At 37.4% G+C, this 144,179-nt stretch overlaps 6 protein-coding genes and 1 long non-coding RNA gene across 10 annotated transcripts in view; 6 read left to right on the plus strand and 1 right to left on the minus strand.

Annotated features, from left to right (window-relative positions):
• Positions 1-8,142: 8,142 nt before the first annotated feature.
• On the plus strand, positions 8,143-69,281 carry ccbe1 (collagen and calcium binding EGF domains 1). Its single transcript, XM_059525984.1, has 11 exons — positions 8,143-8,345; positions 8,480-8,560; positions 51,132-51,184; positions 51,927-52,061; positions 52,948-53,085; positions 55,951-56,057; positions 58,392-58,500; positions 58,597-58,736; positions 66,021-66,056; positions 67,233-67,268; positions 68,850-69,281. The coding sequence occupies exons 1-11, from the start codon at positions 8,239-8,241 to the stop codon at positions 69,105-69,107; spliced, it is 1,200 nt and encodes a 399-aa protein (XP_059381967.1). The 5' UTR covers positions 8,143-8,238; the 3' UTR covers positions 69,108-69,281.
• Positions 69,282-89,196: 19,915 nt separating this feature from the next.
• On the plus strand, positions 89,197-92,312 carry LOC132116658 (uncharacterized). Its single transcript, XR_009425671.1, has 3 exons — positions 89,197-89,295; positions 89,397-89,613; positions 92,186-92,312. It is a non-coding gene; the product is annotated as an uncharacterized LOC132116658 (long non-coding RNA).
• A 5,220-nt stretch (positions 92,313-97,532) lies between these two features.
• On the plus strand, positions 97,533-110,295 carry LOC132117004 (protein ERGIC-53-like). Its single transcript, XM_059525985.1, has 13 exons — positions 97,533-97,764; positions 98,640-98,794; positions 101,492-101,599; positions 102,241-102,302; positions 102,676-102,775; positions 102,988-103,111; positions 103,647-103,705; positions 103,893-104,025; positions 104,429-104,616; positions 104,849-104,919; positions 108,401-108,560; positions 109,211-109,332; positions 109,689-110,295. The coding sequence occupies exons 1-13, from the start codon at positions 97,572-97,574 to the stop codon at positions 109,723-109,725; spliced, it is 1,512 nt and encodes a 503-aa protein (XP_059381968.1). The 5' UTR covers positions 97,533-97,571; the 3' UTR covers positions 109,726-110,295.
• A 5,720-nt stretch (positions 110,296-116,015) lies between these two features.
• Positions 116,016-120,207, plus strand: LOC132116659 (complexin-4-like). Its single transcript, XM_059525521.1, has 3 exons — positions 116,016-116,600; positions 118,153-118,240; positions 119,388-120,207. The coding sequence occupies exons 1-3, from the start codon at positions 116,437-116,439 to the stop codon at positions 119,613-119,615; spliced, it is 480 nt and encodes a 159-aa protein (XP_059381504.1). The 5' UTR covers positions 116,016-116,436; the 3' UTR covers positions 119,616-120,207.
• A 1,979-nt stretch (positions 120,208-122,186) lies between these two features.
• LOC132116660 (retinal homeobox protein Rx3-like) lies at positions 122,187-125,157 on the plus strand. The gene is made up of 3 exons (XM_059525522.1): positions 122,187-122,647; positions 123,112-123,338; positions 124,242-125,157. The coding sequence occupies exons 1-3, from the start codon at positions 122,413-122,415 to the stop codon at positions 124,662-124,664; spliced, it is 885 nt and encodes a 294-aa protein (XP_059381505.1). The 5' UTR covers positions 122,187-122,412; the 3' UTR covers positions 124,665-125,157.
• A 1,594-nt stretch (positions 125,158-126,751) lies between these two features.
• LOC132116662 (gastrin-releasing peptide-like) lies at positions 126,752-129,334 on the minus strand. The gene is made up of 3 exons (XM_059525523.1): positions 128,991-129,334; positions 127,599-127,882; positions 126,752-127,138 (listed from the first exon to the last, which is right to left on the minus strand). The coding sequence occupies exons 1-3, from the start codon at positions 129,124-129,126 to the stop codon at positions 127,085-127,087; spliced, it is 474 nt and encodes a 157-aa protein (XP_059381506.1). The 5' UTR covers positions 129,127-129,334; the 3' UTR covers positions 126,752-127,084.
• A 6,579-nt stretch (positions 129,335-135,913) lies between these two features.
• The window catches only part of LOC132117005 (zinc finger protein 532-like), a 14,352-nt gene continuing 6,086 nt past the window's right edge, over positions 135,914-144,179 (plus strand). The window contains exons 1-3 of one of the 4 annotated variants that reach the window (XM_059525990.1): positions 135,914-136,296; positions 141,628-143,917; positions 144,109-144,179. The exon at positions 144,109-144,179 is cut by the window's right edge and continues 111 nt beyond it. In XM_059525990.1, the coding sequence (XP_059381973.1) occupies positions 141,653-143,917; positions 144,109-144,179 (2,336 nt within the window). In that variant the 5' untranslated portion in view covers positions 135,914-136,296; positions 141,628-141,652. Of the gene's footprint in view, positions 136,297-138,375; positions 138,465-138,507; positions 139,369-141,627; positions 143,918-144,108 lie in introns of those variants that run through there. The other 3 variants (XM_059525986.1, XM_059525987.1, XM_059525988.1) reach the window with 3 other exon arrangements.

Below are 144,179 nucleotides of genomic sequence, written 5' to 3' on the forward strand. Positions count from 1 at the left end.
AATCAGTGTTGAAAACCGTGATACATATATGGTTGATTCTTTCAGCAGATTCTTTAATTGACATGAATAGAAAAATGACAAGAAGAACATTTATTTGCATTTTTGATCAATTTAATGCATCATTGCATTAAAAATAAATTAATTAATTAATAAATGAATAAATTATGACCCCCAAACTTTTAAACAGTAGACTATTTCATAATAAATATAATAAAAGATATACATCCATCCATCTGTTTTGAAATTGCAGGTACAGTATATTAATAAGCATATATAGTAATTTTAGTATTAATATTTAGTACTTACTTATTTATGTTACAGCTTTAAAAGCAGTGTTATATAGCCCAAAAGTCATCTGAAATTATACATTTTTTGGCTGAAACTAAGTATATATTAGCCTAAGGTGAAGAGATGAGAAGAGGAGAAAACGTACTGTGTTGAAAGAGAAAAAAAACTATAAAAATAAAGGGATACAGTAGATAAGGGAGAAGATAAAATTAAGAAAATGGAAAATGGAACAGAAGGATGAATTGAGAAAGAGACATTAGTTTGGCCAAGTGTGTGTCCAGGAGTCAGCATGGTGCTCCTCTGTGGTGGAAGTGCCAGGCGTTGCGTAATCACCTTATGCCCCGCCACAGAGAATCTTCCCTGCCTTTGGGCCCAATGCTCAGGCAAGGTAATATGTGACCGCAAATGTCTTTGTCCCTCAAAATGGAGAGAGAAAAATAAGAAAATATAAAGGGTTACAACAAAAGTGGTGCACAGGATCCTCTAATGGGATATATGCTGCCACATAGGCTTACCCATAGGATACACATGGAAACAATAGCCCTGGGGTGGATGACAAGATTTACACCAATGAAAATACTAACTAGCTCATTAGCAGTGTTGGGGAGTAACTAGTTACATGTAACGGCGTTACGTAATTTAATTACAAAATTACTACGAAATACAGTTACTACGAAAAAATGAGTAATTAAATTACAGTTACTTATGAAATTTTTAACGATTACAAAGGGGATTACATTTGAATATTTACACACATCCACATACAGATTTAACTGTTTTCTTTCCCAAATTGCACTGACTATTCTGAGACATACCGCCCTAATAATTTCCGGGATGCGGAAATACAGTCTGGTTCGTAGAATCCAGTCATAAGAACGGAATGGCTAACGCGGACGGAATATGCCACATTTTGGATGAGTAAATCAAAAGTAGGTCAGTACACTTGAATCACAACATGACCTCGACTAGTGTCTGTGAATATTAAGCCCCAAAAATGCAATAGCCTATATGACTTGCACATTCTGCGTGTCTGTGGAAATCAGGTGCGGACTGGACACCGGGAGAACCGGGATAATTCCCGGTGGCCTGGCAGCCGATTTTGCCCCACTATTTAATATCATTATTGTATAATTGCCTGCCGAATGTATTAAAGCGATCATTTGCGAATCCGCCATTTGATAATTAAATCTCTAATAAGTCATGAAGTGTTAGTCATGACTCGCGCGCTCTCCGCGCCTCCGCCAAACGGTTTGGTTCAGACTCTGAGTAATCAATGAGAGAGAGAGAGAGAGAGAGAGAGAGAGAGAGAGAGAGAGAGAGAAAGAGAGAGAAAGAGAGAGAAAGAGAGAGAGAGAGAGAGAGAGAGAGAGAGAGAGAGAGAGAGAGAGGATTGCTGGAGCAGAGAAGCAGAACTACTGTTCAGGGTTTTAGGTCAGTTTCATCTGTAAAGATGCTTTTTTGTCTTTGTTTTTTTATTTATTTAATCAATATTTATTTAATTTGCTCATCAGTCATCTCTCAAAATACTATATAAAGGACATCATTATTATCTGTTGTAATGTTACAGTAGGAATTTATCTGAAAAAAAATTCAGATTTTTTTTTATAGGTTTAGGGGGAGCTACTGACGGACAACAACACAACCCTTACGAAAATTAACATTTTAATATTTAACTATAAATCCAGAGAAAATGGTTACTATTGTTTAACTGTGGTAACAAAAAATGTAAAATTATTTTACAAATGTATTTATTTAAAAATAAATACAAATCCATTTGCAAAAAAACAAAACAAGGTTATTTTACTTTTATATAGGCTAATAAAAGCATGGTTAATTTTTGTAAGGGAAAAACACAAACAAGACTCGTGTACAGTATTAGGATTTTTCTATAAAGATATTGTGGTATTGTAGAGTATTGTATTGTAAAGTATAGTTTTGTTCAATCTTGAGTATTAAAGTCATGAGAGAGATGGATAACAGGGCAAAATAAAAAGACTGAAGAGAAAAATGGAAGTGAAGGTGCAGTTCAGGAGAGAACTTTTAATTATTTTGCATGTCCCCTAATTAAAGATTTAAACCTTTTTTTTATGTCAGGTCCATACAAAAAATAGTTTTGTCCATGAATTTTTTTGTATGAGTTTGAATTTTCCAGTCTGATTTTTTTTTCCCAGTCCGCCCCTCCTGTAAATTAATGGCAAAGACATGGTTTCATTTTCTACACATAGGCCTACTGAAGCTTGCAGTGTTTTCAACCTCTGCCATCTCAATATAGGAGTACACGAGCACATAAACATCATTTCTAGAACTGCTCTGTGTCACTTCATGAGCATTTTACTTATTTTGAGAAAACTATCATCATATACAAAGAGACAGCAGTTTAAAAAAAACACCAATGTTTCAGGAGTTTAGTACACAGAATACGTCACATGCTTATTAGATAACTGTATTTAAGTTGATGTATATGCTTTTATTTATTATTCTTTAATTTTCACAAATTTAGAAAAGTAATCAAAAAGTACTCAAAAGTAATTAGTTACATTACTTTAATAAAGTAATTGAAAAAGTTACACTACTATTACATTTTAAACAAGGTAACTTGTAATCTGTAACCTATTACATTTCCAAAGTAACCTACCCAACACTGCTCATTAGAAGATTGCATGCATTTTTGGAGCTGTGGCCTAGTAGTTAGTCCACATGCTCTGACGCATTGAGCAGTGGGGCTCATTAAGGCATTCTGAATTTGAATCCAGCTTGTGGCATTTCCAGATCTTATTTTCCCCTCTCGCTCCCCATCTTTTCCAGTCTTTTCTCTGCTTAACTGAAATCCGCATTGGAGCAAGTTTGTTCACTTGGCAGCCATCTTGGCGAAACCCCCTGGCAGCTATTTTCTAGTCATGCAAGCACAGCTTCTGCTTGAATGGGGAAGGACCACAATCTCCAAAACGGTTTGTCATGCTGTCCAGTATACACTGCATATCTTAATGCTATATTAGTGTATAACATTAATATATTAATGTTACAGTATACATTTCGGAAATGGACATTTTCTTAATCTTTATGTTCATTTCCACATTAATTTATTCCACATTAATTTACACATTATTAACTTTTGAGAACATTATCAGAATTGCAACATAAACTCACAATTGCAAGTTTTAAACTCAGATTTTAGACATACAGCCTAAACCAAATTGTGAGATATAAATGCAGGAGAGAAATAAAAAAGGAGTCAGAGTATTGAGATAAAAAGTGGTATTTTTATTCTCTGACAGAAACGCCCTGCTGAAAAACAGCTAAAACCAGCCAAAGCTGGTTGGCTTGTCTTAGCTCCATCTTAACCAGCTAAAACCTAAAAAAAGTTATTTTTTTTTCAGCATAGCGTGCTTCCACAGAAATCTCATATTTTCAAGTCAAATAAAATCTGACAACAATAAATCATAAATTCCTCTCGTTTATTTTTTATAAAATAAAGTCACATTCAAATGAGTCCAGAAAATGTGCTCTTTAAATTAAATTACTTCAATAAAGTGGCATAACTATTAAAAAAAGGCCTTGTTTCGTGAAATAAAAGAACACCCAAGCGTCGAGACATGTGCAGTTGCACAACTTATTTAAAGTTATTCACATTTACACACACACATTGCACATCAACACACACACAAAAAATGACTTGTGTGAAACATTTTACTTCTTCCCCAGTAAAATACTTCGCTTCTTAAGACCGGCTGTGTGAGGGATGTTTGCACCAGGAGACATGCCCCTGCTCTCTCTCTCTCTCTCTATCTATCTATTTATCTATTATCCCTTTTCCTCCTCTCTGCTGAGCCATCAAAACTGCAGAAACTTAAATGGCACAGCAGGCACCCTCCCTAGTCGTGACGCAGCCCGGTATTTATTACACTGGTCATCCATTTTGTTTACGATGACGAAGGTGTGCAGCGCTTCACTGGAGTTGAAGAGCCATCTAGCGGTCAACAGCGGTACTACAACTGCAGATTCTGTCGGGTTCTTGTGGATCAGAGCTTTTCAGAGATGCCTTCTGCCCTTATACGAGCATTAACAACAAAAAGAGTCAATAATAAAACTGATCTCACATGATAAAGGGCACATGTATGACAGGATGTGCATTTTAATCCAAAATGACTTGCAGTAGCGACAGTGAGAGTTCATCTTGGTTCACAGTTTTAGTGTCCAGGCAGGTCATGTGAGGTAGAAAATCCGACAGACTGCAAATCTCAAGATTTTCATCTGTGTGTGTGTGTGTGTGTGTGTGTGTGTGTGTGTGTGTGTGTGTGTGTGCGTGCGTGCGTGCGTGTGTGTGTGTGTTCCAGCACATAACATGCTAAATATAAATCGTAGGTTTTGTCCTGGATGCAGATTGTGTTGTTGATGTAGCCTAGAGCGGTATAAATCCCACAACTTCATTTTCTGTTCTCAGACATTTTCACAGATATTCAAAACCCAGAGCACTCATGTGTCAACTATCAGTTGCAGAGAGAAAGAGAAGGAGAAAAAAATAACAGCAGTGCCCCGGATGACCTTGATTATGGACCATTGATTTGGGTGACCCAGAGGTCAGCATGGTAACTTCTTCCTGTTCTCACGCACCAGATACACACATGTAAATGTCATTATCACAAGGAGCTGTAACGTCATGTCAAAACACTGATGATTCTCACTTTGCGTAAAGAAAAACGGCACAGTTTTTAAACCCTTCATTCACAGGTTTAGGAAAAAGCGATCATTTTAGATTTATGTAAATATCTAGCTCAAAAAAAGTATTTGGATATCACACATAATATCTGAATTCAATACATGAGATACAATGAAAGTAAAAATTTCCAGATGCTTCTCTCAGAATTAACTTAACTTTTCTGTGATTTTGTTAAAATAACTGGGCATCATAATATAAACTGCCTTTTTACGACTTAAGTCACAAAACAAAATGCATTTATATGTTTGAATCATACCATTCTAAAATGTTGGGGTCATTTTACAGTCAAAACTGTAATACTTTGAAACATTATTATTATTTGAAATAGATTGTAACAATGTATAAGTCTTTACAGTCACATGTTTACATGTTCTTGCTGAATAAAACTATGAATTTCTTTAAAAGAAATTATGTAAGTACACAAACACTGACGTTTGGCTTAAAATATTATACTTACTATACAATGAAGCAAATAATTTTTTCCTTGGAACTCAGAAACTTTAAATCCATAACACACACACACACACACACACACACACACACACACACACACACACACACACACACACACACACACACACACACACACAAACAGTTTTGACTCAGCTGCAAATATTTGCATGTACCATTGACATTCAAATATTTGTAAGGCATTTAAAGGCTGTGCACATTTTCCAGTTTTTACACTGCTCAATTTGACCTATTTCTCATGCCTTAATTAAAAACAAAACTTGCAAGCATGCTCATTCTCATTTGCACATATTTGTATCATTTTGAATTTGGCTGACTCATAATACTGTCAAAACAGTTCTTCGTTTTTATGTAAATGAGACCAGCCTTACGAAGCACGGGAATTGGTAAATTGTTATCTTATCTCTAAAGCAGTCTGAAAACAACAAATACTGTAGCTCATATCTGTTTGATTAGGAGTAATATTCTTAAAAGAGCAGGTGTTCTCCGTCTGAAAACAACTCATTTGTTCTGTTTACTTGTTCTGTTCAGTGTTTGGGTGTTTGAATAGCACAGCATGAATTATGCAACCACCTGAGACAAAAATATCATAAAAACAGCTGGACAGAATTTGAAAACAAATGCCGGGTCAGTGAAATCTGAAATGTAATATCCGCAATTATGCTGTGATAAGAAATGGTGGTTATGGACAGGTTTTTTTTTCTTTTTCTTTTCTTTTTTTCAACAAATAGGGATAATTTTGATCTAAAAATGAGATTAGAATAATTTATTCACTTTTATTTAAAGAGGAAAAAACAATGACTGAACTTTTGCTACTTAGCTAAAAGTCTCCAGAAAGTCTAGACATTGGCTCTGATGACATCAAACCTTGTGTCTGAAATCTGAAGCTTGGATTGCAATGAAAGTGTTGAAAAAAAAAGACAAGAAGGGTTTATCACTGCAAAAAAAAAAAAAAAAAAGCAAGGCACGAAAACTAATCTCAGCCAAGATTCATCAGCAGCATCATGCAAACAGCTCCATGGAAACACGTCCTTTTGGAGGCAGATCATTTATCAGATCATGAGGTCGACACCGTCTGATATGTTTAGAGTTGCTTATATTCATGAGAGATGATTCTCAATCTCATGAGATGTGAGATTAGTCATCAGGAAGGTTTGCTGGCGAGAGCGTCTTCATTTATTGCTCATCAGATGGTTGGGAATGGAGAATACAAATAAGAAACAGCTGCTGATGTGTCAGCCACTAGAGGGCAAAACTTTCAGTTAGTCTCAGTTCATCAGTGGCCACAACTAAAATAGTTCTATCATTCACAAGGGTATTAATAGAACGAACATAGAAACAACTATAAATTCAATACACATACCATTAGCTTAATTCTTTTTGTGACAACAGTCCTTTGGCCTTGTGGGACATTTGGGTCCCTAAACAGCTTACATTGCAGTCAGAGGTCAAGGAAGAAGAATTGGTGCAAACAATCCCTGTTGTGAGGGAATCAGTTAGTCAACAGTCTCATTTGTCTAGTTTAACCTTAGAGGACAATCAGTTTGAGAGCTTTAAATGATGTCATTGTCATGACAGGGCATACATTTATACATTTATAATTTCATATTTTAAACATTTTCTAGATTAATTATTTCACAGATATAAAATAATAATTAAATAACATTACATTTGCGCTGCCAATGTACAGAATTTTTAAAGAACTAAACATGAGGAGGTTAAATGTCAACTGCTTTGTCAACTATCTGTCAGCCTTTTTTTCTAGTTATTCTGTTCTTAATATTATACGTCATTTTTTAATCTAAATAATTGGTAGACGTATGTTCATTTAAGTCATTAGCACACATTGATGACTCCAGCTGTGTCCTTAAGTAGTCCAAAAAAATTTGTTCAGTTACTCAATAAATTAATAAATGTACAATGTTGGAAAAAAAACTGAAGCTGTTAATAAAAGAAAGACTGCTGAAGTATTTTACAAGAAAATACAAGTTTTTCTGTATGAAAATTTCACATTCAATTCAATGTGTTGCTTGTTGTTTCTTTCTTAATTTCTTCAGAGTGAACATTTAGACACCATTTTTTTCAGCACACACATTATCATGCATTTATATATGACTAGTTGTGTCCTTTAATAGTTAAATATACAATTAGAACCACAATGAATTAATTAATAAATAATTAAATGAATTAATATGGTACACATTTTTTTACACAGCCAATGTAATGTATAATATAATATTTTAGTTTTTCTACACGAAAACCACACCTTTAAATCAATGTTACTGTTTTTTTTTTTGTTTGTTTGTTTTTTAATCTTTTTTGCAATTTCTGATGGAATATTATTTCTACATCATTTTTAGCACATAGCTGTGTCCTTGAATAATTAAATATATAATAACAACAATCAAACAAATAAATAAATAAATGTGGTATCAAATGGTTTATTTTTTATTTATTTATGTTTACGTAGCCTATGATAATATAATAACTCAAACCTCACACATTAGGATTTCGCCTCAGGAATATCACCTTAAGTAATGTTACCTGTGGCAGTTATTAAATATTAAATTCATAAATTGCGTTCTTGAACCTATAGAATTTGATCAAGTGCGGGAGTAGGAGGGGCCGGTGGGAAACTGCGCGTGGAGCTTCGCAGGAGGTAACCAATCGATACTCTCTCAATTCCTCAAAGTAACGCTGAACTTCAAGACGCTGGCTTTAAACGGACAACTATCTCTTTTTAGCATCTCAGAGTGTCTGAAATGAGCTACACGGGCAGAGGAACTCCTCTCAGACTTGCTGTTGTGGTAATGTTGTTCTCATCGGGAACGCCGTGGACTTTCCGAGAGGAGAAGGAGGATGTGGACAGGTAAAGTGTCCGTGCAGTGCGCGCGCTCTCAGCTCGCTGTTTACACGAACTCAGAGGACTGAAAGTTTGTTTCTTGTGCGTGAGGCAGATTTGTTTACGTAAAAGAAACAGCTGATGGCTCCTTTGTCTTACAGAGAAGTGTGTTCAGAGAACAAAATCGCAACGACGAAATACCCGTGCGTAAAATCCACAGGAGAGGTGACCACATGCTACAGGTAAGAGACTGTTTACTTCTCCATCTTATCATTCTGTAGGTTCTTGTGTATGATAATGTTTATATCTTGTATTTTGTAATGTACAGTATGTAATGTACCCGTTTTGTATTTATTAAATTTGACGTCACCACTTCCCATTTGGGATAAATAAAGTGTCCTGTTTGTCTGTCTGTCTATCATGATTGTTTATTTAACATTTTTATGCAATGAAATCTGTTTTGCCTTTAGTTTTCTGAAAATCTTGTTTGCAGTTAGGCTGCCAAGAAATGATGTTCAGTTGTTTTATGATTAAGTTTGAAATGGTACCACAGGCTCCATTTCTGAAGGCAGCTAGTTTTTAATGTACCATGGTATTCTACATCACCAATAATACACAGACTTTAACTGTGCTTTATGCATTTCTTATGTGGTGAAGGAGAAAACGTATTAAGTTTATATTTAGAAAATGAGACCCATATTTTTTTTTTACTTTTAAACTGAAAATGAATCAAATTTGTTCACTCAGTTACTGTTTTCTCTCACACACAGACACACACACACACACACACACACTCATATGTATATATATATATATATATATATATATATATATATATATATACTATAGAGAGAGAGAGAGAGAGAGAGAGAGAGAGAGGGATATTAAAAGAGACAGATTATCATTTGCTTATTGCTTATCATTTGCTTATATCATTTGCAGATTTAAATATGACAGATTATCATTTGCTTATTAAGGGTTTCCTCGAGAGTGACCTGTACTGTTTCTATTCCTGAAGTGGCCAGGGTTTCCTTTTATTGGGTTAGCTGTGTTGGTGTCTTGTGTGGGGCATGTAAAATAATCCTGTTTTCATTCCTGTGACTGCTTAGAATTAGTGGAAGAAAGCAAGGAGATATTATTCTTTGAAGGTTAGGGATTATGATGCTGGAACTTTAAGCCGGCTCCGGATGCAAAGCAGACTCAGACCCCTTAGCTTTACGGTGGTAACTTCATTTCCCCCTTAAAACCAACTCACTTTCCTATGTTCAACACAAAAGTTTTTATGAATGCCATCCAAGTTAACAAGGATACGGGTTGTTGAGCTCCAAAAGACGGAAAGCACCATAAACTTGGTCCATATAATTTGTCCTCCAAACAAGTCGAGTCAATGGAATACTTTTATTCTTCTACACTTCTCCATTGGTCCACGGAAGACAATTTTCATTTTATGAATGAATTATTTCTTATATAGAATAAAAATCAAGTAATAGAAATTAAATATGAAGAGATTTCATTCCACCTGCATGCTGGAAGTAGCAAGTTAAAGCACAAACTACTACAGGCTTTTTATTTTAGCAGGCGTTGATGTGCGATGCTTTGAAACGCTTGCCAAAAATGTCGTTAAGCTTGGCCTTGTAAATTCTTGGCATGTGTGGTGCACCAACACTGGTGACCTGTGGATTCCCTGAGTCTCTCAAGCATGCATGGAGAGTATTTGCACAATGGGTCTCATGCTTGCTATTAACATTTGTAACATATACAGATGACTAAAATGACTCAATCGCAGTTTTGATTTGAGATCATTGTAAATCAACAGGTGAAGTTAAGCCACCACACCTCTTTTCTTTGTGGCTCTTAAACTCATGATGAGAGGAAATATTAGTTCAGTTGATGCTTCTGATCTGATCTGATCTTCTGCGCATCTGTTCTTGTGTTAGAAACATGTCTGCAAGCCAGGGATTGTCTCTTGAATAGATCATAATGTCAAGCAGAGGAGAACGTTCATGCATCGCAGAGTGACATTTTCTTTGGTTATGATCCATCCTAGTTGCAAAAACTGGCCAAGGGTGTTTTGTCCATCATTGAGTCTTAATTGTGTAAAGTTCTTATGGGCTTTGTCTCAGAAAATATATATATGTATGTGTGTAAGTATTTTGGTGATATGTTGTACTAATATGTATGTGGCTAATGGATAACATTTGTGTCTGAATAAGGGCTCTCAGTTGATTACATTTTAAATGAAACTACATTATTTGCTTTTTTTCATCAAATTAAACAGCATGTTTTATGAAAATATTCCACAGTTTTTCACATTTTTTTTTTGTTATTTCATTTCATAATTGTATTTTATATATATATATATATATATATATATATATATATATATATATATATATATATATATATTATTATTTTTTTTTTTTTTTTTTTTTTTTTTTTTAATCGTAACTTTTATTTGTATAATTATTCACAAAAAAAATTCTTTTAAACACCATGTATACAAGTAATCACATAAAAGGAATAAATTGACAGCTCTGCTCTGAATGCTTTCATGTTGATAAAATGTGGAGCAAAGATTAATTAATGGTAAGTTTTATTGGGAGGAAACTGTTTTACAAAGGAAAACTGTATTCTGAAAGTCTGGTGTGCAGTTGTTGATATTGTGCCATAGAATTTATAGGTCTTAGTTTTAAATGAACTGCAGCATACAAAGTGAGTTAGTACTGTAGTCTTGGATTAATAGACATATTTTTTCTCAGGACTGGGATCAGGGACAACATTGTGAAGCCAGATCAAAATGAATCAGAACAGGCCTTTCCAGAACATACTGAAGGTGTTTCTGGAGAACTTGGTTCTTGGTTGTTCTTCCAAATATATCTGATGGTTTCAGGCCTGTTTCTACACTCTTGAAGCATTCCAGGCCAAAAGGCAAAGGGAACCAAACAGACAAAGGCCATATCATATAAATCTCTCGTTTTCTTTCCTCTCACTAACTCCTCTAGGGCTGAAAACCAGCCATGAACTTAAACATAAAGTTCATCTGACCACAAGCACTTGTTCGTCGCCAGAAGAAAGCTTTTTAATTATCGGCTGAACCTTTATACAAACCGGGAAGCCTCTAGAGGCCAGTCGCATGTCTTTCTCGACCCTCTAGTTCATCTTTAATGTCCACTGGTGTCAAGGGAGTTTATTTCCAGAAGTGTCCATTAAAAGAAACAAGATCATATTGGGTTTTTTGACCCAGACATGTCTAAAAGCTCTCTTGAGCAAATGCAGATGTGTCTGGCATATGCACGGTAAGCTAAAACCTGCAGCATTGCTTGACGAGGGTACTGGTTACCTACCACTGAACAGCTTCAGGTTTTATTGTTGAAGTACTATGAAATTTGGGGCTGAAATCTGAAGGACAAAGGTTTTCTAAAACCCTTCTACCATCTAATTCCATTGTTTGGACAAACCGGTACAGTTGCCCCATCCCGTACTCTTTTGTTTAACCAGGACTTGAGCTAAAGGAATCCATTTTTTACGACCATACAGTATGACAAGGAAATGTGTATTGAGGAGAAGACCAATGAAGTTGAAGAATCTGTCAGTGTCCTGTTTCTTTTGTATTTCTAAAGGACTTATTGTTTATCTTGTTGAATACACATGGGAATATTTGAGTTATATTTAATTCTTTTCATCAGTTTTGTGAGTCCACAGGCTTGTAGACAAGCTGATATCTATGGAAACTTGTTTCTACCACAGAAAAAAAGAAGATATTTGCGACATTTAATCTCAGTTCTTGCGGTTCTGAGTTCATATTTTACAATTCTGACTTCTCAGAACTCGCAATTCTAAGAAGAAAACTCTGAATATTCAAGATTGTGAGAAAAAAAATTATTAGATAAAGATGTCGCAGTCTCCTTTTTTTTCATCCATGGTTGGGGAAAAGCATAACTGTAAGATGTAAACTCAGAATTATGAGGGAAAAAAGTCAGAATGGCAATTAAGCTTAAAGCTTGTGTAACCCCTCTCTCCTGGGTCCTCGCCCGCCACACCTCACAGCCTCGAACCCGGGTCTCTGGCATGGGAGGTGGACGCACTAACAAGGAGGCTAAATGAGATCGGGCAGTGAGGTTTACTCATAATTCTACAGATATATGAACTTTAATTATATTACTTTTATTCATGATTTCTTGATTAGATTTGAGTCTCTACAATGGTCAGAACATGGGGGTGAAGAAAAAAATTGCACTGATTAAAAAAAGACATTGGTTGACGTTTCTTGCTAATTGTCTTAATTAAACTCACTTCATTTGTTAGAAAAAAAAATGATGTGTTCTCATACAAGGTTGTTTGCAGTTGTTTTTGTTTGGATTTTTGAAATCCATCAATGTTAATTGATTTAGACTTTGCCAATGTTCATATTTCACCAGGAACAGTTTATCTAAACATTTTTTTTTTAATTTTTTTATGAGCGTGAACTCCTGATTAACACTTATGAAATATGGAACAAATTTCCTTTAACGGCAACACATGCACAGCCTGAAGACGTAAGAGACCTCTGGTACTTAATTGCAAAAATATTTAAGTGTGATTTATTTCCAACAAACATTTTATAAATGGTTTGTACTTCCCTTTAATATTCAATAGACACAAGGAAGTAATTGATGCAAATCACTCACAGAGCATCTGCCCTTTGGGATTCCAGTGCATTTAATTTCATGACTTAGGCAAAAATATTACGCAATTTTACAATGATTAATGCTCTTCTTGGTTAAGTTAACCAGATGGTTCATATCAGTGAAAGTCTTCATCAATCAGCTCAAAGTGCTCATCAGGCCAAACATGCTGTCAAACAAACTGTTTTGACCACTAGCCTGTGAAATTCCCGGGGAATCGGATATTGGCATTGTTGACCCATGAAACGAAAAGGGTGATTTAACAGGAAATCCTTTGCATTGTTCTCTGTTGTGTCTTTACGATGACTGTGGGGATTAATGGCAGCAGATCAAACAGTGGTCAATGTGCCAGTCTTTTGTTTGTGGCATTGTTTTTTTGAATATCATACAAATTCCTTCTTGTTTGCGCTTACAGAGCTCTGGTTATAGTCTCTGTTATGGGGTGTTTTTATAGCCACAATGATTTCACGCAGGGATTACAATTCCATCTGAGTGTGTATCTTTTTAAAGCACAAGTGAGAGACGAGTTCTGTAGATACTTAAATAAAATGGACCACTGACCACCAAGTGAACACCAATCAAGCTGATTTATAAGCTTTTCAACTGGCCGGTATTTATGACAGGGATGACCCTCATTGTCCTCTCCAAAAACCAAAAAGTTAATGAATGTCAACATTTTCAGGCAGCTCAGGAACGCGCTAGATCAAGTGACTGATTCTAGCTGGGACACAGCCAGAGTTTATTTGGGATCAGTTGAGCCAAGCTAGTCAAAGCATGGAGAAAACTGAATGCATTACCCAACAACCTCTGGAATTTACACAAGTCCCTGATGGATTCTGGGATAATTCCGATGAAAATAGTGGCATGGCGTTTGTTTTCTAGCACTCTCCTTTAATAATTTTCTCTTTTTGCTTTCCACATCTTGTCGTGACGCTGTTTCTTTCAACGCAGGTCTGGTTGGTGATGCCGTGTTGCTGTGTGTACACAGCTGTAAGCTATGAATTCAGCTGTGTTCATGAACTTTCTTCAAAATATCAATCTTGAAGAAATTATCCAAGGTGAAAATTGTAACGCCCCATTGACATCAAAACAAATTACGTCAACTTCTGAGAGATTTGCTTATGTGATTTCATGAATATATTTATCGAAACCATTACGATATTGATCTATAAAGTAGATCATTAGCTGTGATTTTGATTTTAAAATCTCCAGTGAATCTCTCATGTAAAATGCTATGAATGGCTCTGAAAGTTGCTAGGAGGGGAACTTAATGGCTAAAGAAACAACTATTCAATACTAAAGGATATAAATTATGCAACCATGTTTTTACTGCTTCTATAAGCTTGTAAAACTGTACCTCATAAATGATCAAAGCAAATTGTGTGTTATTGCGAAGTGACATTATGGTGTCACATACAAATGATGGCCATCCCTCTCACTCTCTTATGTTCACAAAGGTTAATTTCCTGACCACAGTTTTACATAGTTTTGCTATTAATCGCCAATTTACTTGCAGTAATTAGAAGCAATGGTGGTCTGTTTTGTCTCAGTAGTCAAAACGAAATGAACCCATGGTTAGGGCGGTAATGGTTTGCTCATGCAATTAGAAGGTCAAAGGGCAACAGCCTGAATAATTGGGGCCTGATGTGGTAAATCCAGTAAAGTATTTTGCTGTTTAACCAGTTCCCATTACCTTATTCAAGAAGTGCAAATGTAATTATGTTTTTTTGCATAACGTTTTACACTTGTACTACTGTACACAAAATGTTGGGGTTGGTAATATTTGTTAATGTTTGGGTGTTATTGATTTGGTATGTTTTTAATGCCCACCGGGCTTTATTAATGTGATAAAAAAAATTTTATTAGAAATTATAATATTCTGAATTATTATTATTATTATTATTAGTAGTAGTAGTAGTAGTAATATTAGAATAGTTATTAGTATTTAGTATTCGTATTGTTACAATTTAAAATAATGTTTTTCTATTGTAATATATTTTAAAGTAATTTATTCCTGTGTTGGCAAATCTGAATTTTTAGCAGCCATTGTCCTGCTTAGTATTTTTGTGGTAATGGTGGTACATTTTATTTTCTTATGCAGTTTAAACTGCATTATAAGCATATTTACTGTTGCTTTTTATCAACTTTACTGAATAAAACAAATCTTTAAAAAAAAATATTAAAAAAACCTTGAATGTAACTGTTAATGTATTGTTTGCATTTTCATAATATAAAGTGTACAGTCACTTGAGTTGTCAAAAAAATTTTTTACAGTAGTTTTATTAAATGGTAATTGAGTTGCTACTGTATTGAAATCCCATGAACAGTCAACTGCTACTCCCTTTATAGCAGTAACTAAATATTTATGCAGTTTTGATTGTGGAGTAAATCGATATACAGTAGGTGATTATACACATATCCCAAATAAATCTTTATCTCAGGTGTCTTGCAGCACATACTGTATGTCACACACACAGTACATAATCAGTTAATTTCAGTGCTTTGTGAATGGAAAGAATATAGACTAAGTGCAACTGAAGTCATGGGATCCAGGACTATTTGTCTGGTACCTTTGGCTCTGTTTCCAAGGTCCAATTCACTTGAAATGCTCTTGTTGTAGGATGAGTTTGCATGTATAACTGGTGAATCTCAGCCCTCAGACACATTCCCAGTTGGCAGAACCTTCCCTGCTTGAGTTCTGCCAGTCGTTGAGGATAAATAAGTCCGTGCCTCAGCTCATTGGGAAACCTCTCGGCTAATGTGAATGTAAAATGAGTCTCTCTCCATCCTGGCATCAGAGAGAACTGGGAAACTTGATGTTTAGGCCCATTTTCTTCAAGTAGTTGAAAAAAAGAAGACCTCTTTTCAATCTGAGAGTGCAGTTGAGCAACAGGGAGTCCGCAGCTCTGTTTGGGATATCTTGGCAGGCGTGCAGGGGAGAGGACTTGTTTTTGTTGTGTTGCATTCCTAAGTGATGTATGAATTGCCTTGGATCTCTGGTCTTGCTCTCGTTCACGTTTGCTGATTGCGCATTATTATATCGTGTTGTCCATCTCTGTTTCTGATCATCATTTAAAGTAGGGACAGTAGTTTCATGTCCCTAGCACTTTGACATCTCTGGTTCTTCGGCCGAAGTTTGTATGTGTTATAATGTGTGGCAATCTGCTGGAATTCTGTAACTTGTTTGCCGAGTTATTGTTGCATTTGTCACCAGTGGCGTACAGCGGCCGTGTTTTCTACCACACACAGCTGTGCGCTCTACCGCCCTTTTGTTTTTCTGAGGTTCACTGTCCGTTCCAGTGAAATCACAAATCAAAATGCAAACAAATGTGTTCCCACTGCTGATTTACATCTACCGTCGCACAGCTGCTATTATGGCTTATTAAAATCAGAAAATTATTTTAGGGCGGGTTATAGAACCTTGAATGTCTTGTATTTTAAGTGAAAAACATTTCCACGGCATTCATCCAATTAAATTTCTTATCCCTGCATTTATTAACTAAGCTACAGAATCAGACATACTGGACATTCTGGAAGAAAATAGTGTGCTGTTGAAATCGCTATTTAATGATTTTTCTACATTTTTAATTGAGTCGTTATTGTTTACACTCCAGTTTTGACTTGAAAATGGCCAAAAACTGTTCTGAAGATCCGATGTACAAATAAATACAGCACATTTTAACTATTTCATCTTTGACACAACTAGTACTTTTAACACTTTAAAGACACAAGGAAAACAATGACGCATCATTCTTACAAACGCAGACATTTTAGGTGAAATTTTCATGTCAGCCATGATGATTTCCATCTTGGCAAGTGTTTTGATCCACCTGTAAGCAATTGAATTGGGTGTAGATTGATATCTTCCATTGATGTAATTTTCTTACTGATCTCATGTCGGTCTTTTTAAAAACAGTGCATAGCAGATGCAGTTAACTAAAACACTTCATCACCAGAGCAACCTAACGATTATGTCAGAGGTATTCAGCTGTCTGTTAATGACGGCCAATCACAAGTGAAGGAAATTGTTCATACAAATCAAGTGTTTTGTTGTATGATAAATCATTGTGTAAGCTGAAGATTGTGAAACAGTATGTTTTGTGCATGAACTCATTTTCCTTGCACTTTCAACGGTGTAAATCTCCGAAGTGCCTTTTATCAGAGCTGTAAATAAAAGTGAAATTTTCCTTGTCATTTCTTTTGGATGGTCTTCAGTAATCTCGCTTCACTGCTTGGAGAAACAGAAAAATTATATAGTCTTTTTCTCCCCAATGTCATTTTTATTGAGTTAGCCACGTTAACAAGGCATTTTGTTACAGTTATGAAGGATATGAAGACATAATTTGCTTTTATCTAGAAATATCTACTGGATTTATTTACTAATTTTTTAATTAAAAATGATATTTCTGCATATAACATCCACGTTATTCAGCTAATTTCAGATTTCCGATTTCAGCAGTAGTTATTTGAGACTTAGATGCATTGATTGATGTTCTCTAAATTTAATTACTTATGTTTCCACCCAGATTTGGATGAAAATAGCATTTGACTGTCTGCTCTAAACAAACCCAAATTAATAGGTTTAATATTCAGTGTATATAGCAGTCTTAAATCTCAGCCAGCGGATAGCGCTGGCTTTCTTCCTAGGCTTACGATATCTAATGAAGTACACTTGTATAGGAGTATCACTGCAGGATATCTTGTGATATGCCAGAGCATTGGCAAACAAGTGCTATAAATGTCATATATATCTGTTAAGTCTCATATATCATCATGCGCACGCTTGGTAAGAATTCCTCTGGTTCTCAGAGGCAGCCATAAACCAAAGCTGTAGGCAGTCTTTATTTTATTTGCAGTATTATACCATTGCGTGACTTTTTACAATAAACCAGTATTGAGTTCAAAATGAAATCATTTGATTCAGTTCATTTCATGTCTTTGTATTTGTGGATTCCTCAGTGTGTACTAAAGGGACAAAATGTCCTATTTATAGGTACTGTATTTTATGCCACGCTTGAAAGGTTGCGGTATTTTTAGATGTATTCATGCAGAAATCTAAGTGAGATGTGCAGTAGTTTCCCATTCCTTTTCCTGATGTCTTTCTGGTCTCACCAGGCCAAATTATTTTGCATTTTACTGTTACATAATGCATTAAAATTTAGTGCGGTTGTTTATTAGTACAGACACACTTTTTGGATGGCTTTAAATTCCTTTTTTGTCTTGGAAGCTCTCTGTGGATTGTCTTTCCTTCCTGATTTTCTTTGTGTTTAAGTGCCAAACTTTAAGAATCTCTCCTTTTTGTGGCATGATGTGCCGGGCAATACCCAAGGCCAGTGAAGTGAATTACAGTAAAAGGTCATTTTATTTTAGATTGTAATTCATTTGTGAAGTGTTTTCTGCAAGATGCATATATCATTCTCGGAGACCATTCCCGGTGACTTTTTTGTCCCTCAATGGTGTGTAAATGATGCATAGTCTCTAGACTTTTAAAAATTAATTATAGGCTTTTTTTATGCAAGTATATTTAAATAAATGGAATTTACGTTTTATCAATAAATTGTAAATAAAACATCCATATGACTGTAAAATAAATAAAATAAAAGTAAATATTTGTTTATTTATTTGAGGAAATTAACTACAAGGACAAGTAAGTATCACTATAAGTGATTTATATATTTTCACATTTATCAGAAGTTATTGATCTTACATGTTCAACCCAGTTACGGTGGATTTGTACTTTGTAAAAATATCTAAAACTGTCAATCATGTTACTTCTTTTAAGACTGATACGCTGGGCAACTTTTTGAGCATTGTTGCCGGGCAACTTTGGGCAGTGTTGCTCTCAATGGGTGAACCAGGTGAGACACAGGGCCCATGACCAATCTAAAGTGTCCGGACAGAAATTTGTTACACATAGTCAATGGGGAAGGTGCCCAAAAAACTCTGCTCAAAAAAAAGTTGCCCGACACAATTGCTCAAAAAGTTGCCCCATGTATCATCAGCCTAACAAATGATTAACTATTTTATTTGGACACAAACACAAAACTACATTGCCTTTACTCCGAAATTTTTCTGTTTATTATAAAAGTTATCCTAAATGTTTAACACATTTTTTTTTAATTATTTATTTTTATTGTCAATTAAATTCTTTCACCTATTCCTTTTTTCTTTATTTATTTTATATATATAAATCGAGTGTCTCCTTTTTTCACAGCCTTTGGTCTTATTTACATAGCTTCCATAGTTTCCATAGCATACCCATTGTTCTCATTTACTGTTCATTAGACTAAATGTAGCTGCCATGGCTGTTGCATTTCTTTGCCAGGGTTGTTTTATCAAAATGATAGTAATGACCTTCATGATCCTCATAAGTGCTCCAGGTTTCACTGGTTTTCTCTTCTGAGATCAGGTTTCAGCACTACAAAAACTACAAATACATAAGAGCTTAAAGAAAAACAGACCTTTAACCAAGTGGGACTTAACTTGTTTAGGCTTGGATAATTATCTCTCGTCATCTGCATCTTTGTTTGGGGCTGTGAATATAATTCTTATTTTATTTTATTTTTATTTTATTTTTTCATTTTTTTTAAAGATAATTACCTATAATTTATATTATTAATGTTTTATATTATTTTTTAATGGCAGACATGGCAGATTATGAGTTGGGTATAATTAAAGATGAAGCAATTTGGCACAAAAACAGTACAACTGGGCGTTGGTATTATTTTATTTTCATCCAGACTTACTGTACAGTAATACTAGCTGTCCAGACCTGTAAGTTGGGCACTGAAACGTCTTGTAATCCATGTGTTTTAGCTATCAGGTCAAACAGAATGTGACTGAGCATGTTGGTAGCTAAAAATGTTGAAATTCTTGCCAACAAAATGGGGAGTTTGATCTACGTCTCTCTTTTCTGTGGATTAGCCTCAAGGTTTTGGCTTGGCTGAGGTCCACTCATCTTGTCTATGTGTTTTCCGCAAACTTTCAAGCTTCTGTTAATCACGGGTGAAGTCTTAGATTATTTGTTTATTGCTTATTATTTGCTGTTATGATTGGCATGTGTTCCAGTAAACTAGTCTCATTTGCAAAGTGCTGTCGTAGGTTTGTTTGTTCATGTTCGGCTCAATTGTAAAAGCGTGACTCAAACATCCTGTTTTACCAAATATTTGTGAACTGCTTGGAAAAGCTATACTTCTAATTTAGGAATAATAGTGATTTAATATCTTGGCAGCATATTCATTGTGTATGTTGCACAGAGCTTTGTTTGTTAATTGACCATTTACCTAAAAATCACTTTGTCTGTGAGTTGTAAACAGATCTTTAGCCTATAATAGATGTTTCTTTTATTTTTCAAGTTTTATTAGTGAGTAGACAGGAAATGAGTGGAAGAAGGGAAGAACTGGATGGGGCAATGTGATCTCAGTAGTAATCATAGGGTTTTGTGTATAAATTAAACATTTTATGTATGAACAACTTTAACTTTTTATTCATAGAATAATGAATTTATGGAAAATTACATTGACTTTATTGTATTTAATCAGTGACATTAATGATGGGATTGAATGCAGTTAATTGAAACATTTACTTCAAATATAATTCTACTATTGAAATAGTCAAATGTAACTATACAAATATTTATAATAAAGTATTTATAACAATTGTTCTGGAAAAAAACCCTTCTAAAGCTGTGGAAGTTTCTTTTTTGTTTTGTTTTATTAAAGAAGTCTTTTGTTTTCACCAAGGCATAGGGATGGGTACCGAAACCTGGTATTAAAAGGGCCCCGCGGCTAAATTATGAAAGACCGTAGTATCAGTAAGATCTGACGGTATCGGTTCTGCTTTCGTACTAGAGGGGAAAACATTAATGTACTATGTATTTTCAGAGGTGGAAAGTAACGAATTACATTTACTCGCGTTTAGGGATGGGACGGTATGAAAATTTAATATCACGATTATAGTGACTAAAATTATCACGATTATCAATATTATCACGGTTTTGTTGAAACGAGATGAAAGTGTTCAAAAATAGTTGATGCTCACACTGAAAACATTTCAGCAAGTTTTATATTTAATAATCAACAAACAACTAATAAAACAAGCAACTCTATGCACTTAATTTAAAGAAAGATTAAATTCTGTGGCATTTCCTTCCTTACAATGAAAAGTGTAGAAGCATAGAAAAGCATAGAAAAGTCACTGACTTTCGCCATTCCTTCTCGAAAAAAAACTAAAAAAACATTGTGCGCTGCGCTTGCGTCAGACTGTTGCTGGCTGGACATGATTTAATAGTGAGTTATTAAAACCGCGATAATCAAACACGGTTTTAATGATAATTCATTTTTAAACGATATTACTAACCTTCAACACATTTTATCACGGTTATCAATAAAACCGGTTATCGTCCCATCTCTACTCGCGTTACTGTAATTGAGTAGCTTTTTTGTGTACTAATACTTTTTAAAGTAATTTTTTAAATCTGTAAATTTACTTTTACTTAAGTATATTTTGTTTGAAGTATTGTACTTCGCTACATTTTAAAACACATTAATTACTGAGTAAAAAATAAATAAAATCGCTCCCTGGAAACTACGGCAGTAAATAATGGGCAGGAGGGCAAACTGGCGCTAAAATCACAAGAAAGATGCAGACGGACAAAACAGGCGTTAGTGGTGCAGACACCGCTGAAAACGAAACCCCGTCATATTCTGAAGTTGAACTCGAAGGAAATGAAGTGAACCCCTGGCCATATGTATGCTCTATTAATGAGTGTAAGCTGTACTTGCCTAGGAAGACCAAACAAGACAAGATAACAAAGACAAGACATCAACCCTTCGCAAGAATGTAGAGGTAAGCTAAATAATTGCATTGTTGCATTGGTGGTTAAAATGAAGCTTTGACATTTTAGCAAGAGGTTTTGCACAAATTAGCCAAAAAGACAGTGGTGAGGAGTGTGCTATTTTTGTTTTAATGATGTGCGCGCGCATTTATAGTGCGTTCTTTCACTGTGTGATTCAGTCTCCTAAAATCCATTTAGAATGATCACAAAATTGAAGATATAGGGGCAGAAAATTCACATATTTATATAATTTCATATATTAAATCAAAATCACACAAAGAATGCCGTCTTTTCCACCAAAAATCATCATGAATATATACATACATACATATAACAGTTCAGTAAACAAGTTAACTAAGAGACTTGCGTTTTAGACACCATATTGCCTTTTTTAGCTCTATTTCTACAACAGAAAATAATTCCAAACACAGCTACCAAAGCACAGTTTTGCATCTTTGGGCAACGTGACAGTGCTTCGTTCCTGAATGAATCAACCGTTTAAATGATTCGGTTCAATCGCAATGACTCACTTATTAAAAGTGACTTGCTGACACATACTGGCCATTTTGATTTCACATTTAAAGTATCTTTTGATTTTTTTAAATAATTAATTTCTTATTTCAAATGAGTATTCAACATTTTATGTCTTGTATATCAAAACATTATTCATGCATTTGTAACTGCAGGTTAAATGCATTCTTGTCCTGCACTAAACAGTGTAATACATCTAAATGCCACTTCCAATGAATCTTCTGCACTTCCTCTGCATTAAAAGATGAGTTTGTTGATACTGATTTGCCTGGTAACAGCCCAAATGTTTTATTATTCTAAATAACTGATTCCTTTAATTAAAAACAACTAGTTTGAGATTAATAGACCTATCCCAAGGGTGTCAAACTCAGTTCCTGGAGGGCCGTAGCCCTGCAGAGTTTAGTTCTAACCCTGCTCCAGCACACATATCATGTAGTTTTCAAATAAACCTAAATGATTAGATTAGCTGGATCAGGTGTGTTTAATTAGGGTTAAATCTAAACTGTGCAGGACTGTGGCCCTCCAGGAACTGAGTTTGACACTCTTGGCCTGTCCCATTTTGACTCCCTCCCACTGTTAAAATATAACTAAGTAATTTTTACTCTGAGTAAATTTTAAATGAGCTACTTTTTACTTTTACTTGAGTAGATTTTTAGACTGGTACTTTTACTTGTACTTAAGTAAAATTTCATTAATGTAATGGTACTTTTACTTGAGTAGAATATTTTTGTACTCTTTCCACCTCTGTGTATTTTTGCTTAATAATGTAATCATGCACATTTTATCTCACCAAACATTTCTAATGTGCGATCATATTAAGACGTTTGTCTGTGAGATCTGCGAGATCTCTCATGCGCGCCGCGGAGGCTGTCTGTCAGTCACACACACACACCACACGCATTAACTGTACGTAAACTCCTGCTTAATAATAAAGAGTGACGATGGCGAATAGATTTGCTTAATAATGTTATCGTGCACATTTTATCTTACCAATGCGTTATGCGCGCTCATAATGGAAGCGACGAAGCCGCGCTGCGCACGAGGTGCGACAAGCTCGTTTTTTCCAGGCGCGTCCGCACCGCATCGAGTTAAAAACATCTCAACTTTTCAGAATGCCGCAAGCGCACCGCAGGTAATGTAACTTCCTCACCTTTTCCGTAACAACGTTGAAAGCTCAACCAAGATGAAGGAACAGCTGATAGCTGTATGTGGATTTTTAAATTAATTTAACAGTGCTACTGCAAGCCGTTTTTAGTGCTGCAAATCTATTTATCCATTGCTGAAATTTCAGCGTCTTCATGGAGAGAGCAGGTCATGGTTGCTTAGCAACGGCAGACTCCTCAGGAGCGCAAGTGCCCGTAGGCTTTGGGGGAAAAAAATCAGAAAGCGGCGTGCCTAGCGTTTTCCACTCGTTTTTAGACGCGATATGTGAACGGCCCCTTACAGTACAAAAACTCCTGCTTAATACAAAGTATGACGATGGCGGAGACAGCAAAACATTCCAAATTGTGGTTATACTTCACTAGAGTTGATGCAGACAACGCTGGTTGTCATAAGTGCAACAAAATTTTTGGTTGCACTGTATTTTACAGTACATGTACTTTCATGTACTTAGTGTACTTACAGTGTATTATCTTAGAAAGTTCTGATAATACAAGGAAAATACATGGGGTAGGGTTAGGTTTAGGGGTAGGTTCAGGGTTAGTAACTAGTTATTACATAGTTATTGTAATTACTATAATAAGTACATAGTATGTACATGGGGAATAGGACTGTAAAATACAGTGCTACCAAATTTTTGCATGTAAGGGCGGAAACACAAGCAATCTGTCAAAGCATCTTTCAAAAGTGCATTATGTGCAGACAGAGAAATGCAAAGTTTTCGACTGCCTAACACAATACAAAGTAACACAACACAAAGTACCGTTAAGAATACCGTTAAAGTACCGGGCCGTTAAGCAGTATCGGTAAGAGTAGTAATAACGTAAAAAATTTTATTTGATAAAAATTGCAGTAAAACAGTAGCCTGGTAATACCAAACTCTGCTACTTGCTTTGCTTCATAGACAGAGTCTGGAAGGAGATAATTGACAAGCGTTTACTTTCTTGTGGAGGGGTGCTTGTCTGAAGTTTAAAATCATTGGTGTACCCGAAAGCCAATCACATAAAGTTTGGTTATGACGTGTGTTATGTGCTGGCTTAGTTGCCTCAAGCTTCCACTGTAAACATAGGTATGTTGCAAAAACAAAACCATCGAATGAGTTTCGCTGCCTCCTTAAACTGATCCTCCATGAGAGCAACCAAGGGGGGCACAATCAAAATTACTTTTGCCTTCCCAGTTTCTCGCTGATGATCGGTAACAGTTTTCCCAAAACCTATAGGGAGTAGGGCGACAACATCACATTAAAAATGTGAGACAAACACTCTTCTTCTTCGGGCTTCAGTTGGCAAATACTGGGAATATTCTCCACAACAAAGCGAGTAGCATCCCGTGTCTCCATATCCGCTTTTTGATTTCTCTAACCATAACTACAATCTTAAATTTCGGCGCTTCGCTTTGCGTCTACGTCACGGCTCTCAGCCTGCCCTCTGTTCGTTGATTGGCTGGCTGGTTTGAAGCCGGAGGAAAACTGGGAGATGGTTTGCTATCTCAGACTGAGTACAGAAGCAAAATGAAATTGAGCGGAAGTCTGATGTAGTCAGGCTATATATATATATATACTTCAGTCTTTAGTGTCACATGATTCTTTAGAAATCATTCTAATATATTAATTCGGTGCTCAAAAAATATTATTTATTTTTATCAGAGTCGAAAACAGTTCTGTCATGACAACTCTCATACAGTTTAGCATGGTAATATCCATGGCAGTGTTAATCTATTTAGTCTTGGCAGAATATATCTGCTTCTGCGGCAGAGAAAGTACTGCGGTTTGCTACTTCCATTACATACACAGACTGATGTGAGCATAGGAATTACTGCTGCTGCACATAAAACATATATGAAATAACCTTCTTATGCTGTTTAACATACATGAAATTACAACATAGCAGATCTATACAGGTGGAGCTGGGGAAGGTGGAGGGTTTCTGAAGTGTGCTGCAACAGCTACCGCAAGTACTAGCCAAGCATGAGCAGATGTTGAATGTTGATCAGTAAGCTTATTGGCTGCTGATGTGAAAAGAAAGGTCAGCTGCACCATGTGAGTAATGATGTGATTATATCTGATTGAGTTAAAACCTATCAGTCTAGAGTCACATGACAGAACTTTACAGTACATTTGGGCTACTTTTTGGAAAACTATGATGCATTTTTTTTAATAAATGTTAATTTATTTAGCATTTATTTAAAATTATTTATTTACCATTTTACCTTGTCAGGACAAAACCGTAACATAGCCGGTGTACTAACTGTTTCAGTCCCTGCAGTACTGACAAACTCTTGGCTCTCTCCAACTGCATGAAAAATAGTGCTGTCACTCTGTCTTTGCTGTACAATTATCCTTTTGAAGCATAATTTTGACAATACTCATTTGCCCCTGCCATGGTTTCAGGGGGGTTTTGTGTTGAATAGGTGCCAGTAGCTCGAATGCAGACTACTGAGGATTTGGCTTCCTAAAAAGAATCAACAGTTGCATCAACAACTGTGAATACACCCTGGGCAGGGTGTAAAAATGTGGTTTCCAGATTTTAATCCAAAGCATTATGTTTAAAACTCGAGTTGTAAAAATTATTTGAATTATGATTCTCTATAAATTCTTAATTCTGGAAATAAAGTAAAATTAAAAAAAAAATAATAATAATAATAATTAAAGCATGCATTTGCAAATAAGTGCTTTTGGATTATTATAAGTGAATTATTATTATTATTATTATTATTATTATTATTAATAATGAAAAATGTTCACTGAAATTGCTAGGTAGTTCCACAAATAATTACAAAGAAACTTATTTTGCTAGTAACACATTAAATTAAGCATGAAATTTTGAAGCATGAAATTTTGAAGTAGACAGACTGAAATAGTATTTTCTTCCAATAATTATTGTTTGATTTTCAACTTTAAAAAATAATTTCAGTACTACTAGTACTTTTATTTAACCTAAGCTGAATTCTGAATGAATGAATTTGGTTCATTTTGATGCTGGTAGATTTTCATACCTCATACAGGATCTGTTGGATTTGAAGACATTTTCCCACCAATGCTACAAATTCCCAGCATGGCTAAATTGTGCTTATTTTAATTCTTTATTTTTATGGAAAGACATTAAATGTGTTAAATTGCATGACTGATGTGTGGTGGATAATGAAGTCAAGCATGGATTGTCAAGAAACTGTTTATGTGGGTTTGCATAGGAAATTGTACGTGGTTCCGCAAAACCACAGTCTGGGTTTTTTCCTCCTTTAGGTGGTTAACCATTTGCCTGTTTTGGGATTTTCAATGCATATTTTACTGCAAAGCATTTCGTTTCTGTTTTGCTGTCTTGCTTTATACACAATTTGTGGTCATTTTATCTCTTAATTTATTCTACCATCAGGAGAAACGACAATAATTTATCAGACCTATAGGATTTTAACTAGCAAAAGGAAATGTTCTGCACTGTTTAAGTGCATTTACTATTGCTAACAACTGGATTTTCAAGCATTTGGATGCCAGTCCTCTTTTTGTTTTTTTGTTTTTTGTTTTTTTTTGCACATTTTGACATTGATCCGCCATTATAATATATGCTTCTGAATTTTAATATTTTTGTCAATCATATGGACTTTCCAGGTCATACATAAGTCTCTTAGACACACTGCTTTCAGTTCAGGACATGCAAATTGTGCCCACTCTGTTTTCTTAATAAATCACAGGAAAAAAACTTGGTCATTTGATACCCCATAAGCTTTTGACTCTCCAACAAATTGGATGTGAAAGAAAAAAAACCTCTTTGTCTGAGAATACTTTAACTGCGGCTATCGTTAAAATCACCTTGTTGACATATATAATATATTTTCCGCTTAACTGAATCATTTGTTTCCAAGCAACAACTCTTTGTCCTGATTTGGTGTTTATGTAAACCTCTTTTTAGAGGTCAGTGCCTCCCAGGATCGATTTTTCAGAAACGATGGACGTGTTCATTCATTCATCCCATCATTCTTACGTGTCCTTCGGCAGTAAACGTGTCACTGTTTAAGAAGCGGCTCAAGTGGTCAGTCCATGCACTTGACATTTTCCTGGAAAAAACTCCCGTTACTGTGCAAATAGTCGGTCTGTTGAGGGTTCCAGTAGTTGAAGCCCTTTCTTCATTGTTGATCTGGCCCAAGGCCAGCGGTGTAGTATGGTTCGAGTTAAGAGAGTATAATGCAAAAAAAGGATGTCCTTAAATGTGGATTCTATATAACAACTTATGGACGGGGCATGTTCTCTGTAATTTCCGGGGTTGTCAGGGTGAGAGACATCACACCGGTTAAATTCAGTGCCAGTCCTCCTTAACACGCTTCTAAAGATACCTTGACTTCCTCCGCCTGCTGTATATTGAAGCCAGACGTGGCAGATTTTTTGGTTGTTCAAGGGTTTGTGTATCTGAGGCGACGCACATCTTTTCTTTGTTTGGTTTAATTAACCTTATCGCTTACAGGCTTAAAGGAGATATTTAGATGGTCCAGATAAAGAAACTGGTTACTGAGTGTGGAGAGGGAGAGAGATGGAGATGAGGATAGAGATTGTTCCACATGTGATTACTGGCCAAAATGGAGACAGAACTGCATCTAACTACAACCACATGGGCTTTGGGGGGTCTTTTCTAGAACCATCCGACTTTTGTCAGGAAAAAAAAAATTTGGCAATTTTTAATGTCAGTGAGCATATGCAACAGCAAAAACTGAGACGTTCACATCTGCGTCTTAGGTAGGGAATTTAGAATGTGATAGAAAAACAAGACCTCACACGATAATGACATAAATATTCTGCTAACAGGTCGCCTCATGTAATTTGGGTTCAAAATGATTATCAAAGCAGTTTTACTTTTGCTTTTCACTGATGTTTTATGTTATCAAGTAAAATGTTGGACAGTGTGTCAGCTTTGCACATTTACACTCTGAAAAGTGGCGACTGATTTCATATTTTCCCAACCACTGACAATACTTCAACTGGGAATGCGTTACTTATCGTGTAGTGAACATTATTAAATTAAGCAAACCATTCATGCAGGTTTGATATACATTATTTGTTTAGGATAAGACCAGGCTTGACAGGGAATTTTAGAGAAGCTATCACACACACATTTCCATGGAAAATGGGGTCAGAAAGAATTTTAAAAAGTTTCTTATGCTCACCAAGGCTACATTTAATTGGGTTTAAAATACATTAAAAACTGTAATATTTTCCCTTTTAACACAACTGTTTTCTATTTTAATATATATTAAATGTAATTTATTCCTTCAACATCCTTACTCCAGTCTTCAATGCCACATGATCCTTCAGAAATCATTCTAAAATGCTTACTTGATGTTTAAGAAATATTTTTATTATTATCAATGTTGAAAACAGTTGTGCTGCTTAATATTTTTGCTGAAATTGTAATGCATTTTTTCAGGATTGTTTAATGAATGAATAGAAAGTTTGGAATATTAAGGCCAGGACACACCAAGCCAACTTCAAAGAGCTAGCGGCTACAAAAGCCGACGGTGTTGTCTCCTCGCATCGGCAGCATCGGACCAAAAGGCTGTGCTGGAACACACCGCACAGACTACAGCCGACGACAAACTAATATGTGCGTTCTGCGCATGCCATATCAGCTATTAATAGTATATATTTGTCATTCAAAAGGAGAAACCAAAAAAGATATACAAGATAAACGTAGATATACGAAATGTAAACAAAGCAGCGCTTGCTTAGCATTTTTAATATCAGTAACGTTAATAACTTTATCACTTAATAATTTTAAGCGGCTCATGTTGTTATGAAAACATTTGCGTATTATAATGAATGGAAAAGATTGCGGAACATTCAAACAGCCTTCTGTCTGTACCGCCTTCATTCACATGCTTGTTTTTATCACTTTTGCTTTAATTCTCTGCACTGGTTCGCTAAACTGAACATCCAATCAGAGCTCTCACTCTTTTGCCGACTTCCCTTACGCCAATTCAACATGTTGAATCAGGCAAACTAACGCCGATGTGAGACCGACTAGAGCCGACGAGTGGAACACACCAAACAAACTACCCTGACCGTCGTTCACCATCGGCCAGACGATGGTGAACCATCGGCTTGGTGTGTCCCGGGCTTCAGAATCTGACAGTTTTTTTTTTACTGTGGGTTTGAGTGTTTTTAGGGTGTTCTGAATGGCTGGCAAGGGACTTAGGGGGGTTATCTAGTCTAGTGCCTTTTTTATTATCTGCCAGATGAAAATTGTGCATCTCTCCTCTCCTCAATGGGTACTGCATGAATTCGATTTAGGTGTTTTATAAAGATGGGATAGGACGGAGAAAGCATTTTCACATCAGAAAAATAGACAAGCAACTTAACACATGTGATTGAACAATGATAATTCTGGAATGCAAATGCAGAATGCAATTTATTAGTTTGAAGCCACTTTAGATTGTTAATTCCCCTCTTGTATTACAGATGCTTTTGAGACAGCATAACCAATAAGTCCCTCAAGTGTTCTTGAATTTTATATTGCTTTACACAACTGCCTTCCTTGGCTTGTGCGTGACCACTGTAAACTGCACCATGGAGACTAACTAAACTTTAGCTGGTTAACATTTAGATGACTAGACAGTTCAGAAGCTTAAAGATTTGATCCAGAATTATTCTATTACAGAAACGCTGCCCGGTCAGAGCAAGTCACAGACGCTGACCCATGCACAGCACGTCTTTAGAGTAATATCCTTTTTCAAGACAAATTGCCTTGTCTTCTGTACCTAGTGCAATTATATAATAAACGCCAAAATCTATTCAGGCTATTATGTTTACAGTATTTTAGAGAGTCCCAAGGCAGCTGTACCCGCTGAAATTGGGAACTAAATCAAAGAAGCGAACATAACAGGAAAAACATTTTACTCCAGTCACTAAAAAAGAAAAAAGACAAGATGAATTATACCTTTTATGAAAAAGTGCAGTTCCTTGTGCAATTCATGATAAAAGGCACTTTTCTCAGGTCTGTAAAGCATCCTGTGGTTTGACATAGATATTTTTAGCAGGGGTAGGAAGTTCCTCCAAATATGACGTTTGAAAGAAGAAATACAAAAAAAGAATGGCATAAAATATTGAGAACAAAAAGATATCCAAGCACTTTTCAGAGGTAACTGTTCTTTGTAAGTTATGCCTTCCTGTAACTGTATTCCCAGGAGGCAATGTGTTTTGGAGACATAACACTAGTATTTTCCGACAGCCGTTCTCCTCTCTTGAACTTTCTGGCAAGGCCTTTCGTTCTCACTGCTCGCTTGAGTAACTAGCGCACCATGACAGACATTTGGTTCACCCCTGTGCCGATGAACGGATTACACATAAGTGGGTGTTTTGACAGAAAACTTGCCATAGTGTTGCCATAGATTACATAAAGAGAGTTACATAATTTGATTGACTAATTGATTGACTAATTAATTGACTAATTGATTGATTGATCAAAAGTGAGCACATTGCCCAAACGTCGGTTTTATTATAACACATGGGGCTTGAGATTGTTTGCGGATCCCAGGTGTTGATATTTGAAGGACTCGGAGAACCACGGAGGACTGTGATGGATGTCACAACTGCTGTTATTGAAAATTTTGGTGATTCCTTAATATTGCAACATCATACGCTCAGGGGGTTAATACAGCCTTCAAGAAAATGGCTGCAATGTGAGATATGTTATAAATATAACTTTGAATGATTGTTGGAATAGTAGCACTTCATCACGGTTTCATGTTTTGCTTAGACTGTATGTTGCACAACTTTCAAATAATTCCCCATGCTGATCCCATGTGTTAGCTTCCAGTTCTTGGCTGGTCTATGGCGAGAGACTATGAAGCAGTTTCTGATCACATATAGTAACGTAAAAACTGGATAGACAAAACAAACAAGGCATTTTTTTTAAAACAGATCCAGTCAACGCATGCTTCCATGACATTAGGCTGGCTGTTATTGATTTCTGTTTTAAAGTTGGCCAGCTCCACATTTAGATTCCTCTCTCAAACTGTTTATTGCAAACAGGAGTGATGTGAAAACAATAGAGGGAGATCGACAAAGAAGGAAGATTTGCCAAAGCAACAGCTCGACACAGAGATTTTATTTCTCGAATATCTCAGGTTTCCTGAAACTTTTCCAGGTTGCCAGTCTTGCTCAGGAATTTTCTTGGACTTGGAGTTTCTTAGAAGCATTGATTTCCATCCTATATGTGGCCGATAGATCGGTTGAAACTGTGAACCCATACAAATTTGTGATCTGGTATATATATTTATATCATTGGTTGTGCAAAATAGCATTGCATTTTTGGGAAATCTAATCATTGTACGAATACCGTGAAGAAGAAAATGGGAAAATTAGAGAGTTTGACAATGAGCACCTCCACGGTGAGGAAATTTGTGTATATTACATTATATTATTAATATTTCTATTCTATAAAATGTGGTTTTTATACAGTAGCTGTTCAAATTTTGTGATATTTTTAATTGTTTTATTTCAACCAGAATTTAAAAAGATATATTTTTATTTTATTTTTAATGTCCACTTTAGTTTTATTTAAAGGTAACACTTTAATTAAAGAATTTATATATAATGCATTATAATGCATTAATTATGCCTTGTAAAACACCTTAAAATGCATTGTATAATCTCATCATGAATAATTGTTATAATGTATTATAATACTTAGCTATTCATTTCTACACCTTAATAAGGTATATAAAGCATTAAAACATGACAAATAAACCTTCATATATTATAATGCATTTTAACTTTGGTTAAAATTAATAATTAAAATATATAATGCACTACAACGTACGCTATGAATAGTTTTTTATAAGCATTATACATAAAAGCTTTAAGTGTTACTATTTTAATTTTATCACCCAACACATTCCTTCCCATAACTTCAATTTGACATTTCCTTTTTAATAATACAGCTTTATCAGCAGTTTGTAGGCTGAAGTAATTGACAAGCACGCATTACATTTGACTGAAATGTGGACTTTAATTGTCAAACACCCTGCCATATATTACTTTACATATGAATGACTTTAATCAGAACAGTAAAGGAAAATGTCTCTGACTATAATTGGATTACATGGTGCCAATGCCAGCGTAGGGTTTCCAGACAAACTAAATGCCCATTACAACATCAGTCTGAATTCATATCAGTTTCTCATCACCTCAGCATGTCTTGAAATGTTGACAGGCAGATATTTGCATTGGCAGGCTGGTTCTGTCAGGCCCCATTCCAAACAGCTACACCTAAACATGCACCAGACTTGTGTGATTTAATGTGAACGTTAAAGCACAGGGGGAAAAAATTAAGTCCAGTGGGTTACCAGAGGCACACCGCCTCATAAAAGACCTGTGGGTGGTGTTACAGTGCGTACAGAGAGAGAATACAAGAAGAATGAGGAGCCACATCTGGGGCCAGTGTGGAGGAATGTAGAGTTTTTGTCTGTGTGGGTTTCAGGCTCTTGATCTGTGCCACATTATCAAGATTCTTCTAAGCATTAAAGCAGAGAAGGTGAAGTGGCCCTCTGCGTCATAGCACCATCAAAACAATTGAACATGCATACACACACTTGGCACAAAAGCAACAAGATCAAATCAGTTTTAGAGGCCCGCCTCGAGGGAAGGGTGTTTACTGATATGCAATATAAGATACAATGAGATCTAGGCTCTAATAAGACCCTTACATGTGTAAAACTGAAACTTCAAACAGCCACACACGTACAGTAAATAAAGCCTGCGTTGAGTTATACACTCATTATATATCACTGAACGTTAATGGAGGTCTGTGTAATTTACAGTTTCCAGCTGTAGAGGTTTTTTCTCAGGGGAGAGAGATGCCCGCCATGAATTCATGAAATAATATTACCGCCCTCCTTATGCAGCTGCTAATGGCTTAGGCTCCTGGCCAATTATGTGGATGTTAATTATGAAGGAAATTAAGATTTTTGTTATGCGTTTGTTAGCCTGTGATTTCCAGCTGTGATAGTTGATGACTCTTTGGGAAGTCGTGGCCTAATGGTTAGAGAGTCAGACTCCCAATCGAAAGGTTGTGAGTTCGAGTCCCGGGCCGGCAGGAATTGTGGGTGGGGGGAGTGCATGTACAGTTCTCTCTCCACCTTCAATACCACGACTTAGGTGCCCTTGAGCAAGGCATCGAACCCCCAACTGCTCCCCGGGCGCCGCAGCATAAATGGCTGCCCACTGCTCCGGGTGTGTGCTCACAGTGTGTGTGTGTGTTCACTGCTCTGTGTGTGTGTGCACTTCGGATGGGTTAAATGCAGAGCACAAATTCTGAGTATGGGTCACCATACTTGGCTGAATGTCACTTCACTTTCTTTGTGCTGTGCTTGGCTTGATAGCCTGGAAAATGTATCTGTGAATATTAAATACGGGGTATCAAGTTCAAATGCTATGCTAATCTTAAAGTCATCATCGGTTTGAAATGCTCCCAATTTATTATAGTTATTTTTATTTTATTTTTTTTTCACATTCACTTTCCTGGACTTATTGTGCATGATTCATTAGTGCCTTTGAAATTACCTTCTTCATTACACTAAATCTCAACATATTTTCAGGCACTCCTCGTCATAATACACTAAACGGCAGCAGATCACATGCTACCAGACTCTGCCCATTATATTTTACATGATTTTCTGTGTATGTGAACTCTGTCCAAATCCTGGTGACTGGCTCTATTGTCTGGCAACTGGTGTTGACTTCTTCCAAACTGTAAAATGCGACAAAAATCTGCAAATTTATGTAGTGTATTCCTGCAGTTCTATCAATCAATCAATCAAGCTTTAATTCACTTTTAAACATTCTATCATACTTTGTATTGTATATTTTGTAATCTATATATCATCCATTCTATTAGTGTTGTCACGGTACCAAAATTTCAGTATTCGGTACTGATACCAGTGAAAATCCACGGTTCTTGGTACCAATTTCGGTACCAAAGCAAAACACAAAAATATGCTAATTAAAAAAATAATAACTTTTTAGCACTAAAAATAAAACCAATGCCATTCTTTATACTTATTTACAATTGTGTTTAAAGTTTTTCTACATGTTATATAATTATGAAAAACAGTAAACAAGTTTCACCCAAATTTAATTTGTCTTTTAATTTATGAAATTTAAACATTTTATTTTTGGTAAATAAAGGGGATTTGCTATTAAAATGAAAACATGGAAGAAATATTGTGATTTATTTCTTTAAAAAATAAAGTTTTATACATTTTTTCAACAGTAGTAGCAGTATCACATACATTTTACTAAATAATAGTAATATTTCTAGCACAATGCCTTTATGTAAAAATTAACTTTTAGGCTTAATGAATGCATATTTGTCATTTTAACAACTTAAGACTGGTGGTGATGCTTAAGATATTTTTGGTCATTGAGGGTTTCTGTAAAAAAATAGTAATAAATCATATTAATTATTATTAAAAGATAATACTACTACTAATTCTACTATCATACTAATGTATATACAATGCACTATGAATTGATGAGCTGCTGGGTTCATGAATATTAATCACGTTGTCTGCGTTAAGTCAAAATAATTTGCTGAAATCAAAACAGGGACGGTAAGAGATCAGCGCCAGCCAATGAAATTGCCATTTGCGCATTAGCTCCGCCCACTACCGGAGAAACGGGTATGTCTTCTGCTTGTTCGAAAATGAATATGAATAATTCTAAATGAACTCCATTATTTTGACAGGAGAAGACAACAAAGAATAGTTTACATATAGCGTGTCGATTCAGCGTGGTAAGACTATAGCTCGCTCTCTCTTTCCATGTGTGAGAAACAGCGCTATCAGTAAAGCAACGGTGAGTCGTGTGCCTTCACAAAGAGTTTACAGAGCATCAAATACAGGTCCATTTAGATGAACTGAAAAGTTCAGATCGCTTGATGGAGAGAGAACTCTGAAGCTCAGATGCTGAAATTAATGCAAGCGTCATGCGCTTCAGTCTGTGTAGTAAACAAACCCACACGTCTCTGCCATTCATTAATTCACACAGAGAACACAGATTCATATTTCAAACAACTTTTGTGGCTTAACATTTACAGATACTGGTCCAAATGGAGATTTGATTTGATTAATTTATGCTAACTTTGACAAATTCCATGACTGTCATTATTAAAATGTAAGTTTCATTTTCATGACTGGATTTTGAGATTCCGTCCTCGTTTTCTGCTTCACGGAAATCATAGAGCTAAACCAGGTTTCTCGGTACTACCGGTACTTAAAGAAACCTGGTACCGTCACATTTAAGTTTTTTTAGTACCGACTTGGTACTGAAGTACCGGATCTTTTGACAACGCTACATTCTATATTGTTCTTTTGTCTTTCCTTATGTTGTTTGCTCATTCATTCTATAGTTCTATCTATTATTCCTTCTATAATTCTTTAGTTCCATCTTTTCTGTCATTCTGTCTGTTGTTTGTTTTATCATTTTCTTTGTCTGCCATTTGTTCTGTAGTTCCATCTGTCATTCATTCTGTTGTTCATTCTCTCATTCTATCATTCTATCATTTGTTCTGTCTGTCATTCTCTGTTGTTTGCTCATTCGTTCAATTGTTTGTTCCATCTATCATTCTATCTATTGTTCTATCTTTTTTGTTTTATATAATTTTTTCTCATTGTATCTATTTTTTCTGTCGTTCTGTTTCTACTGTTCATTCTGTCGTTCTATCTATGTATCGTTCATTCTAGCTAACATTTGTTTGTTCTATCATTCATTCTATCATTCATTCTGTCGTTCATTTATTCCATCCCCTTCCTTTTTATTCATTCTATTTAATTATGCTGTTACTAGGAAATGTTGCATTATGAAATTAAAAAAGCTTATGTTTACTGCTTTATGTAGTTTTTAAAGTTCTTGATTTAACATTATCACAGAACTCTTTTAGCAGTTTTATTTTATTTGTGCAAAGCAGAGCTGCTTTAGAAATATGGCTACGTTCACACTGCAGGGCTTAATGCTCAATTCCGATTTTTTTTTAAAAATTCGATTTTTTTGCAAGGCCATTCACATTTCCAATTAAATGCGACCTTTTGTGATCTCCTGTGTGAACGTGAAATGACCCACAAGTGATCCGCATGCGCAGAAGAGTACTCAACGGCCAACGACGTCACTCATTGATTGCGGAAATAGCTAAACATGGATGACAACAACAGTGTAGTCAACAGCGGAGCTCGTGTAGTAGTGATGGGCATTTCGGCTCTTTTTCATGAGCCGGCTCGTTTGACTCAGCTCACTGAAAAGAGCCGGCTCTTTTGGCTCACAAACGGCTCTTTAAAAAACAATGATGTTTTGACTATGAAAAACAATTCTAATTAAATTATTAAATGAAATCATACTCACAATTTCTTTAAAAATGCATTGATTTGTTATGAAAAAAGAATACTATTAAACATTTGCATTTAAATTACAACTTTTGAATGTATAGAAAACAACATTTCAAAACAAATACAACCTGAATCTGAACAACATAATAGTGTGGCGTTAACAATGGAGGACAGGAGGCAGATGCAAGTAAATGGAGTTTATTGAAAGGAGGTGTGATGAATGAATGCTGGAGAGTGACGCAAGAACCATGACGGCAGCACAGACAGGTGAGTAGGTGATTTGAGTGCGTTGGTAGCGATGACGGTGGTGGTAGATAGGTGATAGGTGGTGATAATCCGTGAGTGACTGTGATAATCCAAGGAAGACCAAAACAGGAAACCGAGCAAGGACAGGAACACAGGAGCACGAACAGAACATCAACACGAGGACCTCAAACAACGATCTGACAAACAGGAGACAAAAGACAGGGCGTTAAATAGGCGGTTGGAATGAGTCGCACCTGAACACCCACATGAACCAATCAACATGACGTAACATGAATACAGCTGAAGACGGTGCTTTCACGAACCGTGACAGTACCCCTCCTCCTAAGGACGCCTCCTGGCGTCCCCAGAATCTCTTACCTGTCGATTGTAATCATTGATAAGGGAGTGATCCAGGATGTCCCTAGAAGGTACCCAACTTCTCTCCTCCAGACCGTAACCCTCCCAGTCCACCAAGTACTGAAATCCGCGTCTCCTCCTTCTAGAGTCCAGAATGCGATTAACCAAATAGGTGGTCTCCCCATCTACGAGACGCGGCGGGGGAGGGACTGGGGTAGGCGGATTAATGGGAGAATGAAATACGGGCTTAATCTTGGACACATGAAAGGCGGGATGAATTCTCCTGTACGTAGGAGGGAGTTTAAGGCGGACTGCCACCGGACTAATGATTTTGGTGACAGTAAACGGGCCAATAAATTTGGGAGCCAATTTATTAGATACGGAACGGAGAGGAATATTCTTGGTAGAAAGCCACACCTTTTGACCCACGATGTATACGGGAGGCCTAGACCGGTGGCGATCGGCCTTGGCCTTGGTGCGCGCCCCCACTTGGAGTAGAGTCTCACGGGCTCTGGTCCAAGTGCAGTGACACCTCTGGACGAAGGCGTGAGCGGAGGGGACCGCAACTTCGGATTCCATACTGGGAAAAATAGGTGGCTGGTAACCTACACTACACTCAAAAGGAGATAGGCCCGTAGCTGATACTGGTAAGGTATTATGGGCGTACTCCACCATAGGCAATTGTTGGCTCCAGGAGGAAGGATTCTTGGAGACCAAACATCGCAACACCCTTTCCAAATCTTGGTTGGCTCTCTCGGTTTGACCATTGCTCTGGGGGTGAAACCCTGAGGACAGACTTACAGTCGCTCCCAGTAGTCTACAGAATTCTCGCCAAAATTTAGCCACAAATTGGGGTCCCCTGTCGGAAACCACATCTATCGGGAGGCCATGTAAATGAAAGACGTGGTCTACGACGGTCAACGCTGTCTCCTTGGCTGAGGGTAATTTGGACAAGGGAATAAAGTGGGCTGCCTTCGAGAACCGGTCCACCACGGTTAAAACTACCGTGTTGCCCTGGGAGGGCGGGAGGGCGGTAATAAAATCTAGAGCGATGTGGGACCAGGGTCTCGAAGGGACCGGCAGCGGTTGGAGTAACCCATCCGGGGGCTGATTGGAAGTCTAACCAGTGGCACAAACCGAGCAAGCCAAAACAAAACTGTAAATGTCGCGAGCCATAAGTGGCCACCAGAATCGTTGCTTGACTAAAAATCTAGTACGGTTAACCCCTGGATGGCAAGCTACATTCGAGCAATGTCCCCACTGGATAACGTTGGACCTTAATCCCTCCGGCACAAATAAACGGTTTGGCTGGCACCCGGGCGGAGGCATTACCCCTTCTAAGGCCGTTCTGACCTTCGATTTGATCTCCCATGTGAGAGTGGAGACCACTAATGTCTCAGGAAAAATACACTCGGGAGTAGACGGGCGTACGGAATGGTCAAAAATGCGTGACAAGGAATCGGGTTTGATATTCTTGAACCCGGGCAGGTACGAAATAGTAAAGTCAAAACGTCCGAAAAAAAGTGCCCATCGAGCCTGCCTGGAGTTCAACCTTTTGGCGGTGCTAATGTACTCTAAATTCTTGTGGTCAGTCCATACTATAAAAGGAACCCCCGATCCCTCTAACCAGTGTCGCCCTTCCTCCAATGCCATCTTAACTGCCAACAATTCTCGGTTACCAATATCGTAATTTCGTTCTGCCGGAGATAAACGATATGAAAAATACGCGCAAGGGTGGACCTTGTCGTCTAAGGGAGAACGTTGAGATAACACCGCTCCTACCCCCACCTCTGACGCGTCGACCTCCACCACGAACTGACGTGTAGGGTCAGGGGTAATCAGAATAGGGGCTGAAATGAAACGGCTCTTCAGTTTGGCAAACACAGCCTCAGCTGTGTCTGACCACCTGAACGCAGTCTTGGCGGAGGTCAAGGCGGTCAGAGATGCGGCTAGTTGGCTGAAGTTGCGAATGAAACGCCGGTAGAAGTTAGCGAACCCCAGAAACCTCTGTAGGGCCTTACGGGAATCTGGGCTTGGCCATTCTACCACAGCCTTAACTTTCTCGGGATCCATGCGTATTCCCTCAGTCGACACGATATACCCCAAAAATGGAATTGACTGTGCATGAAACTCGCATTTCTCCACCTTGACAAAAAGCCCATTCTCTAGCAACCTCTGAAGCACTCGTCGGACGTGCTGCACATGTTCCTGGAGAGAGGAAGAAAAAATCAATATGTCGTCCAGGTAGACATAAATGAACTGATCGATCATATCTCGCAGCACGTCGTTGACGAGTGCCTGGAAGACCCCTGGGGAGTTGGAGAGCCCGAAGGGCATCACCAAATATTCAAAGTGCCCTCTGGGGGTGTTAAAAGCGGTCTTCCATTCATCCCCCTCCCTGATCCGAACCAAATGATATGCATTGCGTAAGTCCAGTTTTGTGAAAATTGACGCTCCCTGCAACCTCTCGAAAACCGAAGACATCAACGGCAAAGGATAAGTATTCTTTACCGTGATGTTGTTCAGTCCCCGGTAATCAATGCAAGGTCGCAGTGATCCGTCCTTCTTTCCCACAAAAAAGAACCCCGCCCCCGCAGGAGAAGAGGAAGGGCGGATGAATTTAGAAGCTAGAGAATCAGAAATATATTTCTCCATAGCCTCCCTCTCTGGAACAGAAAGTGAATAGAGTTTGCCCTTTAGCGGAGACTTACCTGATAGTAAATCTATGGCACAGACGTAAGGACGATGCGGAGGAAGAGAAGCAGCCCGAGACTTACTGAACACTTCCTTCAGATGGAGGTACTCAGCGGGCACGTTAGACAAATCCACCGCCTCCTCCTGCAACACAGACACAGACACAGACGGACAGGCAGACACTAGACAAGACTCATGACACTTTTTACACCAAGACAAAATGGAGTTAGAGGGCCAGTCAATACTACGGTTATGGAGGAGGAGCCATGGGTGTCCGAGGACAATGGGTGCCAGGGGAGAGTCAAGGATGTGAAAGGAGATGGTCTCGGAGTGATTGCCAGATGTGATGAGTGTGATGTCTTCAGTAATTTATGAGAAGGGAGTTGCTGTCCAGTGAGGGCGTGCACCGTGATGTGGTGCGGAAGGTGTCTGAGGGGAATGTGGAGTTTGTGGGCTAATGTGCTGTCCATGAAGTTACCTTCTGCCCCAGAGTCCAGTAGTGCTTGACAGTGATGTGTCTGTGCTGACCACCGCAGCCTTACCGGGAGGAGCGTAGAAGATGATGGTGATGATGATAATGAGGTCTTCTCGGCGGAGATCCCACCCGATAGTAGCCTCATACGTACTACCGGGCCTGGCCTTTTACCGGACAGGCATGGGCTTGATGTCCGGCTCCCCCGCAGTAAAGGCATAGGCCCAGGGACCTCCGCCTCTCCTTCTCCTCCCGGGAAAGCTGAGCTCGCCCTACCTGCATGGGCTCGTGATCGTAGACGGGGCTGGCCACGTCCCCGCCGCTGAATCGCACTGCGGTCCCCTGGATGGGGTGCTGAGTAGACCCCTCCTCTCCATCCGTGTCAGACGTGCATCGACCCGTAGCGCCAGCTCAATAAGTCCATTGAGGGACGGGGGAAGATCCAGGGCGTAGATCTCCCTCTGGACGCGGTCAGCCAGCCCATGCAGGAACATGTCCCACTGCGCCTCCTCGTTCCAATGGCACTCCACAACCAGGGTCCGGAACTCGATCGAATAGTCAGAGACGGATCTCTCGTGCTGGCGTAACTCCGCCAGCTTCCTGGCCGCCTCCTATCCTGCGGCGGCCCAATCAAAGACCCGTCTCATCTCGGCGGAGAGCGCCTGAAACGAGGCGCAGCATGGGTCCTGGTTCTCCCACACCGCTGTTCCCCACAATGCCGCCCTCCCAGAAAGCAGGGTAAGTACAAAGGCCACCTTGGCCCTCTCATTGGCAAAGGTTCTGGGCTGGAGGGCAAAGTGCATATCACAGCAGTTAAGAAAGGCTCTACAAAAGTCGGGCTCACCCGAGTACGCCATCCGGAATCGGGAGGCGTGGTTCCGGCTGCGAGGGGGCCTCAGACGGTGCTGGTGGAACAGGCGGTGTGAGTGGCGCAGTGGGAGCTCGTAATAGCTGGAACTGTTGGGTGAGCTCGGACACCTGCGTCACTAAAGCCTGAACCGCGCGACCAGTGTCGTTTAGATTCCTCTCCTGGGAGTCCATCCTCCGAACACTGGCGCTGAGAAAATCTTCGAGGGAGGAAGGTTGATTACTCGTTGCCTCCATGTTGGTCAGATCGTTCTGCGGCATTAACAATGGAGGACCGGAGGCAGATGCAAGTAAATGGAGTTTATTGAAAGGAGGTGTGATTAATGAATGCTGGAGAGTGACGCAGGAACCACGACGGCAGCACAGACAGGTGAGTAGGTGATTTGAGTGCGTTGGTAGCGATGGCGGTGGTGGTAGATAGGTGATAGGCGGTGATAATCCGTGAGTGACTGTGATAATCCAAGGAAGACCGAAACAGGAAACCGAGCAAGGACAGGAACACAGGAGCACGAACAGAACATCAACACGAGGACCTCAAACAACGATCTGACAAACAGGAGACGAAAGACAGGGCGTTAAATAGGCGGTTGGAATGAGTCGCACCTGCCGCTGATCAGACTATCAGCGGCAACACCCACATGAACCAATCAACATGACGTAACATGAATACAGCTGGAGACGGTGCATTCACGAACCATGACAAATAGAACCCATATTAAAGAAAAATAAATAACTGAAAGGATTAAACTGGTCCCTCTATTTTGGCATGTTATATAGTTATATATATATATATATATTATATATCTCAATAGTTATATTTTGTATAACTAGCATGAACACACACACACACAATGCTGATCATATTTTAATTTTATGAGAGATTTGCATTCAGAAATGCAAGGGGCTGATGATCATTAAAATGATTCCAAATGCTGCTGTGCTTCCGACTCATTTTCCTGCTTTTGTTTTGTTTTCAAAAGCTGTTGCGTTTTTCCTCTCCTCTCCTCCGAGTTTGACACTGTGTGTGTGGTGTGTGTGTGTGATTGCTCGGCCCCTCCCTCATGCCGTATAATTGGTTGACACCTCGTGTATGATTGACAGGAACAGAATGTGAGGCTGATCAGACAGTCGAAATATTTTTTTTTTTGGTTCTTTGAATTAGTCAATTATTTTAAATAAAATAAAATGCATCCATTATTTCATTATTACATAATGATTTCATTTCTATAGGCTATTTTTGTTTTTTAAATAGAGTCGGCTCTTCAGATATGCGAGCCAGCTCCCGTCGTTCACCTACAAGAGCTGGCTCTTAGAGTCGGCTCATTCGCGAACGACCCATCACTATCGTTTAGCAATATTAAAGTTATTTAAGCAGCATCGTCCGCCATGGTTGTTGTTTATCTTCTCATCCCCCCCTACTTCAACGCAGAATTATGACGTTTGTAGCGTATCAATGACGTACGGGTCGGATACATGTGACCTGGCCGTTCAGACTGAGGTCGCATTTCAAAAGATCGGATACGTATCGGATTTAGGACCACATACCCAAGTGGCCTGAGTCGCATTTGAAAAGATCGGATATGTGTCGTTCAGACTGTCATGAAAAGATCAGATACAGGTCGCATAGGGGCAAAAAAATCGGAATTGGGTGAGTTCTCATATGTCATAGAACCTTCAATAATTTTTATATGGCATCATAGGAACTTCATGATCACTTTTTATTTTGGAACCTTTATTTAGAGCCTTAAAATTCAAATATTATTTGATTTGAATTGAACTGGTGTTGCTCATAGACTCTGTGCATTCCATGGTAAATTTCTCACTGTAGCCAAAATGTAATGTTATTTCCTCCATGTGCACTGTCTGTGAGTGTGTTTACTCCAGGTCTCTGCTCAGTTTGTTTATAAGGTAATTAGAGATCTCTCAAAGCCCAGCGAGTGGGGCTGAGGTCACGCTAATCCAGACCTGATTTTCTCCTAGTAACCGGATCCCCATCAGCGTGGGAAATTAAATAAACACAACATTAGGAAAGCACAGGTGCTACCGTACCCACTAATAACGTCTGACAAGTGAAGTAAAAGCTCTGTTTAAAAGTGAATGTGACTCAGTGTTAATACACCTGTTTTTGTTTGGACATGGTATTGGAGTCTCACCACTCATTCATACAGTTCCCATTATTTCCATTTATCATTTAGCGGAGGCTGAAGAAAAGCAACACATTTCCTTTTTCACACTATTGTATCTAAACAAAACACTCCCAGCTCATTTTTTACTGTCTGACTTGTTTTAAGCTATTTTAATATGCCAGGTTAAATAAACCTTTTCTTTCTAATATGCAAGTAAATACACCTGTGAGGACTGAAGCACTCTCAGAAGGCAAAATCAGGTGCTTAAGTGCATGAAAAAGGCTCAATATGAATTACCAAGTGATATTGAATAAATATGATGAGATATCTCTTCCAGTCACTTCTTACACTGTATTGAACCATGTGTCACTGCATGCAAATTCCATTGCTTTCTCTTTTTCTCTCTTAAATAATGAGGATTTGGTTAGAAGTATATTTGTTTCTGAGTGACTCCTCCTGAACTAATCCATTTCATCCTGTTTTAAACCTCCTGAGGTTGGGTTCACATCTGGATCCTCCCCTCCTGAGACATGCGCACCATCAGAGCAATCGGGCTACACTACAATGCCCCACATCCTCTTCTCCTCTTCAGTGTAATCTTATCATTGCAATATGGCCCCAAGAGGATGTTAAATAGAAAATTATGTAATGGCCTGCAGTTGTATGGTATTCTGGAATAATAATCTACTGCATGAAAACATCTGTCAGACAGAAGGTCCCCAAAATATTCACATCAAATCAAGTGGCTCATCCTAATTCATAGAAATACTGTTTTACTCCCAGTTCATCAGGTTCAGTGCGGAAATTAATTAATTAAGTTTGTTTAACTTTTTGGTGGATTTCCAAGGAGGAATGCATATTAGTTTATTATGTTTTATTTTATTAAATTGCTTATTCAGATGAACTATTTAAAGAATCATATTAATAATTTTTTTAGTTGTCCGTGTTCTTCATCCCAGTCCAAAAATATTTATTTTTAACTAAACATTAAAAATGACTGTAAACCTAAACTTTTTTTCTGACATTTTGACAGATCTTGCATTAGTGCTGTCATGTTTAGAAACGATATGTGCTCAATTGTAATAATTTATTGTAATAATTTTTTCAATTAATGTAGAAAGTTAATTTTTTTAAAAATTAGTTTAAACTGGAAAAATTAATCGCCTGCGTTTATGTGCTAATTTTGACAGCACTTGTATTTTTGCCTAAAATTTTGTAGTATGTCTTTGATGTGTAGGAGCATAATGTTGCAAAGGCCTGTCTTAGAAGTATGTGTCTAACTGCATTCATGAAGACTGGAGAAACTCTCAGAGGTGTCATGAGAAATGGTCACCAGGGAATTTGATTCTAAAGATTCTGGCCTTCATCAGACGGTCAAGCTTTAAGAACACTGACAAACACTCCACTATGGGGAGTGAATCAAAGGTTTCACATTAATGTGTGTCATGTTTTTAAACGCTAGTGCCATTGACCTTAACTTTAGAAAAACCGTATTCCTTTTTTCCACTGATTTAGTTTTTTGCATCAACATATTTGTGTTATATAGATGCGTGTGTGTGTGTGTGTGTATGTATATATATATTTATTTGATTGATAGCGAATAATCATTTGACAGCACTATTCATATTACTTATTACTATCTAGATCCTATATCAACCTCTAAAATTTAATGAATGATACAAGGATAGACATGAAACATTCTTTTAATTATTTCAAATAAATACTACATAACTACATAAATTATTCTGATCACACTTTAGATTAGGGTCCAATTCTCACTATTAACTAACTAAAAAAACACATGGATTACGATTTTCTCAGATCGGATTCAGGCCTCATTCATATGTGGTAATAAATCGGATATGAATCGCATACGTGCATTTGCGTGTGCCATGTAAGCAGTCAAATCGGATATTCCCCAGTAAATGCGAGTCGTACGTCATTAAAATAGTGACGTCAACTCAGGTGGACACCACCAACTGAGATCACATGACTTAGTATAGGCGCGATGAAGGATACACACAGTGGAGCAATGCGGAGGTTTCATTTTTTTTGTACGTCTTTGGGGCGAAGAGACAGTGCATGCAAAAATGCAAGGTTGTTACAGAAATAAAGGGCTCTCCTCTTTTTTCTCCGCCATACGAGACCAATGTTTTGCTGATTTTTTTGTTGACTTTTCAAAATATTGTGGAAAGCAAAACACTGTATAATTTTAATTGCATCTGCATCCATTGTATTTTGTGCTGTTTTACTTCCTTTTCCGGGTCAGAACGTCTATGTTTGGTAATTTCAGCAGTGTACAGTGTAAATGCAAAAATCGGATACGGGTCACTTTTAAAAGATGATGTAAGCGGGTTGTCAAAAAAATTGGATATAGTCAGAAAATCGGATTTGGGCATCAAGACCTGCAGTGTAAATGCAGCCTTCGATATGTCTTGCAGAATAAGACAATAAGGGGTCATATGATGTTCCTAAAAAGAACATTATTTTCTATATTTGGTGTAATGCTATGCGTTTATATGGTTTAAGGTTAAAAAAACACATTATTTTCCACATACTGTACATTATTGCATATTTGTAGCATCCAGTGGGGACATAATTACTGATTATAATGACTTATACTGTCTTTTTATGCATTGTGTTGCATATCGCGCTATATAAACACAAAACCATGTCTGCATTTGTGATCGGAGAAATGACAAACAACAAGCGCTCCTCTACACTGCTCTGAATTCATGTTTTAATCATCAGTGGCAAATCCTTAACATATGAAAATGTGAGTCAGAAGAACCAGACTGTCCTTGCAAAGTTGAAACTGCCCCACTTTATAGAGACAGACACCAGCATTGTAGGCTGCTCTCACAGGAAACAGTCCTTGTCCTCTGCAAAATGCGTTGAACACATTTGAATATTTGGGTTGGACTGTTGTGGAACTGTGTTGTAAATACAACTTATTCGCTGATTTCTAGTTGTGTCCTCTTTTGGAAATCCCAAAAAAATAGTTTTGCTTTCACAACAAAACACCGCAACTCCACAACATGGCGGCAGAGGCAACAGCGAGAATAAAAGTTACACATTCTTTCTTTACATGAACATTTGGGTGGCATTATGCAAATCTTCCCACGTCATGACGAAGACACTTGGGGGCGTGTTAGAACTAGCCGTTTTAGGTAGTAACCTTTATAAAGAATATCTCTTTGGATTTGAGACTTTAGTCTTTGCAAATTTACAGATCTTCTTTATGCACCAAGAGCTTGTAACACTCCAAAGAGAAAGGAAAAATAGAAATTGCATCATATGACCCCTTTAATGTGTGCTTTTTAAGTAATAATAAATAGCCAATATATCAGTAATATTCATGCTAATAACCAACTAGTTAATAGTGAGAATTGGACTCTAAAGTGTAACCAATATTCTTATTAACTCACCAAAGTATTTTAAAGTGAGAAGGTTACATAAAAGCATGCATTTTTAGGTTAGACTTAAAATTTTGATGTTAAATCCACTGTTTTATTGTATATAAATGATCTACAGTCCATACACAGTAATAAGTTCAATTACATAAAAAGTAACTGTAATTAAATTACAGAAACAATGAGAGTAATCCCTTAAGGGTAAGTAATCAAACTACAGTAACTAATTTCTTAGTAGTTACACCCAACACTGTCTATATAGTGCAGTTTATTTAGAAGAAACATGCTTGAACACTTACCAAGCACAGACTTATGATTAGTTTTGTGTTTTCAAGCTTCTCAGATTAAAACAGTGCTGTGTCACACAGATAATATGAATCGGTGTAGCCATGGTCTATATAAGACCTCAGCACAGAACATCTGGGGTTGCTCAAGGCAAAATATTATAGCTCTTGTGAAGTTTTGTATATTTACATAGTTTTGGATTGTGTGATGTATACAGTATAGTTTGATTCTGTGTTTGAACATTTCTGTCTCTGTTTAGGTCATTACGGTATTTGGTCCAGCTGGATTTCATGTTCTCCTATCCATTAGGCCTGTATAATTTTTCATATTAATGATGCACACACTAATAAATACTTTTGTGCAGTGCAGATTTAGTTCCTAAAATTCCTATTTCACATGCATCACATCCAATATATAACTAAATGACACTTTATTTTGAGGTTTTATAAAGACATTATGTTTACAATATAAAATACTAAACCTAATTATTGTATAATAGTTGTATGTGTCTTTATTAAGTCATAATTCAAAAAATAAATGAAAAGTCAAACCCTCAAACTATGAATATTTGTGAAGGCACCAGATGGATGGAAACCTGAGCATAAACAGTTCTGAGAGTCAATAAACAAAGCTTTAAAAATATTTTTGGAAAGCTTACCCTGGCAGACACAAATCCAGGGTCATTTCTGGCTTTTCTCTCTGTGTGTTGCATGTTTGTTAAGATAGGGACATATCAGAGTTTGTGTAGTTGTAGAAGATCAGGGTGACTTTGGTGTCAACATACCAGGAAAAACTGATTTTCTCTTTTGGATCTCATTGTACTTAAACCTACCATTCTTAATATCCTCCTGGATGTGTTTATGGAAGTTCTTTGATTTTTAATCACAAACTTTACTATTCTAAGCACAGTTTGAGACAATGTTGAGATATGATTTTCCCCTTTGTTTAAGGGAAATGTGCAAGAAGCTAGAGACTTCATTTTCTCCAGACATCAGAATATTAATTTGTTCTTCATTTAATCTGAAACAGTTTGTAGCCCATGCCATGTGTTGTTTATGTTTCTATAGTGGTGGTGTGCATATGCATGTGTGATTTTTACTTTGGTAGAGTGAATGTGACCCTGAGTCTCTGTGTGTACATGAATGCAAACATGCGTTGAAGTGTGAAAATCACCTCCAACTCCTGTGCTGCTCTCACACCCATCATCACCTCCCACAGCAGGAGATTTGTGCCTCTTCTGTCCTCTTCTTCCACTTCTCAGTGCTTCCTCCCCATGGACTCTCTCAGTTTCTGTTTTTCCCCATATAAATGTGAGTTACAGCGCTTGTGTGGCACTGCACAGCTGATTTTACAGCTCTGCGCAAGAAGTACTGTAGCATGGGTCTTATTGAGTTCACAATTTTAGATTTTTTTTTATTGGATAAGAAGGCAGACCATCATAGGTTCTGGCATCATAAGAACATTCAGAGGTTCTATTATTTCATCATAGTTCTAATTCTATCGCATCATAACTTCAAAAGGTGCTCCTTTGACTTCAAGAGTGAAAATGTATCGCTATGGAATCAAACTTTGAAATCACTTTGAAACCTTTATTTTGAAACCTTTATTAGGAGTTTAGAAAGGGCCAAACACTCAGAGTCTGCATCTCAGGGGCCTGAATGCTGTAGTTTCTTGTTAGCGTGGGAAAATTCTTTATCTTGGAGGGAACTCCAAAGACACCCATTAGCTCTGGGCAACACACAGCAGGAAAAAGGAATAGTGTAGTGTGGAAAGACTGCATGTCTCTCTGAAAATAAGCTAATATAGTAAGTATTTCAAGACTATTAAGTTCATGGCCAAGTCGTGGTTCTTGATTATTCTTTAATTATCAGTGATTTCTTCACTGCTTAATCCAAATTTTCAACATTTGGATCCTTGCAGTTTCGTTTCTGTAACGGAATTTCATATGGTTCCATGTAGTTGAAGTCTATTTTATGGGTATTTATAATTTTTTCAGGATTTCAAGATACAGACGGTGCTCCTTAATATTTGGATGGTTTATTGTGTTTTGATTGTAGGTTTGTGTGTGCGAGAGAGATTTGTAAGTGTTTGTAGTTCCTGATATTTTCATCTCGAACATCAAACAAACCAATAAAGTTTCCCTGTGTGATTCAGACCACCTAAACTGCTCCTATGATTCAAACCATACCTTCCACCATAGCCCAGCTCAGAGCCCTTACTTAGTCTGTGACTGTAAAAGTGATTGCATGGAAATATATTAGCTGTTTATAATCTTATTAACTTGTAAACCATTGCATTTAATCATTTAACATGCTGATATGCTTTTTTAATATGCACAATTTAAGCATTGTTGATTAGTTTGCTTCCAGATTAGACCAACAGAGTTTACTCTGGCAGACTAGACTAAACAGTTCCACAAAATTTGTGAGTAATACTGTTGGAAAGGATATCACCATTACTTCATGTCCAAATTCCATTTTCCCCCATTATATTTTTAGTTTTTCTTTTTTGAGCATTGAAACATTTAGGAATCGTTGTAGCATAGTGTAGAAATGAATCATTTCTGTTGGTGCTTGTGAGTTGTTCCCTTGTCATTCTGAAAGAGGAACATTTCCACGATGACTACTTAGAACGGGAAAGGTTTGGGGGAATATTACTGTCTTACCTTGGAGGTGAGTTTTCCATCACTGTCCAGAAAAAAGAAAAAAAAAACTTCTTTTTTTTTTTCCTTTGGACGTTCACTTTGTCTGTCTCATATTGTGGATATGGATTTCAGATTAAATAGGATTAGGAAAATCGCAAAAGCAGAAGAGTCACATTAATTATTAATGCAAGTTTGTTTCAGACTGGATTGAGGCCACGGTTCTGTCTTTTCCTAGGAGTTTCTCAGGCAAGCATCACTATTATTATTGCTCTTTCATTCAGTTGGAGGTTTGAATAAACCTAAAACCCTGAGTATTAAGCGTCTGTGCTTGACTCGTCCCAGTTTGCTTGTGCTACAGATATGGATGATACCTCAAAACATGAAGCTTGTTGAAAATAGATTTGCTTTGATGCTTTTCTAAGCACTTCTGATTTTCTTGGCAAATGATAAAACAGGTGAGGAAAAAATATGATTAGATTTTAAGAAATGGGCCTGTATGCAACTACTGCAACTTCCCAAGAATCACATCACACCACAAATTGCTGTTCAAAAGGTTTTTTCCCCCGTCTTTTTTTTTATGCTCAACAAGGCTGCATATATATTTTTAAATAATAGTATATGCTAAAAAGAGTAAGATTTGTACAGTTTCAAATATAATTTTAGTATTTTAGTATTTTAACATTTTCAAATGTAAATTTTCAGCATCGTTACTCCAGTCTTAAGTGTCACATGATCTTTCAGAAATCATTCTAATGAGCTGATTTGGAGGCCAAGAAACATATCAGTGTTGAAAACAAATAAAGTCTTTTTTCATATGCTTAATGTGTAATATTTGAAACCATGCACAACTTTATATAATATACTATATATATATCCTAACTACAGTTTTTGTCATGTAATCTGTAATGGACTACAATTTCGTGAGTAATCTAACTAGCTCTGCTTTTCTGTCATTTTTGATCAATTTAATGTGTCCTTGCTGAATGAGAATATAAATTTATTTAAAAAAAACATAAAATTCTTATCCCCAAACTTTTGAATTTAGTAAAGCAACATACTGACATCCATATGTAATAACCTAGTATGAAGTATAACGCTTAATCACAGTTTTGAAGAAAATATAAATTAATTTCTTTCATTTTTTCTCACTTTCAGAAAGAAGTGCTGTGAAGGTTTTAAGTTTGTGCTGGGACAGTGTATTCCAGAAGGTAAGACCTTTTTCCCTCACTCTCTTTCTCTTCCTACCCTGATTAGGCTCCTCTGGGTTGAATTTGCTCTGATATTTCTGGATGTGTTTTCCCTCGTCTCCCATTCGCATTCTAAACAAAATCATTCTTCTAGAAACCGCTCAGCTAGTGCTTTTAATGTTGTTTTAGCATTTCCAGCACACCTTTAAGAGCTTGGCAGAGTTTCCCCACCAGTAACAATATCTTGATTACCTCGTGTGTATTTTATTAGTGGGAACAGGTCTGTATATTAGCTTATGAAAACAGTAATATACTTCTCAATCTTTGGTTGAGGGGTTCAAACCACTAGCGAGTTCTTACTCGTAACTGTCAAATAAAAACATGCAGTTATATTGTCTGCGTTCTGCGGTTCCTCGTGCCACACTGAGAGAGTGTAAAGTGGTCCCCTTTGAGATAGTCAACAGCTTGTTTTTAAAGGCTTTTTTCTGTTTCTGTGCTGTTTGTGTTCTCTGGTGTCCTTACCTGCACTCTCTCCGCTGATGAGAAACACATAGTACCGGATGAGAATGGACACATATTTCCCTGACTCACATGGCACTCCATGCTGTGTCTGAGATGGTTTGGCTCTTCTAGGAGAAACTGTGGAATAAGGAAAAGATGCAAGAATTCTTGGACTGGAACTAGCAGTACTGGCTTCCCAGATTGCAGAGTTTTCTTTTTACTGTTATAATAAAATTAGTTTTGTTTGTGTTTGTATATGCAGACTATGATGTGTGTGCTGGCGCCCCATGTGAACAGCAGTGTACCGATCATTTTGGCCGTGTGGTGTGCACCTGTTACACTGGGTATCATTATGACCGGGAACGACACAGAAACCGCGAGAAACCATACTGCCTGGGTAAGATTTTGCTCTTATGTATGTTAAGATATTGAGAACAAAGTACTTCAAAAGGTATATTAAATACATGTTAGTGATAATTTGGCATAAACTGAAACATTTCACAGTCAATAAACAAAAATCGACACACTGCCAGTACTGCTCTCAAAAATTATTTTTTCAATTTTAGTTCTTTGACTGCGAAGGGTTTCATATGTGATCAAGCACCTGCCCAAAGTTTTTGGATGTACGCACATTACACTCTCTTCATTAACTAAAACATTTCAAAGAAATTCAGTTTCCACATAACAAATATGCAGCACAGGTGTGAATGAATCAATCAAAAAAAAAATTATTATGATAATATAACTTTTGGTCTCCTGCCTAACTTTATGCAAATTATTTTATAAATTAAAAATTATTTACATTTTTTTTTTTTGACAGGCAGACAGATAGAATTAGCATGATGGATATAATTTTACCCATTTTATCTGTATTTTATTTTTATATAAATGTATAGATAAATGTTCATTTATAATAACAATGGCTGTGCTAACTGTTTTAGTTTTCCTGAAACTGTGGTTACCATTTTTGTAATAATCTTTTTGTTTTTCAAAAGTACACTTTAAAACTTTTCATTTCATATGTTTTGAAATTGGACTTGTTTGAAGTATCAGGAATACGGTGTGGACATGTCAGCGCCCTCTATGGGTTGTTTTTAGACAGTATGAGTGTTTATTAAAGGGTCTGACCTCCCAAGTGTTAAGTTGATTTGATGGGAGTCAAATTTTGTTTATCAGGCTGATCTGACAGAATCGCTCCATGCCGCCCCAGGAGCGAATATCACGTCTTTTGCACTTTGCCAACTTTACGTCCCTCACACTTTTACTCTCTGCTCTTGCGTCAGACATTGACGAATGTGCCAACAATAACGAGACGGTGTGCTCACAGATCTGTGTGAACACCCCCGGCAGCTACCGGTGTGAGTGCAATAAAGGCTTCTACCTAGAGGATGATGGGAAAACATGCACCAAGGGCGAGCGGGGTGAGTGTATATTCTCTGAATCTGAATTTGTCTTTCTCAGAGACACTTTTTGTTCTTTTACTTTAGCTTGCTCACTTTCTTTTTGGTCTTTCTTCTGTAGTTTGTAGTTTCCCAGACTTTGTGGACATATAAACCTGTTAATGGCTTGAAACTGTTCTCAGACACCTCTTTCAGACTTCCAAAGTTTAATTGCTGAAATAATTACTTTAGCGAGATCCAGAGAAATTGTTGTTAACATATAAAAGGTAATGAATCAACTTGGCAGTCATGTGTTTTGGTGAAGAATATTTATTTTCCTGTCTGGACCTGTCCATCCACAGATCTCTTCATAACACAGGTGTAGAAAGTATTGAGTGCGGTCTAAATGCTCTGATAGATCATGAATGCTTCATCCAGTTAAAGCAGTGTAAATACAAAACATGTACAGGAAATAAGCCAAGTCGAAAGGGTGGATGTTTTCTTTTTTTGTATCTGAATAATTCTAATGTCAAAATATATAATATATATATAAATAATACAATTATTAAAAACTATAAGAAAATGCATTTATTTATTAATTTATTCATGTACTTACTGTTATTAGACATATAAATGTGAAAATGCATATAATTTTAAGATACATAGATATAATTAATGAATGTAAATGGAGCATATCAGTCATTCAGGGTTTCCTGACTGCTTTATCCTCTCTTTTGGGTCAATATGAGCGCAAAACAAGATGACCTTCAGGGCATTCAGGGTTGCAACAATCCAGATGTACGAAAAAGGAATTCTGGGAATTCCAGACCACTGAGATTACAGTGTGTGGATCAAATGAGGTTATCGGCTGTGAGTCAAACTAAGCTGTAGGAGTGATTGTGATATAACTCAGCAGACTTCTGGCAGGAATGACAGTAGTTAGTACATTAAGATCAGGAGCTAGTATGTTTCTGATGATACATGTATGGAGTAAGGCCTCCATTGTGGCCTTGAGCAAAATTTTAAATCTCTGTTATAAATTTATGACATGGTTTTATGGCAAAATTAGCTCTGTTTCAAAACCTCGAGAGCAGCTATGATGTTTATGGAATCTTATAAGCTATCGATTTAGAAGACTTTAAATAGGCAACAGCCATACATGCCGCATACTGGAGAATCTACTTTTGAAGTGCACTTAATTGTATTGAATGTGCACTTGTAGTGAATTCCCAATCTTAAAAGTATGTTTAATTGTTCTACTTTCAAATATAATGTGAAAGAAATAAAAGGAAGTGCACTTTTTAAACAGTGCATTTTTAAAGATATTGTACATGAACTGTTGTATTTTGCATTTAAAGTTAATATATTGCAATTGCAAATAAATTGCAGCTTCATTGCAACTGTGTAATTACAAATATATATTTAAAGACATGACGGTTTCAGTAGAAATTGTATTAATTATATTTTGGTTTACAAGAAATGCTTGTCAGTAAATTTGACACTGCACATATATTATTTCAAACACAATATAAGGAATGTCATTGAAATTGTATAATTAAGTGAGTCAAAAAAGCACTCTTAACTAACTGTATTTAATATACATTTAAACTATAATACCTTTTAACTTGATTGTAAATATCCAATTGAGTGTCTAAAAAACATTACATTCAGTTCACTCAAGTATAATATTTTAAACTTTATTATTACTCTTTTTAAAAGTATGCTAAAATGTACTATTTCACAATGTTCAATACTGATTTCACTGAAATTTAATGTTATGGGGTAAGTTCAGCCAAAAATGAAAATTAAGCCATAAATTATTCACCCTGAAGTCATCCTAGGTTTGTATGACTTTCTTATTTCAAACAAATTTATATGGAGTTTTTTTTTTTAATTCTTTGATCTTTCAAGCCGTTTGATGCAACTCAGTGGGTGTTGCACTGCATCGGTCCATGAGAAGTTTAATAAAAAATTCATCCATTTAAAAAAAAAAAAGTGTCTCACATTGCTCCGGGGGATGAACAAAGGCCTCCTGTAGAAAATCGATGTATTTTTGTAAGATAAATATCCATATTAAAAATGTAATAGTCACTTTAATTTAGCTTGCACTCACAGTTGTAAACAAAGCAATTCTGGGGGAATGACGTATGAGGTCAGCTTTGCGCATTCGCTGCTCAGAAGTGACGCACACAGAAACCCAGCGGAGAGATCAAAACAAAATAACTGTAAAGAAGAATGTCGGAGGATTTCCATATGAGCCAAGTGGAGACTGGTTTTCCTTTGCTAAAGTAAGGAAACTTGGCTTCCTTTGCTCCTGTTAACAAACGATGGTTTTCACAAGACTCAACAGCGCATGCGCAACGCTGACCTCATACGTCATTCCCCCTGAACGCAAGCTAGATTAAAGTGATTATTACATTTTGAATATTGATATTGTTCTTACAAAAATGCATTTATTAGCTACAGGAAGCCTTTTTTTATGGATGAGTTTTTTTTATTAAACTTCTCATGGACCGATGCAGTGCAACACACCCTGAGTTGCATCAAACGGCTTGAAAGATCAAATAATTTTTTCAATAACTCAAACTGAATTCGTCTGAAAGAAGAAAGTCATATACACCTAGGATGACTTCAGGGTGAGTTATTTATGGCTTAATTTTCATTTTTGGCTGAACTAACCCTTTAACATTTTGCTGAGCTAAGATTCATTACACTAAGCATAAAAACAGTAAATTTGTAATGAGTTTGAATTGCTTTCATTGAAAACTTTATTATGCAATTAAATAGGTGTAGTGATAATCTACAGTTTTTGCCATCATGTCTCGACTTTTTTGCTTAGTGGCTGATTCGTTTTAGCTTTGTCCATCAGCCTTCCTTAACTTCCACATTCATGTTGTCTCTTTGCAGCACCACTATTTGAGAAGTCAGACAACGTCATGAAAGAGAGAACGTGCTCGGCCACATGTGAAGACTTCCATCAGATGAAGATGACCGTTCTCCAACTCAAACAGAAGGTGCCCTATTCCAGTTTCACCTGCAGGGCTTATTCGCTAAAACAAGCAGCAGATTTTCTTTTATATGCATGTTCTCATCTGTAGACGTGAGTCGACCCAACGAGGGTCAACTACCTGCCAGTGTTTCACGAGCAAGTCAGACTCTGGTTATACAAGTCTTCAGGGATGTGTTGGTGACTTTACAGGCAAAATAAAAAGCGAACAGCTGAGTAACCTGGTAGTGTGACTTATGTCTGTCCTTCCTGCAGGCTAGTAAATCATGTTGAACGCAGTGATGCAGTTTAGACGGACTGAGGGCGCAGAGTCAGTGTTCTGCAGTCAAAGAGAGACTGTCAACAAATCCACTCAGCACCCTCATGGTCACGGCATGATATATAGCTCTTGTGCGTGTGGTCCAGCAGACTATGAAAGAAAAGATTGAGAGCAAAAAATGTGGTGAACTAGTGAAAGTGAGGCAAGGCTTATGGTTCTGGGAGAAGGTAACACAAAAACATTGATATGATTGTTACGAATTGTTTCTTTGACCCTAGTTGTAACTTCCCCCCATTGTTTTGTTTGGAAGAGGAGATATCAGCTTGCTCAAGTTTTATTTATTAATTTATCTTTTGCCTCATCAAGTTCTCTTCCAAAAACTAGTGATCTTCCCATTCAAATGCTGTAATTATGATCATTAAGATTAGATTCGATTGTTGAAATCCATTAAATAAAATGAAATTATATTAGCTTTTTGGAAAAAGATGTTCGTGAAGAATGCAGTCCCAGAATGCAATGAAAAAGCTCAGTAAAATTAATCCAAGATAATAATTATATTTCCTTATTAGAAAGTGTTTTTTTTTTTAAAGAAATTAATAGTTTTATTCAGCAAGGATGCATTAAATTAATCAAAAGTGACTATAAAGATGAAAATGATGATAATATTACAGAAGATTTCCATTTAAAATAAATGCTGTCCTTTCAAACTTTTTAGAAAAGAATTCAGCTGAAAAAAAGAAATTTTTAAACCTTTAACGTATGTATGTACATTTTTTACATTTTAAAATATTAAAATAGAAAAAAAAATTGCCATTATTTAATAAAAATTCAGCCTTGGTGAGCTTAAAAAGCATATTCAACATTAAAACCTATGAAAATTAAATAAATAAAAAACTAAAAGTTCACAAAAACTGTAGTCAGTACAATTCAGTACTTGACAACATCATTATAAAATGTAAGTAAAATTCAAGATGAACTATTGTAGTGTACAGAGTATAGCATTTTTACCAATGTGGTTTAATGACTGTTAGGATTGTGCCTTAAAAGGTAGTTTACTATGTAGGCATTTGACTCCAGTGTTTACTAAGTTTTGGAACAGAACTGTAGTGTTTTATTTCAACTGCAGATCTTTTATTCAAACTGGTTGACACTGGCACACAGAGCAACATGGGACTGAAATATGTTCAGTCCAAGGAACCCGACACAAATCAAAACCAGAAACAATGACAAATGAGATTTAAATTGCTCTCAAAGGGCTGGACACAGACACTTACACAGATTTATGCTGTAGGCCTAGGGCTGTATCTACTGTGTGTGGCAAGACCTCAAAGGTCTTTCTGTGTGTGTGTGTACTGATGTCCAGAGCTCAGAGGTTAGCAGGTAATGGATACTTCCAGAGAGTCCTTTGAAGTGAAATACTCTGCAAAGAAGGCCTGTAAAAGACAGGCACTCATCTCAGTCCATGCACCAAGTTGAATAATTCAGAGATTTCCTGTTTTTGCGAACAGCATGTACGCAGATGTTACAGTTTATAGATCAGATTACATGCTCACGTTACTTTGGTTTAAATTATAATTATTTTATCTACTTTTTAATATTACATATTTTAGCCTTTCCCTCCTGTTAGATGATTAGTAACATCCTTAAACATTTTCTTAAAGCAATAGTTTAACCAAATTTACTCACCATTATGTCACTGAATATGTCACATCTTAATGCAGTTAAAAAGGTCAAATAAATCCATAAAATAAAAAAGTAATATTTGGCTTGTAGTCTTTATTCCTAAATCATGTATTTATTCTATTTTTTTATTGTTTTCATTTTATTTTATTTTGTTTTATTGTATTTTCATTTTTCATGTTTATTTAATTTTAGTAGTCATTTTATTTTATATAATTTGTAATTTCATATGACTTTTATGGGTTTTTATGTGTTCTTGATCCTTTTGAGCTTCAGAACCAACAAAAAAATAGATAGTGATAGATAAAGAGTGCATGTCATGTTTCTGTTCAGTCTTGTCTAGGGAAACACATCCAGTGCCTGAATGATCTGTGTGTTTTTTTTTAACTATTCTTTCATCAGATTGCCTTGTTGCCGAGCAACACAGAGGTCAATAAACAGATGACCAATGAAAAGATGATGATGACGTACTCATTCTTACCTGGACCTCCAGGGCCACCTGGGCCTGCAGGTGAACTTTGTCAATATGCTGCTTATTATTCTGTTTCTCCATTCTTTTCCAAATACCACTCTTCTGTAAACCTGTCTCTTTTTATGTCTCTCTCAGGGAGCCCAGGGCCCAAAGGTTCCCTTGGTCCCCCAGGACAAATGGGGCCACCAGGCATGCCCGGTCCTAGAGGCGACATGGGGCCCATGGGGCCCTCACCGGACCTGTCGCACATCAAACAGGGACGCCGTGGCCCAGTGGTACGTATCAGTCTTCATAAGTCTGCTAAACACTTATCAGGTGTAATCAGTGTCTAAAGTGCCAGATTTGAGGACTAATGTGCTCTAGTTCATTTTCCTGCATCTATAATAATTAGTCTAGCATAAGCATACAATCTGATTGCACTACTCCATTAATTCTTGATGTTTCGCATGGGACACAGTGCAGTGGTGTTGTTTTCCAGTGCTGTTTGTCTATGCCACACCATTAAGCTCTATGAAGATAACACGCTTTGGCTCAGCATCTATTTTGTGACATCTGGGTGGCCTGTGGTTTACATTCTTTAATATCAGTCTAGATGGGTGTCCACATCTATTATGATTTACTAAAGGATGTACTAAAGGAGGTTCAAGGCTATAATGCAGGGGTTGCTCTATTCTTTGCCTGGAAATCTTTTATCCTCCTAAGGTTTATTTCTAGTGCTCGTATAACACACAGACCTGTCATTCATAAATGACCCTTGAGACCTTGGGTAAAGCCATTTCACACCTGAATGACATGAAAGTAAACAGTAATTGCAAAATATCTTTTTTCTTGTAATAGTCACCTCACTGGGGGGACTAAGACACTCTTTTCTGTAAAGCTGATGTTGAAAGGATAAGCTGTGGGATGAAAATAGACTCAAAATGATTAATAGATGCACGCAAAAATATCAATGTACTACATCAGTTTTATACATGTATTTTACGAACCACAAACAAATGCCTTTCAATTTGATTCAGTATTAAATGATTGTGCCGCGATTTGTACATACTGTATACAGACATGTTTGCAAATAAAAATGTTCTGTTCTGCATTAATATATCATAAATTGCTTGTGCAAAAAGGAATCCATGCATACGTGGATCGGGTGACACGCGTGCATTAATTGACATCTAGTTCGAGACAATCTTGTTCGGTTCATTTGGATTTTGAGACTTCATTTTCGCAGTTTTCTGCATTTCACGTCCCATACACACACAACTACTGACGAATAAGGCCCGGTGCAATTCATGAACATGTACACGATTTGAAAAAATTGTGAATGTGCGTCACTACACTGAAACAAATGCTTTTCAACCGGTGTCTGCAGAGTTAAGAATTACATGAATGTGAAGCATTTTGTTCAAATAGAGACATATTTGTGAATACAAACGTTATAGTTTGTATTAAAAATTATCATAATTTGTGCATGTAGGGATTAAAATGTGCATTTGTGGATCAGGCGGCGCTCGTGCATTCATCCGCATCTATTCTGAGCTTCTGAGTCGATTCTATTTGATTCATTTGAATTTTGAGACTTAAGCCTTTCCCAATCCACACACACAGCTCATGATCCACGCGCAGCTGAGCCAAAAGAGAAACAGTGACCACTAGATGGCACTACAGCCCCACTCACATGGTAGGCTATTGTCACGAAGTTGTTGTTTAGCCAAATTAATATAAGCTATTCTGTGTCTTAAGACAAGTTAAGTTAGAACAAGTTCAATAAAACATTTTTATTGTATTTCTACGGGCAGTGGAGAATAGCCAAACCAAAAAGAAACAAAGAAAACCCAATGTAACGTTCATAAACTGTACACAATTGAATGCGCACGTGAGTGGGGCTGTAGTGCCATCTAGTGGTCACTGTTTCTCTTTGCGCGTGGATCTCAGCTGCGCGTGGATCACGAGCTGTGTGTTTTACTATAACAAACTATAAAATATTTTGTATAAGAACGTTAATGTTCTGGCAGTGACAAATAGCTTGTTTTATATTTAATTACATTAATGTTATAAGTTGAGATTTACAAAAAATATTGTAACTGTTACTATTCCCGCGTTTCCACCGAAATTACCCGGAACATTTGTACCAGGAACTTTTTTTCCCAGGAACTTTTTTCCCCCCAGACCTGTTGCTTTCTGCGTTTCCACCGCGGTGTAAAGTACCGGGAAGATTAGGCAAATAGACTGGTGACGTAGGTCTGCGCGCGTTTCTCAATACAAAGTACGCTGATTTTGGACGTGCATTCGCGGTAGTTCGGACTTTGTGCATTCGACTCGGGAGTGTGAAGTCCACGACAACGCAAATCCAGTAAATCTGCAAACAGCAGCGTACTTGATAACTTCAGTCAGCTGACCATGGCTACTATTTTCCTCTCTGTATATTTACAATAAAACGAAATCAAATACCACTGCCTCCTTTCGTTTTCATTTAAGATAACAGCTGCAGAAATGTACTTAACTTAGTTCAGGGATATGTGTATACAGCCATTACAATGAAACAAAATATTATATAGATTTGCCTTTTTTATTTTCATTTTAACATATAGATAAGTTGAATACAGACCAAAGATAACCTGTTAGATTTACCCAAAACGAATTATATTTTATTTTTAACCACTAAAGAGACATCAGAGCCAGCGGCACACATCAGAAGGTCTAGCCGAGGAGAGGCTGCTTCTCGACGGATACATGCGCACTGAGCTGATTGCGTGGAGCTGACCGTCTCTGAGATCGGCGAAACACATTTTTAAAAAGGCGCTGTCTTTATAAATAAACCACAGATTTGAGTTTTAAACAACTACATTCTCGCCTGAAATACTTTTAAAATTACATTTCATGACACAATAAAACAGTAATATTTTGAACATGATCCGAATAAATGGTGGTTGAACTCAATCAATGCTGCGTGAACTCAACTCGCTTTGGCTACTGCAATTTTCCTCTCAGTATATTTACAATAAAACGAAATAGAATATCAAATACCACTGCCTCCTTTCGTTTTCATTTTAACATAATAACAGCTGCATAAATGTACTTAGTTCAGGGATATACAGCCATTACAATGAAACGAAATATTATATAGATTTGCCTTTTTTATTTTCATTTTAACATATAGATAAATTGAATACAGACCAAAGAAAACCTCTTAGATTTACCCCGCAGCTGAATTATATTTTATGTTTAACCACTAAAGAGACATCAGAGCCAGCGGCACACATCGGAAGGTCTAGCCGAGGAGAGGCTGCTTCTCGGCGGATAGATGATCACTGAGCTCCCGCTGATCGCGTGGAGCTGACCGTCTCTGAGATCGGCGAAACACATTTTTAAATAGGCGCTGTCTTTATAAATAAACCACAGATTTGAGTTTTAAACAACTACATTCTCGTCATAAATACTTTTAAAATTACATTTCATGACACGTAATATTTTGAAAATGTTGATCCGAATAAATGGTGGTTGAACTCAACCAATGCTGCGTGAACTCAACCAATCAGGATGTTTAGCAGCCAAGTCCCGCCCCCGAAAGTTCAGGACCTTTGAAAAAGTACCACCTCACCAGCAGGGACTTTCTGAGGGGCATTTTTTTACCCGGAACTTTATTTAGTTCCTGGTTCCTGCGGTGGAAACACACCAAGTACCAGGCCAAAGTCCCTAGTTCCTGGGTAAAGTTCCTGCGGTGGAAACGGGGCATATGTTAAAGGAATACTGCTGTAAAAAAGCACCTTATTTGTTTGAAGTGTTTGCAAACCAAATGTTATTGCACTTTTGTTCATATAGTACTACTTTTAAATGAAAAAAGTGCACAGTACACTACTTTTGAATGTTATTATTAGTTTTGTGCATGAAGCGATTAAGAAAATAATGCGATTAATCGTGATTAAAAAATCTAAATGTTGCCCAGCACTAGTTTTTTTATATCTATTATATATCTATATATATTGTTGTGTGTGAAAACGTGACGTGTGTCCTTAATGCTGGAAATCTAGACTTGCTGGGATCAGGCATTTAGACATAACCACTGCAGGAAGTCCGGCCTCCAGGAGTATGATTGAGCCCCCCTGCTGTAAAGATGATAAACATCACATTACACTTACATTTTTAAGATGCTGAGTAACTTCCTAATTGTTAGTTGCACTTGATCTTCATTGTTGCACAGCATTTGCAGATTTATTGAGCCAAGCTTCATTTTAGACAGCATGAAGGTGTTACAGCTCACTGACCTGTGGTTATTTTCGACGGTGAAACGCTTTACACTTCCTGTCATGGACGGTTAACCCTCATTACTCTTTCACACATCCTTCCCCAGAACGACGGACATAATGAGTTATCATCTCACACACTTTTTCACACTCAAATTACAAGCACTGTGAATCACAGCAGACTTTCTAATGTTAACCTTTTCAGCCGAATCATCACTTTGCAGCATGTGTGTATCTAGCCTCTGGAGACAATGTCTTAAGTTCACGACTGTGGATATTTGTAGATCTACTGAGCAATTCGGTATGTTGTTGACACTAGAAATGTCACTATAGAATGTTTTCTTTAAACACTTCAGATGCATTTTTACTTGGAATATTTTTACTCTAAGGTCACGAACCCTGAGTAAATCTGTACTGTCTGGTCTCATTTGGGACATAATCAGTTTTGAGCTCTCGTTGCCATGGAATTCTTTGTTTTTGGATGCAATTCCACTTCGTGTTTGCTTTTACGGGAGGCTCTTAATAGTTTCAGCAGCCTTGTAAGAGTGAAACTGGATTAGCAGGTGCAGGATCAGTTTCATTTTCCTCATATCATTTGAAGAGTCTTTGCACTTCTAGCATATGTGGTTGTTGGCTTTTGAACCAATGAGATTGCAACAAAATATTCTGCTTCTCACGCTTGCTGTGGTCTGTTTTCAACGATTGCTTGCAGTAACATCCCATCATTCATGCAAATAATATCATTAGAGTACAAATCAACAACAAATGTCAGTGGCGATTGCTCGGGCATACAGCTGCCACCATGATACCAGGTGGCGTTGCTATAAAGACTTCTTTAGTCTTAAAATGCTTCTTCTAAAGCATTCTTCCTTGAGTTGTGATGGGCACAATCACAGCCAATCAGAACAGATTTGATGTTTTATTTAGGACCACATTTGAAAGTTGGCCAAAAAAATAAATAAATAAATAAATCCAACATATTATATTTTTCTTTTTACATGTATGCAGGAATGTCTGTGATATTTTTAATATATAAAAAACAGAGCTGACTGAATGTAAATATACTTGTACAGATTTATACATGTGTACGTTTATTATTATTATTATTTAATGTTAATATGAAATCATATAATATCATATTTTTGACCCCTAGACCACAAAACCAGTCTTAAGTGTCAATTTTTCTATATTGAGATTTACACATCAATAAATAAGCTTTTCATTGATTTATGGTTTGTTAGGACCAGACAATATTTGGTCGAGATACAACTATTTGAACATCTGGAATCTGAGGGTGCAAAAAAGTCAAACTACTGAGAAAATCGCATTTGAAGTTGTCCAAATGAATTCTTAGCAATGCATATTACTAATCAAAAATTAAGTTTTGATATATTTACTGTAGGAAATGTACAAAATATCTTCATGGAACATGATCTTTACTTAATATCCTAATGATTTTTGGCATAAAAGAATAATCAATAATTTTGACCCATACAATGTTTTTTTGGCTATTGCTAAAAATAAACCCCAGCGACTTAAGGCTGGTTTTGTGATCCAGGGTCACATTTGGTCACACTTGATTTTAAGGCTAGGGTTAGAATTATCACCATTAACAAAGAATGTGCAGAATATGTGCTTTATAAGCATTAATAAACAGCTAATATGTTAATAATTGGCATGCTCATAGTTGGTCCCTATAGTTTTACCTAATGATTTTATGTATTAATGAATAATTTTATATATATTATTATTCAGTTATTTTATTTTTATTTACTTTAAATTACTTAATATTTCTTTAGTTAGTTGGTATTTAATAGAGATGTGACTTTAATAGCAAGTGTCTAGCTGCATATTCAGCTTTCCGGATTGTGCTATGGACTCATGCCTAGCTGGGTCACCTCCGCCTGGGCCAGCATTTAAGCACGTGTCCCCCAAACCCCCTGACCTTCAGCTGGCTGACCTCTGCCTCTCTAAAGGGGGGCGTCTTTGCAGGTGCGGTGGAAACTAGGATGGGTAACAGGAAGCACTTTCATATTCCTTTTTTGTTCTTTTCTTCTAACAGGATCTGTCCTCCGTTATCATGTTTCATCCCCTGTTCTTTTTGATTGTTGCTTGATATATTTCCTACCAGAAAGCTGGCTGTGTGCCAAACTTTTCTTATAGTTTGTGTGTGTAGAAACAGTAAATTTTTCAATATACCAGAGCACAGCATTCATCCTACCTCTGGATGTTGACAAATGATAATAGCAATAACAGGGAAAAGGCTGACTGCGTTACTGCACATGGGTTGCTTTCTTTGGCCCGAGTGCTTCTCGAGACCAACTGTTAACCCATCCGATACAGTTGACCTTTTGCTTTTAATGCATTGGACCTCATCCCAGAAGCACGAGTCGTCAATGAAGAAAAATACTGCTGAAAAATTGCAGTTATTTATGAATCCTGGAAACATGAGCCCTTCAATGCTCTGGAGTCGTAGCTCATAACATGAATTTAGTTCAAGAGTGCTCAAAGATTCAGTTGTTAATTTGATAAATAAGAAGTTGTGCAGTGTTCTTGGAAAACTAAGGAGCTGTGTCTGTGGGATCTTGTAGTGTTTTGCATGTGCATAAATACAAGTCTGAGACCCAACATGTGTAGTTATGGGCCTCCCCTGTCTGTCACAACCGCTCCGGCTGTGAACGCATGCACTCTGTGTCTTTACTAAAGGACTGTTGACGTTGCTGCTGGCCCAGAACCAGCTCTCTCTAATCACCCGAATCAAGAATTCAATGCAGTATTTTTAGATTGATGAATCATGTTTTCCATTTTGGTACAAATATGTGAAAATATTGAATGAATAGGACCATCAAATCTAAAATTTAATGAATATAACTAAGTCTTTCTTGGAGAGCCGAGGGTCCTTAGTTTGGCCTTTTGCTGTCATATGGTTTTGGTCAGATAAAAAGCTATTTTATGAAGCCTTTTCAGAGATGAACCTTTTAAGCATAAATTCATGCATTCATTCATTCTTTCATTCATTTAAAATAAATAAAATGCATTTACAATATAATATTTTTGTAGCATGATAGACTTATTTGTCACATTTGTGTTTCTAAACTGAACAATTTTATATTCTTTTATTTACTTACTTGTTTATGACAATTCTAAAGGGGCAAGTTTCATAATTCAAGTTTCATTAATAAATATTTTATATTAACAATCACATTACTGTATTTCTACTGTATTTCTAAACTGAACTTTTAAAACATGAACATTTGAATATTTTAGGTTCTTTCTTTCTTTCTTTCCATAATACAATTCTGTTTTTGTGTGTGTTCATAGGGTTCACCCGGGGCTCCAGGGAGAGATGGCATGAAGGTACGGTATGTTTTCTGTCTATCTTTATCTCTGTCCACTACTTTTCAAAGCTGTGGCCAAGGGCTGTTTTCCATGTGTGGAATGCAAATATTTGGAAAAACAGGATAAAGATATTTAAGATCAATGGTGACCGATCACTAATGAAATAAACTCTTGGATGGTGTCAGGTCGATGACCTAAGGCCAAAATGTTCAAATATGACATCATAGATGGCAGGACGAGTTGCAGATATTTGAATGTCAAAACACCATTATTACGTTCTTGAAATGGCAAATATGATTAGTCCAAATACTGAGGAAAATTACAAAGAGGGATTTCACAATACACCAGATAATCATGGTATATTAAAGGAACACTCCACTATTTTTGAAAATAGGCTCATTTTCCAACTCCCCTAGAGTTAAACAGTTAAGTTTTATTGTTTTCTAATCCATTCAGCCGATCTCCAGGTCTGACGGTAGCACTTTTAGCTTAGCTTAGCATAGACCATTAAATCTGATTAGACCGTAAGCATCTCGATCAAAAATGAACATAAGGTTTCTTTATTTTTCCTATTCAAAACTCAACTCTTCTGTAGTTACACAACACAACTGAGCTAGCTTAGCCAGAAGCATTTATGTTCACATATTTAGGTTTCAGGTCTACATAAGAACACTTTTCCAATGTTTGTTTGTTTTCCGACATATGTGTGCTTGCAGAGGTTCAAGGCATCCATGTATAGTATGTGCACTTCTGTTACATGTTTGCATAGAAAGTTTTTGTGGCTTTGTATTCACAAATCAAAAACATCTGGGCCGCTTACTACCTCTCCGTGAACCCTGACCCTGCATAATCCCCACAGAGGGGTCAATATCTGTGGTACCTACTGCCATACCTCAGCCCAAATGAGCTAGAGACCAGCTCCAAATGGTGCGCAGAAACACTGCAAAGATAACATGATACACTCAGATGCTGAATGAACCTGTTTCTGTCTTTTGGTTTTATATTGTGTTGTGTGGTGGTTCAGATGCTGAATGACGGAGTAAAGATGTCTGATTTTGATGTGGCCAGCGATGGCTTGTTTTCTCACGTGTGATCGTGTTACTGAGAGATAGCGGGCAATAACTGTCCCGTTGGACTTCTCATGGCTTCTTTACTGTAATCCTGCTAACCCAAATATTTGTTTGGTTTCTCCAGGGAGAGAGAGGGGTTCCTGGCCCTTCCGGACCTCCAGTAAGAACTTCTTATCATGGCACTTTCTCTCATGGTTCTTATGTCTGAAATATATTTGTCTGTGTTAGTCTGTCTCGCTCTTACCTTTGATCACTCTTCACCTGTCTATCTATCTGTCTCCCTCTCAAAGCACTAAAACAGACATCTTACTGTGATTATACACAAAAGCCGGTCTAGAAGATTTATTTTTTGCTGAAAACGGACCAAAAAACTCCTCTACCCCTTGAAAACTTTGCTGTGCCTTTTTATGTTTAACTGGATAAGGGCTGTGTGTCACAACATAACTAGATCATTAAAAAGGTTACAAAAAAATTGAATTGATTTTTTACAAATAAATGATATCTAAATTTTAATTAAAATCAAATCAGATTACATTTGTTAGAAAGTAACTGAGCTTTATCATAATTTTAAAGTTTCCTAAGTCTTACCATGTTTTTTTTATATTTGTATTTTTTCTTCTTTTTTATTTTTATAGGATAATTGCAAAAATTATTAAAAAATATATATATATATAATATAGCTATATCATATTTTTTTATTTCTGTATGGTTTTTTTAAATATAGTATTATATTAATAATAGCAAATAATAGTAGTAGGAAAAACGATAATTCATTAACACATGTATGTGATTTCTGTATTATTAATTTTATTGTATATTTAAAATATATATATAACTTTATGTAAAAGCCAACTTATGATATTTTTGGTTTCTACCTTTCTTTAAATACAATTATACTTATATTTGTAATTAAAATTATGCATGAAAATATTTTTCTCTTATAAAATAATTTATGGAAAATCACAAAAAATATAGAAACTTTTGCACAAGTTTCATAAGTCTTATGATAAATGTTTTACATTTGTATTTTTAATCCTTTAATTTTATAGGATATTTGCAAAAATTATTTAGAAAAAATTATAATTGAGCTAAATCATAATTTGATATTTATGTATATGTTTTTTAAATATAAATAGAAATTATAAGTAGTAGTAGTAGTAGTAAAATTATAATTCATTAACACATGTATGTGATTTCTGTATTATTAATTTTATTGTATATTTAAATAACTTTATGTAAAAGCCAACTCATTATATTTTTGATTTCTACCTTTCTTTAAATAATTTTATATATTTTTTCTAACCATATGTCAATACTGTATGTATGTGCAGTTCTTATATTTGAAATTAAAATTATGCATTTTTTTTCTTTTATATGATAATTGCAAAAAAAAAAAAACATTAATTAAAATATTACTAAAATAATAGCAAAATCACTGAAACTAGGAAATAAAAATATTACCCCTTTTGCTCTTGTAGAAATGTTATATTACCATTAAAATAAATTTAAATTTAAATTAAAGAAATGTGTATATATATTTATTTACTCTTCATGAATTCCAAGCTCAACAGTGAGAGAGGAACAGCTCATACAGAAAGACTGACAGTATGTTGAAATTGTGACTCACCTGAATTTTACTTGATTGCTTAATGCCCATTTCTGTTAATCCTTTGGGTTTGGGACAACTCTTACTCCAGCGACCTGGAATTTCACGTGATGATGAGTGTGTTTGTGGTTTCAGGGCCCACCAGGATCCTTTGACTTCCTGTTACTCATGATGGCTGACATTCGTAATGACATTGCAGAGTTGCAGAACAAAGTGTTCAGCAGACAGTTGCACTCCGTAGAGGATTTCCCATCTGCCCCGGACAATTGGAGGGACACCCAGGAAAGCCTGGACTTTGGCTCTGGAGAAGACTACAAACCCCAGATCCCACCTAAGAGCACCAGGAAAAGGAAATTGCCCAGGACCTTAAATAATCCAGATTGGCCCATTTAAGATTGCCCTCTAACAGTGCCAGAATTGAAAGAAAGAGCTGATTATAGAGAGAATGAGTAATGTAAATATCACAGAATGACTGCTATTTAACTGTATACTCGCTGAAAAAAAAGCTGAATGTATTTCATTGTATGAAATTTCTATTTTTATAACATAAAGGATGTACATTTTGTATTTTGGGCATTTTGAACGAGTCATTTCTCAACCAAATAACTAACAGGTTACATATACAGTGGTTATCTTGTTCTGGGGCCAGATTCATGGAACATTAAGAACAAAATTCTTCTTACTAAAAAAAGTTAAGAATATTTTGTAGTTCAATAAAAAGATTCTGAAGATTAAGGTAACACTTAGGAAGAACTAAAATTCTTAAAAAGAGTGTTTTCCAACTTCAGTTCCTGAAAGACTAATTAATTTATTGGGTTGTTTCAAATATTAAGCATTGCAAAATTATTGAATGTGCCTCGCATTATTCTTTAGTCTTTTTTTTAAGACGTGAATAGTTTTATTCAACAAGACTGCATTAAATTAATCAAAATTGACAGTAAAAACCTTTGCACTGTTACAAAAAAATGCTTTAAATAAATTGTTCTATTCATTGAATCATGAAAAATATGTATAATTTTTTCCACAAAAATGTCAAGCAGCACAGCTGTTTTCAACATTGAAAATAATAAGAACTACTTCTTGAGCAGCAAATCAGCATATTGGAATGATTTCTGAAGGATCATGACTGGAGTAATGATGCTGACAATTCAACAGTAGTGTATATAATACATTTAACTACAAAACTATTTGTCTTTATAATCTAGTAGATTTGAATATTTCTTTGTTGAATATACCAACAAATCAACATTTTGAAAGCAGTCACTCTTCAAAAAATTCAGTTCAATTCACACCCATGATTCAACCATTTTCAACAGCTCTGTTTTTCTCTGTCATTCTCAGCTTTAAAACACCTTGCCATCCTTCTCACCTCTCTCCTCATTGTATTTTCCCCTCACAGTTCATGAAGCGGTTCACAGCTATGGAACGTCATTGCCATATGACCTGCCTGTATGCTCATTTATCTCTGACTAAAACAAGATCACGGATAGTTGCATCTACATATTCTGTAGTTTCTGTTTTCCATAGGTGTTGACATGACTAAGGAACTGTAGGACAGGCTGTCTGTTAACACTCCGAGGGCCTTGTAAAACTGGAACACACGGTAAAATAAAAGTGTGCCGAATACCGATCCCTGTGGAATACCGCTGAGTACTTGGTGATTCCACCTTGACCTTCCATTTCCAGTATGACATATTAATCACATCAGGTAATATCTGCTATTTTATCTTTGTTAATTTATAATTTAATTGGACTTATTAGTTAAGAGACATTTTTATACAAAACTAAATTGTATTTGAATAATACACACAATAATCCAGGTTGGGTGAGTAAATTTCAAAAAGGCGTCTCATCATATTTGTATTTATTTAACCAAAAATACATTAATATTGTAAAATGTTATTTCAATTTAAAATAAATAATATTTCAGAGTATTTTAAAGTGTAATTTATTCCTGTGATGACATTACTCCAGTTACATGATCCTTCAGAAATCATTGTAATATGCTGATTTGCTGCTCATAAAACATGTCTTATTATAATCAATACTATTTCTCTGATTATAACCAAAGGTCAGGTGAAGTACAGTGCATTGTTGGATAGTATTTCAAACATAACCTGAATATAATGTAAAAATCTGTTTGTTCTTTGAACATTTATCATAGTTGAGGTTGGAGTGCTAAACGTATTAATTCTTCCATTTGAAGCTTGTAAATCAGATCCAAACATGCTTGCCTGACCTCTTACCCATATTCCCACCATCGGGCACCCTTCTGATTTTGATACTGTTTTCCCCTCCACATTTCATGGTTAAATTGTACTGATCCCTGTGAGAGCTGCTTAGTAATGGCCCATGCAGAGAAGCTGTCTGAAGTAACCAGCCAACAACTGCGGCCAGTTCACCCTGTAGGCCAGTTATACAGACTTCATCAACACATCGTTTTCCTTTGAGACAAGAACAAATTGAGCTGTGAGTACTGTGTGAACGCAGAGACAATATTTTGATTTGACTATGTGAAAAGATTAATATGAAAGTTTGGAAATGGCCAGTAAGTTTACATTACTTGTAATTAAAGAATGACGCATAAAGAGAATTAGATGTCTATTTTCGTGGTACTTGATCTCCTTTGTAAATCGTGAATGAAAAATAGATCCACATTACACAGTTTAATTGAACAAAATAAAAAACTGTCAGTGTTTCCCATGCCATTTTATATTACAGTATATTTAGAATTTTATAATTCATGATGTATTTCTGTAACATGAGGACCTTGATTGGACATTAATTTGAAATTCAGTTTGAAGTACAATAAAAATATAAACAAAATGACAACCACGAATATTGTTAAAATAGTCAATAGAAAGTGAATTAGAAAGACTAAATTTAACTTAAATAGAAGAGGGGGAAAAAGTTTAAACTGTACTCTTCATTCTTGTATGTTTTGTCATTTAAATCACATAAAGAGCGACAGATAATCACTGTCATATACAGTAAATTAAACAAATGTATCCATTCCAAGGCTGTAAGTTTTTAATTTTTTTGTTTTGTTTCATTTTATTTTACAAATGTAAATGTACTCTGCCTGGATTTTATTTGGTTTAATTTTATTGCTTTTAAAAAATATTCTTACATTTCAGCCTGGGTTTTGTTTTACTTTACTTTCCTTTACAAGTCTGCATATACTCAGCCTGGGGTTTACTTTACTTTACTTCTGTATAAATACTCTGCCAGGACTTTATTTGACTTTTTTTCTTTCGCCTTTTTTGTGGCACTCTTCGTTGTGTGACTATTTAACCGCTAGATGGTATCAGTGGTGTATTATAATGCTGTACAATATTGCATATAATGCTGTAAGGTAAATGTGTTGCCCACAAGATGGCAGCAACAACACACAAGCTCCAGATTGTGTCCCGTCTTGTGGTAGAACGGATGATTCTGACAAACCTATAAATGAAAACTGGTGAATAGTGATCACACTAATGTGTTATGACACTGAGTAAATTTATCACTTCATTCTAATACTGCACAGGTCACTGAGTATCATTGTTCTTTGTGTTTTCATTTCCCGAGTCCTAATGAGATAAATAATCAGGTGGAGCGTGAAGTAAACACAAAACGCCTTTTGTAAGCACCTCATTCACTCAATTAAATCTAATAAATGTAAAATAGACAACAGAGACAGCTTGAATAAGTGTTTATAGGCACTCAGACTAACATTCCAAACATATTCAGTTAAGTTAAACAATTTACTTTCCATGATTTGTTTTAGGCGTATTTCTTAAAAAAATAAACTAAACATGAAGAAATTACTTAATAACTATTAAAAGGGGCTCTTATTTTGACATTTCAGATGAAATTTTCATTTTTAGAGATGTATCTGTCATGAACAACTTTCCCTTGCCATCTCAACCCATTCACAAGAGTTATTTGGCACAGTGAAGCTCATTCAGGACTGCCTTGGCTTGCTTTCTGAGTGGCACAATCCCCAAAAATCAATCCATGTTCAGATCTGGTCCCAATTATCTCCTCCCAAAACCCTGACACCCTTTCCATGTCTCTCTTTTGAGAAGTTTTGCGGCCCAGTTCCCCAAGCTGTAATTAAAGTCCGTCCCTGTTTAGATCTGTTTCCACTGAAGTAATTATCCCACCAATGCTGCTGGGATAATGACTTGATCTGGTTCAACATGCTGAAAAACCTCAACCGAACTAAGGCGCTTTGCCAGTCTTGGCTGGTTTAAGCTGGTCTAGCTGGTCTCAGCTTGAACAAGGTGGTGTTTAACTGGCTTAGCTGAATTGTAGTAACATGCATGCGTTTGAATACTTAAAGAAAAAACACTGCAAAATATTTCCACCATTATTTCTTAGGGCAAAATGAAAAATGTATTGAATTTTTTAACCCCATATATAACATGTCCAGCTTGATGGGGTAATTTATTAAAAAAAAAAAAAAAAAAGATATATAGATCGATAGTTTACTACACTCACCTAAAGTATTATTAGGAACACCATACTAATACTGTGTTTGACCCCCTTTCGCCTTCAGAAATGCCTTAATTCTACGTGGCATTGATTCAACAAGGTGCTGAAAGCATTCTTTAGAGATGTCGGCCCATATTGATAGGATAGCATCTTACAGTTGATGGAGATTTGTGGGATGCACATCCAGGGCCCGAAGCTCCTGTTCCACCACATCCCAAAGCTGCTCTATTGGGTTGAGATCTGGTGACCGTGGGGGCCATTTTAGTACAGTGAACTCATTGTCATGTTCAAGAAACCAATTTGAAATGATTCGAGCTTTGTGACATGGTGCATTATCCTGCTGGAAGTAGCCATCAGAGGATGGGTACACGGTGGTCATAAAGTGATGGACATGGTCAGAAACAATGCTCAGGTAGGCCGTGGCATTTAAACAATGCCCAATTGGCACTAAGGGGCCTAAAGTGTGCCAAGAAAACATCCCCCACACCATTACACCACCACTACCAGCCTGCACAGTGGTAACAAGGCATGATGGATCCATGTTCTCATTCTTTTTACAACAAATTCTGACTTTACCATCTGAATGTCTCAACAGAAATCGAGACTCATCAGACCAGACAACATTTTTCCAGTCTTCAACTGTCCAATTTTGGTGAGCTTGTGCAAATTGTAGCCTCTTTTTCCTATTAGTAGTGGAGATGAGTGGTACCCGGTGGGGTCTTATGCTGTTGTAGCCCATCCGCCTCAAGGTCGTGCGTGTTGTGGCTACACAAATGCTTTGCTGCATACCTCGGTTGTAACGAGTGGTTATTTCAGTCAAAGTTGCTCTTCTATCAGCTTGAATCAGTCGGACCATTCTCCTCTGACCTCTAGCATCAACAAGGCATTTTCGTCCACAGGACTGCCGCATATTGGACGTTTTTCCCTTTTCACACTATTCTTTGTAAACCCTAGAAATGGTTGTGCGTGAAAATCACAGTAACTGAGCAGATTGTGAAATACTCAGACCGGCCCGTCTGGTACCAACAACCATGCCACTATCAAAATTGCTTAAATCACCTTTCTTTCCCATTCTGACATTCAGTTTGGAGTTCAGGAGATTGTCTTGACCAGGACCACACCCCTAAATGCATTGAAGCAACTGCCATGTAATTGGTTGATTAGATAATTGCATTAATGAGAAATTGAACAGGTGTTCCTAATAATCCTTTGGTGAGTGTATATATGTGTGTGTGTGTGTGTGTGTGTGTGTGTGTGTGTGTGTGTGTGTGTGTGTGTGTGCGCACATGCATGCATGTGTCCGCATATGTGCGTGTGTGTGCATGTGTATGTATGCCTTTATATGCACAATATAAAGATACTGTCGAATTTGGATAAAAACTGACCAATATATTCTTTTGACTTAAACTTCTTGACTTGTCCTGACAACTTCTTATGTGACAACTATTATACAAAATAATAAACCCAACGCTTTTGTCATTAGCTGAACTCAATTTTAGAGTGGCCTTTTATTGTGGCCAGCCTAAGGCACACCTGTACAATAATCATGCTGTCTAATCAGCATCTTGATATGTCACATCTGTGAGGAGGATGGATTATCTCTGCAAAGGAGAAGTGCTCACTAACACAGATTTAGACAGATTTGTCAACAATATTTGAGAGAAATAGGTATTTGTGTACATAGAAAAAGTCTTAGATCTTTGAGTTAAGCTCATGAAAATGGGGGCACAACAAAAGTGTTGTATATTTATCCCTTATATCAAAATACTATGGAAGCCCATAAAGTACTTAAGGCAGTTATAAAAAGAACATTATTTTGTGTATTTGGTGTAATTAAATGTGCTTATGCGGATTAAGGTAAAAAAACAAAACAAAAAAAACATTATTTTACAAAGCTCATCGTTCTGAAAAGCGAGGTGTATGCTGATTGGCCAGCTATCAAGTGCATTGTGATTGACCGAATACCTCAAGCATGTGATGGAAATGTTACATCCCCTGCCATACTGTGATGCTGTCTCCTGTGCAATGAGACAACCCCAATAAAACCCATTACAAACGAGGCATATGTAGCATCCAGTGGGGACATAAGCACTTATTATAATGACTTATACTGCTTTTTACTTGTAACATTGCACCGTGCCACGTAAATATAAAACCCATATCTACATTTGTAATCAGAGAAATGACATTGTTGTAAATACAACTTAACCATTGATTTCTAGTTGTGTCCTCTTTTGGAAGACCAAACAAAGTAATTTCGCATTCACAACGAAACAAACAGCGGTCTTCATGAAATGGCAGTGGCGGCAGCAACAATACTACAGCCAGAATAAAAGTTATGCCTTCTTTCTTTGTGTGTACATTTGGGCGGTGTTATGCAAATCGTCCCACACAGTGACATAGACATGTGAGAGGTGTGTTTAAACGAGGCATTTTAGGAGGGCTTGGTCGAGTCTTAACTTTTATAAAGAATATCTCTTTGGGTTTGAGACTTTAGTCTTTGCGACTTCAGGGATCTTCACTATGCACAAACAGCTTGTAACACTCCAAAGAGAAAGGAAAGGAAAACTTGAAGTCAATTTCAACTTCTAATGTCTTAATTATGACTTTTTTTCATAATTATTTATCTCATAATTATGACTTTTAAATAGTGCAGTCAAGCCATACAAAATAAGTTTTTGTTTACATAATATATGTTTTTGTACTGTTTTTATTATGTTTATAGAAATACACACACATTCATATATATATATATATATATATATATATATATATATATATATATATATATATATATATAAAATTCAGAAAAAGATGTTGTTTATATATTAAATATATTTATATATAATATAAATGTTATCGATATAAATATAGACATGTAAATACGTGTACATATTTTAAAATATATAGGCTACTCTATGTGTGTGTTTTTATATATACATAATACACTCACCGGCCACTTTATTAGGTACACCTGTTCAATTGCTTTGTAACATAAATTGCTAATCAGCCAATCACATGGCAGCAACTCAATGCATTTAGTCACCTTGATATGGTAAAGACAACTTGCTGGAGTTTAAACTGAGCATCAGGATGGGGAAGAAAGGGGATTTAAGTGACTTTGAACGTGGAATGGTTGTTGGTGCCAGATGGGCTGATCTGAGTATTTCAAAAACTGCTTATCTACTGGGATTTTCACGCACAACCATCTCTAGGGTTTACAGAGAATGGTCCGTAAAAGAGAAAATATCCAGTGAGTGGCAGTTGTGTGGAAGAAAATGCCTTGTTGATGTCAGAGGTCAGAGGAAAATGGGCAGATTTGTTAGAGATGATAGAAAGGCAAAAGTACCTCAAATATCCAGTCGTTATAACCAAGGTATGCAGAATACTATCTCTGAATGCACAACATGTTGAACCCTGAAGCAGATGGGCTACAGCAGCAGAAGACCACACCAGGTGCCGCTCCTCTCAGCTAAGAACAGGGAACGGAGGCTATAATTCACACAGCCTCACCAAAATTGGACGATAGAAAGATTGGAAAAAAATTGCCTGGTCTGATGAGTCTCGATTTCTGCTGTGACATTCAGATGGTAGGGTCAGAATTTGGCAGAAAGAACACGAAAGCATTGGTCCATCCTGCCTTGTCTCAACGGTTCAGGCTGGTGGTGGTGGTGTAATAGTGTGGGGGATATTTTCTTGGCACACTTTGGGCCCCTTAGTACCAATTGGGCATCGTTTAAATGCCACGGCCTACCTGAGTATTGTTGCTGACCATGTCCATCCCTTTATGACTACAGTGTACCCATCCTCTAATGACAATGAGTTCACTGAGTCCAACCCGGTAATAGCAAGGTGTACCTAATAAAGTAGCCAGTGAGCGTATACACAGGAGACACATATATTATGCAAACAATATATATATTTTTTTTTTTTGTATGCGATTAATCGTGATTAATTGTTTGAGAGCATTACTTTTAAATCATAATTTCAATTGAAGTCACAATTTTGACTTTTTATTTCATAGCTTTTAAGCCATAATAACTCTCATCATAATAAATCTCATAATTATGACTTTTAAAGTTGTAATTTAGATTTTTTTTTTATCTCATAGTTATTACTTTTAAAGTCATAATTTTTACTTTTTAAGGCATGAATTTTTTTTTTTTTTCATGGTGGAAATGGGCTTCCATACATGAGGGTGAAAAAATGATTACAGAATTTTCATTTTTGGGTGACCTGTCCCTTTAGGAGACAGAAATGCTGTGCTAATAAAGCTATTAATATAAGTTATTCTCTTACCAAATAAATGATTTCATCAAGTTAATTCTGGGCCAGTGACATTTAACCAGAGATGGGACCAGGTCACACATGTGCAAGTCTCAAGTAAGTCTCAAGTCTTAACCTTCAAGTCTCAAGTAAGTCCCAAGTATTTTTTTCTTGGGCAAGTCAAGTCAAGTCAAGTCACAAGTTATGTCAAGTCAAGTCAAGTCAAGTCCTGTAGTAAGTCAAGTCAAGTCCAAGTCAAGTCACCTTATTATTGTAATTTTACCTGCAGAATCTGATCTTAATAAAGTTAAAAGACAAGATATAAGTAACTGTCAGTAAATTAAAATAATTTGGATTTGCATTGTAAATACTCATGTTCAGTAAACATGGAATCAAACAAAATTGTAACTTCATAAAATTATTTATTTTTCACTTCTGCCAACAGTGTTTGAAATGTTTTACATTTTCAACATTGAGTCCATAAAACAAATAACAGCTAAACATCCAACAGACTCCTCTCTGAACACCTCTCTCTCTTTCTCTCTCTCTCTGTAACAGGACTGACATGACATTCAGCCAAGTATGGTGACCCATACTCAGAATTTGTGCTCTGCATTTAACCCATCCAAAGTGCACACACACAGAGCAGTGAACACACACACACACACACACACACACACACACACACACTGTGAACACACACCCGGAAGCAGTGGCAGCCATTTATGCTGCGGCGCCCGGGGAGCAGTTGGGGGTTCGATGCCTTGCTCAAGGGCTCCTCAGTCGTGGTATTGAGGGAGAGAGCACTGTACATGCACTCCCCCCCACCCACAATTCCTGCCAGCCCGAGACTTGAACTCACAACCCTTCGATTGCAAGTCTGACTCTCTAACCATTAGGCCACAACTTCCCCTCAAACACAGTTTACATTAAACTTTCTTACATTTCTCCTCTCTCTCTCTCTCTCTCTCTCTCTCTCTCTCGAGTTCAAGTTCAAGTTGCTTTATTGGCATGACATTTGAGTTACAGTATTGCCAAAGCATTTAGATACAGAATAAAATATAAAATATGATTACAATAAAATACAATACAATCAAAATAGCAGCAGCAGATAATATTTCTAATATTAATAATAGTAATTATATACAACTAAGAATATAAAATAAAACAGTTGAATACAATAAATTATCCCTTTCGTATGGTGTGTATGGTGTATAAATATTTAGCAGCTATTGTGACTGCCGTCTCATTCTCTCCAAGTATATAGAGTAGTTTATCTGAGTCATTTAGAGACAAGAATGAACGATTCAAAGCTTCAAACTGTGAGAAGAATGTTTTTCTTGTAGTGCTGTATTTGGGACAGACAAGAATGAAGTGTTTCTCATCCTCTGTTTGATTCAGCTCACAGTGTTTGCACAGTCTCGCTTCTCTCGGTAGCCAGGATCTTTTATGTCTACCAATCTCTATTTCCAAATCATGATCACTGAGTCGATATTTTGAAAGGATTTGTCTTTCTTTTAATGGCTTTAGTGATAAGTAATTTGCCAGTTTTGTGGTTCTGTTTAGGGCCGAATAACACTGGAGTTTGGTTTGGAGCTCAAATTCATTTTTTCATTTTTCATCTTAATTATACTTCAGATTTTTGTCAATTAGTTTCTGAATGTTGGGGTTGTGATTGGAGTCAGACTCAGTTTGGGTTTCCTTCATCAGGTAAAGCACGAGTGTGTTTCTCTCTCTCTCTCTCTCACACACACACACACACACACACACACAAACACACACAATCTCTCTCTCAGAGTATATCCATAAGTCATTCCCTCTATTACAAGGTATTGCACTTGCAAAATATAAGATTCGAGAGAGTCTTGTCTGCAAGCCGAGCACGATGTGGCCTATCCCACCATTTATGCGCCACCGGTATGCGCGCTCATAATGGAAGCAACGCGGTCGCGATGCACACGCGGTGCGACACGCTAGTTTTTTCCAATCGCGTCCGCATCGCATCGAGTTAAAAACATCTCAACTTTTCAGAGAGCCGCAAGGGCACCGCTGGTCATGTGACAAGAACCAATCAAGCAGCTTCATCCTTTCCCGTGACAACGTTGAAAGCTCAGCCAAGATGAAGGAACAGTTGATCATAGCTGTATATGGATTGCCATTTTTAAATAAATTTAGTAGCAGAGCTACTGCAAGCGATTTTTAGTGCTGCAAATCCATTTATCCTTTGCTCGTCATGGAGAGAGCGCGTCATGGTTGCTTAGCAACGGCAGACGCCTCAGGGGCGCAACTGCCCGAGCGCTTTGGAAACAAGGAGAAAGCGGCGCGCCTAGCGATTTCCACGCGTTTTTATGCGCGAATTATTGACGACAAAAGCGATGACCCTCGGTACCCCTCAAGCTGAGATGTTGATGTGATGTGATATCTGATCTAAGTGGGCGTGGTGTGCGTAAGGTAGAGAGGGCATGACTGATGATAGTGTCCTGATCCAGTCATGACAACGCGATTCTCAGCCTGTGCTCCAGCTGAGTAATCAAATTTATTTTTAAAAATAATTTATATATTTTATATTCAAACTGAAAACATGATGTGATTAACACTCAAGTCATTCAAGTCATCCTGTCTCAAGTCAAGTCAAGTCCCGAGTCTTTAACTTCCAAGTCCGAGTCAAGTCTCAAGTATTTTATTTTTTGTCAAGTCAAGTCACAAGTCCTAAAAATAGCAACTCGAGTTGACTCGAGTCCAAGTCACCAAGTCACAAGTCCCCATGTCTGCATTTAACGCACTAACATTATTAATCCAAAAAGGAAAGAAAGCAGCATGATACAAACAAGAAGCTCTTAAGATTAGAAGAAGAGGGAATGTTGACGATCGTGCACCAGAGAGACACAGGGAGATAGAGAGATCCAAATGCAGATGTCTTTAATGAGGGATAATCCAAACCGTAGTCAAACAAGCCAAGGTCAAAACCAAACAATCATTCCAAAACAAAACAAACAAAGGAAAGGGACAGGAAAAGGGACTCGGAATATGAGAGGACTCGGAGGACAAGCAGACAGGAGGAATCTCGGGGAACGAGAATGCTGGATACACGAAGGGTAAGGACTCCACACCAACAACAGGAAAAGACTGGTATTTATAAGGAGGCTAATGACAATAAAGTTGACAAGGACAGGACAAGACTAGAGGAATTCTAGTGCCTACGGTGAAGTGCCTAAGGGGAGGTGAGCCCACTAGTGGACACCCAGGGAAACAGAGACTAGACAGCGTGACATTACGCCCTCCTCCACGGAGCAGCTGCCAGATGCTCCACCCGAACCCAAGGGAAGACCAAAAACACAAAGAGACCAGGAGGGAGGTGGAGCGGTGGAGGACCAGGGGAAGGGACGGAGGGCCAGGTAAAATGGGGAAAACAGCGACAAGAGGATTAGGTAGAATGGGGAAACAGAGACAAGATGACCAGGTACAATGGGAAAACAGAGACAAGAGAAGTGCAACACAAAACAAGGAGTCCAGGAGGGTGGAGGACCGGCGGAGGATCAGGGGGAGGGACGGAGGGCCAGGTCCTTAGAGGGAAACAGAACGAAAGACACAGACAAGAAACCCAGGAGGGAGGTGGACCGGCGGAGGATCAGGGGGAGGGACGGAGGGCCAGGTCCATAGGAGGAAACAGAAAGAAAGACACAGACAGAAGAACAAAAAAAAATAAACACAAAAACACAAGTCCAAGAAGGACATCACGTGACGCCCACCAGGGCGGAGCAGAAGACCACCACATCCGTGCGGCTGAAGCAGACGCCACCCCAGGGCGGAGCAGAAGACCACCAGATCCGTGCAGCCGAACCAGACACCCCCCTGGGCGGAGCAGAAGACCACCACATCCGTGCGGCCGAACCAGACGCCCCCCAGGGTGGAGCAGAAGACCAGCACATCCGTGCGGCCGAACCAGACGCCCCCCAGGGAAGAGCAGAAGACCACCACATCCGAGCGTCCGAACCAGACGCCCCCCAGGGCAGAGCAGAAGACCACCACATCCATGCGGCCGAACCAGACGCCCCCCAGGGTGGAGCAGAAAACCACCACATCTGTGCGGACGAACCAGACGCCCCCCAGGGCGGAGCAGAAGACCACCACATCCATGTGGTTGAATGAACAGGAGGACAAGTCTGATTGGGCAAGTCTGAAACAAAGAACATGAACAAGTTAAGGGTAGCCTCCGTGGCCAAAACAGGATCAGTCGGGTGCTCAGAGAGTTCGACTGAGACGTGACCAGGCTCTGGAAGTTCCGCAGAGGCGAGGAGAGACTCTGGTAGATCAGCAGATACGTGGAGAGGCTCTGGTAGTTCAGCAGAAACGTGGAACGGCTCTGGTAGTTTAGCAGAGACATGGAGAGACTCTGATAGTTCAACAGAGAAATGACGAGACTCTGGAACTCCCATGGTGTTTCTACTGGGTTCCAGAAGATCACTGCTGACTTGACTCTGCTCATGAAGATTATTGGTGACTTGTATTTGTTCATGAAGATCAATGGTGACTTGCCTTTGTTCATGAAGATCAATGGTGACTTGCCTTTGTTCATGAAGATCCCCGGTGACTGGACTTGGTCCTTGAAGATCACCGGTGATTTGACTCTGTCCTTGAAGATCACCAGTGACTTGACTCGGTCCTTGAAGATCACCAGTGACTTGACTCGGTCCTTGAAGATCACCAGTGACTTGACTCTGTCCTTGAAGATCACAAGTGACTAACCCTGACTCTGGAAGGTCAACGGTGACTAACCCGGACTCTGGAAGGTCGACGGTGACTAACCCTGACTCTGGAAGGTCAACGGTGACTAACCCTGACTCTGGAGGGTCCACGAGCACCTGACTCGACTCTGGAGGGTCAACAGGAACTAACCCTGACTCTGGAAGGTCAACAGTGACTGACCCTGACTCTGGGAAAGTCGATGTTGACTAGCCCTGACTCTGGAAGGTCGACGGTGACTAACCCTGACTCTAGAGGGTCCAAGAGCACCTGACTCGACTCTGGAGGGTCAACAGGAACTAGCCCTGACTCTGGAAGGTCAACGGTGACTAACCCTGACTCTGGAAGTTCGACGGTGACTAACCCTGACTCTGGAAGGTCAACGGTGACTAACCCTGACTCTAGAGGGTCCATGAGCACCTGACTCGACTCTGGAGGGTCCACAAGCACCTGACTCGACTTTGGAGGGTCAACCGGAACCTTACTCGACTCTGGATGGTCAACAGGAACCTTACTCGACTCTGGATAGTCAACTGGAACCTGACTCAACTCTGAGGGTCAACTGGAACCTGACTCAACTCTGAGGGTCAACCGGAAACTGACTCAACTCTGGAAATTCAACGGGCACCTGACTCGACTCTGGAAGGTCAACAGGAACTAGCCCTGACTCTGGAAGGTCAACGGTGACTAACCCTGACTCTGGAAGTTCGACGGTGACTAACCCTGACTCTGGAAGGTCAACGGTGACTAACCCTGACTCTAGAGGGTCCATGAGCACCTGACTCGACTCTGGAGGGTCCACAAGCACCTGACTCGACTTTGGAGGGTCAACCGGAACCTTACTCGACTCTGGATGGTCAACAGGAACCTTACTCGACTCTGGATAGTCAACTGGAACCTGACTCAACTCTGAGGGTCAACTGGAACCTGACTCAACTCTGAGGGTCAACTGGAACCTGACTCAACAGGAACTAACCCTGACTCTGGAAAGTCGATGGTGACTAGCCCTGACTCTGGAAAGTCGATGGTGACTAGCCCTGACTCTGGAAGGTCGACGGTGACTAACCCTGACTCTGGAAGCTCCACGAGCATCTGATTCGACTCTGGAGGGTCCACGAGCATCAGACTCGACTCTGAAGGGTCAACCAGAAACTGACTCAACTCTGGAAATTCAACGGGCACCTGACTCGACTCTGGAAGGTCAACGGTGACTAACCCTGACTCTGGAAGGTCAACGGTGACTAACCCTGACTCTGGAAGGTCAACGGTGACAAACCCTGACTCTGGAAGGTCCATGAGCACCTGACTTGACTCTGGAGGGTCCACGAGCACCTGACTCGACTTTGGAGGGTCAACCGGAACCTGACTCAACTCTGGAAAGTCAACGGGCACCTGACTCGACTCTGGAAGGTCAACAGGAATCTGGCTTGACTCTGGAGGATCAACTGGAACGTGACTCGACTCTGGATGGTCAACAGGAACCTTACTCGACTCTGGATAGTCAACTGGAACCTGACTCAACTCTGGGGGTCAACTGGAACCTGACTCAACTCTGGAGGGTCAACGGGAACCTGACTCCACTCTGGAGGGTCAACGGGAATATGACTTGACTCTGGAAGGTCAACCGGAACCTGACTCAACTCTGGAGAGTCAACGGGAACCTGACCCAACTCCAGAAAGCCCACAGTAGCTGCCATCCTCTGTAGTGGCTCCGGGCTGGCGGCCATCTTGTGCAGTGGCGCTGGGTTGGTGGCCATCTTGTACTGTGGTGCTGGCTCAGCAGATGTGACGTGAACAGTCTCTGGATCAGCAGACATGACGTGAACACTCCTGGGAATCTCTAGGATCTTTGACAGCATGGAGAAATAATCCAACGTCTCAGCGGCCATCAGCCCACAGTAGCTGCCATCCTCTGTAGTGGCTCCGGGCTGGCGGCCATCTTGCACTGTGGCGCTGGGCTGGTGACCACTTTGTGCTGTGGCGCTGTGCTGGCGTCCATCTTGCCTCGTGGCCCCCCTGCTCGTGCAGGGGAAGGGGAAGTGAGCCCACTAGTGGACACCCAGGGAAACAGAGACTAGACAGCGTGATGGGGGGGGGGGGGTAAACAAGACATTATTCAGCCCGAAATATTCCCCGAAATCCCATCTGGAAGTAATTAATGGACAGTGTACAAGAGCTAGCCTTAAAAGATTTCAAATATTTGCTGAAGTGCCCCCTTGTTCCTAATTATATCTCACTGGCTGCCTCATTATTTAGAACTGCCCCCAATGAGGGAAAAACCACAAGTGAAAGTGAATGCAGCCCCTCCCCGGGGCCCCCTGCCCGGGCCCCGTTCAAACAGCATCAAGCTAATGCTTAATGGCAGATCCTGAATGAGTCACTGTGCTGGCATAAAAGTCATTAATGAGGTAATTTTATTAACGGTGCTTACTCGCCATGGAAGAACGGGAGGGGAAAACTTCCAGCGATGACGGAGGAAATTAGGGTTTCACTCTGCGCTAATTAATGCTTTAAGAGATTAAATGCAAGCTCCAAATTAACTGCCCCAAAAACCTTCATTGAGGGGAAGAAATACATTGTTGCCCTCCCATGTAATTACAGGACAGTGCAAATTCGATTTTAATGAGGCGAAAGCCACTCTTTCAGCTCATTTTTTCCCCCTCTTCAATCCGCCGAGAGAAAGGGAGCGCTAGTGAAAGCTTGCTCTTGTTGAGGCCTAAGTTAAAGGAAGCACCGAGAGGACAAAGGCTGATTGTGTGCAAGCCCAACGCTTTAGAAGCCGTAAACAGGTACAGCGGCTGAATAGCCCTCCTTCTGAGACTCCTGGGAGGCCTGGCTTCCCATCTCCACAACACTGGGCTCTTAGAGGTAGAGAAGGAGAAACAAGGTGAGGAGGGGATCTTCGACACTGAAAGGACCCCGGTGCAGCGAGTGGGCCGCAGCCTCCCTCCCGCTCTCGTCCAGTTATCTTTATACAGGTTTTGTCTCTTCTAATAGGAGCTGATGGGTGACTAATTGGTAGCTTTTTTACAAAGTGCACTACTTAAGCCACGGCAGGCCGAGGGAGACAGCATGAGTGGAGTTAATGAGAGGTTTTACACAAATAAAGGTCTTAAACTAGGCCTTCTATCTTCGTGAGGGGGGCCGCAGAAAAAAGTTGAGGATATCCTTTTGTCGTAAATTTCTTCTTCTTCTTCTTCTTCTTTTCTTCCATGCAGGTATCTGAAAGGGGGGACATTCAAAGGTGGAGGAGATGGCGAGCACTTGTGAGGATAAAGGAATCCATTCGATATTGTTTGGAACCTTTGGTTTTCGTGTGTCGGTAAATAAGAGCAGAGCACGGCCTCTCCGGTGAATGCTCTTTAGTTCGGACAGATAATGAGAGAGCACTCTACATACACACACACAGAGGACTGTGTTGAGCCACTTTAGGGAAATGTTTGAGTGCTCAAAAACACCACACACATGCACATACAAAGGGCACTATTGCTTTATGTAGACACACACTCTCCAACATACTCGAATATAAAAATAGGTGCCACAAGATGTTGAAGAAGTATGTACTAACACTTCATTTAATTGGCACGTATATGAAAAAAAGAAACGTTTTCATTTTTTATGTTTGTTTTATATTTAATTTTATACTGTATATTTATTTTATAATCTAAAACACTAAATATTAATTATATAATATTTCTTACACTTCACTTATCACTTAACACTATAATGCTTCATTTAATTGACATATTTTAAAATACTGTTTAAGCAATTTTTGTAATAGTATTATATATATATATATATGTGTGTGTGTGTGTGTGTGTGTGTGTGTGTGTATTAGTGGTGTCAAAATAAGTTTTTATTTAATAATTAGTTTACAAAAAAAAGTAAATTGCAAACCAATGCTGAATAAATTAACATTCTGTTCATCAAAGAATAATGAAAAAAATGTCTTAGACATATTAAGCAACAAAAATTGTTTTTAACATTAATAATAAAATAACCATAATTAATAATTCATCACCAATAACAACTGATAATAACTGAGCAGCTAATAAGAACATTAGAATGATTTCTGAAGGATGATTTGATAATGAACACTAAAGGGATGACACAGAAATAAATAATATTTTAAAATATATTCAAATAAAAATAATATTTATTTTAGGTTGTAATAATATTTTACAATATCTCTGTTTGAGTGTGTTTTAAATGTCTTGCTGAGCATAACTTTCAAAAAAAAAAAAAGTTAAACATTTAAAAAAAAAGTTTGACCAGTGGTGTTAATAATAATAATAATAAACATAGTACTTATATTACATATAATAATTATCTACAGAGATTTCACAGACAGATTTCACTGTTTTATTTTGGTCATAACACTCAGATAATCAATAACAAACACGTCCCTGATTATCCACCTATTCGTTACTTGATAAACACCATAAACTAGGTCCAAATAGGGGTCAAAACTTAATGTCGGTTCTATACCATAGTGAATAGACCATCTAGGTCTGAAGTGCTCACCATAGTGAAGTAAACTCCCTGCAGGTGAAGGATAATGAAACGCTACATGCTGCTTTTCTTCCACGCCGTTGTTATTTACTTAGGTTTTGTTGTGGAAATACTTGTTGTTTTTTGTCTGTTTGCATTAGTTTGTGAATTCAATGCGAAAGACACACTGAATACAGAAAAGGGAACCCAGCTGAGAGGTGAGAAGCCATGCTCAGCTGCTCTGTGTCCCTTATGACCCAAAAAGACCTTTTTATAATGCACAATGAGCCCTGTTAGGAAACACTCGCTGCCATAAGTTTTCCTTCCATATCAGGATTTTTTATGACTCTTCTTGCAATGCTGCTTTATTTTACACATAAAACCTGTGGCCTGTCTGCATCTGCTTTCCAAAAACATTTCTTTGGCTGCATAATTAGCTGGCCAAATATTTGTGCTGACTAATTTGTCGAGGTATTCTCCTGATGCGTAATCCATTAGCTCCCATCAGGTGCCTTTGTCTCCAATCCAAATGAGCCATTTGCATTTCCTTTGTTATTTAAATTGTGCATTTCCTCCACACTGTGAGAATTAACTTCATAATGAACTTCACACAAAAGAGAAGGGACCTCAATTACAACTCTCTCCTCAGGCTAAACTAATGATGCGAACAAGAGAGACACTTGTCATGATTAGGGGAGTATCGTGAGCTGGAGAACAGGCCACAGGAAGAGATCAGCCGGACTGATGCTGATGCGTTACTCATAAGCAGGGATTCCAGCAGCATTCGAATAACAAGGAGTGACATTTGAGTCTGTCTAAGGATGAAGAGAGAGTTTTGGAAAAATGCAATATGACATGGTTGTTCAGACAAGAGATGAGTCAATAAACCTTGATTTTGACATCAAAAACTAAATTTACATGTGGGCATAGAATCATCATTTTTTATATGTGTGTGTGTGTGTGTGTGTGTGTGTGTGTGTTTGTATTATATTTATTATTTTTATTAGTAGTAGTAGTATATTTAGCATTATTTTATTTTATTTATTTTTTATTTTAGTTTATTTTTCAGATATGGGGACTCTCTCTATCAATGTAAGTCTATCGGACTTTTTACAGTTTGCCAGTTAAAAGTGTACATCAGAACTCTTGTGAAATAAATTGCACTTGTCTTTTCAACAAGCCATGTGTTCGAGGAAGTGTATCATTGATGTTTGTTAGCACAAATGGTGTGGGACAAGTTACACATGTACGTTTGACACTTTCTAATATATAATGCTGTGTCATCATGTCAGCTGTGTGCATGTCAGTGTAAATGACCTACTTTTGTATTTTTTTTTTGTAAATTATTTTTCTGGTTTCATATGCAACAGAAAACAATAGAAACTGCATGTAATCCATTTACAGGCCCCTCTCTTTCAGCCGTGTCAGGGTCAGCTGATGTTAACCTCATAGTGAGGTCACCCCCTCATTAGCCCTAAGCTATTAGCATAAAAAGTGAATGGCAGGGGATTATAACAGACCCCCCTCATGTCCTGCTAAGGGTTTGGGATGCCCCTATGAAAAAGACACCTCAGGAGCCCCTGCTCTCCATTGGGCTCTGATCGCTTCCGCATAGTGCTAGTGCTGCATTAGCACTGACCTACGAGCATTGGTCAGAATGACAGGGTGCTACCTGATGCAGCCCACAGTGAGAGGTCACGCCAACCATGCAATCTCATAAAGATAGCACTCATTAAGACCTTAATTACAGGTTCACTAGCAGGATAAGAGGACTGCTGAGCATCTTTTGTTCTGTCAATCATGCTGAGTGTACTGAGAAGGAAATAGAGAGTCTTCTTATCCCAACATAACTTCCTGATTCTGTTTAATGCTTTGATATATAGGACTGCTAATATGTGTGTAAATTGTGCATGACAGCTATACCATATTATAAAAAAAACCCTTTGAATATAAAAAAATTATTTACAAAGCACTAAATGTATATTTACATACTTACACACACAAAAATATGTACAAGGTACAAATATTTAAGTGTATATTTAGTGCTATACATAAATCTTCTCCAGTGGGGGCGGGATTTTTTTTTGTGGGTAAGAACGATGGTTCTCTGTGACCTTGTATTGACTACCGAGAGCTGAACAACATTACAATAAAGAACACCTATCCGTTGCCACTAATGTCTTCAGCTTTTGAGAGGTTACAGGGAGCATCCATATTCACAAAGTTGGATTTACGTAATGCTTATCATTTGGTCCGTATCAGGAAGGGGGATGAATGGAAAACCGCCTTTAATACCCCTAGAGGGCACTTTGAATACTTGGTGATGCCGTTCGGGCTCTCCAACTCGCCAGGGGTTTTCCAAGCACTTGTTAATGACGTGTTGAGAGATATGATAGATCAGTTTATACATGTTTACCTGGATGACATACTGATTTTTTCTTCATCTCTCCAGGAACACGTTGAACACGTCAGACGAGTGCTCCAGAGATTACTTCAGAATGGGCTTTTTGTCAAGGTGGAGAAATGCGTATTCCATGCACACTCTGTTCCCTTCCTAGGGTATATCGTCTCGTCCGAGGGAATACGTATGGACCCTGACAAGGTTAAGGCTGTGATAGACTGGCCATTTCCAGATTCCCGTAAGGCCCTACAGCGGTTTCTGGGGTTTGCCAATTTCTATCGGCGTTTTATTCGCAATTTCAGCCAACTAGCCTCACCTCTGACGGCCTTGACCTCTCCCAGTACTCCGTTCAGGTGGTCGGACGCAGCCGAGACTGCGTTCACTAACCTCAAGAGCCGCTTTGTTTCAGCTCCCATCCTTGTGGCCCCTGACCCCACACGGCAGTTCGTCGTGGAGGTCGACGCATCAGAGGTGGGGGTAGGAGCAGTGCTGTCCCAACGTGCTGCCTCGGACGATAAGGTACATCCATGCACATTTTTCTCCCATCGTTTATCTCCTGCTGAACGCAATTATGACATTGGTAACAGAGAATTGTTGGCCGTCAAATTAGCTTTAGAGGAGTGACGTCACTGGTTGGAAGGCTCAGGGGTACCTTTCATTGTTTGGACCGATCATAAGAATTTAGAGTACATTAGAACTGCCAAAAGACTCAATTCCAGGCAGGCTCGGAGGGCACTTTTTTTGGTCGTTTTGATTTTACTCTATCGTACCGCCCGGGTTCCAAAAATGTCAAACCCGACTCTTTATCACGTCTTTTTGATCCCTCCGCCCGCCCGGTGCCTCACGAGTTTATTTTACCTGAGAAAGTAGTTGTCTCAGCACTCGTATGGGAGGTTGAGTCGAAGGTCAAGACGGCCTTAGAAGGGGTAACGCCTCTGCCCGGTTGTCCACCGAATCGTTTATTTGTGCCGGATGAGTTAAGGTCCGAAGTCATTCAGTGGGGTCACTGCTCTAACGTTGCCTGTCATCCAGGGATAAGTCGAACTAATGGGTTAGTTAAACAACGATTCTGGTGGCCACTTATGGCTCGTGACGTCCACGATTTTGTTTTGGCTTGCTCAGTTTGCGCCAGTGGTAAGTCATCTAACCCAGGGGTTTTCAAACTGTGGGTCGCGACCCACTCGTGGGTCACGGAATGGAACAAGGTGGGTCGCACAAAGTCACTTGGCTGCAGCTAATTTTGCGTTTCAATGACACACAGACACTAACACAGTTCAGTCTAGGGCTGCACGAATGTGACGAGTGGGGCGGGGCCTAGTGCCATGGGAACAGAGCTAGGCCGGTGGAGTGATTGGGAAATGAGCAACACTCACCGGTCTCAAGAACCACGGAGGAGATCGGAAAGATACAAAAGAGGAGCGATGACAGTGAAGGACGAGAGAGGACCAGGCCTGGGTTTTATTTTGTGTTTGTTTTTTATTTGTGCACGGCAGTCATCCGAGAGGGGCTGTCGCGCTGTTTTGTGTTTATTTGGTTATTAAAACTTTGTTTGATTGTCCGCCGGTTCCCACCTCTTTCCACGAAGGAGTCATCGAGGCGGTGGGCTGGAGTGAGTTCGCCCCCCCCCCCCCCCGGCAACTCACTCCAGCCCACCACATCGAGCACCCTCGGCGGCAGACTCCTTCGCCCTGCTCGATGGCACTGCGGATTCACCCCAGCGGCGAAGGATCTTCGGCAGCGCGCCCCTCCTTCCTCCCTGGCTTCGGCACCAGTGTAAAACATTAAAATCTTCACAATCACAGGAAGAAGGAGGCGGGAACTGGGAACCCACTCATCACAACGATATAGCCCACCAACATTAATAATGAACTGCAATATCCTTAGTGTGATTTTCAAATTGCAATTAAGTCCGTGTGCGTTGCGTGTTTTGAAGGTCTCAGAGCAATGTCATTAAAAGGTTCAATCGGTCTTTTTTTACCTATTTCACAATTATTTTAATCTCCAAACTGTTTTAGATAGTTCTGCTTTGCTTCTTATGCTTTTCTAAAAAAGTGTTGGATTGTGCTCCGTTCTCGCCGACACACACGGAAGGATCATGAATGCAACAAAACACAGCAGCGCAGATCACACTTCACTGGAGTGAGCCTGCTTCACGTTTTTATGGACACTACATATTTTAACGCCAGTAAACAAAAATTAAAACTTGTAAATTTGTAGTGAAATTTTCAGTTGTACTCTAAAATAAAATGGTTATTTTTCTTAAATACTTAATTTCTGTCATAAAAATTTTAAGTAAGATTAGGTTTAAAGTAATTTCACTCGTTGTTTTTTTTTTTTTTTTAATATTTTGGTGGGTCGTGAAATATATTACACTTGTCTAGGTGGGTCGTGGAATGGAAAAGTTTGGGAACCACTGATCTAACCAACCTCCTGATGGGCTCCTTCAACCGCTGTCTGTCCCTTCGAGACCCTGGTCCTACATCGCACTAGATTTTGTTACCTCTAATGGCATGACGGTCGTTTTGACCGTAGTGGACCGGTTCTCGAAGGTGGCACATTTCATTCCCTTGCCCAAATTACTGACAGCCAAGGAGACAGCGGTCACTGTCCTGATCACGTCTTTCGGCTTCATGGCCTCCCGGTAGACGTGGTTTCTGACAGGGGATCTCAATTTATATCCAAATTTTGGAAAGAGTTTTGTAAGCTGCTAGGAGCGTCGGTTAGCCTGTCTTCGGGTTATCATCCCCAGAGTAACGGGCAGTCTGAGCGAGCCAACCAAGATTTAGAGAGGACGTTGCGATGTTTGGTCTCCAAGAATCTTTCTTCCTGGAGCCAACAACTCTCTATGGTGGAGTACGCTCACAATTCGTTACCAGTGTCAGCCACGGGCCTTTCTCCGTTTCAGTGCAGCTTAGGTTACCAGCCACCAGTTTTTCCCAGTCTGGAATCTGAATTCGCGGTCCCCTCTGCTCACGCGTTTGTCCAGAGGTGCCACCGAACCTGGACCAGAGTCCGCAAGATTTATTAATCCGTATTAATCCAACACGTATTAATCCGCCTACTCCGGTTCCCCCGCCGCCGCGTCTCGTAGATGGGGAACCGACATATTCGGTTAATCGTATTCTGGACTCGAGACGGAGGGGACGAGTATTCCAGTACCTGGTGGACTGGGAGGGTTACGGTCCGGAGGAGAGAAGTTGGGTACCTGCTAGGGACATATTGGAGCACTCCCTTATTGATGATTACAATCAGCAGATAGGCCCTTCTGGGAACTCCAGGAGGCGTTCTTAGAGGGGGGGGGGTACTGTCACGGTAAACCGTGATCTCTGGGTTTTGCACTTTGTGGGTGAAGTCTGTGTGTTACGCGTCTGCACTGATTAGTTTGTGGGCATCTCCGTTAATTGTCAACAGCAGCAGCTGTCACTCATTACCCTTTCTATATAATGGCTTGTCTTACGTCTTGTGTTTGTGAGAGCGTTGTTTCATGTTGGTTAACCGTGCTTTGCTTTCTGTTGTGTTCTGCATTTTGGATGTCCGTGTCTTCCCCCGGAACCTCCTCCACTCTTCGCAACCACCACAAGCATCACAACTTTCTCATCCAGTGTGCGAAGTTCTGCAACAACCTGTGAGTGTTTTCATCAGTGGCGGTTCTACATTGAAATACACCCTGGGCGAGACCCCTTTCGAGCCCCCCCCCCATTCTGCACAAAATATGAGTATAAGTTATCAGAACTTAAATAAATATACACTATATTAATATGCCAAAAAATATATACAATCAGATATATAAAAAGTAACAAAAGCAGAGAGCAACAATATTATCAACAAAAAATATTAAGAATATTTGGGCTTCTCCATCAGTGACACCATCTAATGACCACTGACAACTGTTCTGTGTGGCTTATATCTGGGGTGCAATTTGGCAAAATATTTCATTCACAAATGTAGATTTTTTTAAATCCCTCCCACTACTTATTGTGTTCAAAAATGATCTAAAGTGTTTTTCTAAAGCCCTTGAGAGAATGAGAGGTAGGAGTGCGATGAAACTGATTGATCTTTTGATTTCATATGATTTGGTGTAATATTGCCCCTTAATCTAATTTAATTTTATTTTTATTTTATTTTATTTATTTATTTTTTTATACCCTATCTGAGATGTAAGATATGATTTCATGAATGTCTATATTCTTTGTCTTTTAAGTAATTTTTAGTTAATTTGTGTCAAGCCTTTCATTTCGAATGTTTTACATATTGTAGTATGATTACATTTGCCTTGGTTGTGTATATAATTTTGTATTCAATAATTAAAAAAAAAAAAAAAAACCTCCCTGAACCTGTTTTGTGTTTTTGTATACTTTCATGTTTTCTTTGTTCTAATCTAAACCATTGTATAATTCTGTCCAGTTTGCAATAAAGTTTTTAAAAGAGAAAAAAAAAAAATATCTGGGGTGCAATCCAAAATTATTGAAAAAAACTTTGCCTGCTTGATGTCATCCACTATAGCAGATATGATTTTGCTGCTCAACAAATAAATCAGCTCATTCAGCACATGATGGCCTAGGTAGCTTTTATGACTGTTATGTTATTACTGTTATGAACTGTTATGTTCCTCTTTCGACACGGTTATGGTGATCTTTCATGATGGGATCAAACCTGGCCATAAGTTCGACCTCTTTGAGGAAGTTCCCATTTGATGGTGTGAACCGTGTTTCTGTGTGAACGAGTAATTTCGAATAACCAGTGACTGCACGATAGCAGTGAGACGTGTCAGCACTGCTCTCCATCTCACCCTTTCAGCCTCCAGAAGTGCCTTCTCCTGCTTATCAATAGTTGTCCCACTTTTTAACCTCATTGACAGTTCCTTCCATGCTTTCATGCAATTGAGGTGTTCTGTACTGTTTTCATGTGATGTGAGATAATTGCTTGCATGTTTCCAATTTGCCATTCCTGCACTTGTTAAATTGATGTTCCTCTTGGAAAACAATTTGCAGCAGAAGCAAAAGAGGCTGTTGTTCTTAATTGAATAAATCAGCCAACTTCTTGCCATCTTTTCACCACTTACTAATGTCTTCTTAAAATATTGTTGGTGGCAACTTCTCCCATCACTCTCATTCATATGGAAAACAAAGCCAGGTGGCACCTTACTTGGTCCTCTGCGAACCAGCTCAGTCCGAAACCTGTCAGTCAGATGTGAGGGCCAGTTAGCAGGGTCGATTGACAGAGGCTCATCCTCACCAGTGGGGCTCAGTGGGGGTTCAGCTCCAGGCATTTCTATCAGACAGCATATTGGCATATTACTCAAAACACATAGCAGTGAAAAAACATAGTCCTACTCATAAATGAGCAGAAATATTAAAATTACATTAAATTGCAGTTGTCCAGTTGTCTTGTAGCCTACACACACACACACGATATGCACACCTGAAAGCTCATGCTGGGGAGAAGTAGAGAGCAAAGAGGTCTTCATCCTCAATATCAGATATTTGTGGAGACATATGTGTATCGGAGGAGGTGGTTGGCTCATCCTGAAGGGTTGAGACCATTCCAGAAGAGGCCTGTGTAGCAGGGGAGGTTGTTGGCTCATCCTGACCCCCCCCATGTCATCACATTGTTTAGAGCATAGAAACAAATGGTAAAAAAAATTATTGAAAAATTATATTTTATTCATGTTATGCTATGGTCACTGGGACTCAATTGTTTAAAAAATAAAATGACTTTAAATTATATGTATAGGCAAAAACAATGGGATTTTATTTTTTAATCACCAAAAACTCTTTGGGTTTCAGGATATTTTTCAACCAAAATGTGTATATTAATCTAACTTTCATGGAGGAACCATTAGCTCTTTGGTTACTGCCTCAATTTCTATGCATGACACACTTTTAGTTATGACTTGTATTCTTAGGAAACTATAATTAGCATACTGTGTAGCAAATAAATAGTAAATGTTCGTCTTTAACCTACAGATTCGAAAATGCTGTTGGTTATTTACAGGGCCTAACGTTAAACCAAATGATGGAAATGATAACTGAACTTGTAACAGTTTTATTGCAAAGCACAATATTATAAATTAGATCTCGTGATAGAGTTGAAACCAAATTATTGTTGTATTCTCTTGGTCGGCGTTACGTCACAAATCATGTGACCTGCATAGCAACAAGCCGCCGCCGTGTTTGAAGGGTAAAACAAACCGAAGGCAATCAAGGCAAAGCCCGAGGAAAATCAAAAAGGTATCTATTCACATAAGTTTTGTTGTGGATTATGTCAGTTATGGATACTAACGGACTACTTTGTATTAATGATGAACGATATCTGTGTATGCGAATGTATGTCGGTGGTGAGAAGTGAAGTGAATGTAATAAAACACTCATGTAAAGCGCTTTGTGACTAACGTTAGCTAAAGTTACATGTATGTGAAAGGCGCTAGCAGCTATACAAATACAGATCTTCTTTCTTCTATTAAAGAATGTCTTATCAATATATAGAAAGTCTACTTGCGCCTGCATTGACCAGGTACCACAGAAAGCTGTCGCTTGTAGGTTTAACGTTACAATCTTGTCCCTATCGACATCCAGCTGAGTCCTGGGAGAACAACCCAAAGGCATGGCCCAGGCTCGAGTATCCAGACATATACAATTACCTCATCAAATCCCCTGGTATGAACACCATGTGTACATACCATGTGTCCTACACTTGCAGTCATGTTTAAATACCCATCAAGCATCGATTACATTAACTGTTCATTTAGAAAAAAAAAAAGATGTTTATTCAAAGCACTGTGTTACACAATGGCTGTAATGAGCTCAGTCTGTCAGTGGCACAGCTGGAGCCATTTCTCTCTCCTTTCTGGCTCAGTTGCCTTGCTAGGTATCATATAAAATGAGAGGTCACTCCTCTTTACGCTGTTGTTTGTGCAACTAACAACACAACAGTTTTTAGGCATGATTCTCGGCAGTTTTCTCGACAGCTCTGCGCTCGTTTGTCTTCCGCTTCGTGTTGCTTAATGGCGAGCGCTTGTTTGTTTTACCCTTCGCCGCGGTTGCTATGCGCGTGCAGTGCATTATGGGAGTAAAAGTCCCGGATGTCCGACCTCGAGAATAAGCATAGCAAGCATCATAGCAAAAAGGCTAACAAAGAGTTTTACCCACCACCAATTAACATTAGCCCTTCATTCATGAAATGGATACTGTAATCATACAGAGAGAGAGAACATAGTTGCATACCTTTATCTTTTGCTCGTTTCTCCTCTTCTTCTTTTCTTTTCGAAATTGGGCACCTGATGGCTTTGACCTTTTCTTCTCCATCTCTGTTTATTTGGCACTCGACAATCAACAGATTTCCCATCCCCCCAACTGTCACTCACGACCTCACGACCAGAAGTCAAGACTAAACCAATTCACCTCGATGACCGCATAATCGTTTTGTATTACCTAGTTTCATTTGCAGGAACTATATGCCTGTATTATAACATTATGAATGAAATGTGCGTTATTTGGAAGAAAGTCGAGGTGTGTGACTGATTTTAGCCTATTATTAATTATATTAATAGTGTGGACTCCCCCCCGCCCTGTCCGTTCAATTTGAGAGACCCAGAGGTGAAATGTCGCCAGCGCCTCTCGCCCCGCCCCCTTTTACACTTCTCTCACAACACACAGCTTCTGTGCATGGTACATTTTCAGCAAGCAGGGGCGCCGGCAGCTGCAGGGAGCGCCAATTTGCCAATTCCACACACAGTGAAATGATATAAATGATGAAAAACCGTTTCGCGACGCAGAGGATTTTCTTTTTTAATCTGCTCGTGCTGCCGCCCCCAATGTGTCACGAAAAAATGACGCCCCGGGCGGCTAACCGGTTCGCCCGTGCCTAAAACCGCTACTGGTTTTCATATTTATATATATATATGTGTGTGTGTGTGTGTGTGTGTGTGTGCGTATTATTACTTTTTTTTTTTTTTTATTAATGCTTCAATGCCACAAGAACAAGAGGCAGTTACATACCCACATTATCATATTAGCATTAACTGCCAGAGAGAAGAGAAGGTGGGGAGAAAAAAGAAAAGAAAAGAATCAAATGTTAATGCTTTCAGAGCATTTCAGCACTTTTTTGTTTGTGGTTTGTTACAAGAGATTTACATAGGCCTATAATTTAAAGACATTTATACCATTTACACTGACTTATGGATATGGTATTTCCCTAATAAAATAAACACATTTTTAAAACAATATGTTTTATGTAATTCTTAACAATTCGTATTTTCATTATCTCTATATAAAAGCACATCAAACTCTAGTAATTTACTCGTATTCTATGACACGTCTAGTACCAAGTCATCAGTATCTGAAAACGAGGCTCAAAGCGGTTCGCTATCTATTCCCCGTGTGCAAGCGCTTCAGCCAATGAGAGAGCGCCCTGTTGGCCCTTCAGCGTTTCCAGTCGTCCCGCCCCTCTCTGCGCTACGTCAGCACTCAGACTCAAACATGGCGGTACCCATAGCCAAGTGCCTGGCAGCTTATGCCTTCTTATTGCTAATATCTTTAATATTTCCGCACGTTTTCGCCGACAATGCTGTCGGGGACTCGCCGCATCGGCGCTTTGAGTATAAATACAGTTTCAAAGGGCCACATCTGACACAGAGTGATGGAAGTATCCCATTCTGGATTCACACTGGCAGTAAGTTTATAGATGGGTGTCTGTCTGTCCTCTCTCATCCATCTGTATCACTGTCTGTCATTTGTCAGTATGTGTAGTCCATGTAGTGTAGTTTAAATTCCATTTTAAATGTGTGAAGATGCATTAAAACGAACTGTGATGATAGATTGCATTGCTTTTGCATGTGGAGTTACTTGTAACAATGCAAATTATTTCATTTTGATCTGATATGTTTGGTCCACTGCAAGCTGTTTTTGATAAATCAACAGCTGCTTTTTAATAATGAAATAAAATAAATTTTATTTGTCAATTTGATTAGTCATTAGATTTACATGATCATTTTTGTTACATAATCTTGGTGACATTGTTAAAACTGATTAATAAATGTATGCGTGCAGTTTCACAGCTGACATGGCTCTATATTTCCTAGCAGGTTTAACAAAACTGTCTTGGCATGTGCTAAGAGCAAAGTTCTGTTTTGCAGCACTTCCTAAATCTCTTAGCCGGCAGGAGCAATAAATGCTGTTTACTTAGTGCTCAGATTTAATGTTGTTCTGTTTAAACAGAGAGATGTGTGGGGTCAGGGAAGTCTCTACTCTTAAACCTAGTATTGTGCCAGATATTACACATGGGTGTGTGATAATGAAATTATGTAGCATGAATATTTTCTAAATTCTCTAATGTAAGATATACTGACAAATGCTCAAAAACCAGCTTTCTTACCTCGGCTCTTACTGGTTTTGAGAAACAACCTTTTAATATAAAAAGAAATTCAATAAAGATTAAATGGAAACTTGTTTACATCAAATCAGGTTGCTCAATGATCAGAATATGCTTAATATTATTATGAAATATTTTTTTATTCATGCATTTTCTCATTTGTACCTCTTCCCCAGATGCCATTCCTAGTTCGGATCAGATCCGAATCACCCCTTCTCTGCGGAGCCAGAAGGGTTCGGTATGGACAAAAAACCCTGTTAGTTTTGAACACTGGGAAGCTGAAGTGGCATTTCGTGTGTCTGGACGAGGACGAATGGGAGCAGATGGACTGGTAAGAAGGGGGAAAGTGCTGTATCGGTGTGATCTGTGAGCTAGGCTAAAGTATTTCTGTATTAGTTGAGCATTTAACCTTGGTTTCTCCAGTGTGCATTCTCCTACAAGTAGTGTACTGGAAAATACTTTCTGTGTACACTTTCGTTAGTAAGAGACTGATATATAAATATTATAATATTTAAGTCTTTTATGTATGGACACTTATTTCTGCCATGAAATTTTTTTTAATTTTACTTAGCATTCGACTTTGTTTATATTTCACAGTTTACACTTTTTCTCTCACAATTCTTAGAAGTCCAAATTCTGAGATATAAACTCACATTTGCGAGAATCATGAGATTTATGAGAATTATGAGCTAAAATGTCCCAGTTACCATTTTTATATATTTTTTTATTCCTTTCCAGAAATAAGTTTCCATATTAATGCTCACCAAGGCTGCGTTTATTTAAACAAAACTGTACTGTAAAATATTGCAACTTAAAATAACTTTTCTATTTTAAGGTCATTTAAAATCAAATTTATTTCTGTGATCAAAGCTACACTTTCACCATCCTTTTTTTTTTGGATTCTTTGAATCCCTGCATTTTGTTAATAAGCATGACGTTTAAAACTTGTACATTACACAAGTTCAAAACTTTATCTGATGTGTGAAGGACACATGTCAAACAGAAACTGCGAAACATTGAAGCAGTGTGTCTACTTCCTGTGAAGTCATATGTAGAGATCAGAAAATCATAGAGACTTAATGGTGAACAGAACAGCCACTCAGAACACCTGCATAGTCTAACCACCCAGAACACCCTAGTAGACATGTGCCGATGTTAGGTCATGCAATATATCACAGTAATAAACTTGCACGATTTTGTTTTCATGGGCACTTCAAAATACCGTAAATAATTATTTATTACAAATTATTCTGATTTTTGTAATGCATTTTAAGAATTATTTTACCATCAGCTGGTTAAACTACACAACACCTCTGTATGCTGTGTTCAGGCACAATTTGCATTAAGGCTCCATTAGTTAACATTTGTAAATTCATCAACGTAAACTGCCATTGAAAAAATGATTGTAATGTTCATTAATCTTAGTTCATTTCAACATTGTTGTTAAGATTAAAAGTTGCAACTGTTATTTAATGAACCCGAGCTAACATAATAAATAACCGCATCTGTAGCAAATGTTACTTTTGGTAAATTAGGTTAACTAACACGATCAGTGTTCAGTTCTTTTTGGTATAACAAAAAAGTTGTTAAACCTTTTTTTTTTTTTTTTTTGCAGCTAAGGGCAAGTTTTACTAAACAGGGTAAATTAACGCGAGAGTGCAATTCCAAAACAGCGCCGATAGGAGGGTACATTTCTGCGGGTGGTTTACTTACAATGCGCAAATTAAAGAATACAAACATAGCATCTCATTTATATGTCGACCAACACGATATACCAAGTGTAGCGCAAATTGGAAGACACAAATAAAGAAAAGAAGAAATAAAGAAGCCTCAGTAAGTTGAAAAGAACCGGAGGACAAAAAATGTATATTTGCTAGAAGTGTGACTCCTAGTTGAGGGTTCCATCTCGTCTTTTATTTCCCAAAGCAAATTAAAAATAATGTATTGAGTTATTCATTTGAAAATTCTCCTCTCATACATTTTTTGCCTGAAAGGGAAATTCTTACAAATGCATATTCAATAAGTTCAAGTGCAAAAATAACTATGTCCACGCCCTTTCAGTGCTAATTCATTACAGAGTGTCCTTAGTAAAACCTGACAAAAAATAAATAAATACACGCAATTGTACTGATGTTGTTATAGTTCGCTTTCTTCTCATAATTCTAGTACAGGCTCGCTATTGTCTATCCAGGCTAAGGATAGACAATATATAGTTTGCGCTGGTGCAAGCTGTTAGATAAAAACATTAGCAATTATCGCAACGTGAAAATTTGATACCGTCACACGCCTACGCCCCCTAGCACTGTTGGGGCAGTTTTGCATGGGCAAACAAGACACTTTTTCTAATAAGATGTGAAAATATATTTGTCATAAAATTGTGGGTTTACATCGCCGCACCGGCGATTTAAATTTGAATATATATGTCATAAAATTGTGGGTTTTTCATCATGAGCTCATTTTGTGTGGCTGCATTCCTGGGCGCTATACCACTTAACTTGCACAAAATATGATTTTGTTGAATTATGTATTGTTAAATCATTAGTTTTATATATTTCATCTTATCACGTGCACTTCTTTTTGTATAAAATAAACTTGTTTCATCAGTAAAAGCATCCACAGGTCAGCCTTGATAATTTCACGTTGTTCAGCATTTGCGGTGTAGAATGAGCAATTAAAATGTAGTGTTGTACAAGTAACATGTGCTTTCTTTGAATTGTCCCACAGTCCAGTGGAGCAGACCACACTGATTTCAAGCACCACTTACCAAATTACCCATGCTTACTGAAGAGAGCCTGGTGTGTGTGTGTGTGTGTGTCTGTGTGTGTGTGTGTGTGTGTCTCTGTGTGTGTGTGTGTGTCTCTGTGTGTGTGTGTGTGTCTCTGTGTGTGTGTGTGTGTGTGTGTGTGTGTGTGTGTGTGTGTGTGTCTGTGTGTGTGTGTCTCTGTGTGTGTGTGTCTCTGTGTGTGTGTGTCTCTGTGTGTGTGTGTGTGTGTGTGTGTGTGTGTGTGTGTGTTTCTGTGTTCTGTAGGCCATATGGTTCACGGCCGGTCAAGGTCTGGAGGGTCCTGTGTACGGGGCTGCTGATCAGTGGAACGGCGTGGGAATATTCTTTGACTCTTTTGATAATGATGGAAAGGTGATTGCACACAAGTATAATAAAAAAAAATGCATTTAATTAAATATAATTTTATTTCAGATTTGTTTATATAATTTTATAATTTGAATGTATAATAATAATATAATTATAAATTATTTTACAATTACAGCTATATAAAATGTTACTCTGAATTGCTGTTGCTTTTAATAAAAAAAAAAACAAATTATAGAAAACAAGTTATAACAAATTATATTTAATTTTAAAGGCATTATAAAAATTTTAAAACATTAATAAAAATTTTTTACACATCTGTCTCAATAATATAAAAATTTTCAAATCTCTTTTCATTTGGGGATTTTCAAAGCAAATTGATTTCATAAAAATTTTCAACCCTAGAGTTTATTGTAATTATTGTTATTATTATTATTATTATTATTAGAATTTTTTTTTTTTAAATAAACACTTGTTTGTGTCTGTAAAATGCCTCAATAATGTTTGTTTCTGAACGATGTGCATTTTTTGGTCAAAACATCTTAAGGTAGAGCTAAATATATATTTATCAAAGGATTATGGTTATGTGTTTTGCATTTCCCTCAGGAACAAACACCAATGCACCACCAATGTATCTCCTCTGTACTAAATAAGGATTATGTCTCTTTTCTGTGACCTTGCTATTATAGAAAAACAACCCTGCTGTCATAGTGGTGGGTAACAACGGAAAACTTTTTTACGACCATCAAAAGTAAGTAAACACATCCTCCTTGCTGACATCAGCGCTCTCATTTTTACAACTGAAAGGATATTAGGAAATATGATTATTTATGAGAGAGAGAGTCTAATCCTCTGTCTGTCTTAATCTGAGTGCAGCAACAGTGAAAGCATTAAATTAGATCTGTGAGCCAGCGGGGGAGAGCTGTCAGCAGCATATGTGCTAGACTGCGCAAACATAACCATAGGCCTCCATATTCTTCGTAATGTTTTTATTGATTCATGACATTATGGAAATTTTAATAGAAACTAATTTAGCTTTTTCCCCTGTTGACAAGGAAATGTTTTGTTGTTGTCTTTGTGTTTATATACACATGTATTTGATAAATCTTTTTTTTTTTTTTCAGTGATGGCACAACCCAATCTCTAGGTACATGTCTTAGAGACTTCAGAAACAAACCTTACCCTGTACGTGCCAAAATCACCTACTACCAAAAAAATTTATCGGTAGGTCAAAGTTATATTTATTCTAAATAACCAACTATAATTTGACGTTTTGACCCTGATAATTTACTAAATTTTTGTACAACTGGTAATTATTAATATGATTTATTTATTTATTTTTCCTGTTTATGTAATTGGGGACAATTTAATCAAAATTGGGTCAAATCTGACATTTCCAAGCTATAGTAACATCTTAATATTCTCAATGGTTTCAGGTTTTCATCAATAACGGCTTCACTCCTGATAAAGATGATTATGAGTTCTGCACCAGAGTTGAAAACATGATCATCCCTGATACTGGTTATTTTGGCATCTCTGCAGCCACCGGAGGTCTTGCAGGTATGGGATAAACATAACAAAGTTTTCTTGTTCAGACTGAAACTCCAGTGTTTTCTTTGTTATCCTTCAGCTGGATCAACAAACAAGAAACAAGAATGCCTAGTTTGCATTCAACCGTTAAAGACATATTTCAACCAAAAATCATCATTTACACACACTCAAGAACACAAAAGAAGATATTTTGAAGAATGTTGTTAACCAGACATTTGCTGGTAGCCATTGACTTGCATAGTATTTTTTTCTTCCGTACTTTGGAAAACAATAGCTTCTGTCAACGGTTTGATTACCATTCTTCAAAATATCTTCTTCTGTGCTCAACGGAAGACAGAAAGAAGAAAGAAGCCACTTCAGGATGAGTAAATTATGACAGATTTAAATTTTTTAGATAAACTGTCCCTTTAAGCCATAAAAAGTCTTCTAATAAATAGTTTGTAGCATTTATAGCTAAAAGTAGCTTTAAACTTGTTGCTGGTGGTACTGAAATTGCACACTGTAGCTTTAAAAATATGGCTAAACAATTTCTGGTTTTCAACAGATGACCATGATGTTCTGTCATTTTTGCTGTTCAGACTTGCAGAGCCTGGGCAGAATCTGGTATGCTTTTTCCTCCCCACACAGTCACATACACACATTTAAGTATGATTAAAAAGAATCGGCCATACTTATTTCATAAGTGTCCACCTCTTACTCCATTCCTCTTGTTCATTATAATTGGAGTATGCGTAAGTGTGTCTATGTGAGTGAGTGGGTTTGAATGTGTGTTTTGTGTCTTTCGATAAAGCCTCCCCCAGAAAAAGAGATTCCCAAAGAGGAGAAGGACAAGTACCAGGAGGAATTTGAGAATTTCCAACAAGAGCTGGACAAAAGGAAAGAGGAGTTTCAGAAAGAGCACCCTGATGCTCAGGGGCAGCCCAGTGAGTTGCTCTCATTCAGTCTGAAGTTTTGACCTCAGATGCACATTCAGCTTTAGGTTTACTGATGTTCATAGTCAAAAGAATTGGAAACATTAAGAGAAACTGACATAAAAACACAGAAATCTAGAATGATGAAACGCACTTTTCCAATACACTTTTTATAAACCCTATTATGATCTTAGATCTTATTGGATGAGTAACATTTTGTTGCAAGTCTCTTTCATGTTATTTGTTTCTCAAATATTATATATGTGTTTTATTCATGTATATTTACGTATTTATTTAATTTTATTCTATTTTACAACATAATCTGTTTGCACTATAGTTCATTTGAACTTTCTAAGTTTAAAAATGAAACCTATATTTGTAGAAAAACATCTGTTATGTGTTTCTCTTCTGGCAGTTGAGGACATGTTTGAAAGCGTTAACGACCGGGAAATCCGTCAGGTGTTTGAAGGACAGAATCGAATCCACCTGGAAATCAAGCAGTTGAACAGGCAGCTGGCCATGATTCTGGATGAACAACGCCGTTATGTGTCAGTCATCACAGAGGAGATCTCCAAACGCTCGTCACAAGCACAGTCAGTACAGGTAGAATATGACAAATGCATTTGAAATGTGGCAAAAACAAATGTTGACCAGTTTTGTCATCTCAGATCCAGTCTAAATCCTTCATAAGATATATTTAGATCTAGTCTGACGTCTTTTAAAACATGTTGCTTTATCAGTTTATGAAGCACCAAAATTATGATTGCTTTAAATACTTTAATTTATGACCTAAACTGTCCTTGAGCCTAACTAATGGTTTGCATGCTTTATTTAGGCTCCCACTCATGAAATGGAGACCATTATTAATACACAACAGGAGGTTTTGAGGAACCTTAATGAATTAAGGTAAGTTCCCATGAAAAATATTGTTCTCCTGTCCAAAATAACTGAAATATTGCTATATTTTCTGAAATATAAGTCAAACCTGATTTGAAGTCACACCTGGTCAAAATTGCATTGTTGAAAGACGAAAAAAAACACAAGTTGCACCAGTAAATATATTATAAGCATATTTTATTTTCCCTTACTCCACAACAAATCCTTCACATTTACCAGTATTTAGAACGGGATAGAAATAGAAAAATATAAGTATAAAACAAACATGAGTTATAGTGGCACTTATTATAACATGTATTCTTATTGCTTAGCCTAAACAAATTTATTTAAATCAAAATTAAAACTAACTAATAAAAAACTCATATGGTGCACTACAGAAAATTCCTAGCCAATAAAGTGTTTTGCCGCATCCAGTCTTTGTGTGAATCTAAACTACCTGCAGGCCTTAGCGCATTACATGCCTTTGCAAAAAACTGAACAACGGCACAGATTAGGCTTTGTCTGTAAACTTTCTGTTTGTTTTGTCTCTACATAAAGATCTAAAGATGTTCATTGTTTAATCCAGATTAAGTACATTTGTTTGTTATTCTGTTTTGACCTCTGTAATGTCAGCATTGATTTTTTGTTTTGTTAGTGGACAGTTGTTTGTTTTCCTCCAGGTGTTTTTGAAGCGAGGTGTTGACGAACAAGGATTAAAGCACAAAGACAAAATCAAACAATAAAGCTTTGGGATTAGACACCAAAACACAGCATTTAAAACTCTTTTAACTGCTCAAGTAGAGGATTAGCCTACAAAAGACTGTTTTTACAACTCTTTAACTCCGATGTATCCAAACCATAATGATTGTTAAACCGATTTTTAGAACAACACTTAGCGATAGTTTTGTTAAGGATTTAAGCAAGAGATTTGTTTGTAGCGGAGGCATTTAGATAAAGAGTTTGGTTGCAGAAGTGCATTGTTTGAATCTTTTAATAACCTAATTACTGTACATCCTATATTTTATTAAAACTGAATTCAACCATAACATAAAAAGCTTTATTCTTATCTTTATATTATATTTCTTGAATCTTTTACACCATTTTGTCCATGTTAAAAAGGTGGTGTTTGAACAAATCTGTTAAATGTGGTTTGTTTGTTTTTTTTTTTTTTTTTACCTATAAAAAGGTTCACTATTTAGAGAATATGCAAATATCATGACCTCTAATATTACTATTAGCTAAACATAATACAGCAGTCTTCATCATAATGGCAAAATTGAGGCCACATTGTCATCCTATTGTCAGAAGGACATCGAAAAGATCAGTAATCTGTGTCGATTGTTCATTTAGGCTAATCCTGTTGGCGCGCATTTAAACGGCATTTGGTTCGCAACAAACAAATGCTCAGTTGATCGAATTCATCTTATAGATTATGCACATATTAAGATCTTGACCTTTTCTTTTTTTTTTTATCATAATTTCATTTTACTCATCTTACCCCATTAAAATGACTTATCTGATGGGGAAAAAGCACCGTCTTCTGTCATATAGGTCATTTGAAGTGGATAAAGATTACTGGGAGGGTTACTAAATGTTCACTTTTTGCCTCAAGGGAGATTTGTGTCTTAATTTTTTTTTTCTCCCATAAGAAACAAATTTGATTTAGTTTAGGCTCCTTATGGGCCTCTGTTTGATGGATTATATGCGCATCTTTAAATATATCCATCATACACCAGCAAATACACGTCTGCTTCTGATTGCTTTCTTGTCTTTATAATTCCCCAAGGAGACTGTACTTATGACTTACCAAACGTTTTCATTTTCACCATCCCCTTATATTTTTTTATCGTAATAATCATCTTAGAATTTTGGAGACGGTATCCAAAGAAATGGGTTTCAGGCACAGGATAATACGTGATCAGTCAAGTCAAAGCAGAGAAATTATCTTAAATTTGAAGATGTGTTCCTGATTAAAAGGTTAAACTGTGCACTGCTCTTTTTTTTATATTATATTCATAAATTTTAAAGAAAAAAAACCTTTAAAAGACCGTTCTGGCGGTACATTTTAAATTAAATTTAATTCCCTTTCTTCAGTGTATTATAAAATAAGTACATTTAAAAAAGGTATTAAAGCATTTTCTTGATTTGCTTGTTTATACTCGCAAAAGTTATAAATCTATCATCTTTTTATAGATTCATGTAATATTTGTATAATACACAATATTTGTATAGTAATAATATTCCATCTTTAATGACCATTTTAAGAGTACTGCTCAGCCTTATAGCCAAATGAAAGTCTCCCCCTAAGGAAAGCTGTGGCATGGCCTGAATGGGTATTTCTTAATCATCTGAAATATGTTTAAGAAAGGGACCATGTTTTTTAGGAAGATTAATTTAGCAATCATTGCTGCTTGAGCTGCATGGTAATTTCATTTTTTCTATGAGGCTGAAGGATATATGGCCTTTTGGGAGAGTTAAGAGGAGGCTTAAAAGATTAGATTGGGACAATTCACTGTAATATTAAGATTAAGATTTTCTTGGCCAAAGACCTTGGGCTCAGCCGTCATTTGCCAGTGTAATCAGGGACACCAGCATTTGCATGTAGTTCTAACAAGGTACCACTAGAGGAGAGAGAGGCTCAAAACGTTTAGAACAATCAGAGCTGAACAGGAAGTGAACATGTTGTTTGGTTTCGTGGCTTATTGAGACATATCTCATTGAGATAGGAATTAAGGAGATGCTTTAGTTAGATTTTCTTGCATGTTTTCAATGTTGCATTTTTTCATTGCGTTTTTATTTTAAAGGTTATTTTTTAACCATTTTGTTGGTGAATGTTAGTGTCATGGTAATGTAAATCTTGTAAAAATAGCTGGCAATTAAAACATTGCATTTCCAGTCTTGGATTTTTTTTTTTTTTTTTTTTTAAATCATATTAATCCATTTCTCTACACGAGCGCACAGAAGGTTGAATTATCCATTGAAACGTATTGAAATGTGAGAATGTTGTTTGTCTTTTTGGAGACAATTATATATCGATAAATGTATAATTGTTTAAATCTATTAGTTCCGAGGATTGGTGCGTAACTTGTTGCAATTTTTTTTATACTTTGATTAAGGATATGAAATGTAAATCATCTTTTTGCATGATCATGTCTACAATGGAGAAATAATGTCATGAAATCCAAAAAAAACATGAGCTTTGTCTTAGGAATCAGATGAGATATTCTAAGCTTAATGCGGGTTTTATGCATTTAAAACATAGATTAAGTCTTGTGACACTCGGTCTCAGAGGAATTGATTGTTTGATAAGATCCTCTTGTATGACATACTGTTTCCTTGTATGTAAACAGGCAGAAAACAAGCTGCATGTGGAACCATCTGGCATGCAAAGTCTTTGAAAATGTTAACTTCTTGAATAATTAATAGTATTTTACCTGCCATCTGAATCATGAATGTTTTTGAATTTTTTAAAATGGCAATTGAAGCATTGCATTAATGTTGTGGTTTGTAGGAACTCATTGTCAGGCTCACTTAAGCAGCTGGCAGTGGGTCAGCAGCAGGGCAACGCAGGCGGACTAGGATCATATGAGACAGTCCAGCATTTCAATGACATCAAGGAGCATTTGCATGTCGTCAAGAGGAGCATCGAACACATAATTCAGAAAAATGGGGTAAGTTCAAAATAAACCAGCATTTCTGATATAGACATTATGCCCTATAGCACAGCATATATGAGGCTTAGCTGGCAAATAACCATAATGTCATAATCAAATAGTCAAACCATTTTGTTTTTGATAACATGATACAATTTATAGGTTATTATAATAAACTAAAACTGGTTATTTGAAATAAAATAAACATAAAATGTAAGTTATACTTGTTTTATTTCAGCTGTTGCCAAGCCAACCTTTCTCATTTTATTACAACTTGATGTACTAAAATACCTAAAACTGAAATAAAAAACACAGAGGTAGACCTTTTAAAAAACAATCAAAAAGTTTACAGCAAAATTATTTACATTTTTAAAATTAAAATGAAATCCAAAATATAAAAATAAGAATAATTTTTAAATAATAATTACAATTATAATAGTATGTAAATGAACCCTGATACTTATGCTGTACGTTTTTTTTTTTGTTTAATATTTTTTAAATATTATTTTATATTGCATTACTTAATGCATATTATACATTACATTATAGATTCTCTAGTCATTAACCAATCACCCCTTCATCTCTCCTTGTGGTTTCTTCCTTGTTTAAAACCATGTGTGTCCAAAGAAAAATGTCAATAAACCCTGTCTTGTTGGTCATGATCTTAGAATCCTGCAGAGAAAGTGAAATGTCCTGAACTTCCATCTTTACCCTCCTGCCTCTCTACCACACACTTTGTGATCTTCATCGTCATTCAATCCCTCCTCTTCTTTGGCTATGTTATGTACAAGTGAGTGAATCTTTATGTTGCAATGTTGCAGCTCTTTACGAGGTATGTAAATGGTAAGAGAGTTTCTGACTTCCTTTCTGATTTGGGTGCTTCATTAAGCTTCAGCTGTTGGCTTCCTACAAAGGCTTCCTCGGACGTTTTGGTACTGAAATCTCTCCCAGGGTCTTTAAATTAAAAGCTCTCTTGTTCATATAATGAAAAAGCAAGATGGAAAACACTCAAGATGGACATTTTGTATGCATAGAATGGAACAAATATTAGGACTGTTATTTAAAGATTGTAAAAGGTTCATTTTGACAGACAAAATCGAGAGTCATGACTTATTTTTCTTTTCTTTCTTTTTTTCCTACTTCCAGGAGTCAGCAGGAAGCAGCAGCTAAGAAGTTTTTTTGATGATTCGTAGCTCTTGGTAAACACAGCACATGTAAATTGTCCATTTTTGTTAATTTCCAGTTTGTTTGTTTCCTGTTTTCTGCAAACTGTAAATCATTATGCTTGAAAACTGAAGTATTTTGTTTGAGATTTTTTTTTTTTATTATTCTTGATTTTTAATTTGATCAGAGTTGTACAGGAATGAATGACTGCTCTTTTCCAAGTGTGTGTGGCATTTGCAATGGATGATTCCTGTATATGATGTAATATATTGTTAAGAGATCTGATGTTATATTCACTTTTCAATACTGGTCCAGGAATCATTTCATAAACTCAATCACTGTACCAGGAATGTTCTGAACTGTGGTTTAAAAAAAAAAAAAAGTAATTGCAACCGGATCAAGTGTTTTAAAGCGTTCCCTTTGTTAATAACTTTACAATAAGGCAATTTTTTTTCTCCAAAAGTGTTAAAGCTTTATTGTATTGATGAAAGCAAGAACCTAAAGTTGTGAATGCTTATTTTGAATCTTAAAAAAAAAAAAAAAAGTTTTTCTTCTCAAACAATTTACATAAAACACAAAACAAAAATGACGTTTTGTCTTGTTTTTATTTAAAAAAAAAAAAAAAAAGAGAGAGAGAGGTGGATGGATTATCTCGACAAAGGAGAAGTGCTCACTAACACAGATTTAGACGGATTTGTGAACAATATTTGAGAGAAATAGGCCTTTTGTGTACATAGAAAAATCTTCTATCTTTGAGTTCAGCTCATGAAAAATGGAGGCAAAAATAAAAGTGTTGTGTTTATAAATCTGTTCAGTGTATATACAGTACTGTGCAAAAGTCATAGGCCACTAGTATTTTCACCAAAAAAAAATGGTTTTAAGTCAGTTATTTCTATGTTTTGCTGTAGTGTCAGTAGGAAATATCAGTTTACATTTGAAAACATTATTTTAAATGTAATAATCCAGTGAGATTTTTGTTTGCGCAAGAAGTCTGACAGCAGCCAGTGCTCCACACAGAGATCTGATCTCACCATCATCAGTCTGTCTGGAATAACATGAAGAAACAGAACCAACTGAGACAGACTCAATCCAGAAGAACTGTGGCAAGACACTTTAAGAAACCTACCTGCAAAGCTACCTGAAAAACAATGCGCAAGTGCACTTAGGACAAAAGCTTTTTTTTAAACGCATAGTGTGGTGACACCAAATGTTGATTTAATTTAGTGAAGTTAATAGAATTTAATTAATAAAATCTATGGCATTATTTTTGATGGCATCCTCACTTTACAGCATTTTTACACAAGTGCTTAAAACGTTGCACGTTATTGTACTTTTGCAGGTTTTTTGAAGTGTCTTGGACACATTGCCGCAGTTCTTCTGAATTTAGTCTGTTTCATTTGGTTCTGTTTCTTCATGTTATTCCAGACAGACTGATGATGGTGAGATCAGATCTCTGTGGAGCACTGGCTGCTGTCAGACTCTTTGTGCAAACAAAAATCTCACTGGATTAGTGCAATAAATGGCAAAAATAATGTTTGGAAATGTGAACTGATATTTCCTACTTGCACACTACAGCAAAACATAGAAATAACTGACTTAAAACCATTTTTGGGGGGGTGGGTGAAAATACTAGTGCCCTAAGACTTTTGCTGTGTGTGTGCTATGTGTGCACGCATACATATATATATATACATTCATTCATTCATACAGTGCCTCGGGAAAGTATTAAAATCCCTTCAATATTTTTCTCTTTTTGTTGAAGCCTTATGTTAAACTGCTTTAAATGACTTTTTTCTCCACATCAATCTACACTCCATTTACCATAATGACTATGCAAATAACAGGTTTTTAACATCTTTGCAAATTTGTTAAAGATAAAACACTTAAATGATTCCATTGCATAAGTATTCATACCTTTATCTGGGACAGTTGAAATTTAGCTCAGGAGCATTCATTTTGCTTGTAAATGTTACAGCACTTTTGAGTGAAGTTAACCTGTGGCAAATTCAATCGAATGATTTGGAAAGGTGCACATGACTAAGAGCTGAAAATGCATATCAGAGCAAAGACCAAACCCTGAGGTAAAAAAAAAAAAAAAACTGCCCGTAGAACTTGGAGACAGGATTGCATCAAGCCACACATCTGGGGAAGAGTTCAGAAAAAAATCTGTTGTATTGAAGGTTCACAGAAGCATGTAGCCTCCATTATACATAATGGAAGACGTTTGGAACATCCAGGACTCTTCCTAGAGCTTGCCTCCTGGCAAAACTGAGCAATTGATGAAGAAGTGTATACACACACACACACATATGTACAGGTGCATCTCCATAAATAAGAATGTCGTGGAAAAGTTAATTTATTTCAGTAATTCAACTCAAATTGTGAAACTCATGTATTAAATTCAATGCACACAGACTGAAGTAGTTTAAGTCTTTGGTTCTTTTAATTGATATGATTTTGGAATTCACTATCTCAACAAATTAGAATTTGGTGAAATGCCAATCAGCTAATCATCTCAAAAGACCTGCAAAGGTTTCCTGAGCCTTCAAAATGTTCTCTCAGTTTGTTTCACTAGGCTGCACAATCATGGGGAAGACTGCTGATCTGACAGTTGTCCAGAAGACAATCATGACACCCTTTACAAGGAGGGTAAGCCACAAACATTCATTGCCAAAGAAGCTGGCTGTTCACAGAGTGCTGTATCCAAGCATGTTACAGAAAGTTGAGTGGAATGAAAAAGTTAGGAATAAAAAGATTTACATCCAACCGAGAGAACCACAGCCTTATGAGGACTGTCAAGCAAATTGATTCAAGAATTTGAGTGAACTTCACAAGGAATGGACCGAGGCTGGAGTCAAGGCATACAGACGTGTCAATGAATTTGGCTACAGTTGTCGTATTCCTCTTGTTAAGTTAGTTGAATTACTGAAATAAATGAACTTTTCCACGACATTCTAATTTATTGAGACGCACCTGTATATATATACCCTTCATAGGTAATTTCTGCCTGTTGCTAGAGTATATTGTAATATAATTGTCAGCTCACAGTGTGTAAATGAGTAGCAGAAGTGCGGTTTGAGGCTTTGAGCTCCTGGAGGCAGATGTAACTCTGTCTGACAGGGCCAGCCTCATGCAGGGGATTATGTAAGAACCCCAGCCGTGAGCCATAGCACTGCTCTATGGAAACCTCATTGACCCAGGCCATTGTTAGGGATTAGATCAGAGACAGAGGGCTTTAACACACTTTCTCCACCTTTATTCAGCTCCAGTCATCACAAACAAATGATTACATGTTGGTCTTAATGATTTCGGTCAATAGTGAAAGAACAGAAGGGGTTGCAATCCAGAATGTTTCGAATGTTTTCCTATGGGAAATGTTAGAAATATATTTTATCTTGTTTTGTTTTTTTTTTCACTGTAGTTCTTTGTAATGAAAGAATAGTAGTGACTGCAGTACAGATTTTTTTTTAAATACAGGTTGATCAGTTTATGATGGGATAAATATCTTATGAGAAATCATAGAAATGTAACTTTTTATACTATTTTATTATATGTATTAGGTTCTCTGTAGCAAAATAACAGAAATAACTGCAATCCAGATGTTTTGACAAAATACAGTTAATGTTTGGATAAGTGTTTTGTTATGGGAAAAATGTATACGTAGGTACAGTATTTTTAGTTTGTTTTGCTGGGATAAGTATATTGTTGTATGAAATGTGGCTGTTTTATCTTATTTCTCTTTGTTTATCTGCAGTGGAAGAACAAAAACAATTGCAATCCAGAATAAATTAAAAAAAAGAACCACAGGCTGGTCAGTATAATTGCATATATATATATATATATATATAAAACACATTTTATTATTATTATTTATTTATTTATTGATAAATGTTTTTTTGTGGAAATGTGGGTATTTTTATTATTCTAGAATATTCTATTCTATTCAGTAGAGTTATATTCTATTCAACCAGACCAGCCTGGAGGCAATTAACGATATTATACCAATTGCTAAATATTTAATAAAGCAAATTTTGTGTTTATAGTGCCACCATAACTAATTCTGAAATCCTTGTTTACACCTTTTATGGTTTACCTTGGTGTTAAAATGTAATACACTAATTAATTATACTCAAAGTTTCCAAAGTTATGATCTGAGTGACCGTTTGGATGCTACAGGCCGCCAGTGTCTGCGTTACTAGCGTCCATTTGTGACATTAGAGTATTGCGCTGGGATATGCTGATGATGCTTAGCTGATAATCCACCAGCAGTTCCCTCCCTCTGTCTCTCTTCACTCTCAATCACTGATCTAGCTTGATCGAGCTTACTCTCTCTCTCTCTCCCGCCCCTCCTCTGTCTTTTCAGGGGATTACACAGAGACATGTCATGTATGTTTAGCACATCTGTCACTCCATCCCTCCATGCTGTGCGATCAATCCATCACGAGTTCACTGGCCCCAACAGGAGATGCAGTTGTGAATCATTTCAAATGGCCTCCTCTACATTTTAATTACCTCTTTACTAAAGGACACTTTTAGTAGTTGCACCCTTTCAAAGCAACCATATTGTCACATGAGGTAAATGGAAATGTTAAGAACTTTGTCCACAACAATTCACTCTTAAAATGACCTTCCCTTCAAGAATAATAGTTTTCATCATATTTATGTTTCCAATAGACCCATTACTGAACAGTTGTGGGACTTTGGGGACATAATGATGTCCGTATTGCTGTAAGTGTCTTCACCTTGGACAGGAATTGTCAGCTTCAATTTTGACAGTGTCAGAGCTTTAATAGAAGATAATCGCCTCACAAAACCAGAGTTGTTTTGTTGCACAATAGTCAAACTACAGTATAAATTGACCTGAGGTACTTCTCAACTGTGAATACCTTTCTATAATTGCATTGCAGTTTGTTTTTTACAAGGGTCATGGGAGTTCATCTGACCCTAGTCGGTTGGTACACCACCTTAAGCTGGTTTAGGGTATTTTTACCATTAGACAATCAGTGTCAGAGCTGTAAAGGGAAATAATCACCTAACAACTGTTAGGTGATTGTTTAATTGTTTTGTAGGACCGTAATAGCAACATAAATTGACTTGTGGACCATGAATAATAAAATAAACTAGACTTTTCTGTAATTAAGTTGAGTTTTTACAAAGGTCATAGGATTTCTTAAGAACACAAGTTTGTACTGTATGTACACCACCTTATTGTTTTAAGCTGTTTTTACCATAGGACAAAAGGGAGATAATCGCATAAAAAAATAAGAAATTGTAATAAAATAAAGCAACACTTTTCAGTAGTTGAGTTTATTTACAAGGGTCATGGGAGTTTGAAGGATTGAAGATGCTTAGTATGTGTTTGTGGTGTGTATGGTACAAAGACGTGTGAATGTTATGCTACATGATAATATGCTAAATTTAAATCCATTAGCTGGTAACTGAGCTATTCCTTAATTGTTTGAACCATGCTAATGTTAACAAATTATGAATTTCCTGTGGTAAAAATGGCTTAAAACATAACTTCTGTGACAGTTTAAAGGGACATTTATTTACCTCGAAAAATAAAACCGCAAACTTCAACAATTTTTAAGGACAACAGTTCAACTGCAACGTTAATTGACCTAAGAACCAAGACCTTTCATTAATTAGCCTATGTTAATTCATTTAACCTAAAAGTAGTAAATTATGGGAATCCAAAAGATCAAAGATGCTTAGTGAGTGTTTTTGCTGTATTAGCTTCTCATGTGTAAATCTTATGCTACATGCTAATATGCTAAGTGGTGAATTAATTAGCTCAGCTTCCTTGTTTAAACCACTTAAAAGTTATCATTGTCCTGTTGTAGAAAACTACGGTGCCCGTAAAGTGACTTGTTCGGTTTACTTAGTTTTGTCGTGGCCACGACATAATAACTCGTGGGAATGTGATAATATGTCGTGGCCACGAGATATTAATTTGTGGGAACGTCATATTAACTCGTGGGAACGTCATATTATGTCGTGGCCACGAGATCATTTTGTCGAGGTAACGACATCCTTATGTCGTGGCCTTGAGATGCTATGTTGAGGGAACAACATCCATTTCTTGTGGCCACGACTTCTTATGTTGAAGGAACAACATGTTTTTCTCGTGGCCACGTGTTTAATGCGTACAGTGTTTGAAATAATAGTTCCTGTTCTTCATCTGTGGGACACATAAACAGGTTTATCTTTGCTTCTCTGGGCTCACAAGGGGTATAAATGTAAAATCAGTAACCGGTTGGTTGTGATGCCTTAGTCAGTCCCTCATTAAGTAATGTGATTAGCAGTCAGTGGGTGGATGCAACGAACATGACGTCAACAATGGAGACTGCCCTAATCTGCAAAACACAGATTTCATAGTTTTCAAGTTCTCCTACTGTTTTTCCTCTAGTTAGAGCTTTTGATCGATAAATGCGTAGAGTTCTTTCAGTTTTATTGTGTGGAAAATAAAAAAGCAACAGCCATCTGCCTCTCAGTGTAGATGGCCACAACTTAATCCAGATTATGGCTGCAGCATAAACGTTTTTTTTTTTTCTCTGGCCGCCATTACTAGTCAACAGTGTGTCCTTGATAACAGACAGGCAGGTCGGTTAGCCTAGCTCCAATTAGACCAACAACTATCCATCTGAGGGACTTCTCTTACCTTTCACCAAAAGATTTCGGGAAATCGCAACTTGACGTCAAGCTTGAAACTCCATCGGGGTGGAAAAAAATGGCATTTCTAATCAAAAGTATGGTGGGGAACCCACTAAAGGGAATGGGATTTGGAGGAGGAGAGGAAAAGGCTGAGGAAGAAACCCCCAAGGACCCTGCAGCGGCCGCCGGTATGACTAGAGAAGAATATGAGGAGTACCAGAAACAGCTAGTGGAGGAGAAGTAAGTAAAGTTTGGGCCCCTCAAGCCCTATTTGTGCTTACAGTACATATTTAGCATATAATGACCTTGACAGAATAAATGAAGGAACTTGCATATGCTGTCATGCATAATGAGTTCTGTATTTATCTCTCTTTTTTGCTCTTAGATAGATTAATGCATTATTTATCTCAATTGATAGCATTTCAGTGCTGGATACTTTTGCATATTCCATCCTTAAAGCTGATGATACATCACAGAAACACTGTAATTTAAATACAAACTGCAAAGGGAGCTGCAGATATTATCAAGGCAAAACCATGATGCAGACTTAATCTTAATATGATATTCTTCATGATGATGTATTCATGCAAACACCTGCACTTTGACTATCTTGGTTGTAAAAAGCTGATAATGTCAATGATTAAAGATGAACAGACTCCATGTTGGTATCAGAAAGTAAGCGTCAGGTGCTAGCTGCTAATCAGTCCTAAGAGCAGAGCTTAGCGCAGGTTATCCTGGCCTTGTTGATCTGGATAATGCTATTTTTAGAAGCAATCATGGTAGAGAGTGAATAATAAAAGTATTGGAGAATGTTAAACCTCTGCATATATAAAATATTAATTTTATTTTCTAGGCCACAGTTGGCAGCCATTTTGTCTTTTGTCAAAAAGACCTATATGATATTTTTTTCTGACTAATTAATAAATTATGACGCATGCAGTGTAACAATAGTGGATCTGATTAAATTGAGATATCTAAAAAAATATCTTGGTTTAAAAACAGTGTTTATAATTCAGTGTTGCTTATAAACCGGGAACATGGTTACATAACCAGATTAACACACAGAATAATGATGTTGATGTTCACTCATAAAATATTTTGGATATATCCCAAAAAGTATACACGAGTATACACATTTTGAATAAGAAAAAAACAATTATTTCACACATATAGCTTTTGAAAGCGATTTTCCAATCAGTAATTGTACAGGAAAAAACATCTGAAGCATGCTAATACCAAGATTTGATATTATTCATGTTCAAAAGAGATGAGATAGCAACTCACATCAGCAGGCTCGCTTAAGTAGAAATATGCCTAGGATAGAAACAGATGATTCTTACAGTAAACATACATGTCTGCTGTGAGATTACAGCTAAACATCTGAAGATCTTTGTGTTGCTCTAGATCAAACATCCACAGGATTTTATTATTTAGTTGTTGCTGGTAAACTAGCTAAGAGCTTTGCTTCAAGTATAGCCATAGCACTGCCTGAACAATGCTGTAAGCATCCTGAAGCTCTTTATCTGGAATTAAGCTGTAGGGCTAAACCCCGGAGGTTATTTTATTTTGCTGCTACAGTGTTTTGTCACGCATGGATTTTAAAACAGACTGTTGTGCAATGCATGTTTTCCACTCAATCATACATGTGTGCAGTGGTAGGGTTTTTTTTACATGAAAATCACAGCTTTGTATCACTGTATAACATAGTTTTTTTTGTTGTTTTTTTTTAGATAGATTAATATGCTGTATTTGGCAGGTGATAACGTGTTGTCAAAATATTTCTAATCCACAGAATGGAAAGAGATGCAGACTTCTTGCACAAGAAAGCAGAGAGGGCGACTCTGAGGGTCTGTCTACGAGACAAATACAGACTTCCTAAAGTAAGAGCCATTTTGCCCCTTCTCAAATCCAAAAATAATATTTTAAAAAGGAAATGTTCTTCAGTTGGCAATTGACATTAACTTTTTTTTTATCAGGATTAAGGTTATAAATTACATACATTACCATTCAAGTTTGAGGCCAGTAATATTTGTATATTTTTTATTTAATATATTTAATTTATTTTTAGAATTAATATATTTTAAATATTTAAGTCTCCTAGGCTCACAAACCCTGCATATTTATCCCCTGCATATTTATCAAAAATATAAATAGCAACCAAAAACTGCAATTGTTGTAATATTTTACAATATTTCACAATTTAAAATGGCTATTTTCTATTTTAATCTGAGACGATGAAACTACACATGATCCTTCACATATCATTCTATTATTATAATAATTAGCTGAAACTAGTGTTGTCAAATGATTAATCATGATTAATCCCATCCAAAATAAAAGTTTTTATTTACATAATATATGTGTGTGGACCGTGTATATTTATTATGTATATATAAATACAAAAACATGCATATACAGTATATATATGTATATTAGAAAAAATGCTGTTTATATATTAAATATATTTATTTATAATATTAATTATATGAATGTGAATATAGACATGTAAATATTTTCTGTATATACTGTAAGTGTGTGCATTTATATACACATAATTAATATACACAGAACACAAATATATTATGCAAACAAAAACACTAGTTGAAACCATCTCTAGAATCCTAATATGCATGTGGCTCCCACACACATACACAAAATGCAGTTTCTCCCATACGGATGGTTTTTTTGGTTTTGTGTTCTTGGCACTTCTGATAAATAAGATAACTAGATTAAGAGAGTGAACTGAGGTCTGTGCAATCCTCCAACCATATTGGCTTTCCTCAACATCTGTTCGCCTTTGTACAGCTTCATTCTCTCTCTTAAATCCTTAATGCAATAATGCAAAAGTAGAGTCTAAAATGTTAGATATTTAAATTAGAGTTGTGTATAACACCACAAATTCATTAGCTAAGCCAGTGTAAGGCTAGTCGGAAGTAACTAAATGCACAAATGATCCTCATTGTTTTTAACATTTATGAACATTAAAGTGGAACTTTGAAAATAACATGGTGTGTATTTACCCCTCAGAGTGAGCAGGATGACAACATGATCCAGATGGCAGGAGATGACGTGGACGTTCCCGAGGAGCTGCTGAAGATGGTGGATGAGGATGCCACGGAGGAGGAGGAGAAGGACTCCATCCTGGGACAGATGCAGAACTTACAGAACATGGACATGGATCAGATAAAAGAGAAAGCCAGTGCTACACTGACAGAGATCAAGACCAAGGCTGAGGAGAAGTGTTCTGTCATGTAGCAGTTTAGCAAATTCACACATTTCTACAAACCAGGTTGGGTTTTTGAAATAAAGTTTTGAAAACCTTTTTTTGACATGTCTTCAAATGAAATTTAATTTGAAAGCATGTCAGAAGAAATCACTCTGCATTCCCAAAAGCTGCAAGAATCTGGATCTAGATCAGGTTCTCTTGCTTGGCTCCCAATTTCGCTGTAGGACTTTTTATTTCGTATGTGATGTTTGAATAAATTATGTTGTAGTCTATTCCCTCCTTGTCCTTTTTTTTTTTTTTTTTGGTGTCGTTGTTGCAATATTACCTGTAAATATATCTAACAATCATCTAACTTGAACCTGAGGTGGAGAAGCTATGTTTAAATCCCCCTCCTGCTTTTTTGCACAAGGGATGAGACGAATGTTATGCTGTTATTTCTTGTTCATTTTTTCTCTCTCTCTTTTATTGACAGCGGAGCATCTAGCACTGACAAATATGATATTGAGATACTCATTAGAATTCTTTAGTCATATGTATTAAGTTTTTATGTGAAGTAAATAGGCATGAATCGGATTGTAAACAGATTAAACACATGAATAAATGCATTTGTGATCAAAATAAGTACATGCCTGTGAGATTTTCTTGGCCACAACAACTTATTGTCAACTTGTTATACCATGTAGCTGTACTATATTTACAAGAAAACAACTAAATCCGGTAAAAAGGGTCTGAAAAACAATTTATTTTTTTATGACTAGACAGGAGAAAAATATTACTTGACTGTAAGTTCATGTTTATTGAAAAAGAAAGGCTTTGGACTTTTAAAGATTACCTGCTAATAGGACCATCAGGTCTGAGACAAATTACACGCTTTCATTATACATAGTAGCATTGCAATCTTGTGTCTTCACATTATGTGACCTTTTATTACTTAATTTGTATTTGTTTGTTTGTTTGTTTAATTTCAATTGTATTTTTTTTTATTGTCATAACAATGCAGTAAAAAAATTTTAAAATAAAAAAAAACAGACACTAAAAAGGTGATTTTAAAAAACGCATTATCATTATCATCGAATTAATGAATAAATAAATAAATAAAAATACTCAATTTGTATAGCGTTAATCAACACATTATTGATTCTTGTATTTTGCAGTGTGTTTTTATTTTTCGAGTAGGCCTGTGTCTTTGAATAAATCTGTAAATACCAACATTAACTGTTGTAATTAGGGAAAAGCCAAGCAGTTGAAAGGATTTGTGCTGTTTTGGACAGAAGGAGGAAAGTGTGTAATCCCTTCAAACCAGCGTGTCTCCTGCGGATTATCAGACTGCTGTCAATCTTTGTTCGGAGCTAATTACACGTATCCATTCAATATTGAGGAAGTTTGCAAATTCTTCCAATTAACTGCACCTCAATTGTAGGCTAGCTCTTAGGGGTCGCGCGCTTGCTGCTTGAGATCGCGTTTTGTTCATGTAACAATATCCCCTAATGGCCGAAAGCACTCCACGCTCGAAGTGTAGGCCTAAAGTAGTCCTTGGTGGTGTTTTATCGTTTTAGAGTTGTAATTAGTTAGTTAGGCTGCTTAAATGTTTGATCACCAAAACGTATGATCATTTCATTCTACCGATGCCATATAAGCCTACCAGTTCTATCTATCTTAAGTAGACTTTTACCGTTCGTTAGCCTACATTTAACTGACTTCATTTCTTAATCAGATTAAATGACATTTATTTTTCACCTAGAAATTATGTATAAACTAAACTTTGTTTTTACTTTATTTTTTATTTTTATGTAGGCTAATCTTGCCTAGAAGAGTATGCTATATTTATAGTTACAAGTACAACATTTAATTACAGTTGTATACTAACCCTTGTAAAAGTGTTTACTTACGCATTTTGCTTAAATGCCTGTAACTGTTTATTTAAATGTCTTTTTTTATCTAAGCACTGTTTCAGACTTCTATATTATATATAATATATAATATAATTTCAGGTAGAAAGATAAGTCCTACTATTTCATTTTAAACTTCTTGTTGCCTATCTGTAGCCAATTAAATTAAACAAATAAAGAAATAGACCTAGCCTATATGTGTCGGTCTCCCTTACATAGCCATAAATGCCAATAGTTTATTTTATTTTCTTATTTCCAAACAGGGACATTCCGTCTACTGTCACCTCTAAGGGAACGTCTTTCAAACAGTGTCAGAAAAATATTTGAAAAACTTCGTCATTTGTTGTGTGTGTGTGTGTGTGTGTGTGTGTGTATTTTTTCTCCTGAAAATAGTGTAGAACAGGATACAAAAAAATACAAGAAAATACAAAATATTTCGGCGCGAGTGTTACCACAGAACAATTTTATAAACTATCATTTTTAATTGCATTTGCGCGTACAGAGATCTTGATCTGTTTCGGACCCAAAGATGTAATCCCAGCCCCAGTTCCAATTATTTCTACAGGCCATCATGATCAAGACATCTGGAGTGGGAAAAGATGATTTAAGATTTATGTAAGGCGGTTTAGAAAGCTGCCATTATGCACAAGGATCTCTGGGAAGAGTTTAATGCTCGGGGACAATACTAGCTACATCCCTCACTCCGGCCAGTCTGACGTTTCTTGACGTATCGAAGGGGATGTCACTCACACAATAGAGTCCTGGTCGAGAGGGAGCCATATAAGGCCCATGGGGGCCACTGCATCCTCAGTGTGTGCAGGACCACTGGAGAAAGTTGCTTCTGCTGGAACAGCCTGTATTACTGGAAAGAGAGTCTGTTGCATAGGAAAGAGGGGAAATCTGAAATCTTCTGAAATCCTCTGAAACGAAACGTTCAATGAGGCTTGTTGGATCTCAGTCACTAGACATGGAAGAGCGTCTCTCCCCATCCGCGCGCGCGGTTCGCAGTCCTGGACCCCAAACGCGGATCCACAGCATTGAATCCATTTTGGGATTTAAAGGAGAGAATATTTTCCACCCGGCGTTTTCGTATGGATCCGGGAAGCCGGTGAAAGACACCGAGCGTTTGGCTTTCCCCCAAAAAGATTCCAAGAACTCCAAAAACTTTGATGGTGAGTTAACAGCTTCGCAAAGGCGCGTTTTCTGGGTTTTAACTGGACGTTTCGGCAGCACTTTATACGAAATGTTTATGTTATCTACAGGTACAAGTCTATATGAAATCTGAAAAGTTTATTTAAAAGTTTTACGTTTTTTATTTAAACTGAAAACGAAAAAAGGGACGTTTAAAAAGTTTTTGAAAAAATAAGGAAGGGAAAAGAAAAAGTGTTAAATTTTTATTTTATTTGAAAAATTCTAAAATATAATTAATCAAATATGATGAGGTCAAAATGTATGATGCTGTTAGACATATGAGTGACAGTTTAATGACTTTTTAGTGAGTTTTTAGTGTGTTTAGTGTGTGTAAAAAATAAATAAATAAATAAATACAAATATTATAATAGGCCTAAGTGAGTTTAAATTTAAATATGAACACGTCACACTTTCTCAAGGAAAACCCTGAATTATTTTTCTCCAGGTGTCTGTAGATCCGCCGTCATGGTCAGCCCGGATCTGCCGGATGTGGATGGTGGAAAATTGTCGGATGATGAAAATCCGAAGAAAAAGCACCGGCGGAACCGGACCACGTTCACCACATTCCAGCTGCACGAGCTCGAGCGAGCGTTCGAGAAGTCGCATTATCCTGACGTGTACAGCAGAGAGGAGCTCGCGCTCAAGGTCAACCTGCCGGAGGTTCGCGTGCAGGTGAGCACAGGATACACCACACACACGTGATGATGGACTTAGACGATCCGTGTATTTGAGAATAAAAATGACACTCTAGCAATAGGATCACTTTATTTAACAGATCGAAACCTTTCCTCATTGATCCCTGCAGTTTGCAAAGTTAATAAAAATATTTCTAGCACAAATTCAAGGCAATAAATCAGGTTTTCGTTTGATAAATAATAATAATATAGTATAGACTAAACACAAAATGCAATATGAATTAAAGCAACCAGGGCATTTATTTCTTGAAAAAATGAATGACAAATAACAATTGAAATAATACAATTAAAAACTTTAGAATTAAAAAAAAAACATTTGTATTCCATACATTAAAAGTAAAACTTGAATAATACAGATGGTATAGATTTCACATCAGACTACTTTTCTTGTGTATAGTGCATAGTGCCAAAGAAAATGTAGCCTCCTCCTTGATTTTATTGGGGTATAATATTCTGATTTAAAATATTTTGAAGTAATTTTAGTGACAGCTAATAAAATGTGTCTAATATATATATTGTTTTCAAATATTTGAACATTATGTGTAGCAAATTAAGATTTTGGACATAACTGTTAAAAATAATTTATAATATTGTAATATAACATCACATATATTATGTAAAAAAAAGTCTTATAAATATAATACAATTTAATCAAACATATATTGACTTTTTTGCAAGTTTATTTGAAGTGTTTTTGTGAACTATGAACATTTGAACTTTTTTTTCAAGTGTATTTGAAATGTTTTTGAGATTTATTTATTTAAAATGTTTTGACTAAATATGAACATTAGATTTGCACTTTTCTATATCTTACCTCACTTTTTGGACTAGTATGTTACTTCTGCATTCTAACCTAAATCCTTCCTTTGTCGAATTTCAGGTTTGGTTCCAAAACCGCCGTGCAAAGTGGCGACGTCAGGAGAAGCTGGAGGTGAGCTCCATCAAGCTGCTGGAGTCCTCCATGCTGTCCATCCCCAGATCGGGACCGCTGTCTCTGCCGTTAGAGCCCTGGTTAACCGGACCCATTACCTCCTCCAGCCCTCCCCTGCAGTCACTGCCCAGCTTCATCAGCCCTCAGCAGGGAGTACCAGCCAGCTACACCCCTCCACAGTTCCTCAGCTCATCCACGCTCAACCACCCTCTACCCCATATAGGAGCGGTGTGCCCCCCTCCACCAGTGTATCAGTGCTCGGGCTTTATGGATAAATTTACACTAGAAGAAGTCGACCCACGAAACACAAGTATCGCCTCACTAAGAATGAAAGCGAAAGAACACATCCAGTTTATAGGGAAGACGTGGTAGAGTGAGGAGGATGCTGGACTGAGACACTCAGAGACTTGTTTGCATCTCCTTCAACTTTCTAAATCAGACTCTGTTTGATGGTTTGATGGTTTTCATCTGTTTGTGGTTCAGAAAACTCACAGAGTTGTTCATTATGGATGACAAGCTTTGTAAAACAAATTCACTTTACATTACTTTTTACATTACATTTTTTTTTATCATGAGCTAATTTAATAAAGCTTGCTCAAATACACAACCAGACCTAATTCAATCATTAAAAAAAGCATTTAATAAAGCATTCAAAGAGAGACATTAAAATTAGCATTATAAATGCATGCATTTAATTTAATTTGAATCACATTTGTCCCATTTAAAATCATATTTGAGCCTTCAATTCTAGTCAAAGGGTTTCATTGTTAAATACTATTGTATGATCCAGATGGTCACTTTCCATGACATTTTGCTCTGTGCTTTCACATTGTACAGATTAATTTTGTATTTTATAATAAAAACAATTAAAACAAAAAAGTCAAATGCATCCTGTCTCCAATAGTTCTTCATGCGGATTTATAAAATAGTATGTTTTGTAAAGTAAAGTTCTTAAAGTAATTCACACATACTCTTATATTCCAGCATTTTGTGTACATCTTTGCTATAATTTATAATATTTGTTAAAAAATATTTTATATATTATTTTGTTTCTATTTATTTCTGTAGGCTATGAACTTCCTTTGTATTTTTAAGATATCAATCTAAGCTAATGTTTTGTATTCAATTTGTAATTAATAATTTCAGTATTTGAGAGAGCGAGAGAGATTGTTATTTTTATTTATTTATTTTTATTACTGTTCAGTTGCCGGGATAATCCGGTCCTCCAGTGTGGCGTTTCTCCGTGATTATGCCGCCATCTAGTGGTTGCTTTTGGAATATTATTCTCCGGTGATAACGGACCAGTGTCTTTGCAATCTATCCAATTTAAACTGTAATTTTGTGGTGGATTTTTTTAGATTTCTGTGGGTGTTTCTGTGTAGAAATATGTTCTCACCATCGCTAAAACTAAACTAAATCTGAGGTTATTAAAAATTAGGAATTAAAAAAATGTCCAAAGCCAAGCTACATATAGGCTATGTCTCTGTGTAAACTTTTACTTTTTAATTTATACTTTGTATACATAAGACTGATATTATAAACACTTTTGATATACCTTTATAAATATAATTAGCCTATTTGTCTACACGCAATGTAAATTAAGACTTGTAAACCTTCAAAATAAAATACAGATTTGTTTTAAAATCTCTCGGGAGTTATCTAAATTTCACAAATTCCTTCATATAGTTGTTTGCATTAGCAGTTGGGACCTGCGGACCTGTAGCAATGATGCAATTAGATTGAGACTGAAGGGGGTCACATTTCTATTAATGGTTGTTCATCTGTGACAAATGAGGAAAGCAAACATCAGACAGGAAACTGTGACAGTAGATGAGCTTAAACAGACGAAAGTGGCCTCAACTGACATCTTTCATTGTTAGAAACATCAGTGTGTATAATTGGAGCCATTATTGTGCGCGGACAGTTGAGAGCGGCGAGACAGTTAGGCCATCAACAATTTCCTGCCAGTTGTCACAGACAATGCCGAGGTTGTGATTTAGTTATTCAGAGGGTCATTAGTGTGCGCTGATGAGTTTTCCTGTCACCTGCCTGCCTCTGTTAAGTGACTGCTTGACTAATAAGCAGGTTATGGCCAGCCACCTCAAGAGATCGATCATAACCCATAACAAATTAACTCAGCTCAGCACATTCTCTGTTTAGTTGTTCACCCAAAAATGTTAATCTGTTTCTTATAAACACACATCTTTTCGCTTCACAAGACATGTTGATTACTTGTGGATTATTGTGAGGTGTTTTTTTTATTTTTTTATCAGCTGTTTGGTCTCTCATTCTGAAGGCACCCATTCACTGCAGAGGAGGCATTGCTGAGCAAGTGATGCAAAGCTATATATGCAAAACTGTTTTTCCGATGAAGAAAAAAAAACTTGTTACATCTTGCTTGACATGAGAGTGAGTACATTTTCAGCAAATTTTTATTTTTGGGTGAACTATTCCTTTATTAGGACGTTTCAAATAATATGCAAGCGAGCAGACTATTGTTTTTATAAACCGCAGATAGCCCAACAAGTTAAAGTTTATTAAATATTAATCAACTGAACTGTGAATACAATGGTTACTATGGTGTCAGTTATCAAGAAGATGAATTCATTTATAAAACAATACCATAAAATATACAGAATGATGACACTCAGTTTATTTGTGTTACTTTGTAGAGATATTGGCATACAAAAATATAACATGCTTATTTATATGTTGTTGAATAAAGAGGTCTGTATTCGATCAAGCCAGTTATCAAGTGAACGTCAAACCACAGTCTTTTGTCCAGTTGGTCCTCAACTTTCATTGTCATCCTGCATTAATAAAGCCTGTATCAAGACGTCCTCAGCCTGTATATGAAATATAATAACAAGAAATATTATTATATAAGAATCAAAAGAAACTGACCTTAAATAAACCATGCATATCATCGTTAGCTTAAAAAAAATGGTCAACTAAATCTAAAAACATGAAAAGTTTTCATTACTTTAAATAAATTAAGTTTACATTTAAAAAAATTAACTGTTAAAAACTTAAACTTGTGTACTAAAATAACTAAATCTAAAACTGCAACAACAACAAAAACTAGATAGACATTCAAAAAATATATATAAAAATGACACTAAACGACTAAAATTAACTTAAAAATTAAATCAGAAAATATAAAAATAAAAACACATTCAAAATATTAATAAATCATTATAACAGTATCTATATGCACTCAGTATATGCAATACCTATATGCACATTAAATGCGTCTTGCATACATTTTTACATAAACATAACGATCATGTTAAAGATTTCTCTCACCGATTTGACTTGTCTGTCTCTCTCTTGACCTTCCACCCACTGAAGTCTCTCTTCCAGTATGTGCTGGAGCAGTTTATGAGTATCGATCTCTTCTGTGCCCTCCAGCATGCTCTCTGGTGCCATCCGTCCTCTCATGAGCACATGCAGGAGTGGCAGCAGCAGATGTTTGTTGTATCTTTCCAGCTGCTGATCCTGATCTCGAGTCGTCATAGAGGTCTCATCGCCGCCTTCTGGATCTTCATGTCTGACCTGCTCATCTGTGCTCTTCTTGCCCATTAAGTGCCCTAAAACAAATACAGGTCGTTATTATAAACAGATATTTGCTCTGATATTAAGTAAAATTCATGCATTTAATACAAGTATGATAGGTAGGAAGCATTTCCATACTTAAATAAGACTTCATGTGCAGGATGCAAACAAAGTCACAGCAATGCATTTTATACATTATAGCACAACCTAATCAAGAAAAAGCTGAATATTAGCCATTTAAATAAATACTGAATCCAGTCAGATCCAATAATCCAAAATTCCTTCTATTCACAAGCAATTGTTTAATACAGCATTAGCACCACTGAACTCAATCTCAAATCTCAATCTCTTAAATAAAAAAATATCATATTTTACCCCATATTCTCTTTATTAACAAATTGCATCATGCAAACACTCAAAAAGCTAGTTGCTTGCCAACTATTTTCATCCAATTAAGACAAGGCAGTTGCTCATTACACTCTATGGATCAACTTTCCCTCTTCAGACTCGAAGCATAAGTGACACTTGAGAGTTTTGCAATCACTTCAGATACATAGCCTACTCAATACCACTAGTGCATTTAATGTTTATTATCTGCTAGTGTTTTTTATTTCATTTACTGAATATAGCCTACTCATAACTTTTATTTAATGGTTCACAGCTGATAGGTTCAGCAACAAACCCTAATTTGTCTCTAAAGATCCAAAGTTCTAAAGGCTACATTACAGGTTCTTAGACCAGCATCTTGGTAAAGCCACACACCAATAAAATTTTTATATTTATTTAATTATTATTATTTTATTAACTCATTGCCTGTTTATGTCTTAGCTACTTGGCCTTACATATTCTTTAAAAGATAAATAGTAGCCTATGTAAAAAAAATACATCAACAGTTGTTGCAATTGTCAACCTTCATTATCTTTTAAACATTTTTATACAGTTACAAAAAAAATAATATTAATAAATGAAGAGTATGAAGAATTTTTAATGTACATAAAAAAAATGTAGCTACTGCTTAAAAAATAGTACATTTCAAATATAAATTGAAATATCCTAACTGTAGCTACTCTCCTCCAAAATAATACGCGTGTATACGTGTATATGTGACCCAAAATATTTTAAATTAAAAATATTTTTACTCACCAACAGCCCAGTGATTTCCGCGTGGATAAACTTTTCCTAATGGTTGTGCGTCTGATGCATAAACATCACAGAACACAGCGAGCAGAATGATGAAAACGACTAATCTGGATCTCCAGACGAGGCACATAACGCTCATGTAAGACTCGAGTCGAGTCGAGTCCCTTCAGCTTCTTTAATCAGTACTGCTGGAATTGCTCGTGCACTTATTGCTAGTAGAGGCCCGTGTAATGCTGCATATGGATAATCACTTCATTTATATAGCCTACTCCGTGACGACGACCTCTTAGAAAGTGAAAGAAAATGACGCGATAATTCCGTGCGCTGTAGAGAGAAACTGTCGTGCCAATGTCTGGATGACTCGTGTGGGGTGGTACACTGAAAGTTTAATGCCCCCTCCCAGGGGTTCTGCGTCAGTATCTTGGTAGGTTAGGCTACTTGACATAAAAACACAGAATGACATGTTGAACCTGTCATTATCTCAGCCACGAGCTATTGTGTTTCCCAAGACAGATTCAATGTGAAGTGTCATCAGTATTTCATTAGATGCTGGGTAAAAATAGCTTGTAATGGCTTCTTATTGTTTTCACGTGCAGTTGGTTGGTGCAATAGAATCCCAATTGCTTTATGTTATAGGAAAATTGGGATAAAAATACAAAAAAAACTAAACTGACTAAACTGGTCCCTGACCCCAGTACTGCTCCAAACCCCTTCTAACCAGCCAAAAGACCAGTTAAGCCAAATGTAATGTAATTGAATTATTATTTTTTTATTTCTTATTTTATAGCAGGGTAATGAATAAGCAAGTTTCTGGTAATGGAGACTGATAGCCTAAAGCCAGTGATCTAAGTTTGCACTTTTTATGTCAACAAATCTCCAGTTACAAATCTATTTATAAAGACATTATAGGTTATTCTACAAGGGTTGGTACTCCAGAAATATTTTTCTTATAATATTTTTCTTCTTCTTTTTTTTTTTTCATGAACAGAATTTCTGTGAAACCATAGTGTGATATATATATATATATATATATATATATATATATATATATATATATATTATCATATTACATTTGTTTTATTATTTTTTAGGACTGCAAAACAAGGAATTTTATTAAAATAAAATAATATAAAAGACAGGCATTTAAACAAACATGAATATCTAAAAAAGGTAAGTGCCACACAACAAAGATGAAATATCAATTTATTTTTATTTTTTATTTGTTTTTGCTGAGATGCACATGGAATTAAAAAAACTATATATATATAACTATATATAAAAACACTATATATATATATATATATATATATATATATATATAATGTTTATGTATGTTTATTGTTGATTTTCAGGACTGCAAAACAATTAATTGGATTAACATGCAATTATATTAATACATTTACATGGATGAAATTAAAACTTGAAAAATATACCTTAAAAAAAGATTTTAAAAAATGAATAAAAAACCACAAACAACTCTGTCTATCCATGTAAAGTGCTGGTTGAAGATGTATAACTTGGAGAAAATGTTTTTTTTTTAAAGCTGATGAAATTATTTGGCACTCATCACTGATATCAGCTGTTCATTTCACATCTCTCACCCAGCAAACAATGGCAGAATGGAAGTTCCTGCAAAGCATTTAAACAAACAAATGGCATGCCACGAAGAAAAAAAAAGCTTCAATCAAATTTAAATAGTTTTAATTACATGGTAAACAAGGGAAAACAATATCCCTGGCAACCTCTGTAAAGCTTGTATTGTTCTGTAAATCGGAAAGAACAGATGGGCTTTGATGCTTGTGGTTTTACTTGGATGGAAAAACCAACAAGTGAACAATGTGTACATGCAGATGAAGCGATATGTGAGGTTTTGTGTGAATTTCTGTAATGATTATACATGAAATATCTTATTGGGATAATCCAGTTTAAAGATATAAAATTTCAGGATAACGTGACCCATATCAAAGGAAAAAGGACAAGGCCTTGAAGGCACTGTGGGTTTTGTAAGCAACACAAAGAAGGACAGGTGAGGTGAGTTTCTCATGCTGCTGTTTACGACACCATCACTGATTACGGGTTAAGTTCTTAATTAAATTAAGTGTGAACGTCAAAAGAGAAATGAATTTATAGCAATGAGTTAGAGTTAATTATTTGAAAGCCTTGCAAAGCAAAGTAGTCTATGTTGCTTTAAAATGTTGTTGTTGTTGTTTGCATTTTTTAAAAAATGGGCATAACTGCAGTATGTTTTATCGCATGCAGACAGAGTAAAATGCAATTCCTGCAAATCACCACTAGATGGAACTATTTTGTTTTATTTGAATAACACAAGGACAAAACTTTAGCATTTAATATTAAAAGCCCAGTCACAGTTTATATTATGAATAAATTATAATAATTTAATCAAGTAAAAAAAATTAGGGCATACATTGCGACATTCTCTATAGGCTGGAGAAAGACAATTGTTCAGAATGACAATTAAAATGGCCTCAAGCCTAGTAAACAAATTGAGTACTTTTTCAGAGCATATTAAAGATGAAAAGGTCAGAAATAAAAAAAAAATGTCAGCACAACTCTATCCTTAAAGACATCCAAGTTTCCCTTCATTCTGTCAAACATGTAGACGAAGATTTAGACTACTGCTGTCTGTTGCGGTTATATTTTGACTAAAAATGGCCCATATGTAATATTCATCATTTTTCCCACTTTTTTTTCTGCAAATGTTTCTGCATGATTGTGTTCAAAAACGTGGTATTCACAATTATTTATAGACATATTAATAATGTGTTTAGATTGTTTAGGTGATCATAGACTCCCTCCACTAGCACAGTGTTGATGTGTGCAGCAAAGACTTCTGGGAATCAGGTTTGGTCCTATGAGGAGCTGAACTGGGTGGCTGCCAGTCGCACACTCAGTCTACATAAACACATGATGTTAAGAAACATGTAAACTACTGATTATTAGAATAAAAATCCGATTTAACAGGAGCATATTTAAATTGTAATTCCTACCTTGAAGATTATAAGAAGGGAATAGGCATCACCGCGGTGATTCATGGGTAAGTGTGGCTCAATACCAACAATGCGCAAACTTTCCAATTATGTTCCATCATTATTACATTCAATTATTTCGCAATAATAACGTCATTGCAAGGACTTACATAATACAATATTATATATAATACAACCGAGTATTTGCTTTTCCAAGTGCGCTGAACGAATCAGTATTCTTATGAGTCGGGTCTTTTCAGTGAATCAGTTGAATCGGTTCACCGGTCAGACTAAACGAATGGTTCATTAACCAGTGGTCCAAAAGAGCCGAGAACAAAACTGATCCGATTCGCAGTGATGCGGAATATTTGTAAGAGATTTTATTTATTGTTGTATTACTTAGACATATTGAAACTACAGTCGTGGCCAAAAGTTTTGAGAATTACATAAATATTGGAAATTGGAAAAGTTGCTGCTTAAGTTTTTATAATAGCAATTTAATAGCAATATACTCCAAAATGTTATGAAGAGTGATCAGATGAATTGCATAGTCCTTTGCCATGAAAATTAACTTAATCCCCAAAAAACCTTTCCACTGCATTTCATTGCTGTCATTAAAGGACCTGCTGAGATCATTTCAGTAATCGTCTTGTTAACTCAGGTGAGAATGTTGACGAGCACAAGGCTGGAGATCATTATGTCAGGCTGATTGGGTTAGAATGGCAGACTTGACATGTTAAAAGGAGGATGATGCTTGAAATCATTGTTCTTCCATTGTTAAACATGGTGACCTGCAAAGAAACGCGTGCAGCCATCATTGCATTGCATAAAAATGGCTTCACAGGCAAGGATATTGTGGCTACTAAGATTGCACCTAAATCAACAATTTATAGGATAATCAAGAACTTCAAGGAAAGAGGTTCAATTCTTGTAAAGAAGGCTTCAGGGCGTCCAAGAAAGTCCAGCAAGCGCCAGGATCATCTCCTAAAGAGGATTCAGCTGCGGGATCGGAGTGCCACCAGTGCAGAGCTTGCTCAGGAATGGCAGCAGGCAGGTGTGAGCGCATCTGCACGCACAGTGAGCCGAAGACTTTTGGAAGATGGCCTGGTGTCAAGAAGGGCAGCAAAGAAGCCACTTCTCTCCAAAAAAAACATCAGGGACAGATTGATCTTCTGCAGAAAGTATAGTGAATGGACTGCTGAGGACTGGGGCAAAGTCATATTCTCCGATGAAGCCCCTTTCCGATTGTTTGGGGCATCTGGAAAAAGGCTTGTCCGTAGAAGAAAAGGTGAGCGCTACCATCAGTCCTGTGTCATGCCAACAGTAAAGCATCCTGACACCATTCATGTGTGGGGTTGCTTCTCATCCAAGGGAGTGGGCTCACTCACAATTCTGCCCAAAAAACACAGCCATGAATAAAGAATGGTACCAAAACACCCTCCAACAGCAACTTCTTCCAACAATAGTTTGGTGAAGAACAATGCATTTTCCAGCACGATGGAGCACCGTGCCATAAGGCAAAAGTGATAACTAAGTGGCACGGGGACCAGAATGTTGAAATTTTGGGTCCATGGCCTGGAAACTCCCCAGATCTTAATCCCATTGAGAACTTTTGGTGAATCCTCAAGAGGCGGGTGGACAAACAAAAACCCACTAATTCTGACAAACTCCAAGAAGTGATTATGAAAGAATGGGTTGCTATCAGTCAGGATTTGGCCCAGAAGTTGATTGAGAGCATGCCCAGTCGAATTGCAGAGGTCCTGAAAAAGAAGGGCAAACACTGCAAATACTGACTCTTTGCATAAATGTCATGTAATTGTCAATAAAAGCCTTTGAAACGTATGAAGTGCTTGTAATTATATTTCAGTACATCACAGGAACAACTGAAACAAAGATCTAAAAGCAGTTTAGCAGCAAACTTTTTGAAAACTAATATTTATGTAATTCTCAAAACTTTTGGCCACGACTGTATATTTATTTAATGCTAAAAATAAAAACAACTATTTGTATCACAGCATACAAAACAGAGTTGGTTTTAACATTCTATTAAAATTACCCAGACAAGAGTAGAATTTAAGTGTTTGCAATGCGCCGTGGCATGGAGTCAATCAGTCTGTGGCACTGCTCAGGTGTTATGAGAGCCCAGGTTGCTTTGATAGTGGCCTTCAGCTCTTCTGCATTGAGTCTGGCATATCGCATCTTCCTCTTCACAATACCCCATAGATTTTCATAGATTTTTAAGGTTAGGCGAGTTTGCTGGCCAATTTAGAACAGGGATACCATGGTCCTTAAACCAGGTACTGGTAGCTTTGGCACTGTGTGCAGGTGCCACTTCCTGTTAGAAAATGAAATCTGCATCTCCATAAAGTTGGTCAGCAGCAGGAAGCATGAAGTGCTCTAAAACTTCCTGGTATACGGCTGTGTTGACCTTGGACCTCAGAAAACACAGTGGACCAACACCAGCAGATGACATGGCACCCCAAACCATCACTGACTGTGGAAACTTTTCACTGGACCTCAAGCAACATAGACTGTGTGACTCACCTCTATTCTTCCAGACTCTGGGACCCTGATTTCCAAAGGAAATGCAAAATTTACTTTCATCAGAGAACATAACTTTAGACCACTCAGCAGCAGTAGTCCTTTTTGAAGCGAGACGCTTCTGACGCTGTCTGTTGTTCAAGAGTGGCTTGACACAAGGAATGCGACAGCTGAAACCCATGTCTTGCATACGTCTGTGCGTAGTGGTTCTTGAAGCACTGACTCCAGCTGCAGTCCACTCTTTGTGAATCTCCCCTACATTTTTGAATGGGTTTTGTTTCACAATACTCTCCAGGGTGCAGTTATCCCTATTGCTTGTACACTTTTTTTCTACCACATCTTTTCCTTCCCTTCGCCTCTCTGTTAATGTGCTTGGACACAGAGCTCTATGAACAGCCAGCTTCTTTTGCAATGACCTTTTGTGTCTTGCCCTCCTTGTGCAAGGTGTCAATGGTCGTCTTTTGGACAACTGTCAAGTCAGCAGTCTTCCCAATGATGGTGTAGCCTACAGAACTAGACTAAGAGACCATTTAAAGGCCTGCAGCAGGTGTTTTAAGCTCATTAGCTGATTAGAGTGTGGCACCAGGTGTCTTCAATATTGAACCTTTTGACAATATTCAAATTTTCTGAGATACTGAATTTGGGATTTCCTTATTTGTCAGTTATAATCATCAAAATTAAAAGAAATAAACATTTGAAATATATCAGTCTGTGTGTAATGAATGAATATAATATACAAGTTTCACTTTTTGAATGGAATTAGTGAAATAAATCTACTTTTTGATGATATTCTAATTATATGGCCAGCACTTGAATATACACACACACACATATATATATATAAAATACACATACAGCCAGTAGGTGGCCTAAACATTATGTAAATCTATTAAAGGACTTACAAATTGAGACAGTCTTAATTTCTTTCTTATTATTTAAAATAATTTTAACATAAAAGTGAGTCAAGTATGCCAAGCCGGAAGCATGATGCATATCCGTCATAATGATGTAAACGATTCACTGAATCATTTTTGGAAATGAACTGTTCAAAAGAACCGAATCGTGCCGTCGTGATAATCGCAATGGTTTGTGGCATTGTCAGTCACACACAAAAAAAATCTCAGCGCGCGATATTAAAGCAGCAAAGTACGAAATATTGATTATACAACGCAAATGTTTGTTTCATACCGAAACATTTTAGAAATGTATAGGTAACCTTTGAAAGAACATATCCAAAATGGGAAGAAAAGCAATTTTAAAACCCCTCATTAATCCGTTGACAAGAGCGACTCCGTGGTGGCGTCACGGAACGTTTTGAAACTCGAACGTAGCAATAATGTTGCAGCCTGGCAGCATAATGACACGATATGAGGAATCAATATGACACAGGCAGTCATGTGACTGCGCTTACATCTCGGGGGGTGGGCAGCAGTCTCTCCATGTCTTACTGCTGTATTCGGCAGGGGAAAGCCATGCATTCTCGATCATTTTAGAGCTGTGCTGTCATGAGGGCTGTTTGCACCCATGAGCAACATTTTGCAATGCTTTTTGACAGCACTGCAATGTATTTCTGAGTTCCTCTTTCATGCATACTGATGATGTCTGTCATTCCAGCGTCATTCTAGGTTGTGCTGTGCATAGCTGAATTTGGTGGTGCAGCAGCAAGAATCAAGGCTGGCCTTCTTGCCTTTGATATTTGCCTTTGCTGCCCTGCTGAGAAGAAGAGCCCTCACATGCAAGCTTTTAATTGAGACACAGCCCTTTCTTACAATAACCCACAGGTAGGTCAGCATCTGTTCTTTGCTCTTTCAATGGGTCCTTCCGATAGCTGTCATTGTGGTAGGCCAGGAGTGTTGCTGATTATGGGGTTTAGTGGAGAGTGTACATGCATTTGTTGGCCGAAGCATCGCTGCCTCATGATTTTCTGGTTTGAATGGGGGATTTAGTCCACTGTACTTTGAGTCTGTTGGTTTGTTGTGCAATAGATACATGCATTCATGTTCTTCTCATTGCAGAAGTCATCAGAAGTGAACCGCAAGGTGCAAATGATTCAGAGTCCAGTGCTAAGGAAGCCTCATGTAGACCACATTGAACAACCTCCTTTACTTTATATAATGCATTATAGTAGGAATATAACAATCTCTTTTTTTAATCCACATGAAGTTTAACTTAACTTAGCCCATCTTCAAACTTTACATCTGATGACATCATTTAGGCCGTACAATGCTATTGGATGATGTTAACAAATAGCCAAAAAACTATTTAGGCATTTTGTTTTTGTAAAGTGGCATTCAGTTTATGCTGCATACTGTACTACATATTATGCTGCATACTGTACTACATATTATGCTGCATACATAGCGCTCACTTTTCACAATCCAGTCAACTCCCAATGGATAAAAAAGTTCAGATGTACATTTCTTTTCTCATTGAATAATAAATATTGAATATTAAGTCATAATTTTCTTTGAGCGTAATTTTTAATAACTGATTATCGTTGAATTGCATCTTTCTCCATTTTTATTTTAAGACAGCAGGGAATCAAAATTGACCCTAATTGCATGTCTTGCTTATATCATGAATGCTTTTGTTCCCCACAATAAAATGGCTTTGTAAAATAAAAAATTATTTAACTGGCTCATTCTGTGAAATAAGTTCACTGCTGATGTCATCACGGAGACTGTGCCATGCTATTGGCTAATGCTAACCAACAGCCAAACAGCTATTTAGGCACTGTTTTGTAAATTGGCATTCACTTTTCACTGTCCGCTCAGTTCCCAATGTATAAAATCTCACTGAATATTCAATTGGACTATATTCACATGGACTAGTTTGGCTAGTGTTGGAAATAGTATTTGATTGGTCCTGACTTTGGACTTGACATTTTTGTTTGCTTAGCAAAGACCAAATGACAGAAACAGCTAGTGTTTATTTTTATATTAGCAGCATAGCAAATCTTGCCATCATTTAAGAGAACAACACCATCACTGCATTGTAAATCATGTCACTAAAGCTTCTGTAAGATTCTTACTGTAAAAATGCCACAAATTTGACTGACCCTATTGGATTGAATGTTTCTCTATGCACCTGCATGAAAAAAATAACACGCATACATGATTTGATTGCAAGCTAGCCAACGCCATCAGAGGCCTTTGTTCTTCCTGCTCGCAGTCTCTCTGCAAACGTCATTCCAGAACATTGCGTTCACCCCTTACACCCCTCCTTCCTGTCCTGTCTCATATTCCCTTATTTTTTCTCCACCTCTCCTTTCTGCATGTTCCTCACTCTCTCTTTTCAAATCTGTTTGTCTTCTTTGGCTGGAGCAGCTGGTTTCAGTCTTGAGCCAGAGTCTCATCCCTGCATCCCCCTCACCCAGGGCCAGGGCTGCTTGTCGGAACACTGCCCCCTTCCTCCCTGCGCTGCCGTGTGCATCTGCAGAGGAGAGAGTTACCTATAGAACGGTAACCAGCAGGCTCATAGTGAAGTGGGGGGGGGGATCACGCTCATACAGAATGGGCCCTGGTTGGACTGAAGTCTTGCATAAGCCTTTCCACGAAGATTCCCGGTAGTAGGGCCAAGGCAAAGCGGGGTAGGGCGAGAGCCTGCTTTTTCCCTGTTTGTGTGTCTCTGCGTGTGTGCTATTCTACGTGTCACACTACGGCCTTCATTTTCTCTATCGTTTGGCAGAGACTGGACACTGTTGCCCATGGCTGGAGGATTATGGGACAAGCAGCTCATTTTAAATGAGCAAGAGCCGTGTTTGTCACCGGTTTTCAGGGGAAAGGTGAGAGGAGGAAGCAGGGACACTGGTTAGAAGAGAGGAACAGGGACCATGGAGATTGTGAGAGAGAGGGAGAGAGAGAGAGAGGGAGAGGGGAGGCAGGGAAGGAAGTAGAAGCAGTCCAGTGCTGCAGAATGGGGTAAAACCGAGAGGCACAATCAAAAAGAGGTCAGGTACCGAGCCTGTTTAAATTCTACTTAACTATCTCTGTCTTGTTTTGTTCTGTCAGGAAACGGTGCTCATCTTGTGGTTTTGGTTTACACAGTGCTTGTGGTTTTCCTCTGGAATGTGCATCTGCTTTTTGGCTTTTCATTTTTCCTTCTTTCATTCATCCATACATCCATCCATATAAACCAGCCTCTGGTGTGCATGTATTTTTCATAAACATCCTGCACAGTCTGTGTTTTTCAGGCCTAGTGTTTGATTCGGCTCCGCAACGTCAACTGAACACGCATTCGGAACACAAACTTCTTCGATAATATTAACACACGCGCAAAACAAAATATTTTGCAGGAAAATTGAAGATTTGATGAAGAAACGCCCAGCTTCTGTGTCTCCAGTGTGGCTGCACTTCAGCACACACATTATGCAGGGTGACCGGAACCGGCTGAAACCGGTTTGAGGCAGACGAGGAGGCTCGGAAGCAATACAGTCACTGTGCTACAGGCAGATAGCCGACTGCTTCATGGCAGCCAAAATGGCAAAGGGTCTTCAGTAGTGATGCAGCTCAGAGCAGAGATGTTAGAAAGACTGTCTTTGTGCACCTCCAGATGGTTATGCACATCAGGGCCGGGAGGCAGCCATGAGAACTGAACAGATATGGTGACCGTGGGTCACTGTGTGTTGTAATTCATGGTGGTCACCATCCAGAATGGTCTGGCGTGCCTTTCCTCCTGGTGGATCATTTCTTGAAGGGCCTTGCTTAGTGAAAAAAGTGGATTTTTTTTCCTCTGCTGTCAGGGAGAAAGGAGAAGGAGGGTGATGGTGGTGGTGTTTTGTTGTGGAGGTGGTGAGAGGAAGGAAGAAGGGAAGGAAAGCAAGATTGTTTGCTCTAGTTCTCGGAACACAGAGGGTGAGGAGTGGCTCATTTGCATGTTTCCACTTCTATATGTTTGCATGTGTGTGTTCTCTTTTATTATGTGTGATATTTTGTATTGTTCTGATAGTTGGGCTACTGCGTCGTACACCGGCCTGATTTTAACGGCCCCAGATAGAAACCCAAGAATCACAGTTGTTTTCCTGTGAGCGACACACTCATTAGAAATCAGGCTGTTTGGCTGTAAATATTTTCAGGCCCCATAATGGCTTCAACAGCTTAATGTCTTTCATTAAAATCCTCTTGTCTCTGTTTGCTGCTCCTTCTCTGCTTACATGCTTTACCACATTGGCTCCATTGTGTGCTGGGAAGGCCGTCTTGGCCCTGCGCACCCTGTGCGTGCAGATGTTATTAGCTGTAATGGAGGCAGGGCTGCAGTGCTGTATTCCATTTCAATAAAAGCAGCAGTAGCAGGAGTAATGGGGGGAGGGGGGATTAACCTTAATAGCACAACACAGCTTTATTTTCTTTGTGATTTTTTTTTTTTAGCACTTTAAATATATTTATATGTGATTGTGTTTTTAGTTAGTATTAATATTTTAGGATCAACTCTGATTACCAAATCTGTGAAAATAAAAAATGTACCCAAGATTAATCAATTCAGCATTTTGACTTTCTTTGAAAAAATAAAAAATAAAATAAAAAAGATGTTTCTATAGTACTGTGCATCATATTTAGTTGCAAAGATACAGTTTTCTGTTTCTCTCCTTTTTAATGTTTATATTGTGTTCTACATGTTGTATTCGGGCCATTCCTACCATTTTCAGTGCCTTTTATTTAAAGAATTATTTACTGATAGACTGTTTACAGTATGCCATGTCCAAACAATTCACATGCATTTAACTGACTAAATTTGTGTCTCCAGTGAGAGGTAATTTTATGGTACCTATGGTTTAAATATAGCACTCATTAGTCATTCACATAAAGAGGTTTCTACATTTCTCATTTTTTGGATGTTATGCGAAGTGAATAAAGATCTTATTTAATGAGAAGATAAAAGCACAGAGGCTTGTTGGAGATCAGTGAGGATGAAAAGGAGAATATTCAGATTATACCAGGTGCATTTTAAATGATCTGCACCTTCATTAAAAATGCTGCCTGTCTGACAGAATTTTTTTTTTTTTTAATGATAGTAAAAAAGTTGCAGTTTATGCATTTTGGTGCATAGGTTTTGAAAAGTAGTAATGCCTTAAAACAGTGGTTCCCAACCACGTTCCTGGAGGCTCCCCAATACTAAATGTTTTCCATGTTCCCTTAATCAAACACACCTGATTTGGTTCATCAGCTCATTAGTAGAAACACCAAGACTTGAAATGGGTGTATCAGACAAAGGAGAGATGCAACATGTGCAGTGTTGGGGGGCCTCCAGGAATGTGGTTAGGAACCACTCTCTTAAAGACTAAGCACTGGTTTTACATATTTTATATATTGTGTAGTTTATTTAAATTGTTCATATGTGACTTTGGACCACAAAACCAACCTTAAGTCGCTGGGGTATATTTGTAGCAATGGCCAAAAATACATTTTATGGGTCAAAATTATAGATTTTTCTTTTATGCCAAAAATCATTAGGATATTAAATAAAGACCATGTTCCATTAAGATATTTTGTAAATTTCTTACTGTAAATGTATTAAAACTTAACAGCTTTCAGATGGTGATTTAAAAAAAATCAACCTTTATAACTGGTTTTGTGGGCAAGGGTCACATATTATCTTTCTTGTCTTGAATCAAATCATTTTTAGAGGCTTTAAAGGAATACTCCTCTATTTTTGAAAATAGGCTAATTTTCCAACTCCCCTAGAGTTAAACAGTTGAGTGTTACCGTTTTCAAATCTATTAAGCCAATCTCCGGGTCTGGCGGTAGCACTTTAGCTATAGCTTAGCATAGATCATTGACTCTAATTAGACCATCCGCATCTCGCTCAAATATGACCAAAGAGTTTAGATATTTTTCCTATTTAAAACTCGACTCTTCTGTAGTTACATTGTGTATAAAGACATATAGGAACTATACTCTCATGCCGGCGTAATAATCAAGGAACTTTTGGCACGGCATAATATCATTGTGTCTGCTGCACCCCTGGTATGGCAGATAAGTTCCTTGAGCCTATTTAAAAAAAATAGTGGAGTGTTCCTTTAAGCGCTTCTTGCTGCTGTCCTTTCACTAGAGGTTTATCAGGCAGTTTTTCTCTTCTTTAATTGTAATATAATGTCTTTTCCTTGTTTCTCTAAGGTGTTAAGATCATTCTTATAAGACCATGGGCGACATGAAAACCCCAGACTTTGATGATCTGCTTGCAGCCTTTGACATTCCTGATATGGTTGATCCCAAGGCTGCCATTGAGTCCGGCCATGATGATCATGAGGGACAACTCAAACACGATGCCCACAGTGAAGAGGACTCCCATGTCTCCTCTGGTCCAGATGTTGGAGTTAGTGTTATTGTTAAGAACGTCCAGAATTTTGATGCCACTGAACATCTTTCAGAGAAAGATGTTCATCCCACTGTCAGAAATGGCCTGCACAATGGTTTCTTGCCCATATCACCCAACAACAGATACAGCAAAGAAAATTACAAGCTTCAAAAAGGGGAAGTCCATGGGATGGCAGGAAATATCTCTACATTTAACCAGTTCAGTCCCATCTCTAGTGCTGAAGAATTTGATGATGATGACAAAATTGAAGTAGATGACCTTACTGACAAACAAGGTAATTTACAGTTTAAACCTAACCCTCTAACCGGTCTGAGTGCAAAGACGGAAGAGCCTCGTTCTCAACACGTGAAAGCAGATGGTGCAACTAGGCCAAGAACAAATGGCAATTACAATCATTTGAAAGTTGAGAATAGTAGCACAAATGGCACAGTGGGACAGTCAAACCTATATGACTCTCAAAAACCAAGAAAAACTTTGGAACACTCCAAAGAAAGATGCCAAGAAGCAAAAGAGCTTGGTGAGCCAGTCGTTGAGTTGAATGTGACTAACCTCTCCCAAACCAAGTCCAAATCAGCCGCAAAGCTCTCATCCTGCATTGCTGCAATTGCAGCACTTAGTGCAAAGAAAGCTAGCACAGAAGCCATGTCTCCAGAATCCCTAGCCACACATCGAGATTCACCCAGAGAGGCTAAAGAGATCCCAAAGATTGCGGATAAATTACCAGAGCGAGAGTCAGCTCTGGAGCTTGGCAAAAATAGAATCTCAAAACAACCTGAGAGTCCTTGCAGTGTTACCAGTGAAAGCAGCAGCAAAGAGTCTCCTGCATCTCCAGCAGGATCTATACCAGTCATTCCAAAAGTCTGCATCAAGACGATCAAGACATCTTCAGGGCAGATCAAGAGGACAGTTACCAGAGTCCTGCCTGAATTTGATCCTGAAGTCTTGAAGAAATGTATCGATTTATCACCCAGTGTTGTCTCTTCTTTGCAGTCCTCTTCAACCTCGCCTTCTGTTTTCTCATCTCACACGAGAACTTTGCCGACCACAGTAGTAGCAACTTCTGGAGGCTCTGCCATTGAGATAACTAAACAAATGACCATAAAGCCTGTGGCTACTGCCTTCTTACCTGTCTCAGCTGTTAAGACGGCAGGCTCCCAAGTGATTAACCTGAAACTTGCCAACAATACAACTGTAAAGGCCACTGTCATACCAGCGGCATCTGTTCAGAGTGCCAGCAGTGCCATCCTTAAAGCTGCTAATGCCATTCAGCAACAAACAGTAATGGTGCCTGCTTCCAGTCTAACAAATACCAAACTTGTGCCAAAGACTGTCCACCTAACCAACTTAAATCTCTTGCCTCAGAATGCATCAGCGGCCGAGCTCCACCAGGTCCTGACCAAGCCCCAACAATCCATCAAGCAAGCTATGTTCGCCCAACAACAACAGAAGAAAGTGTCTCGGGTCCAGGTCCTAACCAACTCTCAGAGCACAGTGGTAGAAGCCTTCAATAAAGTTTTGAGTAGCATTAACCCTGTGCCAGTTTATGTACCCAATCTAAGCCCTCCAGTTTCCGCCTGTATATCTTTGCCATCACGTGGGTACAAATGCTTGGAATGTGGTGATTCCTTTGCCCTGGAAAAAAGCCTCACTCATCATTATGACCGTAGAAGTGTCCGCATTGAGGTCACTTGCAATCACTGTGCCAAAAACCTAGTCTTCTACAACAAGTGCAGCCTTCTATCACATGCTAGGGGCCACAAAGACAAAGGGGTTGTCATGCAGTGTTCTCATCTCATTTTAAAGCCAATTCCCGCTGACCAGATGATCCTTGTGCCGTCAGTAACCTCCAGCGCTCCCACCTCTTCAGCAAACATTGGATCCTCCGTAGTGGGGAATCCAGGGAAAGGAAACCCAACCACAGTTATCTCTGCACCCTCTTCAGCTCCTGTTGTAGCTGCCATGCCTCTAGATAAGGATGTCTCCAAGGTCTGCAGATCAAATCTGAAGTGCTTGGAATGTAATGAGACATTTCATGAGGAGTCATCTCTTGCAATGCACTACCAGCAGGCTCCCGAACCAGTAGGACAGGTGGGTGCATGAATTAATTGTGATGCAGACTTGAGCAAGTTGAATTCAAGTAAAGACCAAGACCAGAAGAGGGTCATATCAGAGCCCAGTCTCAAGTACAACACTGGCTTTCTCTTTCATATACCTAAATATTTAGTTTTAATAAAGATATTTTAAACAATCTGCTTTTGCTTTTCCTTCAACTGAAACAGAAAACCTGCACCATTTGCCAAATGCTACTGCCAAACCAGTGTAGCTTTGCTTCCCATCAGCGGATCCATCA

Source organism: Carassius carassius, chromosome 36 (genome assembly GCF_963082965.1).
Source record: "Carassius carassius chromosome 36, fCarCar2.1, whole genome shotgun sequence".
NCBI lineage: Eukaryota > Metazoa > Chordata > Actinopteri > Cypriniformes > Cyprinidae > Carassius > Carassius carassius.

Coding starts and splice junctions, on each gene's coding strand:
- ccbe1 (XM_059525984.1), top strand. CDS start 8,239: ATGAGCTACACGGGCAGAGGAACTCCTCTCAGACTTGCTGTTGTGGTA. Junction 53,086..55,950: donor ATGCACCAAGGGCGAGCGGG/GTGAGTGTATAT, acceptor GTCTCTTTGCAG/CACCACTATTTGAGAAGTCA. Junction 58,737..66,020: donor AGGGACGCCGTGGCCCAGTG/GTACGTATCAGT, acceptor GTGTGTTCATAG/GGTTCACCCGGGGCTCCAGG.
- LOC132116662 (XM_059525523.1), bottom strand. CDS start 129,126: ATGAGCGTTATGTGCCTCGTCTGGAGATCCAGATTAGTCGTTTTCATC. Junction 127,883..128,990: donor CGGAAATCACTGGGCTGTTG/GTGAGTAAAAAT, acceptor TATTTGTTTTAG/GGCACTTAATGGGCAAGAAG. Junction 127,139..127,598: donor GAGACAGACAAGTCAAATCG/GTGAGAGAAATC, acceptor TTTCATATACAG/GCTGAGGACGTCTTGATACA.
- LOC132116659 (XM_059525521.1), top strand. CDS start 116,437: ATGGCATTTCTAATCAAAAGTATGGTGGGGAACCCACTAAAGGGAATG. Junction 116,601..118,152: donor AAACAGCTAGTGGAGGAGAA/GTAAGTAAAGTT, acceptor TCTAATCCACAG/AATGGAAAGAGATGCAGACT. Junction 118,241..119,387: donor ACAAATACAGACTTCCTAAA/GTAAGAGCCATT, acceptor TTTACCCCTCAG/AGTGAGCAGGATGACAACAT.
- LOC132117004 (XM_059525985.1), top strand. CDS start 97,572: ATGGCGGTACCCATAGCCAAGTGCCTGGCAGCTTATGCCTTCTTATTG. Junction 98,795..101,491: donor GAATGGGAGCAGATGGACTG/GTAAGAAGGGGG, acceptor TGTGTTCTGTAG/GCCATATGGTTCACGGCCGG. Junction 103,706..103,892: donor CAGAGCCTGGGCAGAATCTG/GTATGCTTTTTC, acceptor CTTTCGATAAAG/CCTCCCCCAGAAAAAGAGAT.
- LOC132116660 (XM_059525522.1), top strand. CDS start 122,413: ATGAGGCTTGTTGGATCTCAGTCACTAGACATGGAAGAGCGTCTCTCC. Junction 122,648..123,111: donor GAACTCCAAAAACTTTGATG/GTGAGTTAACAG, acceptor ATTTTTCTCCAG/GTGTCTGTAGATCCGCCGTC. Junction 123,339..124,241: donor TGCCGGAGGTTCGCGTGCAG/GTGAGCACAGGA, acceptor GTCGAATTTCAG/GTTTGGTTCCAAAACCGCCG.